This window comes from Mytilus galloprovincialis, chromosome 7 (genome assembly GCF_965363235.1).
Source record: "Mytilus galloprovincialis chromosome 7, xbMytGall1.hap1.1, whole genome shotgun sequence".
Taxonomy (NCBI): domain Eukaryota; kingdom Metazoa; phylum Mollusca; class Bivalvia; order Mytilida; family Mytilidae; genus Mytilus; species Mytilus galloprovincialis.
In genome coordinates, this window is record NC_134844.1 from 48,358,370 (window position 1) to 48,486,158 (window position 127,789).

Below are 127,789 nucleotides of genomic sequence, written 5' to 3' on the forward strand. Positions count from 1 at the left end.
AATACCTTTGGAAGTAATACCTTAAGCCATGCTGGTGATCAGATGAGGGAAGATCAGAAGTTATTTGAAAAAAGTTTATTACTTAAAAGAATTATGAACAAATTATATTTTCGAAAACAATTTTCACGGAACACTTATTCATGATTTCAACTTTGACTCTTTACTTAATTCCAATATTAACAGTTTAAAAACAACAGACCATGGTAATTTAAAAAAAATGCAAAAATTTTCCGTATAAAGTTAGTTAGTCGAATAAAACAACAGTACGATTGACAAGATATCGACACGCAATTACGACTACATCCTTATTCTTTCAAAAAGAGATTCCCAGGCAACCTCAGAATATAAAGTTTCAGGTTTTGTAAATATTAGTAGACCTGTTACTATTCTTGCGGCCTCTAATTGCAAATTTTCTAATTTCCAAGGATCCGTGTTGAAGGCTGTTCTTTGACCTATTCAATTTTTAAATAAAATATGTTTAAACTAAACGCAGCCTTGGCTATAAAAAGCCTCAAATGTTGAGGGCTATTCTTTGACCTATTAAATTTTTAATAGTCTTCAAATTTCAACAAAATTCCGCGTAAGGGACCACAACTTGGAAATGGAGATAGGTTTTTATAAAAAAAAAAAAAAAAATCAAAGAGAACACAGAGTGTGTAAAGTTTTAAAATTTTTGATGGATACGAACATTTTTCTCCATTGCCAAATCAACGGTAATATTAGCACTCATACCACTAATTATATTTATATCTATTTTCAGCATAGAATATCTCAGTTTGTTATTGTCGACATTTCTATTACATTTTCTTGATAAAACTTTTTAATACATGTATAAACATTTTAACAAGCTCACCATATTCTAATTTAAGAGTTGGCGCCCATCAAAGCCATGCACACGAAAATATTTATAGGAAGAGAAATAAAACAAAAAACATGTTCTTGGATTAATTTGCACTTCTCATAAGTGCACATTGGAACCACACTTTTTTTTGTCGTAGAATCATCAAATTTGGCAATAATGTACCTCTGGGGATAAATAACACAATACAAAAATAAATTTGATATGGCTCGCCCGGTTCGGCAACTGGAGCGAAAACAGTGACAAAATCCTGTAGGATATTTTTTTCTCCCATAGGATTTTTAAAAATCCTACAGGATTTTGAGAAATCCTATAGGAGAAAGTCATAATCCCGTAGGATATTTTAAATATCCTATGGGATATATAAATCCTATCGGATTTATTTATCCTATAGGAAAATTTATCTCCTATGGGATTTAAAATCCTGTAGGATTTTCAAAAAAAGTGTTAAATCCGATAGGATTTTTTTTATCCTATAGGATTATCATGAAAGACTTTTTGACAGAAACTAATGTCCCTTAGGATATTTTTTCTCCTAAGGGATTTATTTTGTCCTGTGGGATGTTTTTTCTCCCATGGGATATTTTTTTCTCCTACCGGATTTTTTTCTCTCCCTTAGGATAAATTTTGTCCTGTAAGATATTTTGTTATCCCTTAGGATTAACTTTGTCCTATAGGATTATTTTTTCTCCCATAGGATTAAATTTTGATACGTTTTGTCATCTAAGATGGATTCGTCAGTTTTGTTGGTATCTTACAAACGTTAACAATTGTTGCTACATAGATATTGATCACTACGTAGCTACTACGATATTGAACTCAACCTTTGTATTTAGCCTAGCTGCTACATAGATATTGATACCAGGGATCAGTTCAATATCGTAGCAGCTACGTAGCGACTATGTAGCTGCTATCAAAATCTAAGTAATAACTAGTCTATAGCTACACGTTCAATAGTCAATATCTACGTAGCACTACGTAGCTGCTACGATATTGAACGCGTCCCAGGGTTTTGGGTTCAATATCGTAGCAGCTACGTAGCTGCTATCAATATTTATGTAACAACTAGTCTATAGCTACACATTCAATAGTCAAAATCTACGTAGCACTTCGTAGCTGCTACGATATTGAACTCGACCCATCTACGTAACCGCTACGATATTGAACACGACCTTGGGTTGTGTTCAATATCTTATCGGCTATATAGAGCTATGTAGATTTATGACTTTTGAACGGGTGGCTAGCCTAGCTGCTACATAGATATTAATAGCAGCTAAGCTAGCTTCTCGTTCAATAGTCATAAATTTACGTCGCACTACGTAGCTGCTACGATATTGAACGCAACCCTGAAAAGGGTCGTTATAGTTTCAATAATTATCGAAACGGATACATGGAAATATTACTTTATAGGATTGTGCAAATCTTGCCTTCGTATATGGTTTTCATGACATTAATTATTAATGAGTCTGTTTAATAAATGTTGTTTGTTTTACGTCCTGTGGCAAATATTACATGTATGTTCATAACGAGAACACAATAGGTAGGCTTTTCATAGCAAATATAAAAGGTCGACTGAGAGAATGGACATGGAACTTGGAATGGTAATTCAAAATGAGAATATATTGAATAAAAAACAGAGCTGCCTCAATTAATTGTGCAAGAGTACCAAATGTGCAGAAGTCTTCCGTGCATGAAATCTATGCTTAAATCGACCATCGTTTTTTAAGTACAGTTTTTAATAATATCAACTGGTTAAATGCATTTTGATGGCTTAAATAAAAGGGAGAGTTCTTTTAGATTGGATTATTTATAGCACTTTAGTTTTTTTGGTATGATACTATATTTCAGATTTCTCTTGGTTATGTTTTTGCACTTAGTGCGGGAAATCGTGGGTTCAAATCCCGGCCTGGTCAATCCAAATACGTCAACATTTAAAATTGCTGTTCCTCCGCTAAGCAAGCGGAATTAATAATTTAATTACACCTCTCCTCCATTACATGATATATCTGTAAAAAAAGACTGGTATGCTCGAGTGGCTAAATGATGTCCAAATGCGGAGTGTTACCTTGTGAACTAGCACGTTTAAAATCTTTCTCGACACTATCAGTCTAGAGCAGGGTTCATATTCAGTATAACATTTGGAACTTGAATTTGTCTCTGGACAGGTCTGGATATAAGGCATATTCAACGTTCATTATATATCTACTAAATCGTTAATAAATAGAGAAGTATTTTCCTTGTACTGATTTTTATTTCATGTACTTGGTTTGATTTCCACGAATTGATATTATAAAAATGGTATGGTTAAACTTTTCACAAAATATGTATGTGCCTTTTGTGATATTTTTAATGGCAGGTAATATGAAATTAGCTCCTTACTTTATTTATACATGGAACGTTTTTGTTTGGCTTGATAAGGTGATAGGGATCTCTCTATGATAAAAAAAAACCCCAAAAGACTGTAAAAAAAACTTTCAATATCTTGATTGTCTGTGTTGTTGGGTTACAATTGTTGTCTCATCAATATTTACTCTTAATCCCTTTTTTCGAACCCAAAGGGTAGACTTGAGCACAGAAATATTGTCCACTCTTGACTTCATCAGCTCGACTTTCGACTTAACCTTGCTGAAAAAGTAAAGCCCCCCCCCCTAATTCCTACCAACGTGAAAATTAGTTAACAGACTAAGATGGCCACTACGATGCTTTATGCTGTTGTTTTTTAATCGCTGCCTATTGCAGCTATCATTCCCGGTTTTGGACAGAATAAAAAGTAGATGTGGTTCGATTGTGAATGAGACAACTTCAAACTATTGCTTTCCACCAAGGTCCACATGAAGCTGCAGTGGCGTAGCTTGTATGTATGCTCGGATGCTCAAGCATCCACATCATTTTGACAACAAAAAAAATAAAAAAAATATTATATGATTGCATGTGTTCACAGCAGATACACACGGAGGTATCCGAATGTAACAAGGGTGAGGATATGAGAACAGCGTCCAATCATTTCCGAAGCAGTATGCGTGATTTTCCCTTTAGGATCGTTTAGTTTAAGTAAACAAGATGGATAAATTGCCGAAAAGTGCTTTCGACTTTTTCGTAAATTTTTACGTCGTAGCGCGCAGTCAGCTGTGGCAAGCGCAGATTGTGATGATACACAGACCTGTAGACTTGTTTGTTCTAAAATTGAGCCAAGCAAAGCGATGACATAGCAAGATTACTAGTAAACAACTAAACAATCATATCCCGATATCGTTTCCTGTGACATGAAAGACGACGATATAAAAACTCTACTAGTATTTTCTGTAATGGAGTGTGATAAATACCCATTTCTATTAACTTAAAGGTTCAAATATTTAATTTTATTTTCAATAGAATAACAGAGTTTCAATGTCCCGCATTGCACATATTATATATATCCAAGATACAAGGGCAATAACTAAAAAAGCACTTTTTTTTACATTTATTTTAATATCTCAACATGCTCAAGAGAAATAAAAGCTTCATCTAGCAAACGGGATAGGATTTCCATTATCATTTTATGTTTCCACGGGGCATAATTGGTTAAAAATATTTAATCAGGACTGATTTTAGTTAGTGTCAAAGACATTTCTGATATAAGGGACGACATCAAAAGTTCAATGAAGAATAAAAAACTTAATTCACGTATTTTTTTCACTGACCCCCACACCCCCCCCCCCCCCTCTTAACTTAATTTGGGAAAAATTGATTGACCAATAGGGATATATGTAAAATCGATTTTAGATTTACAAAACTTGCAGCAATGTTGACCCCCCCCCCCCACCCCCAAACTATTTGATTTAAGTTTTTTATCCTACATCGATCTTTTGATGTCATCCCTAAGTTTCACACACAGCTTGCAAGAATTGTACACGCGTTAACAAGACAGGACGGACGCCCGATATTTCCATGACCCTGTATAACGCGTTAAGACAAGTAATCAAACAACCCATGGGTTGGATCAAATTCCGCTTCTTATATTTCGAAGTTCCATAATAAATAAATAAGTGCCGCTGTAATGGGTCAGTTTATGAGATGTCAAATATAAGATTCGGTGTGAAACTCTTTCATCAAATATTTCTGAATTAAATGAAGGTAGTTTCGAGAAAACAATAAAATCTTTTTCGAAATATATATATTGGTGGGTATTTTGAAATTAAACAAAAATTTAGCCAGTGTCTGATTCTAGGGTAGTACACATGCATACAGGGAAAATCATCCGAAAAATATAATTTTCTGCATAAAATGGGTCCAAAAATTTCAGTTTCGCATCCACATCTATTTAACCCTGGCTACGCCACTGAGCTGATGAACGCAAATTTATATAAAAAAAGAAGATGTGGTATGATTGCCAAAGAGACGAATGACATAGAAATTAACAACTATACATGTAGTTCACCTTACGGCTTCCCACAATGAGCAAAGCTTTTGTATCTAATTTTATTTTATATGATTAATGTATTGCCTTGTGTCGTTTCTTTTGTTTACTAGTATATTGAATGTCTCTGGTGGTATGAATCTTACTTCATGAAATTTAAAATTATACCCTTTTTCAATAATAGGCTACCGCAATAAAGATATAAGCTTAATAAAATAATTATTTCAGATTTTCACTCGTTCAGGAAATGTCATACGGGACAAGAATGAGTTTTAATGGCGAAAAATATTTTTTTAAACAAATGTGCATGTGTAAGCTGTTTTGTGATGTTCTATTCTATCAGGAGTTTCAGAAAATGGGGAATAAAAACAATTATGCCAAAAAACAGTTTAACTTGCGAAGCTTTCTTTGGTATTCAATGTTACAAAAATAGTTATTCTTTTGTAGATTTAGAACTTTGAACACAATTAAAAAAATGTCTATTGAAATTGGTAGATGGCAAAATAGTTAAAGAGAACATTTTATTTATTATATATACTTTATGTAAAATTAGGTGAAATTGCGGACGAGTTTCATTATAAATTTGAAACAAAACGAAAAGTGTATTTAACGTTTTTTGTAAATAGCTTCTCAAATATTGAATTGATTTTATCAAAACAAAAAGTATAAGATCAAAAATTAAATTTTCTATCAAGATTCTTTATTTCTTATAAAACCAAGTTTAATGGTACAAGGAACGATATTTTTACATATAATAACATACAGATTTTGCGCATGACAAGTTTGCACAAAACGAGCAACAAGAATGAGAGATTGGGGATCAACCTGGAGAACATACGTCTATATTGATATTTCTAATTAATTTATACAAATTTTTCAATACACGAATATTTTTTGAAATAAACAAAGTGCCGAATGCATATCTATACCACATCTTCCTATATCTCACACTCACACCACATCTTCCTATATCTATAACTTGCCTTGGGTATACTTTTTATGTCCCTATTCGTACAGGAAGTCCTGTGTTGTTATTTAGACGTACCGATCCACAATATCTGGTCACACACATTTGCAAAACAGGTCATTTGTAATATAAGCTGGAAAAATTTCATAGTTTTAGAATAAAGCGGAGCATCGCAATTGCGTTAAAAATTAATATTTAATTTCCTACCAAAAGATATTGGTTTTTGTTTTCAATTCTTTCTCAAATTTAGATATAGAGTTGACACTGCAATGTTTTGTATCAGGTTTATTCCACTCAGGAACTATAGAAGGAATAAACAATTCAGGGAAAGCCTGCAAAATGGTACCACAATTCAAAATTTTTGTGTTTACTTGGCCTTTGTTTTATTTTGTTTCTAAGGAAATTGCTATGTAAGCTTCTTTGTTTATTTTTGAGATACAAAGTGAGAAACAAAGCTTTTGCGATTTCATTTCCTTATTTACAACACTAGAGTTTACAGACTATCATTATACCTTGAGAGACATATGAGAGTATGTGGCGTCCGTGGGGTTCTTTAAATTCGATTACAGAAGTAATATAGAAAAACTCCAAGTGGTAAATACTATATTACGTTTTTAAAAAAGAATATAAATCATAACTGTCTTCTATGAACGATAACTTTAAAACTGATGTCAATGCTTTTTTTTTTAACAATTCATCTTTATTCAACAATTGAAGATGAATACCATTCTATTGTATAATGTAATAAGCAGTGATGTAAGAAATATAATTCACAATGTGCATGGGAGAACTAAATAATTTAGTTAACTTAATCATATGACTCTAAAGCCCGTTCTGTCATTATTAAGAGACGCTAAAGAACTGGACAACTGTGGAAATATAAGATTTTAAGATTTGGAAATAAATGAAATTGGTGTCACAAATGGTATGTCTGCTTGTATTTGATTTTTTTTTATAAATATATATGATGCTCTTATACACAATTATTAATGGCTGTTTTACTTCGCTTAGTTATAGCATTTAACAAATAACTCTTCGTATTCTTATTTTCGGCATCAAATAAAATTTATAATGGAATATTTTTTAAAAGACAAGGAAAATGAAAAAAAATTATATACAACAAAAATAAGCAAAAGGAGATGTGGTATGGCTGTCAATGAAACACCTATCCACAAACGTTGAAATTGAAGTAGCTGTAAGAAATAAATAAGTCATATTTACAGTCTAAAAATGTGTTTAGCCGGGGCCTGAACATCAAATTACACATATCTATACTTGTAATGCATTTGTAAACAAGTTCGTACCCTAAATATGTTCCTCTCCTAAACATGTCGAGGAAAGTGTTTAACCCTATATGTATTTAACCTGACCACATGTTAAAGATAAACATGTTTGGTACTGCCTCTTATAAAAAAGTGAAACATTCTAGTAAATCACATCAGAACTTAGATCAGACTAAAACCTCACTTAAACTGAATATATTTGTTTTTGTAGAACAGGAGTTTAGTATCCCATAAAACATAAATCATTATATAGAGACCTAGGCAGCAAAGATAGTCATTAGAATCTTTTTGCATTTGCCTGTGTTCTATCCTTTTAAAAACCTTGCGGTGAGGCATGGTTTCTGAAATCAGAAAAAAAAGTGAAGTATAGGCCACTGGACGTTAAGCAACCAAGTATTAAACCTCACCTTTCCGTGAAGTGTTTAAAATTATTTGTATTTTTAAAATAAAAAAAAAAGGATAAACATTTCCAAAAACTGAAAATATTTGAGAAGACGCTATTACCTTAGAAGTAAAAAAATTACCAGACAGAATAAACACGGCAGAAACAAACAAACGAAAAAAAACCAAGAGAACAATTTGAAATACCATATACATGTTAAAATCGGTATATACAAGCGGATTATAAACGGGACAGGGTTGAGCGAACATGAATTTCTACTGATTACACTAAAGGTGGCAATCAACCGATTGAAGCACGTGTCGAGAAAATATTAGATAACTTTCTAATTAAAAATGACATAATTATAAAATTTGATTTTATGATTTTTTACAAAGTCTTTTGCTAGATGCCATATCCGTTGTGATAGTATCTTTCCATCAGGTCATTAGTGTACAATTTTGTTCTTAGTGCACTAAGGAGGTCCTTTGTAGTATTTCTACGAATCCCATGATTTACATGTATGCTGAGGGAAAAGTCGCACATGTTTTTATAAGTAGGACGAAAGTCACAAAAATGTAATCAAAGTGTACACGTTGGGAAAAAGTCTGTGAGAAAGGTTTAAATAATTTTATTTAACATCTTCATATTTTTTTCTGCGAAATCATAACTTTGCTAGCCGTTAAGACGGAACGATATTCCATACCGCAGATACCATTTAATGATAGACTTTGTAAATTTTGTAGTTCAAACTGTGTGGAAAACGAAATACATGTTTTTATGGTCTGTCTTTTATATACAGACTTCCGATATGAACTTTTTAAAACATCACGTGAACATATTAACTTTGACAGAATGAACACAGAGAAAAGATGTATTGCTCATATGAACTGTAAATACAAACAAAAGTTTTTAGCTCGTACAATAAATAGTTTTTTTATTAGAAGAAAAAAGTTTTTATGAAATTATGATTTACAAACAATATATCTTCAGTATTATTTTTGTCTTTCTTTGTGCATATTTGTTTCTTACATAAAGGTTACTGTGATGTGTTTCAAATAAAATCCCAAGTTTCTATACCTTTATTTTCTTTTGCAAAGATAATTTCAATTGACAATTTTATTATAATATCCATCATCAGAATATTAGCATTTTAATAAAGATTTTATTCGTTTATTTTGTTACTTATATCAGGGACATATAATACATATGTATTATATGTCTCTGCTTATATCAAATGTGGATATTATTTTAATTTCATCAAAGATTTACTAAACAAATCCTGGATTTCATTGATAAAGATGTGTGTGTAACTATACAAATCCTTGTTGTAACTAATTCATAATTGTATATATTTTAATTAATTTTATTGTAAATTTAGTGTCTCGTAATTTTATGAAGGCTGGCTATCGATCTTTGTTTTAACTGTAAGACCAATGTGCGACACTATAATGAAATAATCATTATATTCATCTTTTATATTTAATCTCAATTACCAGATTAAAATTTCACACCTAATTGAACATTGCAGATGTACGCTGACCACTATGTGTATATACCAAGAAACTGCTAGGTTTTTCTCTATGTTTCTGTAGTCATTATTTATTTTCCTTTATTCGGCACTTTTAACCCATTATTCACTATTCATCGACCCCATCCTGACCCTCTTTTTTAATGAACCGTTAGCAAATACGTCTCGAAGGTGGCAGCATACATCACAGTCCACGACATTATAAACTAGTAAGGCACACATACTGCTGGTGATCAACCTTTGATTTATAAACTAGAATAAATATACTAAAAAAAATTAAAGATAATATATATTTTTTACAATTTCGTTCGTCCGTTTTTTATCGACAAATGGTTCAGTTTTTTTTCGCAGTTTTAAGTAACGTTATAATATATATATTTTATAGAATAGCTTAAAAGCAGATACATATCTTTATTTCGTGTCAAACCATTTCTTGGAACTTGTGAAGCTTTTTATGATAAATGGAATATTTTTTTTCCCGATTGACCTATTGATATCCATAATTTGTTTTATAAACCAATTGAAATACCAAACACATGACGAAAAAACAGTCGCCGAAAAAACATATTCATAGTCAAACTGTTTGTACACACGTGCGTGATTAGCGGTCCATGGTTGAATGATCATGAATTTCAATCGATTACACAGATTGAAATCAATATTGAACGTGGCATGTGTCGATAAAACATTAAATTTTGTAATTCTTAAAGATGTTATTAATATAAAATATTGAATTATTTATTTTGAAATAGTTTACTTCTATAATTCATTCCCTAGTGCCAATTATATCATATCGTCTGGTCCCTTGTACTTGCATCACTTTTTATTAAAATTGTGATAAGAATCTTTCGACAATTTCGATCACACAGATCATGGAAGTAGTCAATATAATACTTCCATGCACAGATGAAGCTTTAAAAAGTTGAAAAATATTTTCACGAGTCCAACAGTTGACGTGCTTTCTTTATCATGTTTAAGCATGCGAAAATGTATTCTTAAAAAATCTAAGAGACACAGAAAACGTAATACTACTAGTATACGAAATCATTCAATTTTGCATAAAGATGCATGATAACTCTAACTTAAAAAAAAACGTTCAGAAATATGAAAAGGAAAAGATGGACTTCTTTCTTGACCAAAATACAAAACTAGTAAACGGTGAATGTATATGTACTACTGTAGACTTTGTTATGATGACCTTTAACTTAATAAATATTTATTTTTTATTATTTCAATCAACAGGTATACCTTAATTAAATTTTTTCCGGAATAGTAATTTCTTTTTCTGGAAAAGTAATACCAATTTGCGGAAACGTAAAAACGCCGCTACTTATTTCGGAAAAGTAATGCACGAAAATGCGGAAACGTGAAATTGGACTTTTGGAAAAAAAAAATAACTACTAAAGGACATGTTAGCGCCGACATGAGTTGTAAGAAAAGATTTCCAAAACAACCATATCATTAAGAAGGAATGTTTACATGCTATACTCTCGTACTAGTATTACAGGGTTCTTGTGGCGTTCACCTTAGACACACATCTTTTTAACGATGTTTAACAAGAAAATCCCTATTTAGCGGACAAGCAATTTTTTTTTCTGTTATTGAATATCGAGAAAGAAAATAAATCCCGTAATTAATTTGGAACTTTGATACTCAATAGTTTCCCATCAAAATATTCACAATTAGTGTTCGTCCAGTGGCATACATAACAATCTTATTTCTATATGCAATCAACAATGAGCAAAACCCTAACCTTGTAGTCATTTATAAAAGACCCGAAATGATAAATGTAAAAACAATTCAAACGAGAAAACTAACGGCCTGATTTATGTACAAAATGTGAAAATTCCTTGATAACCTGAATTTTCTTAATTATTTGCCTACAATATATAAGTCTCTGTTAAAGAAAAATAAAAAATAAAATTCTGGGACTATTATATTAACGTTAGTATAATAGTCCAAGAATTAAAGTGTTGATAAAATAAGAGCCTCACATTTGAAAGTTTTAAAACATTTCGAAGATAAAAAAAAAAAAAGTAAAAAAATATACAAAACAGACTTTTTCGTTCATTTTGTAACATGAATGAGGCAGTTATTTTTCTCGACTGAATTGTTTTACATTGTCATTTCGGGGCCTTGTAAAACAGACTATGCGGTATGGACTTTGCTCATTGTTGAAGGCCGTACAGTGACCTATAGTTGTTTATTTTTGTGACAATTTGGTCTCTTGTGAAATGTGGTCTCATTGGCAATCATACCACATCTTTTTTATATATTTAAATCATTTTACAAGACATCAAATTGTTATTTTGTGTTACTGTTGCAGACAATTCTTTTCAAATATTAAAAATTATTTTAATTAAATGGAATTTTGCATTTGCACCCGCTTGAAAAAAATAAAAACATATAAAGAAGCAACATCGAAATTCTCTGTACTTTAAGCGGCATTTTCACATGAGTAAAATATAAGGTCAACGTTTGAAACTTTTTCAGTCTTGTTCCGTCTTGTTCTATAACTTTCAGTCTTGTTCCGTCTTGTTCCGTATTTTTCAGTCTTGTTCCGTAACTTTCTACCCAGTCGTATAAACGAATCGTCGACAAGTGCGTACATTTTTTGGAACAACGTCAAAATCGTTGTTTTATTAGGAACGTCGTGTAACGTCAATATAAATCTGTGATTTTACTATGTCCACAACTTCGATGAACCAAAGCAAGTTAAACATCGACCTGTATCTAAATCAAATTGGTTCTCTTCTTCTTCTTCGTCTTCTTCTTTTGGTATACAATAGTCTATCGACATTCGATGATTACATACTGTTGGCATACGTGGACTAGTCTATTTACAAAACTTTTACCCCAATTTATTCAAAATATATGTTTTTTTCTTATGTTTAATGTATACATGTATATATTTTAAATTGCGCTATAGTTCCGTAACTTTTTACCCAGTCGTATAGACGAATCATCGACAAGTGCGTACATTTTTTTAAATCAATATTTCTGGTATGTTCCAATCTGTCCTTCACTATTGACATCGAGTATATATTACATTTTCCCAAAGTTAACCTTGGAAAAAATATTTAAATAGATTGTAATTTCATCAAATCTTATTTTTTGGGTATTATTTATATTTTTATTTTACACCAGAAATGTTATTTATAAACAAGCGTATGAGTTTAGTTATGACAAGTAAGACAGAGTTGTATATTATACATCTGATAGTTCAAAATGGAAAGTTATAAGTTATCGGCCGTGTACACTGAATATTACCTGCAGAAGTGAAACGATGCATGAACTTGCAAGTCCGACAGGAAATCGCTTGAATACCTGGAAGTGTCACCTCACACCCCTTACAATACCTTTGGAAGTAATACCTTAAGCCATGCTGGTGATCAGATGAGGGAAGATCAGAAGTTATTTGAAAAAAGTTTATTACTTAAAAGAATTATGAACAAATTATATTTTCGAAAACAATTTTCACGGAACACTTATTCATGATTTCAACTTTGACTCTTTACTTAATTCCAATATTAACAGTTTAAAAACAACAGACCATGGTAATTTAAAAAAAATGCAAAAATTTTCCGTATAAAGTTAGTTAGTCGAATAAAACAACAGTACGATTGACAAGATATCGACACGCAATTACGACTACATCCTTTTTCTTTCAAAAAGAGATTCCCAGGCAACCTCAGAATATAAAGTTTCAGGTTTTGTAAATATTAGTAGACCTGTTACTATTCTTGCGGCCTCTAATTGCAAATTTTCTAATTTCCAAGGATCCGTGTTGAAGGCTGTTCTTTGACCTATTCAATTTTTAAATAAAATATGTTTAAACTAAACGCAGCCTTGGCTATAAAAAGCCTCAAATGTTGAAGGCTATTCTTTGACCTATTAAATTTTTAATAGTCTTCAAATTTCAACAAAATTCCGCGTAAGGGACCACAACTTGGAAATGGAGATAGGTTTTTATATAAAAAAAAAAAAAACCAAAGAGAACACAGAGTGTGTAAAGTTTTAAAATTTTTGATGGATACGAACATTTTTCTCCATTGCCAAATCAACTGTAATATTAGCACTCATACCACTAATTATATTTATATCTATTTTCAGCATAGAATATCTCAGTTTGTTATTGTCGACATTTCTATTACATTTTCTTGATAAAACTTTTTAATACATGTATAAACATTTTAACAAGCTCACCATATTCTAATTTAAGAGTTGGCGCCCATCAAAGCCATGCACACGAAAATATTTATAGGAAGAGAAATAAAACAAAAGCAAAATGATTTGTCCTTTTAATCTCTGAAATTATCAGCAATAATGATTTTTTTTTTAAATTTTAGTTACGAATGATATTCTGGGTGTGTCTAAACACTGCTAAGGAGTCCGGACTGATAACATGCCACTAAGAACTAGATGGAGAGCTGTTACATGCAATTTCTTTTCATATTACGGTAGAAATTGATATTTAATGCATAAATTTCAAATTTTATAGAAAAATAATAATAAATTAAGGAGATATTCAACATTATTTAGACACGTGCCTGTTTTTCTTTGATATGCCGAAAATCCACGAACCGTTAGTACCGAAAAATTAATCTAATATTTCGTAGCGTTCTTTATCTCTTGAACCAATTTTATTTTTCAGGTGGTCGGACACATTATCTATAATGTGTTTTGTACCCGTATCTCTATTCTGTTTATTTTTTCTTGCAAGCGTGCTTTAATGTGGTGACAGGCGACGACGGACATGCGTTTGAACAATAGACTGGTTTGGAGCTGGAACACTTTAGTTTGTTTCTTATGGTGCACTGTTCAAAATTTATTTTCATATATGAAGACATTTTAAGAAATGTATATCTGGACAAAACGAAACCAATACGATAATGCATTTTTACTACATGCAACACACTAAGTTCATATATGACCCGTTTGAGTAATATATTTCGGGCCTTCAACAGTGAGTAAAGCGCATAGCACATAGTCATTATTTCATAAATTATTTCGTACGATATGTTAAGCAGACAATTTGTTAAAAACAATACAAATCGGATTTCCTTCTGACATACTTGCCACAGGCATTTGTCTCAGAAAAAAAATTCCTATATACCTTTTCTGAGACAAGTGCCTGTGATACTTGTTCTTCTTTAAGAAAAGTAGATTTAAAGAAATTATAGTTGAAAATATTTCTGTCGGCTTTTTCTTTTTTTCGCGTGATATATTTAGGTTTAAATATTCTGATTATATTGCATTACAAAAAGTAATTATTTACACATCATGTGGTAAAGGCATATTTTCAAGGCATTCATACGAAGCATTCTCTTTCTCTGTCAGAATTATATCTTTAGCTCTAAATTTACACATACTGAAAAAAAAATCGTGAATACTGTACTAAAAACTGTGGAACATTTTTAAAACATTTGTCTCTTTTATATATTTGAAAATGAAACTTAATCTGAATTAAAATCGGGAAATGATTTTTTTTAACTTCTTTTACTTTTAGAAGAATAATAAAATGTCGAAATATACAAACAAATAAGTACCGTATGAAGCCTTTGTAAACAAATATCAAGCTGGTTGAAAACTAGTGGTTTGGATAAACCCCAAGAACGACACATAATTTTCTCTCTCTCAATTCCATCGTATTGTTTTAGTGAAACCATTTGTATATATACACGCATCTTTGTCGAAATTAAAATAAAAACAAAACACTTATCAATATATATATTTATTTTGTCTTCATATCTCTTACATAACAAGCTGACCACACTCTAACTTATTAGTCATTTAGTAGGCGCACATCAAAGTCGTGCACCTGTGGCAAATAACTTTGTCGGGAAAGAAGTAAAACAAAAACAAAATTATTTGTTCTGTAATCATTTTTCATAAGAACAACACATTTAATTATAAATATTAAGCATACATTTTTTAGATACAATTGTTTATTACCTAAAATAAAAAGATTATGATTGTTTAATGAATTGTTTTGTCATTTGGCACGTGTCAAACGGTTCATTGATTTTCGGCATATCAAAGAAAAACGGGCACGTGCCTAAATAATGTTGAATATCTTGTTTATTTATGATTATTTTTCTATAAAATTTGAAATTTATGCATGAAATATCAATCTCTAACATAATATGTAAAAATAATACACACAACAGCACTCCTTCTAGTCCTTAGTGGCATTGTATAGTCCTTAGTGCACTAAGGAGTCCTTAGCAGTGTTTAGACGTACCGTGATATTCTAGCCTAACGTGTTGATGTGTCTGTTGTCAGAGATGCACATAGACCTAGGTGAACAATACTGTCTTTAGTTACATCTAGTGTTTAGTTCCATAAAATTTCAGTTATTATCAAATTTTTTTGAAGAATTTATTGGTGAAAGTTAATGTAAATGTTCAGTTGCAAATACTACATGCATATTGAGGACACAATAGAAGAAGTATGGTTACTGGCAAATCTATCCAGGCATCTCCACAATAAAAATATCTTCACGGAAAGCAAGCTATACTAAATAAAAAAATAAAAAACACTTATATACGATTTTCAAAGTTGTTTAAGTAATTGTAGTGTATTGGATATACCCGTTGGACGCATGTTTCTGTCTTGTCATTACTTTCAATGAAAAGCTGGTGGTATTCTTAGCCCCAACACCATGTGTTGTTTTAAAATTGCTTCTGATTTTATTCACAGTTTTTGTTCAGATGGTGTCACAGTCATGTCTCAGTACCCAACAAGTCGGTTGAGTACAGGAACCCTGATGAGTTCAAAATGATGAGTCCTCTATGCAGAAAGAAAATTCCGCACATGGGCCTAGGCGGGCCTCTTTTGGTCACTAAACAATAATGAATAATAGTTCAGAGAAATGGTTGCTACACTAAACACTAAAATGCACTTTTGAACTTAAATTGAAAAAAAGCACATGAGATTACCAAAGGATAAAGGTTTCTGCTTTGAGACAGGCGATGGATGTATACTCATGACTTTTGATATCTCAACCGGCCCCTATTCCTTTAGCAAATGAGGAATAAACAACCACAATGCATTAAACAAGAGAAAACTCGATTGAAAAGAAGCCAGAGTCAAATGTAGAAATAGGTAACAGAAGAAACTACGCAAATGGCAATAATAAACATAAAATAACAAACGGACCAGTAGCAGTAACTCAATGCAAGCTCCATGTTTGAAGTACACTTATCGGTAATTTGTGTCATTGGTAGAAAAATTAACAATTCTTAAACAATAATATCTGGGAATAATTGGTCTGCTCCAATAAAATAATATCCTTACCTACTACAAAAACATATAAAACTATTCTCTGTTCTTTGGTTGAGTTCACAAATAGATTTTTCTCTAAGATATTTCATTCTCCCATAGGATATTTGTTTCTCCTATAGGATATTTATTTCTCCTATAGCATATTTCTTTCTCCCATAGGATTTTTTTCTCTCTTATGAGTTGCTTTGATCTCCCATAGGATTTTTAATCTCCCTTAGGATTTTTAATCTCCCTTAGGATTTATTTATAACCCTTAGGATTTATTTATTACCCTTAGGATTTATTTATTACCCTTAGGATTCTTTTTTATCCCACAGGATATTTTTTGTGTTATGAAATCCCTTAGGATATTTATTAATCCTATCGGATATTTTTAATCCCATGGGATTATTTTATTAGACTAATATCCTGTAGGATAAAATATATCCTATAGGAAATGCTTTTATTTTTCCTAAGGGATTTTTTTTAATCCTAAGGGCGAAACTATATCCTATAGGATATTTTTAATCTCCTAAGGGATTATAAATCCCTTAGGATTTAAATATCCTGTAGGATATAAAAAATATCCTATGGGATTATGACTTTATCCTATAGGATTTCTCAAAATCCTGTAGGATTTTTAAAAATCCTATGGGAGAAAAAAATATCCTACAGGATTTTGTCACTATTTTCACTCCAGTTGCCTAACCGGGCGAGCCACACCAATTTTTTTTTTTTTGTATTGTGTTATTTATCCCCAGAGGTACATTATTGCCAAATTTGATGATTCTACGACAAAAGAAAGTGTGGTTCCAATTTGCACTTATGAGAAGTGCAAATTAATCCAAGAACATGTTTTAAGTAAACATTTTATATAAATGCTATGTGAGCAATTTTCACCAAACAATTGACATACTGGAGAAAATGGATTAGACACATATGTCTTTAAATGAAGAGCAAACCTATTTACAAATGTTACTTCAAATAATTGAGGGAAAATTTAAAACATTAATTATGTAAGCGGAAAAACAAATAATCAATTTTCAAAACATTTGGATTAAAAGCCACAGAAAGAAGACAACATATTTTAAAAGCTCTTACAACTTCTTTAACAAATTATAAACAAATATATATATATATTGAGTGATTGTTGTTTAACTCAATTAAAATTTTGATATTTTTGTGGGGTATCGTTTATAACGAGAAATCAAAATTAAGTTCATTTGGAATTTTCAGATTTTTTTGGGAAGCAACACTTGTAACTCACTGATGAGTCTTATGTGGACGAAACGCGCGTCTGGCGTACTAAATTATAATCCTGGTACCTTTGATAACTATTTACACCACTGGGTCGATGCCACTGCTGGTGGACATTTCGTCCCCGAGGGTATCACCAGCCCAGTAGTCAACACTTCGGTGTTGACATGAATATTAATAATGTGATCATTTTTATAAATTTCCTGTTAACAAAACTTAGAATTTTTCGAAAAACTAAGGATTTTCTTATCCCAGGCATAGATCACCTTAGCCATATTTTGCATAACTTTTTGGAACTTTGAATCCTTAATGCTCTTCAACTTAGTACTTGTTTGGCTTTATAAATAATTTGATTTGAGCGTCACTGATGAGTCTTATGTAGAAGAAACGCGCGACTGGCGTACTAAATTATAATCCTGGTACCTTTGATAACTATTTACACCACTGGGTCGATGCCACTGCTGGTGGACGTTTCGTCCCCGAGGGTATCACCAGCCCAGTAGTCAACACTTCGGTGTTGACATGAATATCAATAATGTGATCATTTTTATATATTTCCTGTTAACAAAACTTAGAATTTGTCGAAAAACTAAGGATTTTCTTATCACAGGCATAGATTACCTTAGCCGTAGTTTGCATAACATTTTGGAACTTGAATCCTTAATGCTCTTCAACTTAGTACTTGTTTGGCTTTATAAATAATTTGATTTGAGCGTCACTGATGAGTCTTACGTAGACGAAACGCGCGACTGGCGTACTAAATTATAATCCTGGTACCTTTGATAACTATTTACACCACTGGGTCGATGCCACTGCTGGTGGACGTTTCGTCCCCGAGGGTATCACCAGCCCAGTAGTCAACACTTCGGTGTTGACATGAATATCAATAATGTGATCATTTTTATAAATTTCCTGTTAACAAAACTTAGAATTTTTCGAAAAACTAAGGATTTTCTTATCCCAGGCATAGATTACCTTAGCCGTATTTTGCATAACTTTTTGGAACTTGAATCCTTAATGCTCTTCAACTTAGTAATTGTTTGGCTTTATAAATAATTTGATTTGAGCGTCACTGATGAGTCTTACGTAGACGAAACGCGCGACTGGCGTACTAAATTATAATCCTGGTACCTTTGATAACTATTTACACCACTGGGTCGATGCCACTGCTGGTGGACGTTTCGCCCCCGAGGGTATCACCAGCATAGTAGTCAACACTTCCGTGTTGACACGAATATCCAAAATGTGATCATTTTTATAAATTTCCTGTTAACAAAACTTTGATTGTTTCGAAAAATTAAGGATTTTCTTATCCCAGGCATAGATTACCTTAGCCGTTTTTGGCACAACTTTTTGGAACTTTGAATCCTTAATGCTCTTCAACTTAGTACTTGTTTGGCTTTAAAAATATTTTGATAGGAGCGTCACTGATGAGTCTTATGTAGACGAAACGCGCGTCTGGCGTACTAAATTATAATCCTGGTACCTTTGATAACTATTTACACCACTGGGTCGATGCCACTGCTGGTGGACGTTTCGTCCCCGAGGGTATCACCAGCCCAGTAGTCAACACTTCGGTGTTGACATGAATATCAATAATGTGATCATTTTTATAAATTTCCTGTTAACAAAACTTAGAATTTTTCGAAAAACTAAGGATTTTCTTATCCCAGGCATAGATTACCTTAGCCGTATTTTGCATAACTTTTTGGAACTTGAATCCTTAATGCTCTTCAACTTAGTAATTGTTTGGCTTTATAAATAATTTGATTTGAGCGTCACTGATGAGTCTTACGTAGACGAAACGCGCGACTGGCGTACTAAATTATAATCCTGGTACCTTTGATAACTATTTACACCACTGGGTCGATGCCACTGCTGGTGGACGTTTCGCCCCCGAGGGTATCACCAGCATAGTAGTCAACACTTCCGTGTTGACACGAATATCCAAAATGTGATCATTTTTATAAATTTCCTGTTAACAAAACTTTGATTGTTTCGAAAAATTAAGGATTTTCTTATCCCAGGCATAGATTACCTTAGCCGTTTTTGGCACAACTTTTTGGAACTTTGAATCCTTAATGCTCTTCAACTTAGTACTTGTTTGGCTTTAAAAATATTTTGATAGGAGCGTCACTGATGAGTCTTATGTAGACGAAACGCGCGTCTGGCGTACTAAATTATAATCCTGGTACCTTTGATAACTAGTGTAATCTTTTTATGACGAGAAAGAAAATTATGATTAATTAAATTTTAAGATTTTTTTTGTGGGGTATCTTATATGTAATAACGAGAAAGCAAAATATAGCTGAAAGAATGTTTTAAGATTTAAATTTGGGAACAACACTTGTTACCTTTTATAAACGAGAAAGCATAGTTTAGCTCAATTAAATGTTTTTGAATTTTCACCGTTTGATATCATAAACAAAATATATTTCACAATCAAACATCTCACCTTTCGAGTCCAAAGTCTGCATGGGACTGTCATGTCTATTAAAGGAGTGATCAACTATATGCAATCATTGTTATGGTTAACGTTGATAATATAATTGAAAAGAATACAAGTTAAAATGAAAATAGATTTCTTTCGGAATCATTTGAATTTCTAAAACCGAAATAGACAAAAAATGGTAATCAAATGTTTACATATTTTATAAATCAACATTAAATGCTTGAGTTTTGTCAAAGGATGATCGAATCATCAATATCTTATGAATGAGTGTTAGTCGTGTAAACAGTTTATCAGAATATCATCGAGTACTTGAAAAGTAAAATTATAAAATTTAAGCATGACTGAACATGAGTTAGAACAATTGAATTTTATTTTGAAGAAATGGTTTTGCAATATTAGTATTTTTCTTTTGAGATTACAGACGAACTGAAATCATCTGATGTTATAGTATAAATGTTTCGTGAAATTTAATTTCAAAGTTAGTTTATCTAACAATAAATTGTGTCACAATACGTCCTTTAACAGTGAAAAATCCACACCGCAAAGTAAGTTAGTTTAATGCCCCAAAATTAACAAATGAAAAAAGTTTAAACGAGGAAACTAATTGTCTAACGTATGTTCACAACACTAAACAAAAAACAAATATGAAATACAGTAACATCATCATTAACAACTTTAACTGAGTAACAGGCTACTGATTTGGGGATGCACATTTGCCACTCACAATCTTAACTAAATTAAAGGCTACTGAACTCGAACAGGCACATGCATACGAGGTTTTTTTTAGCGTTTACTTTTAAATCGATAATTTTCTTAATGTTCGCTTTAGCTGAACATTCTGCACAATGTAGTGTGTGAACTTTTGTTGTGAATATTTGAAAACGAAGAGATGTGGTATGTATATGATTATAGAAAAGACAACAATATATCATGAGGAAAAGACCTACAAAAGTACGTTGCCGCAAGTGAAGAAAACCCACAACGCATAGTAGATAATAATGAATGACAAATGCAAAAAAAAAAAAAAAAAAATGAAACGGGAAAACTGACGAACAGATTTATTTATCAAAAAAATACACGGCAAAAAATATGAAATACAACAACAAATGACAACCAATGGATTACAGGCTCCTAATGTGACAGGTAAATATAACCAAGTATAAACATGTTTCCAAGGGAAAAGCCTTTCGTTACCTGGGACATTGGTTTAAGAGTACAACAATTATGGAAAAAAAAACAAGAAATGTGGTTACAATTATTCGAACTTATCCGCCGTAATCTGTGCGACAGGTAGCTTACGGCCAACAAAATCAGGATGAGATTAAAACAATATCCAAAGGTGGATTTTAATTTCACTTTTTCAAACTATTTTTAAATTATTAATGGCTACTTCGTGAACAGAAGACTAGGAGATAGGAAATGCAAGCCCTGGAAAATAGTGTTTGGTTTTTAACCCAACCTTGTTGTCAATAGATATAGGAAGATGTGGTGTGAGTGTCAATGAGACAACTCTCCATCCAAATAACAATTTAAAAAAGTAAACCATTATAGGTCAATATTTGGCCTTCAACACGGAGCCTTGGCTCACACCGAACAACAAGCTATAAAGAGCCCCACAATTACTAGTGTAAAACAATTCAAACGGGAAAACCAACGGTATAATCTATATACAAAAACGAAAAACGAGAAACGAGAAACACGTATAAATTACATAAACAAACGACAACTACTGTACATCAGATTCCTGACTTAGGACAGGTGCAAACATTTGCAGCGGGATTAAATGGTTAGATGAAAGGCAATATATGAGACATGCTTGACTGTAATTTCTGTTCCCTTGATCTTGATTCGATGGGAATTATAGTCATCAAACTTTAATATAGAAATATATATTTTCACAAGGCAAAATAAAAGTTTAATTGGCCGATAATTGTTCGGCGCTGATTTACTACACTGTACCTTTGTTTCTGGACACTAGGACTACATTTTATAAGCAATGCTTTTGGTAAAATATCATCAATTAAAATAAAATTGAAAAGATACAAATCAACATAAACATTACACATTAAATCAACATATGTTGTCATAAAAACCTTATCAATGCAGGCGCTTTGTTGTATTTTTAACATTTATATTTTTCTCATCATTTATCTAACATATGTTCTATATCAGCAAAATGCGTGAATTTATATATATAAATATTAGCTTATGAATAATATGTTATTGTAAAATCTGTGCTTGAATTAAACTGTAACTTTTTTTTTCTGTTTTCGTAACAAGGAACATTTGTCAACTGAAAAGTGACCAGGTGACCAACTTATCTTCAAGCATCATAAATAATCTTCAAGCATCATAAAATACTAGATCCGAAATAAAAATTGACAACAAAAAAAAACACATTATCTACTCGAGATTGCTAAATTATCAAAATGTCAAGCACTAGGCTGACTACGCAATTTGAATATTGTAATACTACCTGTCACTGTCGATTTTTATATATGTTGCAAGTCAAACAAATATGTCATCGTGGTGAATCAAAGGTTTTGATAATCTCGGGTTTAGTTCGCCTACAGCGAAATATCTATGTTCTGTTCAGACCGGTTCTTATGGGACACGTCTTTCTATATCGCAAATTTTATGTTTATTTCGGTCTAGAGCGTCATAATTCAGTTTATTTTTCAAGAAACAAATGATATCACGACTTATGTTTTTGTTAGAATGCATTGTCCCGAAAAAAAAGGTATAAAAAATAAAATTTAAAGTATTTTTTGGTAATTATAAAACGATTCATACGCTCATTGCTTTTTTTAGAGACTGATTTTTATACAGAAAAAAATGTGGTAATGAGACAACGTTCCATCCTAGACCAAATAAAGTGGACGTAAGCGACGTGCAAATGAGTACATACATTGTAGTTTTTTGTTTTGTATGCTGTTGTTTATTCTTTTGATGATTTTTCATTATTTTTTTCTCATTTAATCATTGACTTAGGATTTAGATAATCCATTTTGCACTTTGAACCTTCTTTAAAAATTATGGAAATTGTTGTGTCCATCGAGATCAAACTTACAGGGAAAACGACATCGTTTCCCGCCGCCTTACAAAAAGTAACGATAATCATTAAAACTTATGTTGATTGCAAAAGTTTTTTTTATATCTTTTCAACAAGGATTAAAAGGTTTTATCATCTTCTTAAAGGAACCTCCCAATTAATAGGATTACGATTTAAAATGAAAAGTTTTAAATGCTACTTTGTCAAATGGTACAATAGCCAAGAGGTATTTTTTTTTTTTATATTTATTTAATAAATACATTCCCGCAAAAATATAATATAAAAATTCTGTCAAAAAATTTAGAAGCACATTTTTAATGTCGTTATGTATAAGGTAAAAACAAATATGGTTTCTACTTTTGCGGAGTTTCTCTGCAATATATAATATATATAAGCAAATTTACAGATCTAACATTGTTGGGTTGATGTTTAGACGAGTTATATATATATATATAAACAAGCCTAAATTGAAAACTACGTTCAAACCTATGATTGCGTTGGATAAAAACCGCAATTTTTATACGTGTGCATGTTAAACAAATTTCGTTGTAGAAGGGTCTAAATACAGCACAAATAACATTTTCCAGAAGACCAAAAAAGTGAAGAGTATATTTAAACAAAACGTATTTATATATACGAGACTTGGGGATAAAATTTATTTATAACGTTGTTTCTTCAATACAGGTGTTTTCAGTAAAAAACAATTACATAGAAAAACAATTAAAGCAAAACAACTTTCAGCAAATACACTACCAATAAAACATATATCTAAGTCATCAAAAATATGTTAATCTTTGATGTTAGGCAGTGGTCAGTGTTGAAAATGGAAAAAAGATCTAGCAATACTTGTCTCCTATTGATTAAGTCAAAGCGAAATATTAGCGTAATTGAATTCTGAAAATTGTTTCCATAACATATTATCAACGCATGCTATTTCAAATTAAAATATGTATAACCTCACAGTAGGAATTGATCTGTCATGTCTGTGGACGAAGTGACCTACTATATAAGATTGGAGAAATAGTTACATGTCATTATAACTTTCAAAAGAACACAAGTTTTGAAGTAATGTAGATTATTTTTCGAAATAATTGGGTTTTCTTTAAAACCACGATAGACAAAAGATGGTATCTTAAAAGTCACAAATTCTTATATTCAATATCAAATGCAGATATTTTGACAGTTGATGATTGAATCATAAATATTATATGAATGTCATTTCACATACGAAAATCAAAGACAGTGCTAGTCATGCAAATCGTTTATCACTATAAATGTATTATCGAGGACACAAACATTTGGAAAATAAAAATTGATATTGAAGGAAGAAAACATTTAACATTCAACAAATCCCAACAATTCTGATATATAATCAATGGTACACAATGATCCTTATTCCTTTTACATGAATGTGTCGCTGAGTTACTGTATTGTTTGCGTTTGAACATTATCACATGCGTGTCAAAAAGGTAGTCGCCGTACACATTCAAAATACGTCAGTCTTCTATAGCTACATCGAATTTTTATGACATAATTGATTTGTGTACTTTCTTAATAATTTGTGCAACGATAGATAGATGTAATTAAAAACCTACGATAAAGATTGACCCTTAAGAATAGGTTAGTCCATACATGTCTTAAGTGCAAAAAATTAGTTTATATTATAATGTGATTTACCCATCTTGATGTCGAAAATCCAGATTCGGTTTTGTTTCCTGACAGTCGGTTTTTTTTTTGTCTGTTTTTGTTAGATTGCTATATTAAGTGGAATCTCTTTTAATCATATGATTTATTATTTGCTTTTTTTTCAGCTAGCCTTATTTCACATATCCATATATCTATTTCAGAAACTCGTCTATAATTTGAAGATACGTCCATTGTCCTCTCGGTAAATTATTTTATAAAAACGATTGTCATTCTCTCCATCGTCTAAAATTAAATAACTCTCATGAAACGTTTCAGTTCGCGAAAACCGCGACGTAATTAACCTTTGACTGCATAGTACTTTTGCGCTGCATGTTCGCATAAACAATAGAGGGATTTATCTTTGAAACACATGTATTTTGTCTATCTCTAGATTCGTCTTCCGTTTCAAGGTTACACTGTGACCGTTTAAGTTATATTTTCATATAGCGGCTGTTATGACGCTAGATAAAAACAATGACGAGGAAAGCTAACACCCGAGTACTTAAAGTTTTCTTTTTGTCAAGCCTAGGTTATCGAGTGATCTAGCGCGTTGGGCATAGTTTAAGGCGATTTGAATTACGATATCTCAGTTATATGAGTTTAAATCCCTGTCAGGGAAAAAATGCTTTCCGCAAATCTACAGATCTAACATTGCAAAGACATCGCAGCAGGTGCCCTGACTAAGACGTTTTTGAACGTCATTCCGCATAGTTTCCAACAAACAAAAATGTGTTCGAAATATAACAATGTGAGGAAAGTTGTACATATTATATGCCCAGAACCGAAGGACAGGGTTAAATTTCTCATCACTTGGCGTCTGTAGTAAGCGTCGTCATCGTATTCGTCTGTTAATTTAACAAAGACATTTTCCCCAAAAACAACATGCCCATTCGTAACTAAATACATGTACATGTATATCAAACATTACCATAATAGTATTTATGTTAAAACGATATGTCAAATGATCCGCAAAAAAATTCGACACGACAAAGTCTACTAATCATTAAATAAATCGGAAACTTTTTGAAGTAATTGACTATGATAATGATTGTTAACACTTTAAAAAAAAATTGGCATATCATCGTTAACCTATCATGACTAGGGAGAAACTGTGAACACCGAGAAATGAGAAGCAAGACAAGACCTTAAATGACCCAACGTGGCTTGAATTAATAATTTACTCTGTTTCGAGTTATTGCTCTTAAATGACGATGTTGACAATTTGTTTAACTATAAAGTTATTTCCCTTGAGTGACGATTTTTCCCCGATGGATTTTATTTGGTAAATACCTTAATAGCAGTTTTAAAATATAACTAAACGCAGGAAAACGGTGAATAATACGATATAAACAAAACTTATAACTGCAATATAAATTATATTTTCAAAGCAGTCCTTAATGTGAATGTAGAAAAATCAAACAAATCAAAGTGAGAGAAACAGGCTCTGTAACTCCTTAAAGACAAATCCCTCTATTGTTTATGCGCATATACAAGCGCAACAGTACTATACCGTCAGCGGTTATGACGTCACGATTTCCGCGAACTTGAAACATAAATGAGAGTTATTCCTCTTTGAGCCGATGGAGAGAGTGACAATCGTTTTGAAAGGTAGATTTGCCGAGTAGAAAATGAAAATTGTTTTTATATAATAAACATGTTCAAGAATTGGATATATACATTAATTATGTGAATTTAGTGTAGCAGAAACAAACAACAAAAAAGCAAATAAAAAGATATATGAATAGAAAGAGAGTCAACTATACAGCAATCTTACTACAAAAAACACACAAAACGTCTGTCAAGAAACGAAACAAAATATGGATACTCGACAACAAGATGAGCCAATCAAATTGTAATATAATTACTAATTTCCATAATTTGCTACATGTATGGACTTATCTGTTCTTTAGAGTCAATCTCTTTGGTAGGTTTTTAATTGTATTTATATTTCTGCAAATCATCAAGAAAGTACGAAAATCATCAATCATGTCATCAAAAGTCAATGCATCTATAGCAATAGGTACATTTCGTACATATATACCTATATATGGATATGAAAAAATTGCACATACGTTTTTTTTTTTAATGTGCACGGCGATTACGTTTTACAGGAATATGATATTTAGATTTCTGATAAACACAAACAAAACAGTAACCCAACGACGCATACGTGTAAAATAAAGTCATATACATATGCATATGCATATACGCTCCTAACATAGTAGGTTTTTGTGTTTGACCACTCCGAGTCTGATCCGATTTGCAAAGTTTTATATTTATGTACTAGGCGAGTAAATTTTATATAAAAAACAACATAATCGTGCTTGTGATTAAAAGTTGTCGGAATGAAGAATTAAAGAGCATATATATGAAAAAAAAAATCAATAGTTGATTTGAGAAAAAGAGGTCGGACTAGGTTCCATTCATTATCACGGTATGACAACTGCGTGAGTATTCTTAGACTGAGTTTCTAGCCTCATTACGGAATATTTCGATATTCATAGATGCCTTTGGATGAATGATCAAAGCAGAAAGTATGTTAAATAGACCCCGTTAACACTTGCATGAAATTGAATCGATCTTTTTAAGAGAATCTCGCGTTTACAATCTTTTGAGAACTTGTGTGTTTATATTTAGTATACATTGCAATCCTAAAATGATCGGTCTAATCATTTCGTTAAAAACATCGTAGAAAAAAGAATAAGGAAATATTTGGTTCATTAGATCAGTCAGGATTCTACTTTGTCAAAATTATCTCCCCATTACGCCAGTTCATTTTCACAATCGTAGAAATAGAAGCCATTGTAGGGATGACGCGCTGCCAATTTTGCTCTTAGAAACCGATAAATTTATCCACATTGCACCATTACGATCCTTATAATATGTTTGTTAAATTTTAAAAGACAAATGTATCAACTAGCTAATGAGCATCAGTTCATGATCTTGTCTGTACTGAGTCAAATTAAAACTATTGTCTGATCGGTTGTTAGGTGGAATTTTCGAAAATTCATAAACATTTAAGAAAACTCTAATTAAATATTTCGTGGAAGGGCAGACTAGATTTTTTTAGTGGTTGAAGACTATAAACCCTAGTTATCACACACAAAAAAATATAATTTTTCGAAGATATGCATTTTCATCATCCAACTTTGAAGACTGTCGTCAAGTACTTTTAGTAAAACAAATAGCTATTCGAACACACCTACTCTCTTTTTGTGATTAATTGAATAGGTATTTCATTTGACCCATATATTTCATGTGCTCCTGAAGATTAAAATCGTTTGCAAGGAAGCAGCGGCCTTATGATGCTATTCCACCTACCACAGGTAATCATAATGATTTTGTGGTAGACGGAATAGCATTATAAGGCCGCGGCTTCCTTGAAAACGATTTTAATCGTGCCTCCTTAACAGCAAACGGTGATGTTTCCGTACATGATGCAAACAAATACTTCTATGATGTCCATGTCTGTTTCTTCATACAACATCGGACAAAAATGTTCGTTACATCTGAGAATACTTCCAATGTCTTCCAAGCTGACCTTTTCACTTTCCGATGAAATGCCAACTAAGTGTCACATCCACTAAATGCATGGAAGAAAGAAAAAACTGCTACACGAGGACCAAACGCATTTGATATGACATGTACAGGAAGCAGTCGAAAGTATTTCTTCCTTCAAAAACCTATCCACAATTTCAATTGACCACACCTAATCTTGCGAGCACTGCAATTCCTTATACTACTACATTACTTTTTACAACTATTTTAAGCAGCATGCTTATCATGGACAATCTTTCGTGTAGGTGCTTTTTCACGGTTACAAGGGGATAGCTGGGAAGTAAAAATTATCAAATTAACTATTGCTGCCCCACCAACGACACATACGTCAGAATTTGGATCAGTTGATGACAAATCGCAGTATGTTTCAAGTATACCAATTTGATTAAATTTAATACAACATCCTGACACATAGACGGAGGAGCAGTTTGGTTTTAATGGCTAAAGAAGAAATAAAAAATCTAAAAAAGAGATCGCAATCAGTGTTCAGGTTCAATCTCTAGCTTTATTTTTGACAACGAAGTTTCCAGTTTCATTTTGCAGCTCTTATATTGAAATGTTCTTTTTCGTCTGTTTAAAAAAACAATTCTCTTTCGTTTCGCATTTGCTTCAGAGGATCGTGCTGTTTGGACCCAATATCTTGGAGTTTATATACATATCTTACCTACTTCTGAAATCTGAGTAAATTTTGTACAAATCTGACGACTCTTCTAGAAATGGATAATCAAACTTGTTCATCACTTAAGAAAGCCTTTACAGTGTTTCGAAGAAATCCTTTTGTGTTTTCGTAGAGTCTTCATGATGTCCTTCTTCTGTTGGAGAAAGACTCAAACCACTAAAATCTTTCAAATTCATATACCATATAAAATTGAGAATGGAAATGGGGAATGTGCCAAAGAGACAACAACCAGTCTACTGACTTCTGGTCCAGCTACCATATATCATCTCTAAGGGATCTTCGATTAAACGTATGGTACCAACATTGCCGTTCACGACTTATTATTCTGAGTTTGTGTCTGATCAGTTGTAATATAAGAAATCAACTTGCTGGTCTTACGTACAGTAAAAATAACCATTTGCAATTTTTAATTGCCACGTGTAGGTGATGTTGTTGAAGGGAAGACATATCATGGAGATGGATGGGTAACCATCGAGCATGATTTACACGATCAAGACCAACATTGGTATCATGCTTGATATGGACTGTTTGTAAATTACGATATCTGACTCGTGAAATGAGCGTACTACCGAATGTTCTGTGTTAACGTTTTCATAACCGCTGGCATTATCAATTCAAGCAAACCACATATGCAGTTATCTGATGCGCGTGTCTATTCCTAATTACATTTGAACAGACATGAAAAGCATCTGCTATTCTAGGTGTTGCAATATCGGCTTCAGTGGAACAAATGTCCAACCACTATCGCGCAATATATCACTCAGAATTTTAAAATAGTCACCAAAGGCACCAGGATTATAATTTAATACGCCAGACACGCGTTTTGTCTACATTAGACAAATCAGTGACGTTCATATCAAAACAGCTATAAAAGTTAAACAAGTACAATGTTAAAGAGCATTCAGGAACCAAGATTCCAACAAGTTGTGCCAAATACAGCGAAGGTAATCTACTCCTGGGATAAGAAAATTCTTAATTTTTGGAAAAATTCAAAGTTTTGTAAACAAGAAACTTATTTAAATGACCATATAATTGATGTCCATGTCAACTTTAAAGAGCTGACTACTGAGCTAGCTGCTGATACCCTCGGGGACGAAATGTCCACCAGCAGTGGCATTGACCCAGTGGTGTAAACAAAAGTCACCAAAGGCACAAGGATTATAATTTAATACGCCAAACAAGCCATTATAATGTACAATCCACCAAACAAGACGATAAACGTATGTTCTTCGTCCAAGTCTGGCCATTTCAACTGTTTGCCCAATATTTAGAAAGTTAACCACCTTTTTCATCTTATCAATCGATTGCTTGATCATTGCAACTGAAAGGGCGTGTTTTCAAACATTGGCATCAAAAGCAATACTTTATACTCGTACATAACCCTAGATGCTTAAAGGAATGAATGACGATCAAGATATGTTTAAGAAATTCAAATCCTCATCTGTTAGATGAACTACGATTTCCATCATTGTGCCCTTGTGGTGATAACAAGTTTGCGCATGCACGAAATTGTGAAACGCATGTGTATCATAACCTTAAAATATTGTCATAAAAAAATTCATAACATCCCTAAAAATTCAAATCCGCTAAGCATGTAATAAATAATTCAAATGTTTGTGTGTGAATTTTGTAAACATTTTCACGCATGTGCAAACCAAGAACATGTCAAATATTGTGTTCTAGTATAAACGTCACATGCCTAGAAGGTATCCACCAAACCTGGTTATATTTATTACTTAGAGAAGGTCAAAGAAATTTTTTTCTAGAAAAATAAGTATTTCAATCTGGAAAAAATCAGCCATTTTAGAAAAGGTGGTGGCCATCTTGAAAAAAGATAATTTTCTTATTGCCAGCAGTTTTTCTTAAAAAGTATATAATAATGATGATAATTTTTATGCTTGTATCATCATTTGCACAATTTCCATGATTTTGCTTGCTAATATCTTCCACTATTACTGGATATTTTTTTTTCTAGCAAAATATCAATTTTAGTTGAAATGATAGGACATTTGTAGTGAGAACTCATTTTTCTCTTCTGCCAGGAAATACAGCAACCGGACGTCATAGGCCAAACGTTGACGTCATTCGAATTATAAATGACTTAACGCCAGGTATGCAAGACGGGTTTTGCTATGCGATACTGGGTATGCGATACGGAATTAGCTTTGAGATACGGATTTAGCTATGCTGCATGGGTTTAGCTATGCGATACGGGTTTAGCTATGTGATACGGGGTATGTGATACAGGGTACATGTAGGTGAAACAAACTAAAAAAAAAACCTTTATTAGATATACAAAATTTCTGTATTTTGTACGATCATATGATACATATAGCGATAAGTGTTTTTAAGAATGTGTTTTGCATACATATAATTTAGATATTTTGGTTCTACGACAGAGATGATTGTCTTTTCGAGTAGCATCGGAAAATGATAACTTTCTAGAAGATGAGACGTTTCAGCTTCAGGTAGTATATATTTGCAAACACATAATTTGTATTCTGAATTTTTCAATAAAAAAATCAAGTAAATACTCATGATACTATTCAATATTGTATTGTCACTAAAGCACAAACTACATGTAAGTGCAATACGGTGATTCAAAGTATGACATTTTCCCCTTTACTTATTTGTGCTTATTTTTGACGTAAAAAAACGTTTAGAAAATCAGTCATTTAATGGTTCATGTTTATGCGTATTCAATACATCGAAACAGTAGAACATACAATTATGTTGAATACATATGTACGAATTTAAAGCCAATAGACAGCAAGTTCCCGAACATGCATTCCCAGAAAGGCTTCCATTTTGCACTATACTTTCTTGATATTGTCTTTTATAACAAAAATGGTCAAGATTGTACATGCGTAAAAACAAAAATGTTTCCAAAGTAAAATAGATATTATACAAAATAAAAATTGATTTCATACACAGCAAACTTAAGTCTACAACGGATATTTGACAATTATACATATGCAATATTTGTACATTGTAGAAATTTATACTTTTATGAAAAACCCACATATTTAATATTTATAGATTTTGTATTATAACTAATCATACTTTTATAAAACCTATCCATATATGATTTTTACCTATTTTCTTCGGCAACGTTATACGTAAAATTGTCACATCGTTAAAATGAATTATTGTAAAACTCAGGTAAAATAATGCCTCTTTTGTTTAAAGTTCAAATACATCGATGTATTTGTATTATCTGTTCAAACATATAATTGCCCATCGGTATAGTTGAAGACTACTGGTGCTCTTATATCATGTATATCTATACTATTAAACGAGAAGACCTCATTTTTGGTGTCGCTTCTCTTCTTTCCACAATAAATTAATCAACACGCCTCTGTGTCCTATAGGTACAGTGCATAGTCACATTTGTCATCCATTCATATGATTATTCAGATTGAGTTATTTTAGGAGAAAAACGAGAAAAAAGGCATCCGGGTATTGTCCCGTCATTGTACGAAATTTTAAGTCAGATTAGACTTCCGGTTTGCGTGTTTCTGTATACTTTGAACATACATATACTATGAATAAAGTGTATTTTCAGAATTTTATCTGCTATCATTTTCAAGTTTACTATCCACGGCAGTCACAGAGTTTATTAAATAGAGAGGGTCTGTATACTATATCAATGATCACCATGGATCGATTAGTAAACTTAGAATTGAAAGTAAATACGCTTTATTTATATAGTAATGAATCGGTTCATAATATACAGATAAGCGCTAAAATTATTCATGTGAACTTTTGATACTTTTTCTGAAATTCTCCAGTCATTAAATCTTTTACAAAATTCATTGATTACAAAAAAAAAAAAGAAGATGTGGTATGATTGCCATGTTGAGACAACTCTCCACAAGAGACCAAAAATGACACAGAAATTAACAATTATAGGTTACCGTACGGCCTTCAACAAAGAGCAAAGCCCATACCGCATACTCTGCTTCAAAAGGCCCCGAAATGACAATGTAAAACAATGCAAACGAGAAAACTAGCGGCCTTATTTATGTACAAAAAATGAACGAAAAACAAATATGTAACACATAAACAAACGACAACCACTGAATTACAGGCTCCTTACTTAAATAAATGTTCATAACATACTAAATGTATGTTCATATTGAAATTGATAGAAAACCAAAAATTGGGAACTTTGGAAATAAAGGTGGAGGGTAAAAAAAAATATGTTCCTGTCCCCAATAACCTATGACTTATGATACTTTTGCTGAAATTCTCCAGTCATTCTGTATTTAACAAAATTCTTCCAACAACACTTTACATACTGATACTTTAAACTACGCTCTGAATGCCCGCGATTTCGCGGGTGTGTTCTAGTACTATATAATGTTTAAACAGTTTGTCTAAATTTACTAACAAACGAACATCTTTCAAGTTGATGAATTGTTCACTTGAATGTGAATACTTCTACCTCATTGAACCGGTTGTCATGTGAGCTTTGTTTTACATGAACACATTTATAAGTACACGGCCGACACTCGGCTAACCGAGAGATTGGTCGGTTAATCTATATTGAGTATGCGGCTATATCGGCGGTTGGTCTGTTAATCGGGTTGGCTAAAGTCTGTTAATCAGGTGTTATCGAGAAAATCATTGAAAGTTCAGCATGTTTCATTGCATAACTTTTTAAATATATTTTCATCATAAAAAGTATTCATGTCTAACAAAACAATTCAATGTACTGAATTCAGTGGTGTAGTTATTATTTTTCTAGCTTCGATGTACGATCTATAAAATGAAAAGGCGGGTTACTCATCAATAAATTTATACACATTTTACACACATAAAATGTACACAAAATGACACATTTGTTAAATTTACTTGCATTCAATATTTTGAACATCGAAAAAAGAAAGGCATTATGTTTGTTAACCATATTGATATCATTGTGTGAAAAATCCACACGAAAATCTGTATTTTGGTGACATAAATCAATCTTTATTTAAAACCTGGTCTGTTAATGGGTCGGATGTATAAAACCCGGTCTGTTAAATGGTCTGTTAAGAGTTATGAATGGCAATAAAAGTATAATTTTATTGCTGTATGGGGTGTTATCGGATCAAATGAGTAGGCTCAGGACGAGTGGCTGATCGCATATATCATGTTGATTCTGTTTAATTGTCATGAATGACAAATTTGTCATCTACATTGTTAACCAGTATATAAATCAGAGATAAACGTCGTAATGTAACTAAACATCAGTAAGTAAAATATATTGGGATGACAAAATATGAAAAATAAAGAAAGAATAATGAGTAAGATAAATAAAATGTAGAAAAAAATGACATAACAATTTAAAGAATACAGAAATAAACAATACCCCGAATCCGGACCCTCTTGGTATACACGAGAATCTGGATGGAAACGCAGAATATAAAATAATATATAAGGACAGTAGAGAGTGATACATTGCTAAAAACGAGAGAGAAAAATACTTGTTTAAGAATACATGCACACATGAAACACCGGTGGCTGTTGAAACAGTAACGGATTGCGATGTACTTATATTGGTGACAAATTCTAGAAGTTTACATGCGGACAACTATGTTGGCAGATTAATGCCATTTTGCGTTTTAAATCGCGCTTTAGCGTTTTAGCGCTGTAGCGTTTTCGCCTTACATATTCTATAGGGCGAAAACGCGGAATTGCGAAGTCAAAAACGCGAAAACGCGAAACCGATTTCTCGTTTCCGACTTCGCGTTTTCGCGTTTTTGACGTCGCGATTGCGCCTTTTCGCGATTTCGCGTTTTCGCCCTATAGAATATGAAAGGCGAAATCGCGAAAAGGACTTCACCGGCCACCAAAGACTACTGTAGTTCTCCTCTGCACTTATGTAGAAAGGAACTAAACGGAATAAAATTAATTAAAACTTAAAATAACTGAATGTAGTTCTGCATTCGCTCCTTTTCGTTTACTTCTTTAGAGTGATTTGTAAACAACATATGATTAAGTAATAGAAGAAAAGAACCAACTGGATGATGCTGACGCATTAGGGTTTAACGTCCAGTGACAAATATCATGTTCATATGTGAACGAGAACACGTTATATGTACCCTGTGTTGTATTAGAAAGACACTTTCGGAAGTGAGAACGTGCTACTTCGAACAGACACAAAAATTAAGGCTGATTGAAAACGTCAATAAAAAATTCATGCATATTCCAGAGGCCAATCCATATCACGCTATATTGAAGTGACACATCCTTCAATAAAATGCAAAGAAAGTCAAAATAAAAATGCTCTTTCTAGGATACCGTATTGTCATTTTTGTTTACTCAGGAACATCTCATTGTTAAATTTTTCAAGAGGATATAAAGGTAGCAAAATTATTGTGGTGGCTAAATAACTCTTAACTGACACAATTTCAATTGTCCAACCCATTAACAGACTTTATTCCCATAATTTTCACTAAAACGTGGTATTATTCACGTTATTTTACAATTATGAAATATTTACTAATGTCAATTTATTTTTTAGAACCACAGTACTATTTGTTGTCCTTTAAATAATATCTAAATTTGTTTGTTTCGCCTTTTATTAAAAAAATTGCTATGCGTATAAGCATAAATACTACATACCTGCGCGACGCCTTTTAGTTTTACTGAAAACTGCGCATACTAAGAAATGTTTTTACAAGTGCAAAATGTTCTATGATAGATATCATTTTGTCAGACACTTTTCTTTTTTTGATTTGGTTCTTTTAACATGCCAAAAATCTGTATATTTAATATAGTTTAACATTAAATTAAGCGTTTTACTCTTAACAGACGTATAACCAACCCGATTAACAGACCAATCGCCCATATAGCCGCATACTCAATATAGATTAACCGACCAATCTCTCGGTTAGCCGAGTGTCGGCCGTGAAGTATGTTTACATGTAGTTATTTCAAAAAAAGAAAACAAGTCAGCATTCAAAATAAAACATGGATAATTCATCGGATTGACTGAGTCGATCCAAAGTCACTCATTCTTTAAGAGATAAAAATGATGATTAGCAAATTCTTTTCACCTATAATGTGAAATCAAACAAAAGAAAAATACACCTGCATAAATTCTATTGATATGTATGTTTATATTAGCTTATATGACGGTCGGCAGTCTTCGAGGTTACCTCGATATGTAATTAGATCCATCTTGACAAATATACACGCGAAATGCTAATGCATATCATCAATCATATTCATATTAAACTGTCTATTCTATACTTTCATAATTTGAATCTACTTTTTATCAAATATATGAATTTGAGTGAAATCGATGAAAATGGATTTGACAGTTCATGTCCATTTAATGCCATAATAATTGTTTGCTTTTTCGTAGGCTATCGTTTCAAGCTTTGTGAATGTTCTTTCGATTTAAAGTTTTATATGTCCTTTTTGGTATTTTTGCCTCATTTTAACCTTTTCTAATTGGGTTTTTCATTCTGTTTTAAAGTCTTCTCTCCTTTTTTACCCTCAAAGTAAAGCCATAAATCAATTTAGAATTGAAAAAAGTCACAAATTAATCAATACAACAAATACTTACACAAACTAAAAAATTCTATTTACCTATGAGTAGGTAAGGGGATATATGGCCCGAAACCACTATTAATTCCTCTATTATTTCTTTGTATCGTTTTGTCACATCAAAAAAAATGTGCCTATTCTTCTTCTCTAATTTTGTGTGTGTGTAATGTACAGAACAAGTCCAAAATATATGAAATTTTCGGGAAAATTGCATGTTTACATCATACAAATTTGGCTTATACATGTTATACACATTCATACCCCTATATGCAAGTCAAGAGATGTTCCGAAAAGTGTAAATATTACCTTTTTGCACCTGGCCTAATCACTCTTTCCTTATCAAAATCAATTGAAATAAAACATCAAAAAGTTTATTTCGGCTCTCTTTTTCATTTCCAGAAAAGAAATGTGTGAGAAATGGAAAGAAAAAAAATTAAGAAATTATACACTATAATTAAAGGGAACTATATTTGTGAACAACGAAAAGCGGGGTCATCAATTGTGGTTTTTGGGCCATATTTACATTTGAAGGCAAATATTAAACTAATTACCACTATTTACTACAGTTATACAATGTGAAGGAGTTTAAAGAAACAAATTAATTAAAATCAATCATCAAAAGATCAGTTTCCAAAGTCGAGAAAAAAAATGTCAGTTTTTCAGTCATTTCTATCACCCGTTACATCACTTTACATTTATCATTATGTCATTCAGGTTTGCAATCTGTTTTCACTTTTCTATCGATAATTTTAAGACAATTCTAATATACTACTAATGCCTGCGCAGTGACTGCAAAAAGCATGAGAATCAACCATGACATATATTTTTTTGCAGGGTTACTTGATACAGCTTTCTTCTGTACCTTTCATATAGTATTGCATAATAAAATAATGCAGTGTACTTCATAGTAATTGACTGTAATAGGAGGTTTACCTAGCTAAACATCAATTTCTTATACACAATGTTCTAGAGTATGACCATTATTTTTACATTGGTTGATGTGTTTTACCATTGTTTTCGCCATTTGAAAAGGAAATTTCCGTTTTGAATTTTCCTTTGAGTTCGGTATTAATTTTATATTTGACATTTCCCCATTGATATTCAAACTTTCATTCTTAAGCTGATTCACAATTAATTTTACTTGTATAAAAGAATGAATCACAAACAAATAGAAAAGACTACGAAAAATAAAACTTACCACGACTGACGTCATGTTCATGAGGTTTTCATTTTTCTAGAACCATATCTATGTAAAGTAAAATAGAAAAATGGATTAAACTAATTTTTCATGTATAATATCTTGCAAAACATGTCACGATTTGTCGCTATATATTGTATATAAAACTAAATTTTTTCCCAAAAAAATGTTGGGGTCATTTTTAGTTTGATTTTAAGCAAATTTGGTACCAATAGAAGAAGAATTGTCAAAAGTTAATATGTTTATTTGGTTAAATTTTTTGTGTGGATCTTTTTCATTTTTTCACAAGATAAACACACGTATTATTCTCCGTTCAGAAATTCGCTATATATTCAATCAAATTAAATTATAAAAAAAATATTGTAAGTGTTCACATCAAGTGCAAGCAAAAATGAAGACACAACTTTTACCAATTAAAGAAACATACTTTAGACAATTTTACATCTTACAAACTAGGACATGATTGTTCTAAAAAAAATAAAAGGTACTCTCACCAAAAATGTGAACTAGAGATAAGCACACTTCGTGTTTTAGTTTACTTTTATGCTTTTTAGCAATTAACCCACAGGTCATAGTTTTTAGAAATAAAAACAAAAAGAAATTCGTTTACCGTATATACAAACAATATAAACATTGCATAATATAGCAATGACAAAAAAAAAAAACAATATGTGTGGCCATCCAAGAATATGGATTCTACATGTAGTTGCTTTAGATAGGTACCATAAAAAGTGTTTTTTCTTAATTAAAGGGTACATTTATAGTTTTGAATTCCATCTTTTCAAAACGATGACGTTATATTTTATTAATAAAAAAAAACATATACAGGCCCATTGTACAACAAACCATCCGTAACCGGTAGACGTAATTTGTCTGTCTCGTCATAGCATATATTTCCTGATCTCTATTTGCCATGCAATGAGCACTACTATTTATAAAAAAATGCGATATTTATAAAGATTTCAGAAAGCATTCATTACCGTCACCACTGTGCTGCAATTCCTCAAAATCCATGCACAGTCGAAAATATTTGTGATATGACGTATAAATGTAGTGTTTTGTACTTCCTAAATTTTGTTTTTAAACAATTGTTTTTCAAAAAATCTACTTTTGACAGCCAATGTTTCGCAAGATTATGTTCAACAAAGTTATAGGGAGGCCGAACCAGTACTTGACTTGCACCTTTCGAAAAAAAAACTTAGACCACCTGAGCAGTGTTTAAAACATCAGTGTTTTTTTTTCTTCTTCCCTATTGTTTTTTCGTCTGGTCTAGACAACATGCGTAACACCAAGACAGAGGCTACTAAGTTGACATTCAAACTCCTTTAGAAGAAGATCTTATACAAACTACCAACATATTGTATTTGTGCTTCAATATAATTCGAGAAACACATTAAACACAAACCCAAGTTATGTATCACCGTAAACATTTCCATTAGTCTACAATCGGCACTCCCGGGTTTTTTTTTTCTAGTTATAATAACTTATACCCTTAACAGCAACGTCTACTTAAAACTTACAGTTGGGTAACTTTGCTCCCTTATTTGCTTATTTTACGAATATCTTAACATCACATGTTACCATTCTTTCCTTTATTTTGGGTTTCAATGAAAGATTTTGATTATAATAATTTTCACTTTAGTGTATATATTTATATTTTAATGTCTAACATTTACAAAAAATCGTAAGGAAACTATTGAGACTGTGGTTAAACCTTAAAATATACAACATCAAAAATACTAGTCTTTCTTAATCCACGAAAATTGATGCGCACAAGAGTTATTAATTCATAGTTTCAAATACAGAAAACAAAACGTGTTTTACTGTGTCTGGTAGGGAATATTTTGTTAATTATTATGATCAAATATTTTGTTTTTGTCATTTAATTCAAAAAGAAAAGTTTAAAATCATGACAAACACTTGACTGGTTTTATAAATAACAAAACAGATCATGCCTTTGAACTAAAAAAACTAATCCGATATTGGCCCTCATTTTCCAATACAACTTATCTTTCAAAAATCATCATACATACTATGATAATACACTAATATCAATTTTTTTAAAATGTCGTTGAATGGAGTTTGTTGTGTTGCCGGATTATTTTTTACCGGTACATAATTTAAATAGTATAGAGTTACTTTTTCGCAATGCCTGTTCTGTCCAAGGTCAGTGTCTCAATGTAAAACGAAAGTTCTCGAAACATGGTTCGAATTTACGTATGTTATACTGTTGGTAAAGGTAAGACTTGTCAGTTTATTAGTAAATTCAACACTTTTTGTAATGAAGTATCAGTACTTCTATTTTAATACAATACAGGTATAGACAACATGATGAAATGGAAATACATATCTTTAACATTTCAATAGTCTACGTTAATGTAAATCATAAAGATCACGATTTACATTTTCATGTTTTTGCAATGTTTTCCTTTAAAGCTAAACATTATGAAAAAATAAGAAATGATCAGAAACAGATAAAAATAAAAGAATTTTTCTAAGCAGTAACTGTAACGTTTCTAATTTTTGCAGTTTATTTGTACATTTTAAAATTTTCTGATTTCTGAATTATCTGAAATTTTCTGAATTTCGAAAATCAGAATAATTTTACATCAATGTTGATTTTGTCTTTTTGATATTGAGCTTCTAATTTTTTTTTTAATTTAAAACCTATCAAAATGACAATCGAACGAAGCCATACTTCTTGTACATCTCTCAGATACTCGTCTAGAATGTTTCGAATAATACCTATACATACTATATATACCACTCATTTGACTTAAACATACTTTCTTTTCAGAAGTTTTAAAAGGAATCATAAAATACAATGTGTCTTTTTGTCTGTGGGTACATGTATTCAATTTTATGTTTCATTTTAACTTTAAGTGCATGAATTATATTTGCATGTTGTTTTCATCAACTAAATCCGAACAATAATATTGCAATAATGCTATAGCGAAATTGATGGTCTTTTACCTAATTATATAAAAAGAAACATATACGCGTTTTATTTTCATCTGTCTGTATAAAATTTATCTTGACTATTAATTCTGTCCATGATATGTATTATTTCTATAAATTCATTTCCTGAATCTGATTTTAACAACAGTATCGCAAAGAATTCCTCAGGAAGAATGATCGGATTTAGGTGTAGTGATGTTTCCCTGATTGTATTATTTTGATACATTTAACTCTTATTGTGAAGAATTGTTTTTTTAAACAAATTGTGAGAATTACACGTTTAAATTGGGCCAAGTTTGCACCAGGAATTTATTCTTTTGTTGGTCAAACAAAGACATGGATTTAAACTTTTGAATTCATTATGGTGATCGGTGAATACACAAATTATATTGTTAGAAAATACATAATAATTTTTGAAAGGTTTTAAGATTAGACTTTTTTTTAATTTGTTCCTGTATTGAATTAATTTTCAAATTTATAATCAGTTTTTGTTGAACATTGAACTGTCAATGATTTTGTCATGAATATTTAATTCACCACTCAAAGGAACAAAGGAGTGACCCCGTCTTTATGTATTGCATAACAACTGCATACGAAATTCTAAAAATGTCTATAAATAGCACGACTGTCTACAAGTTTAAATTTTAACTGTATAATTATCTTTTTTGTAGATCATTACTACTTTTTTATTACTAAAATTTAACCTTTTTGCTATCGATCAGATGAAAACATTCTTTAACATTATATAAACCACTCGTAAATATAATTTCACAGTTATTACAAAGTGCATAACCTTTCCAAAGGCTACAATATGTTATTAAATAGTAAACTGTAAAAAGATATAATTTTGTTGTTGATCTTGCGAACAATCTCGTTTTACGAAGAACCAGACCCCCTGCAACTTCAAATAAACCGTAGATATTAATTATTAATAAATTGATATTTGTATTATATTTTATCAAATTTGGTTGATGGAATTTTCAACTAGCGATCGACATTTTCATTTATAAAAAAATAGAAGGTATTTCTTTATATAACTCGAATTTTAAAATAAAATATATATAACCGTAAATAAACCAAATTGAATCCTTCGAAATTTGTCCGATGTTCAGAAGTCTTTTAGACATGAATATTTGTATGTGTATTCTATACATTTGCATTAACCTCTGTGTTTAGTGCGAAACAGCTAAATATAATACGAAAACCATTGATAAAACATATTCAAAAAATATAAAAAACTTTGTCAACTTCTTTTAAATCATGTTGATACATATCAATTATTTCCTGTTGCTCATATATGCATCTAACTATTGCCAAAGACAGAGATTGGAAATTTGAAAGGAGGATTTTTTTTCGTTTTTTTTTCTGTTTATCAGTACCAATTGAACACTGCCTATTTTATGCAAAATGCATGTAAATATGTTTATATATTCACACAAAGCTAAGTACAGTTGTGTGTTTTCAACGCAACCAATACTGCTAGACGCCAAAGATATCAATATAGACACAACACGAATAAATAGTCACCATAAATGACTTCGTTGATCTAAACTATCTGTGTCTGTGACTCGACTTACGAGTGACACGCATTCGTGGTCTGATTTGATTTTTCTTTTTAAATTTGTCTGATAATCGACATACATCTTGTTATTCAGTGTTGGTTGAAATAGCAAGTAGGACGACGGTTGATACTTGTAATACAGAAATACGCCTACAATGTCGATGCAACCGGTTATGTTTGTTTCTTTTTTTTCCAACTGTATACTAGATATATTAAGTAAAGATTTGCGATATTTTATTACTGATGCAGTGTACACTCACACTCCTAAATCGAAAAAAATGATTTTTACGTTTTCCGTTTTCTCAAAAATAAATTTCTTAACTTCTTGTACATGTAGCAAGAAATGAGGACTTGTTAACAGCAAAATATTTTAAAAGCAGAAAAATGGTATACCTTAGAATCAGCATGAAAATATGATTATTTAAAATCCAGGCCGAAAATAAAGCGATGGTACTTTCATTAAGTTACGAACCGGCGTATGTGTCATAGTTCATTCGGAGAAAACTGCCAAAGCATTCGAAAAATATTTTTTCCAGTTGACTCTTTTTTTTTGTAATTATTTGCCAACGTATTTTACTTCAATTTAATCTTTGATTGCAAATGTAATGTTTGCATAAATTAAGGTGTTGCAGGATAAAAAACCAAAATGTTTGACGTCACAATAAACGTCTGACACTTGTTTTCGAAAAAAAAAATACATTAATTTCGAAAACAATGCGTCTAGTTTGTGGACCAGCAAATATAGAGCGCATGATAGAACAAAAACAATTATATACTGGAATGTGTTACCATCTAACAACAATCTATAATATCAGGTTTGCAGTACTTGCTAAGGATCAATATTCTCAAATAATTAAGATGTTATAAAAATATCCACATTGTGTTTTATTTTGTAAACAAAAATTGTATTAAAACCTTAAGATACAAAATCTCTATGAATATAACTATATTACACTTTTAATATATGATCATGCTTAGCGATAACAGTTTAGAGTACAGTTTGCAATATTTCATTTGTGATTCACCTATTGGTTTAACCTTTCTTCAAAATGAAACTTATTACATGTAATACAATTTTAGTGTCTGCGTTTTATTTGTATGATTATAAGCAACGTTTAGCCGAAGGATTATAAAGACAACTTCAACTTATTGATTGCAGGTTAACAATGCATTGAAGATGGCAACCATAGCAGTAAGCTATTATTATAATTATGTGTGTTTGTGTGTAACTTAAGTTTAAACTAGATGTATCCCATTTTAACAAAAGATGTAAAATATTTAAAATGTGCTCATTGCTGCGATATAATATAATAATTATATATTACCGTTGATTATCTCAATAGGACTATTTTCTCGCTTGGGCTGGTATGTAATCGATATGAGACGACCAATGATAATATGTTTGTCTGGATTTTATCTATAATGACGTTGTTAATTGCATTGACAACGGCACATGCTCCTGAAGTTGCTAGTGAACAAATTTCATATCTCTCTACTGTGCTGATAAACGAACTTATCAGTCAGTAAGATCAAAGTCAATTTCGTAAAATATCGATAATATCAATGACCTGTCAATATTTTAATATCCCAACATCGAAGAGATACATTTGCTCGTTTATTAGGTGTACGTGTTCTTTTTTTTTATTATTATTACCGAAGGCTTCTTTAATTACGAATGGCTTTTAACCGGACAATCGGTCTGTAGATGTAGAATGCGCAATGTATGAACATCAATAGACCAATTCCTAAAAGTTTTGCCAAATACAGCTTAGGTAATCTATTCCTTCTGATAAAAATTCAATTGTAAGTAGGTACATTCTTTTTTAACTGTAACTTGGAAGACCTATGAATGTGACCAAGGCTGTATGAAAATATATATGTTTTATTTATTTTTGTGATACACAAAGCATCATAATCAAAGAAATGACTTTAAGTTTGACGAGTAGCATAATTTCTTTCAATCACATGTGTTGCATTGCAATGAATAGACAATTCTCATAAAATGAATGTCTTTTCAAAATGTAGACTTTAACAGTCATTAGTTGTATCAGTATGTGGATATGTGATAAATATAATTTCCTTAATCTTTTTCAGAATTCCAACTTTTTGAAATATTCGAGATATTTTCCAAATCATCTTGAGTATGCTAGCCAAGTACCTAGAGATTGGCCGGTAAGTTGTACTCAGAGATATATATCATATAAAAATTGAAACTAAAAACAACTAGAACTTTATTTAAGATCTCACAAAATATTTTACAACCTCAACTGAAACCTTCTTCTTCTTCTTGTTCTAGTTCTTCTTGTTCTCCTTGTTCTCCTTGTTCTCCTTGTTCTTCTTCTTGTTCTTCTTCTTGTTCTTCTTGTTTTTGTTCTTGTTCTTGTTCTTCTTTTTCTTCTTCTTTATCATTACTATCATTATTATTATTATTATTACCTTTTCCTAACAACGATGGAATTTTAGATGATGAGTACGATTTATTTTATAGGAAAAAAGAAGGCAAAAGAAGCCGAAGATTATAACAGTTGATTCCAAACCGGTATGTATCTACAGTGTGATATTAAAATCTGTCCTTTTTGTCTCTTGTTGATACGCAAATTAATTTGTTGTTATGGATATTAAGTTTTGCGTATTGAGGAGAACACCTTTGTATTCATAATGGACAGGTAGATTTTTATACCATTTAGCAAGGGTTCGAATCATGGTTTCGAATCCCAGCGGGGGAAGAACAAAATATTTGCGAAAGCAAAGGACAAGGTATGATAAGGGCCGTTTCTGGCCCCCCTTTTTTCAAAATTTTTAAACTTTGAAGTTGAAATCCATCACGCCTGTGTTATGAACTGCAGTATCTGATCGTCCATGTAGAACCTTATTTTTAGGTGTTATGTTCTCAAATATGTTCAAACTGAGACCTTGAAAAGCCCTAAACGACGAAAAGTGTAAAAAATCTACAATTTCGTCATGTTCGGAGACAAAATTTGACATCAGCGCCAACGTAGACCATCTTGAAACTTTTAACCATCAACTGTACTCTTCTGTATCTTTCACATAATAAAATATCATGGTGGTCTACGTTGGCGCTCATGTCTAAAAATTTGAAAAATAATCCGATTGTTTACATATTTTGACAAGTCTTTATAGTACGTCAAAGTGAACGGCACGCGTACGAAATTATTCCGGGATTCATAATTGATCAGAACATCACGTACGGATTGTTTTATGTCGTATCCAGTCATCAACACATGTCACTCTCTTTAGACTTAAAGAAATATGTTGTGCGTGAAATTAGACCCATAATGATCAAAATAGTCTAACACTATGCAGCCGAATACAGAGTTGTGTCCCTTGAAATATGGTGAATTAATTTGTATTCATTAGAATTTTCAAATATTCGATGAAATCTTACAAATGAATTTTATAATAAATTCTCAATATATTCAAACTCTTTTTGTAGTTCTGAAGAAAATCATTTCATCAAAACGTATATATTTTGCACTTTGAAGTTTTCTATTTAACCATCTACAGAAAAATAGATTTATGTATCGTATCCATTTCGTGCACACGTTTGTTACCATAAGGGTTAGAACCTGCACATGTGCATTGTCCATAATTAAGTAGTGATCAGTAGTTATTTGAACAGAGAATTAAGAATATTGAAATCACTTGTTGATAGACAAAACTCTGCGTACTGTACTAAGGTAATACGTTATGCATGTGCAGTCAGTATTAATTTCAAAGTATGAAATGTAATTAGAAACATGATTCCAGGTAAAGAGCAGTTGATACTGATATTAAGTTAACTACACTTATACTATACTGTAAATTATGTATTTCCAGCCTATTCATATATCGGTACACTAATATTTTTTCTTATATATGTGTCAGAGCACTCTTTTGACAAGATGTAATCATAAAATAAAAATACACATGTAGCTCAATTGACTCAGATCCTATATTATGGATTATCAAATAAAATATGCTATAGCGAAATTACTTTTAACATATTTTACTCGCATAAATACAAATTGGATAAGAACCATGGCAAACAAACTTATGAAGTATGCGCGAAAAAAACATGTGTATTTGTTTGCCATTTCGAATGTGTATTTTGTTTTGTCTAGAGTTCTATGTAAGTGACAAAATTTCATGCCAAACCTTTACCGATTCCTGGAGTGCACTGGTACTTATTATTTAGCTGTTTAATGTACATGTAAACTATGTCCTCTTAATTCTATTTCACATTCCCCCTCCCCTCACGGGACAAAATGTCGAGCACGTTCGTTAATTTAAATCTGTCCGTCCGTCCATTCGTCCGTTCGTCTGTTTCTGTCCGGACATACACGTCTAGCTATCTACTTCATTTTTTTACCTAAAAGCTTTTTATTTATAATAGAGGTGTGTATGTCTACAGGGTTTGGATTTTTTTATAAAATTTTCTTTAAATGTCCGGTATTTTTGGTACAAGCTATATATATATATAAAGACTCGGTTATCCTCCTACAGTTTTTGAGATACAGCTTTAATACCTAATAGGTTTATTGTACACATAATTGAAGAATGTATTGCTATCGGATTTTTATTATTCTTCAAATATTCTAAAAATGTCAGATTTTTGGATTTAGTCAATATTTCTTGCTACTTAAAAAACAATAAGGGTAGTTGTTGAATATTCACCAAAAACGGTAGTTGAACTTGTTTTCCCTCTCACTTGCTATTGAAGGCACAACTTGCACTGCTAGTACTATAGTTTAATGTCCCTAATGCAATAAATAAGATTTTTTTAGTAACTTCAAATATTTATTCAATACCGGAAAGGGGGAACTTGGTGAATATTACACCCGATTTCATTGATTGTGAAGTCAAAGGTAATATTTTTAGTTAGCTTGCTTGTTAGATGAACCATAAAGTCATTGTTAGGTCAGGTTAACTACTCTCCCTTAAGAATATATAATAGTCCAGCAGATTACAAATCTATCTGTCTGATGGACTATGCTACTTGAAAGGAGGGTAGTAAACCTGACATAATAATGACTTCACGGTTCAGCTAACAAGCAAGCTTACCAAAGATTTTACCTTTCGCTTCACACTCCATGAAATCGGCTGTAAATCTTGAAAGTTGAAACCTTTTGGCTGGACATTCAGTCCTGCAAGTGAAGACATTCAGAATGAAAATAATAAATAGATCAACATTGAAAGGAGAAATTAAGGTTGAAAACGTGTGCACCCGCACGAATGGGGATCGAACTCACAACCTCAGTGTTGACTGGCTAGTGATTACAGAAGTAACTACTTAGATCACTCGGCCACCGAGAACCTTTAATGAAGTTTGTCTACGTTTCTAATTAAATTCGAATGTTTTGGGGTTTCATGAAATACTACTTGCCAACATCTGTTTCATTAAAAAAAAAAGCATAACATTTTGGATAAGATAAGGAGATGTGGTATGATTGCACATGATACTTTACACCGGCGATCAATGTGCTAATTTCAGGATATATATCGTAGAAATAATGTATTTTTAGAGAAGCTTGAAGATGTTCATGCCCCTTTCATCTACATATCTCAATGAATTTTTAACGTCCTAAACCCTGACCTCATCGAAAACTTTCAACTTTGTTTTCAGCATTTCAGTCTTTAAAATATTGTGTTAAGTGTTAAAAAGTTCACAGTGTACGATTCTTTAAGTGACAAACAATGACATTATACAGGCTATGCATATTTGCTATACATACTGTATAAATCTGATACTAAATCTTCAATAGTAGTTTTAATCCATTTGCGTTTTTTAATGAACCAGAAATCATCATGTAAATGTGAAATGCTATATTCATAACTTCAACTATTATTTATGAATTATAAGTGTGCCACTTCTTATATAACTTAAAGTTTTTTTATGCCCCAGTTATGGGCATTATGTTTTCTGGTCTGTGCGTCCGTCTGTTCGTTCGTCCGTTAATCCGTCCGCCCGTCCGTCAGTTCGTCCATCTGTCCCGCTTCATGTTAAAGTTTTTGGTCGAGGTAGTTTTTGATGAAGTTGAAGTCCAATCAACTTGAAATTTAGTACACATGTGTTCATCTTTTATATAAGCTTTGGTTTTTCAAATATTTAGGCCACGAGCATCACTGAAGAGACATGTATTGTCGAAATGCGCATCTGGTGCAGGAAAATTGGTACCGTTAATGTTATCATCTATGATACGATATTTCTAATTTTAATGCCAAATATAGAGATGTTGCCCCATTTTCACGGTATACTATACTGGGGACACATTCTTGTTTATTTTACCTATTAACTTGTTAATGTTTATACTTACTAATTATTATGTGACACTATGATTTGTATTTATACTTTTTTTTTAAAAACCGACCATTTCCATGAAAGCTATCTTTTATTTAATGCTAAAATTGAGAATGAAATGGGGAATGTGTCAAAGAGACAACAACCCGACCATAGCGCAGACAACAACCGAAGGCCACCAATGGGTCTTCAATGCTGCGAGAAACTTCCGCACCCTCAGGCATCTTTCAGCTGGCCCACAAACAAATATGTATACTAGTTCAGTAATAATTGACGTCATACTAAACTCCGAATTATACACAAGAAAATGAAATTAAAAATCATACAACACTTACAAAGGTCAGAGGCTCCTGACTTGGGACATGCGCAAAAATGCGGCGGGGTTAAGGTAGCAATAAACAGTTAGGAAAAAATACTAAAATTTGCCCTTATGAATTTTACCATCCCCCTTTTATTGCTTTCTTGCAATATCAAGCTTACTGTTTGTGTCATATATGGGCATATGTATGTAATCAGAATCTTCCATAGATTTTATATCCAGTATATAAAATGGTAAAATATAATTTCTTTTTGGTGTATCCATGGCAACAATCTGCATTTATTTGTTATAAAATATTGCAAAAAGGGGGGGAAAGATGTCACATATTTCCCCAAAATTTGGCTAAAAGTAGAATTTCAATCATTTGAAGTAATACCTTTTCTGAAACTGTGTACATATATCATTCAGCAAATCCAATGAAAATCATATGTCTTTCATCTCATTTTTTTGTAAAATTGCGTCAAAAACTTCCCGTAGAAAAAGAGTGTTTGTAAACAGTACATTAATTTCTGGACCGATGGCCGGTCTAGCTATGAAAATACGGATGGTCAAACAGAAAACAGCCCATAAAACATGTAAAAAATAATCTTGATGAACTTATAAACCATCTTTGAAGACTAAATTAGCACTCATCTGTCTAAAAATGATTTTTATTACACAATAACTTTCCTATTTTAAAAATCCACAGGGGCCAAAATGCGAAACTAAACTCCTAACTGTGTATTGCTACCTTAATAGTAAATATTTTTTTCAAATTCTCCCTTTTAGCTTATTTTCTGAGTTCTGCTAGCTAATACGAGTAAAATGGTCTTTTATTTTTGAAAATTGGTTGAGTAATGAATATTTTATGAAAGTTAGCAGTTGACACTGAAACGCGACAAAAACTGATTTTAAAGAAAGGTGCCAAGTCAAAGTGTAAAATCTTGTCTCTACCTCAATTTTTAGCCAAATCTTAAAAACTGTACCTCTTTTGTCAGTTTTTTAATGTTGAATATCTTAATAAGATCTCTGATGATGCAACATTGTATAACATTTAGCAATTTCAAGCATAAAAATGTTAATCTTTATGCTTATTGCATACCAAAGACTTGATTAAAAAACTTGGTGATAGGGAATCAATTTCTTACATCTGATTTAACTATACATTTAATATATGCCAAAATGTAACATGAAATCTTGATAAAAACAATAATTTGATATATTCGCAAGAAAAAAAACAACGCGTTCAATACTTAGGCTACTACATGCAGCCCAATCCATCAGAAGCAAGAGTTAAGCCGATAGAGTACAAATATAAGCCTTGTGTCAAAATGTCTAATTTTGGTTGCTAAGGACTGTAAACAATAAAATTGACATATATTGTCATTCTTAAACACTTAATTTACTCAGAAGTTGATTTAGAATCTAAATATCAATAGATTTGTGGCATGAAAAGTCTTAAATTATACAATTCTGAGCTTGGTAAGTATGCCATAAGGTAGCAATAAACAGTTAGGAAAAAATACTAAAATTTGCCCTTATGAATTTTACCATCCCCCTTTCATTGCTTTCTTGCAATATCAAGCTTACTGTTTGTGTCATATATGGGCATATGTATGTAATCAGAATCTTCCATAGATTTTATATCCAGTATATAAAATGGTAAAATATAATTTCTTTTTGGTGTATTCATGGCAACAATCTGCATTTATTTGTTATAAAATATTGCAAAAAGGGGGGGGGGGAAAGATGTCACATATTTCCCCAAAATTTGGCTAAAAGTAGAATTTCAATCATTTGAAGTAATACCTTTTCTGAAACTGTGTACATATATCATTCAGCAAATCCAATGAAAATCATATGTCTTTCATCTCATTTTTTTGTAAAATTGCGTCAAAAACTTCCCGTAGAAAAAGAGTGTTTGTAAACAGTACATTAATTTCTGGACCGATGGCCGGTCTAGCTATGAAAATACGGATGGTCAAACAGAAAACAGCCCATAAAACATGTAAAAAATAATCTTGATGAACTTATAAACCATCTTTGAAGACTAAATTAGCACTCATCTGTCTAAAATGATTTTTATTACACAATAACTTTCCTATTTTAAAAATCCACAGGGGCCAAAATGCGAAACTAAACTCCTAACTGTGTATTGCTACCTTAATAGTAAATATTTTTTTCAAATTCTCCCTTTTAGCTTATTTTCTGAGTTCTGCTAGCTAATACGAGTAAAATGGTCTTTTATTTTTGAAAATTGGTTGAGTAATGAATATTTTATGAAAGTTAGCAGTTGACACTGAAACGCGACAAAAACTGATTTTAAAGAAAGGTGCCAAGTCAAAGTGTAAAATCTTGTCTCTACCTCAATTTTTAGCCAAATCTTAAAAACTGTACCTCTTTTGTCAGTTTTTTAATGTTGAATATCTTAATAAGATCTCTGATGATGCAACATTGTATAACATTTAGCAATTTCAAGCATAAAAATGTTAATCTTTATGCTTATTGCATACCAAAGACTTGATTAAAAAACTTGGTGATAGGGAATCAATTTCTTACATCTGATTTAACTATACATTTAATATATGCCAAAATGTAACATGAAATCTTGATAAAAACAATAATTTGATATATTCGCAAGAAAAAAAACAACGCGTTCAATACTTAGGCTACTACATGCAGCCCAATCCATCAGAAGCAAGAGTTAAGCCGATAGAGTACAAATATAAGCCTTGTGTCAAAATGTCTAATTTTGGTTGCTAAGGACTGTAAACAATAAAATTGACATATATTGTCATTCTTAAACACTTAATTTACTCAGAAGTTGATTTAGAATCTAAATATCAATAGATTTGTGGCATGAAAAGTCTTAAATTATACAATTCTGAGCTTGGTAAGTATGCCTTAATAGTAAATATTTTTTTCAAATTCTCCCTTTTAGCTTATTTTCTGAGTTCTGCTAGCTAATACGAGTAAAATGGTCTTTTATTTTTGAAAATTGGTTGAGTAATGAATATTTTATGAAAGTTAGCAGTTGACACTGAAACGCGACAAAAACTGATTTTAAAGAAAGGTGCCAAGTCAAAGTGTAAAATCTTGTCTCTACCTCAATTTTTAGCCAAATCTTAAAAACTGTACCTCTTTTGTCAGTTTTTTAATGTTGAATATCTTAATAAGATCTCTGATGATGCAACATTGTATAACATTTAGCAATTTCAAGCATAAAAATGTTAATCTTTATGCTTATTGCATACCAAAGACTTGATTAAAAAACTTGGTGATAGGGAATCAATTTCTTACATCTGATTTAACTATACATTTAATATATGCCAAAATGTAACATGAAATCTTGATAAAAACAATAATTTGATATATTCGCAAGAAAAAAAACAACGCGTTCAATACTTAGGCTACTACATGCAGCCCAATCCATCAGAAGCAAGAGTTAAGCCGATAGAGTACAAATATAAGCCTTGTGTCAAAATGTCTAATTTTGGTTGCTAAGGACTGTAAACAATAAAATTGACATATATTGTCATTCTTAAACACTTAATTTACTCAGAAGTTGATTTAGAATCTAAATATCAATAGATTTGTGGCATGAAAAGTCTTAAATTATACAATTCTGAGCTTGGTAAGTATGCCATAAGGTAGCAATAAACAGTTAGGAAAAAATACTAAAATTTGCCCTTATGAATTTTACCATCCCCCTTTCATTGCTTTCTTGCAATATCGAGCTTACTGTTTGTGTCATATATGGGCATATGTATGTAATCAGAATCTTCCATAGATTTTATATCCAGTATATAAAATGGTAAAATATAATTTCTTTTTGGTGTATCCATGGCAACAATCTGCATTTATTTGTTATAAAATATTGCAAAAAGGGGGGGAAAGATGTCACCTATTTCCCCAAAATTTGGCTAAAAGTAGAATTTCAATCATTTGAAGTAATACCTTTTCTGAAACTGTGTACATATATCATTCAGCAAATCCAATGAAAATCATATGTCTTTCATCTCATTTTTTTGTAAAATTGCGTCAAAAACTTCCCGTAGAAAAAGAGTGTTTGTAAACAGTACATTAATTTCTGGACCGATGGCCGGTCTAGCTATGAAAATACGGATGGTCAAACAGAAAACAGCCCATAAAACATGTAAAAAATAATCTTGATGAACTTATAAACCATCTTTGAAGACTAAATTAGCACTCATCTGTCTAAAATGATTTTTATTACACAATAACTTTCCTATTTTAAAAATCCACAGGGGCCAAAATGCGAAACTAAACTCCTAACTGTGTATTGCTACCTAAACATTTGGTTTTTTTTTTTAGATCTCAACCCTGTTTTGGTAACCGCATATGATTTAATATTTACATCATCAAGATGTAATAATAATGCCAAAAACCTACTTCGGTTTACAAAAAAACCAAAACCTTTTTTAACCGTTGCTAAGCACTATTTTGGTTGCTAATCTTTTTATCAGCATGATATACAATTGACTTGCTTTCATTATTTACTGCTAATTATTCTTGCATGTATTTAAACCAATCTAACCTGATTTTACTCTAATTTGTACAATTAAAAATCAAAAGGTTTTCTTTGTAGTTCAATTTAATTTCTATCTTTTTCGGTTGTTGCTAAGCAACTTTTAGGTTGCTATGGTCAACTTCGTTTTCTTCAAAAAAAAATAATGATGACTCAGACATCATATATATGAAAGAAAAATCATTTACAGTAGTTAATCTTTAAATATTGCTATAGTTATACCTCATATGGCCGAAATTACAAATTTTTGAACCGTTGCTAGGCAAAATTTTTGTTGCTAGGTTGTTGCTAAGCATTTTTAAAACTGAAATTGAAGTGACTTTTCATTTGCAAACTTAAGTAAGTGTTAAACAAACAATATTATTTTGAATTATGCTAATGTGTAATGAGAAAGCAATGCATATGTGATAATTTGGCTATTTATTTAAACCGTTGCTAGGCAACCTTCCTTTCACCGGAACATAAAAAAAAATCATAATTTTGAATAGTTTCTACACTAAGGCTATCAATGATGCATATATAAACTTATTTGGGAAGGGGGCCAAAAACACCTCTTATCATACCTTGTCCTTTACAGTTCTAACATTGTTGGGTTGATGTTTAGACGAGTTGTATATACATAATGTACAAAGCCATGTATCACCATCTATGCTGATGATCCGATGGATATAGATGTTGTAGAGTTGTCACTGGCTCAAACGTACTTATAAATATAATTATTTTCTGTGATTGTAGCTTGGCCGCGTTTTTGTTCATTCTTAATATTGAATTGTAAGTTGTAATTGATGATAATACATAACATATATAAAGGGTGAAGATACATACGGATGCAGCCACTTTCATTTTTGACAAAAGAAAATCTGAAAAGTCACATCTTTTGCATATTTGATAGATTTTTCATATTTAAGCTTGGACCGGAGCGTTTTCAATGACTAAATCGGTTAAACTCTTTCACATTAGGTAGCACTCCACAGTTAGAAAATAAAATTAAAAATGAGCCACAAAATGTTTTATCATCTCCTATTCCTGGATTTCTAATACATTAACCTAACTGTTTGTGTTCTACATGTGCATATGTATGTAATCAGTATATTTCATAGATTTGATTTTCAAAAGTTGAAAGAGTGAAAATTAATTCCTGTTATGTGTATCCATGGCAACATTCTGCATTTATTTACCATAAAATATTGCAAAAAGGGGGGTGGACATGTCACATATCCCCCCAAAATTTTGATCAAACTAGAATTTCAATGCCTTTGAGTGATACCTTTTTAGAAACTGTTTTCATAAATCTTCCTAATGATCAAATAAAAAATGGGTGTCTTTCGCCTCATTTTTTCGTAAATTCCAATCACAAAGTTCGTGCGATAAAAAGTTGGAAAAAAACATTGCAATAATTGCCGGACCAATGTATGGTAGGGACATGCAAATACGGACTGTCATACAGAAAACAGCCTATATTACATACATTACATAACCATGATGTTCATATAAACCCAATACAAAGACTATTTTAATACTCAGCTATCCAAAAATGAATTTTATTGCACACTAGCTCTCATATTTGAAAAATCCACAGGGGCCAAAATGCGAAACTACACACCTAACTGTGGAGTGCTACCTTAAGGTGAAATTTTTCCCCTCCTGCCTCAATTTTTATTATATTTTCTGTGTTCTACTAGCTGTTACGATGAAAATGGCACCTTAGTTTTTAAAATTGGTTCAGTAATAAAGATTTTATGAAGGTTAGCAGTTGATGTTGAAACGCGACAAAAAGTGATTTAAAAATAAATGCTGGATCATAGTGAAAAACTTCAAGTCTGTCTCATTTTTGGGGTAAATTTCTAAAACTTTTCCCATTATCTTATTTAAAATCATAAAATTACCTTCAAAGAGGACAAATTGTACAATTTTCAGGTATTTGAAAGCACTTATAGGTCAATTTTGCTGTAAATAGCATACCTAACCTTGGTTTAGAAGCTCTCAAGCAGGGTATAAATTTCTAGCAGTACTGGCATCATTAAATTTAATTAATGCCAAATTATAATCTAAAATCCTGCTAAAAATCTTTATTTGACTTATTCGCATTCAAAAATATATAAGAATAAATTCTGAGGATATCATATAAAGCGCAATATTTGGTCACAATGGTGAAGCTAATTGAGTACAAATTTAGGACCGCAACATGTCTAAGTGTCGAAATGTGTATATTTGGTTGCTAAGGACAGTAAACAATAAAATTAACATAAATTGCAATCCTAGCAGAATTTTTACCTTCAGAACTAAAACAAGAACATGAAAGACTAAAGATTTGTGGTAAATTTTATCTTAAAAAGTGCATTTCTGTGCTTTCTGATGTGCCATAAGGTAGCACTCCACAGTTAGAAAATAAAATTAAAAATGAGCCACAAAATGTTTTATCATCTCCTATTCCTGGATTTCTAATACATTAACCTAACTGTTTGTGTTGTACATGTGCATATGTATGTAATCAGTATATTTCATAGATTTGATTTTCAAAAGTTGAAAGAGTGAAAATTAATTCCTGTTATGTGTATCCATGGCAACATTCTGCATTTATTTACCATAAAATATTGCAAAAAGGGGGGTGGACATGTCACATATCCCCCCAAAATTTTGATCAAACTAGAATTTCAATGCCTTTGAGTGATACCTTTTTAGAAACTGTTTTCATAAATCTTCCTAATGATCAAATAAAAAATGGGTGTCTTTCGCCTCATTTTTTCGTAAATTCCAATCACAAAGTTCGTGCGATAAAAAAATGGAAAAAAACATTGCAATAATTGCCGGACCAATGTATGGTAGGGACATGCAAATACGGACTGTCATACAGAAAACAGCCTATATTACATACATTACATAACCATGATGTTCATATAAACCCAATACAAAGACTATTTTAATACTCAGCTATCCAAAAATGAATTTTATTGCACACTAGCTCTCATATTTGAAAAATCCACAGGGGCCAAAATGCGAAACTACACACCTAACTGTGGAGTGCTACCTTAAGGTGAAATTTTTCCCCTCCTGCCTCAATTTTTAATATATTTTCTGTGTTCTACTAGCTGTTACGATGAAAATGGCACCTTAGTTTTTAAAATTGTTTCAGTAATAAAGATTTTATGAAGGTTAGCAGTTGATGTTGAAACGCGACAAAAAGTGATTTAAAAATAAATGCTGGATCATAGTGAAAAACTTCAAGTCTGTCTCATTTTTGGGGTAAATTTCTAAAACTTTTCCCATTATCTTATTTAAAATCATAAAATTACCTTCAAAGAGGACAAATTGTACAATTTTCAGGTATTTGAAAGCACTTATAGGTCAATTTTGCTGTAAATAGCATACCTAACCTTGGTTTAGAAGCTCGCAAGCAGGGTATAAATTTCTAGCAGTACTGGCATCATTAAATTTAATTAATGCCAAATTATAATCTAAAATCCTGCTAAAAATGTTTATTTGACTTATTCGCATTCAAAAATATATAAGAATAAATTCTGAGGATATCATATAAAGCGCAATATTTGGTCACAATGGTGAAGCTAATTGAGTACAAATTTAGGACCGCAACATGTCTAAGTGTCGAAATGTGTATATTTGGTTGCTAAGGACAGTAAACAATAAAATTAACATAAATTGCATTCCTAGCAGAATTTTTACCTTCAGAACTAAAACAAGAACATAAAAGACTAAAGATTTGTGGTAAATTTTATCTTGAAAAGTGCATTTCTGTGCTTTCTGATGTGCCATAAGGTAGCACTCCACAGTTAGAAAATAAAATTAAAAATGAGCCAAAAAATGTTTTATCATCTCCTATTCCTGGATTTCTAATACATTAACCTAACTGTTTGTGTTGTACATGTGCATATGTATGTAATCAGTATATTTCATAGATTTGATTTTCAAAAGTTGAAAGAGTGAAAATTAATTCCTGTTATGTGTATCCATGGCAACATTCTGCATTTATTTACCATAAAATATTGCAAAAAGGGGGGTGGACATGTCACATATCCCCCCAAAATTTTGATCAAACTAGAATTTCAATGCCTTTGAGTGATACCTTTTTAGAAACTGTTTTCATAAATCTTCCTAATGATCAAATAAAAAATGGGTGTCTTTCGCCTCATTTTTTCGTAAATTCCAATCACAAAGTTCGTGCGATAAAAAGTTGGAAAAAAACATTGCAATAATTGCCGGACCAATGTATGGTAGGGACATGCAAATACGGACTGTCATACAGAAAACAGCCTATATTACATACATTACATAACCATGATGTTCATATAAACCCAATACAAAGACTATTTTAATACTCAGCTATCCAAAAATGAATTTTATTGCACACTAGCTCTCATATTTGAAAAATCCACAGGGGCCAAAATGCGAAACTACACACCTAACTGTGGAGTGCTACCTTAACTAATGGAATTAACGGAAATAGACACATGAGTGTTCTTTATATTTCGTTAGATGAATCTGTTTACAGATCTAACATTGTTAGGTTGATGTTAAGACGAGTTGTTTATACATAATGTTCACAGCCATGTATCACCATCACAGCTGGTGATCCGATGAATAAATCTATTGTAGAGTTATTACTTGCTCAGACGTACTTATAAATATAAGTATTTTCTGTGACTGTATCTTACATTAATTTGTAGAATCCTTTGCTATAGATAATTGAGCTGATCTGTAAAAATAACATCTGCATGCCTTATATATTATGTACTGTAGTACGACGCTGCATACAAATTGACGTGGAAAGGTAACACCCGACTACCGAAAACTTTATTTTTATGAAACCCAGGTGGTCGTTTGGTCTAGCGGGACGGCTACAGTGCAGGCAATTTGCAGTCGCGATATCGCATTAGCATGTGTTCGAGGCCTGGACCAAGTCGGGTGTGTCTATTTTCTGTGTTGGTCTTCAATGTATTATGTATTCGGGTTTTGTTTTCTGTAATTAGTTAAGACGTCAGTTTTATCATGTAAATCTTTTATATTCATTTGATAAAATTCACTGTTTGCAATAGCATAAATTGTTCTAAATAATAAGGATGTTATTATCACAAGCAGAAAACCCTAGCCGTATTTGGCACAACCTTTTTCAATTTCAACTTTGTACCCTTTTTTTGACTTTCGAACTTTTATATCTGGGCGTCACTGGTAAGTCTTGTGTGGACGAGGCGCGGTTTTGACGTATTGAATTTTAAACCTGATGCCTTTTGTTATCTATTATTCATGTTTTTCTTTGCCTAATACGTTCTCCTATTTATAAGTCCTGTATTATTATGTTGCCATTTTAATGTTATATTTAACAATGCCATTAAAGTGCGAGGTTTGGCATGCCACAAAACCAGGTTCAACCCACCATTTTTTTCTTTAAAAATGTCCTGTACCAAGTCAGGAAAATGGCCATTGTTATAACATAGTTCGTTTCTGTGTGTGTAACATTTTTACGTTGTGTTTCCGTACGTTGTGTCGTCTATTTTCTCCTATATTTGAGTGTGAATTCACATTACTATAAGACGTGTCACGGTACTTTCTATCCCAAATTCATGTATTTGGTTTTGATGTTATATTGGTTATTCTCATCGGATTTTGTCTAATGCTTAGTCCGTTGCTATTTGTGTTACATTTGAATGTTGTGTCGTTGTTCTCCTCTTATGTTTAATGCGTTTCCCTCAGTTTTAGTTTGTTTTCCCCATTTTTGTTTTTTGTCCATAGATTTACGATTTTTGAACAGCGGTATACTACTGTTGCCTTTATTTCGAATCTCGGCTAGGGAAGAACAAAATATTTGCGAAAGCAAATAAACGGATCTTACATTGTTTGGTTGATGTTTAGACGAGTTGTATATATATAACAAACTATGCATTCATTTGGAATTGTAAATAAAATAATGAGGAACTTACATGACGTGATACAACGAGATCTTACTGCCTAAAATAAAAATACTGTAAAATTACTTTTACACTGTTTAACATTGTATCAACTTGTACGATCCGCTCGTGTATGTAACAACGTCTTAGATTTTAGCGAGAGAAATATATGTTTGACTAGAAAATTCTTACATCAGGGTTTTCGATATCCCAAACTAGTCAAAACATTTACTAAATTTTATCATCGGTATAAGGAAATACATATAATTCGTAAATATAGCTTAGCATGCAGACATCTTATACGTTCAGGTATTACACATCCAATCTTTTATGGTAATATTCTTTACAAAGCACAAAACTGTCAGTATTCACAACAAAAGCTTACAAAACCTTTAAACATACTTATTAAGAAGGGATATAGTTACGATACGGTTGTCAGGTCATTCAAAATTGCGTATCTTGGCTTAAATATTGATTTACTTATAGGGTCTTTGCATCGGAACAAAATACATTTATTTAAAAAAGTAAAAGTTGTTGGCATGACACGGGTTATGTTCTGCTCATTTATTTTATGATCGTATGATACTAAACCCCTAACGGAAGAGATTGTGCGTGATTTTCATATGATGAAGACCTAATCTTTTAATCAGTTTAATTCAGGGCTTAATGTTTTGTAAAATGGAAAAGTATCTTTCTCAGTCTCGAAACGTCTTATTTTTTGTTACCTCTTCTAACATCGGACTCGGACTTCTCTTAAACCGAATTGTAATGTGCGTATTGTTATGCGTTTACTTTTCTACATTGGCTAGAGATATAGGGGAGGGTTGATATCTCATAAACACGTTTAACCCTGTCGCAATTTTGCGTCTGTCCCAAGTCAGGAGCCTCTGGCCTTTGTAAGTCTTTTGTATGATTTTTAATTTTAGTTTCTTGTTTATAATTCGGGGTTTAGTATGACGTCCGTTATCACGGTATTAGTATACATATTGTTTAAGGGACCAGCTGAAGGACGCCTACGGTTGCGGCAGTGTATTGCTATAATAACATTGGTGGCCTTCGACTGTTGTCTGCTCTAGGCTCGGTGTGTTGTCGTTTTGACACACTCCCCATTTCTTTTCTCAATTTTATCATAAAGGCACAATGAAAGTTTGAAAATCTCACCAACAATACTGTACAATGTAAATGAGTTCGTGCACTGCATCAACATCAATATTTGAAGTTAGTTATGTTGGTTATTATATTTTGATATAGTAACATATGACGGGGAAATCTGGTACAAATATATTAATTGTATACAAAACAAATGTTAATGAAAACACTTGAATAAACAAATAGCCAATTACAAACTGCAGTGATTTACAACATCAAACATGTCAAAAGACATCTATTTCGTGGATTTTAAATAAGAGATGAGATTTGTTCTTTGTGATGCTAGACGATGAATGTAAATTATTAAAGTGTAGCTGTAAAAGACAAGTACGACCAGATATAAGTTCTGGACTTCTCATGTATAACACAACACTAAATAGGTTAATGGGAGAGCAGTCAAACATGTGAATTCATGTTCATAACACGGCGATCGAATTTTTGTATGTCTTGTTTTCGAATGAAATACGTTTTAATCAGAGAAAGCTTGTGTTCAAAACATTTAAATTGGGACTCTCTAGCCTTTGTTCATCTTATATATTGGTGCGAGATTTTTTTTACTGTGTTGAAGATCAATTGGTGGCATTGGACTATATTCTGCTTTTGGAAGAGTTATAGTCTCTCAAACATGAACCTCATTTCAATTCTTAATTTTAAATGTAAATGTTAACCTCTTCTCCTTTAAAATATAGAATAAATTTTAAACAGAAACTTTAATTTCTAAAATGAAAAAGGAAAGTTTCCAAACAGTAATATTACTTTTTAATCTAACTTAACAGTTATACAATAACACAATCGGGACATCACTTTATACACACAACAACTCTAGCATGTTTTACCTCGACCATACATTTGGAGTTTAGTATGGCGTTCATTATCACTGAACTAGTATATCTATTTGTTGAAGGGCCAGCTGAAGGACGCCTTCGGGTGTGGGAATTTCTCGCTGCATTGAAGACCTATTGGTGACCTTCTGTTGCTGTCGTTCTATGGTCGGGTTGTTGTCTCTTTGACACATTTCCCATTTACATTCTCAATTTTATGTATTGTTTTAAATGTTTGAGAATTAAAATATATTAATATGAATGTTATTTTAATTGATGCATTTATCTTTTTAGAATTATGTACTCTGTTTAGAGAATCTAGAACATATAGACATTCCTCCGGAAAGCAAGTCTAAAGAACCTGTAAGTAATGTCTTACATTAAAATTGACTTATATATTAAAGCATCGGGTGTAGTTTTCGTAAGCACATTACAACATCGAACGTACACCAAACAGTATTACGAGATTTTTTGTTATTTTTTTGATAGAATACTTCATACATGTAAGAACAATAAATAAAAGAGGGACGAAAAATAACAAAAGGACAGTCAAACTCATAAATCTAAAACAAACTGACAACGCCATGGATCAAAATGAAAAAAAAAACAAACAAACAACAGCACACACAACACAACATAGAAAACTAAAGAATAAACAACACGAACCCCACCAAAAAACTAAGGGTGATCTCAGGTGCTCTGGAAGGGTAAGCAGATCCTGTTCCACATGTGGCATAATGTATATGATATCATTTAGCATGCAACACTTTGAACATATATCAAAAAAGGAAGTCTGAAAATAGAAAAAATATTGAAACAGCACTACACATTATGTGGGTTAATGTAAAACCAAAAGAATTTGTTCATTTAAAAAAATAAAAAAGGCGAGATGTACATTTAATTGTTGAAACCACATAATATATCATTTTCGAAAAGAATGTAAAACATTACCTTCATTCAACGGTAACATATTTAACACCAGAAAATAATATTATAGTATGTAACATATCGACACTGAATACAAATGTTTACTGCCATATTAGTACACCTTTTTTGTAAAAAAATCAATTGTATTTCCTTGTGTTTTCATCGTTGTACTATACAGCATGTACATGAAACAGTGACTTTTTTTCCTATTAAAATATTGATCGTTTCTCACTAAGAGCTTTCATTTACAAGCAGTGTACTATATTTTATATATTGGAACGGTTCTGTTTATTTTATTCATGCTGAATTATTCGCATCATTGTTCTTTTTATTAGATGGATTGCTGTCACATAGGCAATTATACCACATCTTCTAATAAGTCAATCTTTACAAAAAAATCAAGCAAGCCATTATCATATCGTGGCTTCCATCGTTTTTTGTTGAACATCATGTACCTAAAAGACTATTATCACATGAATAAAGTGCTTTGATAACAATGACTAAAAAGAAAGACACGCAGCCATAATCATCATTGGAGGTTCAAGCAATATCATCAACAAGACTAAGAATAAAACTTAGATGCAACATTCATGTTTCAAAACATTAAATATCAATAATATCTCAAAAGAGGGGTTCAAATGAAGGAATATTCAAATGTACTTACTGTTTGTTAAAACTTAAGTTGATTTCGTACTGTTTGTTAAAACTAAAGTTGATTTCGTACTGTTTGTTAAAACTTAAGTTGATTTCGTATAAGAGTTCTTCAATAATATGTCTTTATTTAGAAAACTGTATTTTAATGTAACAGCAAAATCTAATTGCAACAATAACTCATTTTTTAGGATAACATTGTCCGTATAACAATTATGCTTATCAATTATTTTTTGGTCTCTTTCACTATATACAAAAGAAGTAAAATAAATTGTGAAAAAGGAATTCCCTAACCAAAAGACGGAAATTCCAAACCGTGATCAGCAACAAATATGTAGTACATACGTTTATATTTTATTTGCAGACTAACAGAAAACGGAAAAAGGTATGAAATTTTATGCAATTACAGAATAAATATAAAGATAACACTATTTGAATGGTGTTCAAATCTCGTATATCGGTTAGGAAGAGGCCAGTCAGGTTCAAGCGGTTAGAGACTCGCTTAAACTGCAAAAAAGCGGTTGACTTAAGAATGGAATCTTCTTCTACTGAGCTTGCATCACTTATAATTCTTTTCCAGTCAAAATATTTCAAAATAAGGAATTAAAACACAATTAGGAAACAGACAGATGAAACGCCTATGCTGATATCTTATAATTTAAAATCGCAAAAATCAGACTGCTAATAAGTTGAAACACCGCTACATCATATCAGTGAACCAGTTAGTGATGGTACTTTTAATCTTTTCAAGTTTCATTTTTATTCGGTTACCTTCGTAAATCTGTTGCAGTAATTTCTTTTTAAGAAACGCACTCCGTTTTTTTTTAAACCGCATTCTGTAAACATGCAAAAGAATAACGTAAGACTTAATACATGTAATATACAGCAAACGAACACAGATTGATATTAGATTGTCTTAAACTACTAAACATCATTCTCTGATTGCCCGCTTATATATTGATGACAATATGGTACCTGTGTTGTGTTGATTTGATATTTAGAAAGTAACGTTTACAGTTTTGGTTACTATTTTTCGTTTTAGATAAATATTTTTGTACATTTAAAACACAGTAATGTCTTTTGTGTCATTTAAAAACCTCCCTTTCCTTTCGTCTGTATACCATGTATACTATTGTGTAGCTGTATTATACATATGCACATGTAGTAATGTAATTATGGATATGACTTGAATCAAGCGGGATTCAATACTTTCAAAGTGATATAAATCAATAACAATGTAATGTTACAGTATAATCATCGTCCAATATTACTGGATGTTTTACAGCATCCAATAGCTATAACATCTGCCAGCCAAACAGACGGATGCGATGCCATACAAACATATACACAAACAGATGATAAAATTCTCCATGAAATGGCAACTCAGACTGAGGATGAAGAAGTTCCAGATAGCCCAAAGGTAAACGTAATTATGATAAACATAGCTGAAGCAGGAGATATATTATTAAAATAAAAAATGAATTATATTTCTTCAAAATTGAAAAAAAAAGAAAATTCATTGCCAAGGAAAGAGGGAAAATGCCAAAAAGAGTAGGCGGAATTTTTTGAAAAAGGAGAAGTGTGGATGGTTGGACTTTTGCTTCATAGGAAGCGAAACGATTCTACTTTGAATATAACCCCTCTCCACCCAGTGATCAAGAAGGTTCAACTGTCTTATCTAACATAAATAAAGTTGCAATAATCAACAGACATCATATAATATATGAAACAGTGTTCTACAATTGAGTTTGGTAATGGGTAAAATGTCAATGAGACCAAAAACAAAATACACTAAAGAGCAGACACAGCGCGGGCAACCAATGGCACTTCAACGCCACGAATGATGGGTATCAGTCCACTAAACTGAACGTCATAATAATCTATAAAATATAGAACATTGTCGTCATGATAGTTTTCTTAAGTAAATTAAAACAGATTTAGCATTTTCACACGATATTTACCATAAAGAACAGATAACTTGTAAAGGTCCAAGAAATCAATAAAATATAGATAATTTGGACCGTGTCTTAAGTCTATCGAAATTAAAACATGTTCTGTCATTTCCAGAGAGTTATTGAGGAACCTCAACAGGTATCCACATTTGAGGTAAATATTTGTTTTTCATATAAACAATGAATTTGCGAAATTTATTTTTCATTGCTAATGTCGTTATATTAATGGATACATTTCCGGTATACTTATTTATGCAAAATTGCTTCAAAATGTTATAAAACTAGCACCTTCCTATTCATCGTGTTCATCAAGAAAGGGTGTCTGTGTAATGTTATTTACAAAGTGTTACGTTCAGTTTCTGACTGATAAATGGTTGCGCAGATATATCCAACTTTTTTTTTCTGGTTTAATCACCTCACATTTAGGGAATATTTTTTTTTGTCTTTTGAGAAATAACATCAAAAATTAGGTGCACACTGAATAATGCGTAGCGGGTTATTATTAAGTATCGCCACATTTTTATTATTTTATTTTGAATAGACAGAAAACAATATTACAGTCATATCTTGAAATATAAATTTAAAGTCAATTTTGAACAGGCGTATATCATGAAAAAAACGTTGATAACGTCACGGTTACATTACAGAATTAATATAACATATATTGATTTAATAATGTGCAAATTCTTAGACTTTTGTCTAGAAACCTTATTCTTCACTCATGTGTATTTTAATTATTTACGTAACTTAATGATTTTAGCGTGTGGAACCTGTACAGCAGTCCTCGAAAGGGGTTGCACAAGACGAACAGGTATATAATCATAGTTAATGACAGAAGAAATGGATGTGTTTGGTCACTTTGATTTTCGAAATTGATAAGATGCAATGTTTTGTTATTCTTTTTAACTCTTTTCTTTTTTCTAACTGATGCGACGTTGTAAGCCAGATTTTAACGTATGCTTTTGGATATCTGTTTGGTATTGTTTACACCTATTAAGTAGGTACAGTACTATAATAATGCATGGTACTCATGGTACTGATAAAATTATCGTTACAAAAGTAGATTCTCTCTAAACATATGTTACGCGGACATGCGAAGTAATATCTAAGGTTTAAGAATTCAATAGACATAACATTTTTTTTTCATAAATAAATGGAAGTTTACTTCAGGAACTGACACTAATGAGTAATTTTCACTGTTGAGGATGTAATCGTAACTATGCAAGTATAAACGTATACGTGTGTGTTTATATGGTCTTGTATTTTAACTACCGTTTTTATCATACTAATTCGAATAGTATAACGAATGTTCTACACCACATGTACCATAAATGCTTGTTCAATTCACATGCTTGATGATGATTATTCATATAGACATTGCGTGCTTAATATGTAGTACAAGAGAAAGAAGTATGTGAATGAAAATTAATTGTTAATGGAGAAATTATACCCGATATGTTTTTTTCTAAAAAAGATATTTCAAATATAAGGCAGTTCATACTAGACAAAAATTCGATATAAGTCAGAAAATAAAACAATGTTTTCGAGTACGCATGTCTTAATACACACTGTATACTAGTATTTGATCCCAATCAAAGATAACAATTGACTTAAATTATTTAATTTATTAAATCCATAAACACTTTTATTTCATTAGCCATCACAAATTCCGACACCAGAGGAAAATTGGGATGATTTGAGAAATTTTGGAGAGCCAAGAATAGTTGTATCTGTAATAGGTGCTTATAATGAATGTACGCAAACGTATGAGTGGGCCGATCACTTGCTTTTAAAGAATGCCATTGCGCATGTCGCAAGATATTCAGGAAGTAAGTTTGTACATTCAGTATATTTGTATAGTTTGATAACGTTTTAATGATTTGGAAAAAAGGTATAGTAAAAAGAAATATCAAATCGCAATAAAATTAAAACCTGTGTCTTTTTAACATTTTACTGCGTTTGATATTCAATAATAAATGCTGCATCTTTAATTATGAGATGTGTCACTTCTAGTAAAATTGCACAATGATAACACAGCCAGAACAACAGAATGTTTGAAAATGTCACAACAATAAAACTATAACATATCCAGGGGATCTTAAAATTCATTTAAATACAAGGTTATTGTTATCGCTTATTAAACCTTTATAAATCATTCTTCATTTAAACAAAATAACGAAAGTTGGTATACTTACCAATTAGATATACATCCACCAAAGTTTCCATGAAGGTGATGTTTTCAATTAAATGCGAAAGTGCAACCTTCAACAAAGAGAAAAACACATAACGCGTCTTCAGATATAAAAGGCCTTTTTAACAAAAAAGGAAAAAAATCTTTTGGTAAAACTGTTTGATTAACAAAAAACTATTTACTCATAAAAACCAACAACTACCACTAAGCTAGTACTCGAAGTTCCTGATTTGAGACATGGTCATTAAGAGTGTGGTGGGGTAAAACGTGTTTTTGGCGTATAACTCGTTTTTAACTAGGACAGTGGTGTAAAAGCAAAACATAAAGATGAACTACACACATCAGTTAGTAAAGGTTAATATAATTATAGATCAATACAAAACAAGAAAAAACATATAATATAACCAAGACTGGACTTGACAGGGTATTTATACATCCCAAGTAAACAAAACAGACTCGAAGTACTGATATGAGATTTCTGGCAGTTGGTTCAAACCCAATAGCAAATTATAAAACAGACCATGTATATAAGACAACAAAACCAACCAATACACACCCAACATTATTCTTAATTGGCAAATTTATACATTTTTTCAAGATACACATATATCATCTGTTTTTCTTTCGGTTCAAGTTCTGTTCTTTACTAACCACTTTAAAGTTATCCATGTTATCGTATTTAAAAAAAAATCAAATACAATGTACACATATCTTAATTTTCCTGAATCACTTCTCAGAACGCGCTATAGCTAACGTCGTATAAGGATTCACAATGTATATATATATAATGTGTGTCTCTTTTAAACAGGATGTGGGTTTGTATTTAATGAGAAAAACACAGATTTTGTAAACAGTGTTGTTAGCAGAAGTTGTGTTATAAAAGGTTTACCACAAAAATATGGATACACCTCAATGCATTTTTCTGTAAGATATTTTATGTTGATAGTATCTGCATATTTGCATTTCATACACAAATTTCTTCACGCATGTTTTATGACGGAATTTAAGACGGAAATCAGGCTAAAAGTTATCGAACCATTCCGTGAATCACTAACAATTTTCAATATTCAAGTTGACATATAGTAGTTTAGAATTAAGTTATTGTAAAATGTACCAAAGGTTTCATCGAGAACAACCCAATTGAATTATAAGCACACACAGTTATGACAAAAAGTTTTAACATTGACTTATACTCAAAATTTTACACAGAAAATAGTAAATGCACAATATACTGACATTGAACAGGACCTGGACGTGTTTTTTTGGAAAAACTCGAAGACCTATAATATATTAAAAGTTACTTAATTTTTGGTGGTTTTGATTTTCTAACTGTTGTAATATTTGGCTTCAATGGTACTTCTGATATAGACAAAATTACAAGCCATGTACTGTTAATGGAATATGACAGTTATTATCCATTCGTTTGATATGTTTGAGATTTTTATTCTGCAATTTGATAAGGGACTTTCCATTTTTGAATTTACCTCGGAGTTCATTAATTTTGTGATTTTACTTTAAAAACCCGTTGGTTGGTACTACTCCTGGTTTCACCCCTATGGTTTTTACCAGCCCAGTTATCAACACTTTTGAGTTCAGATTACACTAACAGAATTATTCACGTTTTATAAAGTTATTGTGTATACAATGATGAATCAGATTTATCGTTCTCAATGTATAGCCTAAGATTTATTTGGAACAATTCTCTGATTTACCTGATTTAGGCCTTATAAAACATAAGAGCACCACTTATGAGTTTTATGTAGACAAAACACGCGTCCGTTGATCTAAATTATAACCCTAGCATCTATGTATCTCTCTATATCAAAATTTCAAAAAAAAATTATTAAAAAAAAAATCAAATAAAACAGAAACTTTTAAAAACAAATAAAACAGAAGACGTCAGTTGAATACATGTTGAACTTAAAAGTATTTTACTTATAACCTTTAGTAAAGTAACTTGTTTTGTTTATTCAGGACAGACCAAAGAAACACAAAGCAGTAAGTAATGTATATAATATTTTACAGAAAGTTTAGATTCCATTGGAAAGTGTGATTTTATAATATAGGCAAAAAGAGAATTGTTTTATATCTCTAAGCAAAAAATATATGATCATTTTTCAACTCATTTTATCATAAACGATCAGTTGTTCAAAAGGATTTCCAGGATATTATATGATCAAATGATCGTTTCAAATATAGCGAAACTATCAGTATTAAAATATTATAAGGCAACAAAGGTGATGTTAACAATTAGAAATTGCCGGAAATGAATGGGTACATGGTTGTGCATCCTTTAAATAACGTACAGTGGCCAAAAAAATGCCTAATGTTTTTTACCAGTTACAAATAATATTGAGAAGATGATCAGCTAGTTCTGAATTTTAATAGAATCTTGAACTACAACAATATTTCTCTTCAGAAGACTGACAACCAGCATACAGTTAAAACCAGTGAACATTATGAAGATGTAAGCTACGTTTGTACAGATTACTCATTATGTTTTTTTTTTTAAAATACCAACAACTTTAATATGACAAAGAATCTATTACATTATCAAAACACTGAATAGACATAAAACGACCGAAGAATACGAACCCTCATCAATGCTTTGGGTGTTGTCAATTTTTCGTAAGACATTCGTAATCAATTGTATACAGAATCAATGTTAAAAGATCTACATCCATGTTATCAATCATAGTAACGTGATGGAAAATCAATGAAATCATATGAAGGAAGGAAATATAATATGGATATATTTCATAAAGATGTTTGTTTATTTTAAACTTGTAAGATATCAAAAGAATTGTGAAGCATTATTCCCCTTGTTTCAGTCAATAATTGTGCATGTACCTCTTATTAAATTGCACAATGGAATGATAAAATTTAAGAAAGGATTTTAAACTTATGAATTGTGAAAAAACTGACACTACTGACACTACATTAAAAACGACAAAAAATAAACAACAGAACACAAAACAAAACACAAAAGACTACGACTTTGCAACCAATAAACTATCCGTTTACGTAATATCAAAGTTTGTTGAAATATTCTCCAATAAACATTTGTATCAATACATTAGGAGAATGTCATACGATTCTGTCATACAACCTCTGTGTTTGCAAACTATTGTACTAGATTATAGTTCTCTAAGATCTGTTTATACGAGTGTATTCCGAATTAAAGGAAGATAATACGTAAGTGTAAAAACACATATATAATGTAAGTTACAATAGCAAACAATACACTTGCTGAAAACAGTAATATTCTATATATTGTTATGTTATAAACACAATATTAATATTGTTTATAGCTTCTGGAACTTGAAAAGCATATCAACTCAGAAGGTTATGCATCGTTCAAACAGGGAGAAAATGGATCCCAAATGTTGTCAAGTAAGATATTGATTTGTAAAAAGACACATTAATCTTGAAACAAAATATATTCTACTTTTCTATTTGATGTTATAAATATGCTGCTCAAACACACAAAGAACATAATTAATGGACAAACTAGACAGAATGCCATCTGCTTTATAGCTATAACTAAAAACATATTAGTAGTTGTAGTGTAGACACTTCCCCGTTTTATTGTTTGCTTAAGGTATGTTTATATTAATATTTATCGACCTTTCAATCTTGCAAGATCTCACTGAGTCATTTTAAAAGGAATACATAAATGTACCAAACGTGATAAAATTCTAAAAACAAACATTCATTAAAGTCATACAACAGTGACAAGGCAATACAGATTTTCTTAATATGGAAGTAAGACTTGAGAGATACTTTGAAGAAACTCAATTCAAAACGAGTTGTTTTAAACATAGATTTGCATACAAAAAAAGAAAGGTGTTGTAGTATTGCCAATGAGACAATTTTCGCTGTCGCTCGTGGTACAATATGTAACATAAATGTCCAACACGTGGTAAAATCAGTATAAATTCAAGCCCCAATGAACAAAAAGCCTGATTAAAAAATAAATGTCTATAAGAATGCATCCAACATCCATTGCAACTATTATAAAGACATCAGAAAAAATGACATTGTTAATGGCAAGATACAGGTATTAAAGATTGCAGAGCAATGAATTTGCAAATGTATATTAAGATAGTATTTAGATTGATTTAAATTTATACATATCAAATTCAACATTGATTTGATAACAAAAATATTTAAAAATCGTTTCACATACAGTATTGAATTGTTTACGGTTTAGAATAGTTTTTTTTACTTTTTAACAGACCGATAAGTTTAACGAAAACGTTTATAAATTCCCGGGCACGGTACACATGAACTAAACATCAAAACGAAATCTCTTACTATGAAAGAATTCTGTAAAGGTTTTAAGTTCAGTAACGAAATTCCTAAATTTATACTTTACCAGTAATACATAGATTTCGTGCATTGAAATTAAAAATGATACAACAGACATGAGCATAGCTATCGAGGTTTGATATAGAAACACCGTAAGAGTGTGCCAATGCAACATCACAATTCAAATGCTTTAAAGTAAATTAAAACAAAAAACGAAAAATCGTGCCGTTTGTCGTAATGTTTAGTGTAGCGTTTCGCATGTATAACTGAAATATCTAAATCTAAAAATAATAGTAGTCATCACCGTTTTTTTGTTTTGGCTTATTCAAAGAAACTTACTATGGGTGACTTTCGGCAGCATATTTTTAAAAGTCCGATTATTTAACGAAAAAACAAATGGTAGATATCTTAAATATATAGAATTATAGATTTGAAAGTCGAATTGTGAACAATTCATGATAAACGATAAGAATATGATTATTTTATACATGGAATGGAAAATCAGTTCGTATGTTTCCTTTACTAATTGTTGTGTGCATTGTCTTTCCTGACGTAGATATTCGAGTTCCGGTAGCTTTATTGGTGCTAAATGGTGATTTAGACACACTTGATCATGTAATGAGAGCAATATATAGTGATATATCAGTGGTGGTTGTGAAAGGAACTGGAGGGGCTGCTGACCTGATTGCTTTATGCCTGGAAGAGTAAATTTGTAACGTTAAATTGACGTATTACATTATAAATCAAAGGGACTAAAATACTAATTGAAACTTTTGCCATGTCTTCTAATGAAATTAAAGACATATTTCTTTTTGATAAGATCTTCATTGATATCTGCATGTAAAGGGAAACATTTACATTTTGGTAAAACTTTGTGTTGTTTTCAAAACAAGCTAAAAGCTTGAAAACAAATATTTAAGTGGATTATCACACAATTAAGAACAGATGATTCCATGCCTTTTTTTGCATGACACGTTATCTATTTTATTGTTGAATATTTAAATAAAACAATTTTCACTTTATTCATTTATTTTGTTGTGAGGTCTAAAACTTTAAGAAAATTATGACAAACACATGTATAAGTATTATTTCAAACGAAAGGTTCAAATCGAACTTGAAGTGTTATATTTTTTATGTTTTTGTTTTATTAAATATCTTAACTCAACTCGTACAGTTGATATTATTTGTAGCTTTTCGAAACTGAAGAAGGAATTACCAATAATGATAACCAGACGTTTCACGAAAGAACATTTGAAGAAGATACTGAAAGTTTTCAAAATGATCCTAAAAAAGGATTGGATGGTAATTAAATATGTATAATGCTATGAAGCAAACTGTTTTATGTTTAATATTAAATAGTGATAATAAATTATAATTCTATTATTTTATATATTTTGTTTAATTGATTCGTTGAGGAATAGGCACATGTTAAACTATACTTTCCAAGGTAGATGATATTGCACTTTTTTTTTTAAATATTTAAAAGCAAATATACTTTGTATCGTCAACTAATGTATTTCATTTTGCTAAAAGTTTAAAAAGAAAGTGTATTTTTATGATCAATTATTTTCAAAAAAAACTTAACATGTATGCAATATACACAAAAAGACATAAAAAATATGATATAACAAATATTATTTTATTATTGTCATTAGCATGATTAGTGACAATAAGATATTTATAAAATTCCCCAAAAAATTAATGTAAAAAAAAAGAAAATATTATGCACTGGCGATTTTGATTCGAATACAGTCGAAAATTAATAATATAACAATTATTGTCTTTGTATAAGGTTGATTCATGATATAATCGGACTTAGTCCTTAGTCAATATATTTCTTTCAGGTCAAAATATCCTAATATCGAACTCTTTATTCATATAGATTAGACCGTTGGTTTTCCCGTTTAAATGGTTTTACATTACTTATTATTTGGGGCCTTTATAGCTTGCTGTTCAGTGTGAGCTACGGCTCCGTGTTGACGGCCGAACCTTTTTATATAATGGTTTACTTTTATAAATTATTACTAGAACACACCCGCGAGATCGCGGGCATTCAAAGCGTAGTTTAAAGTATATAAAGTGTTGTTGGAAGAATTTTGTAAAATATTGAATGACTGGAGAATTTCAGCAAAAGTATCATAAGTCATAGGTTATTGGGGTCAGGAAAATGCTATTTTTTTTATCCCTCCTCTTTTATTTCCAATATTCCCATTTTTTGGTTTTCTATCAATTTCAATATGAACATACATTTAGTATGTTATGAACATTCAAGTAAGGAGCCTGTAATTCAGTGGTCGTTGTTTGTTTATGTGTTACATATTTGTTTTTCGTTCATTTTTTTGTACATAAATAAGGCCGTTAGTTTTCTGGTTTGAATTGTTTTACATTGTCAGTTCGGGGCCTTTTAAAACTGAGTATGTGGTATGGGTTGTTGAAGGTCGTACAGTAACCTATAATTGTTATTATCTGTGTCATATTGGTCTCTTGTGGATAGTTGTCTCAACATGGCAATCATACCACATCTTCTTTTTTTGTAATCAATGAATTTTGTAAAAGTTCTAATGACTGGAGAATTTCAGAAAAGGTATCAAAAGTTCACATGAATATTTTTTGCGCATATCTGTATATTATGAACATTCATTACTTTATAAATAGAGTGTATTTACTTTCAATTCTAAGTTTACTAATCGATCCATAGTGGTCATTGATATAGTATACAGACCCTCTCTTTTTAATAAACTCTGTGACTGCCGTGGATAGTAAACTTGAAAATGATAGCAAATAGAATTTTGAAAATAAACTTTATTCTTTGTATATGTATGTTCTAAGTATACAGAAAAAAGTATACAGAAAAACGCAAACCGGAAGTCTAATCTGACTTAAAATTTCGTTCAATGACGGGACAATATCCGGATGCCTTTTTTCTCGTTTTCTCCAAAAATAACTCAATCTGAATAATCATATGAATGGATGACAAATGGCACTATGCACTGTACCTATATGACACAGAGGCGTGTTGATCAAATAATTGTGGAAAGAAGAGAAGCGACACCCAAAATGAGATCTTCTCGTTTAATAGTATAGATTTGGATGGAGCGTTGTCTCATTGGAACTCATACCATATCTTGCTATACCTACTCTTACAAAGGCTATAATTGTATTTGAATTGACTTCAAACGTACATTGTACTAGCTTCGACATCCTAGCATAAATCAATCTTTTACTGCACATTATATATTTTTTTCATTTCGTGATGTTTGCAATATCATCATTGAAGATTTCGAATCTACCTGATTTTAAATATCGTTTGTGTTTCTATTGATTTTGCTAGTAATATGTATATTTAACACAAATACTGTTATCAATTGAACACGAATAATTTCACGAATTATTACGTACCAGTTTATTAAAAACCGTTTATATGAAGACTGTTTTGTGTCCATATGTCATTGATCGTATGTTAATATGGCTATGTAAATACAATTTGTAAAATATTTCGTTATGTCCATTACATGTTGCGTTATATCTAATATGTAGTGAGAGTAACACCGAATAAGACTTTCAAAAAGCAAAAAAAAAAAAAAAATTGAGCTTGTTAAATTTTGCATTTCAAACTGCTGTACTACTAACAAATAAGTTTTATCACTTTGAAAGTTTTCATAGATTTTTGACAGCTGAAAACATATTCCTTCATGAAATGCTACATTTAGTTGACACATCTATAATGTATCCTTGACTATACATCTTTACACGTTGCTATTTCCATCTCTTTGCCGGACGCAAATCATATCCATTATGGGAAATGCCACGTATAACGCTCGTCACAAACGTCAAACTGATAATGACAACTTTAACATTTAACGGCCGTATTCGATACAAAAGAAAACTCATGTTTGCAATTATTTTTCCATTGTATGTTTAGGGTTTTACAAGCATTATTTTCAAATCACTGATGTATCTATTTATAAGGGATTACATCATGAACATTCCCCTATTCCATTTGAAACTAGTAAGACACTATTAACGTTTTGTCTATACGTTTTGTAATAACTATTTTCAGATAACAATATTTGACATCAAAGTCGAGGAACATGACAGACTATGGGAAAGAATTACTGATGGAATAATCAGAGCATGGTCCTTTGAAGAAAAACATGATAAAGAACCAAACGGTGAATTTTTTTAATATTTCGGAGAATAAAATAATTTTATCGCTCGAATTAGAAAGAAAATTTTCTACTGGTTTCACGCCAAGATATTTCAATATCATTGTGTTTAAGATGCATTTGATCATATTTAAATTTATTTAGACGACAACCTAATTTGAATAATTTTTTTTCATGATAAGTGTTTCTTGAGGACTGTCATAATCAACTAATGCAGCTCTTGTTTTGTGTAATTGGCATATTTATACTACAAAGGAAACCAAAAAAGTAAAATTTACCATTAGTCTATATGTTATGCATATGTCAATAGATGCGTTTAAATCAGACTTCAAATGGTGTAGTCCTGATCTATTGAGTGAATCAACTTGGCACTGTCTTTAACATTTCTTTCGGGCATACAAGTTACCCCGGTTTTTGGTGGTATTATCGTTTTTTTCTAGTTTTCATAAAATTTTGTTTTTATTTTTATTTGCATAGTTTAGGTTCGACTCTCAAGTTTCAATGTCCTTTTGATATCTTTCTTTTCTCATGTACAACGTTTATCTCACCTACAAACTTAACATGATTAGTTGTATATTAAATCGAACTACTAGCATGTGTTGATATATTGTTATTACGTGATCAGAATGATTGCAGCGTACTTCTAGTAATAAATACTTCTGTGATGGCATGATACAATAATATATTATTAATGATAACACATTTCAAGAAAATGAACTTTAGAAAGCAAAAGACAAACGAAACCATTAACATAAAAAGACAATATATATGGTAATAAAAGAAGATGTGGTATGATTGGTAATTCGACAACTCTCCACAAGAGACCACAAATGACACAGAAATTAACAACTGTAGGTCACTGTACGACCTTCAACAATGAGCAAGGCCCATACAGCATAGTCAGCTATAAAAGGTCCCGAAATGAAAATGTAAAACAATTCAAACGAGAAAACTAACGGCCTTATCTATGAAAAAAATATTGTTTTGCTAAAAGCTTTTCAAAAACAAAACAGTCTGAATAACATAATGATCAAAACGAACAGTAAAACAAAAAACAGCAAAAAACAACAATAAAATACTCCAGGATTTGCTCTAGAGTTACAAATAGGTTAATTGCAATTATTGTTTGTACCGTGTAACGACTGTTGTAAAGTTGTTTATTCTTTGTTTAAAATTGCAAGTACATCATGCAAATATGATTTCAGACGATGTTGACCTTTGTTCTAATGTAACAATGTGTATGTATAGGGTTTCAGTCATTCTACTTTCAATCATTGTCATCGCTAATTCATATTCACACTTCTTTAGCTTTCTTTCATTATTGAACAAATGTTGAGAGCTCATTGTTTTGCAGCATTATACCACGATTAACTATCATTTGTGTTTGTAATTCGCCAACTATTCACTAATGATCAGTTTCAAAATGGGGTTTAAAACCCTTTCGTATATATTCTCTCCCATCTCCCATTTTTTACTTTTTACGTGTTGTCTTATGGCATGCACGATAAACCCAGATATACTTTTTTTAGTATAAAAGAAAGATTCTTAGTTTATACAGTTTGCACATATTCTTATATTGGTGATTGTCTCATAAACTTATTTCTTCAAGATGCGGAAGTTTTGAAGACTGACAATGATTCTTTGAACGGCGGAGAATATATCTCAAAGTATGTTGCGAACATTGATGGTCTCACCAGGAGAGAACTGTTTGCTATCTATGGTTTAACTAAACCAAATGAGAAGAAAGACACGATAGAAATAAACCGCCAAGTAAGTTATCATGAATTTACCAAATGGTTTATAATATGCAATACATTGCAATGTTTCTTTTTTTTTTTTTGATTTGATATAATTATTCAAAATAATATACCACGTCGATGTCTGGATACTTTTGTTGAAGACAACCATCAACAATTCGGTTTACTCAACAGCGCTTACCTCAAAGGTTGTTATCCGGTAAATGATTATAAATAATTACACGTATACATTTAAATGCCAAGTGTATCTGTTTCTTTTTTAATCTCTCTCTCTTTTTCTCTGTGGATTTTCAGGTGCTCCGATAGAGTTGACGTACTTCATAGTACTAGTATTTGTTACTTAATTTCAATAAGTTTAGGTAAAAATGATTGCAAAAGATATCTCTATCAGTAGTTTTTCAGTTCCGAAAGTACTGTAGAAATAATACCAAGATGCTTGCAAGTAATATACACACCTTTAAATAAAATTTGAAGTAAGTGTTCAATTGAACTACATTAGTCATAATAACTTTATCAAATGTTTAACGTGTTCACGACTGTCAAATTCTCTATGTCAATAACATTAACGGTACCAATTTTTCTGCACCAGATGCGTATTTCGACAATACATGTCTCTTCAGTGATGCTCATGGCCAAAATATGTAAAATCCAAAGCTTATATAAAAGATGAAGAGCTATAATCCAAAAGTTCAATTTGATATACTCTCCAAAACTATGTGTTACATGATGAACAACAACATTCCATGGATTGTAATTATCTATTTTAAATTGATAAGTTAACTTTATTCCGGGTCCTGGATATAAGAAAGTAGAAAAGAAATAAAGGTTACCTACACACGTGTATAATCATCTCCATCAATTTTGTCAAACATGACCCATGTTTAAGAATGTCTTAGTCAAATACATAATCTATGATAAAAAAAAACGAAAACTTACCTTCTTGTTTTAACACATCTATAAATTTTAAAAGCAAGTAATTCAAAAACACTCGCTATGCACAAATTACCACACCAAATTATAAAAAAAACACAAATACTGAAAATTAAAAATGGAACTTCCATAACAAAATTGGAAAATCAGAGGCTCAAACACATCAAACGAAAGGTGTGCAACCCTCATATTCTTGAATTGGTACATACTTTTTCATATATGAAATTCGATGAACTAAACCTGATTTATGGCTACATGTATTTCAAACTCTCATTAGTATGACAGTGGCATAAAATTTCATTATATAAAAAAAACAATATGTAAACAAACCACTTCAACATAGTAGGTAAAAATGTAAAAAAAAAGTATAGCAGTCAACATTGTATCTTGATCTTAATCACTACAAACACATTAAAGTATGTAAACAAACAAAAAAGCACAAAGGCAAATCAAAAAGACAAAATCCGAAAAACAAGAATACGAAAGACAAAACAGACAAAAAATTAAAGGCAATAATTTGCACATACGCATAAAACAATATAATTAGTAATTACATGTAAGATGAAAAGAAAAAGAACAAGTCCATTTAAGGTAACCCTTGCTCATTAACTTTATGTTCATACACTTGTGACGTTTTATTATGCCCCAACTACATGTACGATAGTAGAGGGACATTATGGTTTCTGGTCTGTGCGTCCTTCCGTCTGTTTGTTCGTTTGTCTGTTCGTTCGTTCGTTCGTCTGTCCGTCCGTTCGTCCTACTTCAGGTTAAAGTTTTTTGTCAAGGAAGTTTTTGATGAAGCTGAGATTCAATCAACTTGAAACTTAGTACACATGTTCCTTATGATATGATCTTTCTTCTTTTCAAACTACATTAGACTTATGACCCCATTTGCATGGTCCACTGAACATAGAAATTAAAAGTGTGAGTTTCAGGCTAAAGTTTTTGTTCAAGGTAGTTTTTGATGAAGTTAAAGTCCAATCAACTTGAAACTTAGTACACATGTTCCCTATTGGTTGATCTTTTTACTCTTAAGGCCAAATTTTTTACCCAATTTCATGGTCCTTTGAACATGGAAAATTATAATGCGAGTAGGGCATCCGTGTACTTTGGACAAATTCTCTAAGAAGCAGCTACAAGCTCTTAAATAACAAATGATTTTGAAAATATATATCCCCTATTGAGTTTAAATTGACAATTTCAAAATTGAAATCGTTTGAATGTCATACACTTTGATACTAAGATGACCACTGAACGTCTAATTCGTGGTATACGTCTACAAAAGAGGCAAGTGTTTTGCATAAAATATTTTAATATTTAACTCAACAAAATTCTTATGTTTTACTGTTTTAGGATGTATTTGCCACTTCTTTTCATGGTGGTAAGATAGATATGATGGAAGATATACTTAACAGTGACGAAAAGTTCTCAATGTCAAAAAGTACCTTCCAAGGATTATGGAAGCAGGTACTATTTGTTTGTGTTTTTTTTAAAGAGAATAAATCAAATATGATATATTTTGCATTTAATATCTCATGCAAATGGTTAAATCTAAAATAAAATGAACTAGATAACACGTTAACATTTGTAAGCAGCGCATCTTGGTTTTTTTTTTTTAACCATGAAAATATCAACACAAAAAGTGTAACAAGAGTAAACCATGTTAGTACTAGTAACTGGTTCGATCCACAAATACGTATTTTGATACAGATAAAAACCATGATTTTCATATATTTTTATACTTAAATATGAATTTAAATTGCACGAGTTCGTTACCTATCTATATCTTTAATTCTGCTTATATATGGTTAAAGTTTTGTTGCAGTCTTCGGAAGTCATACATATAATCCATTATAGGGTTTAGACGAAAATACACACTAAAACCGGATGCATATTATCGAACAAATGCATTGTTCTAGACTTTTTATAATTTGGATATACGTTTTGGTATACAATAAATCAAAAAGTAGAATTTTGGTCAAATATTTGAACATGAATTTACAGTTAATTTCCCTTGAATGCGTTTACTCTAAACTTTAGATGCTTAATGGTTATACAAGTTGACCATATATTTAATACACACTTGATCAATTAACGATTGTTTTCATAACAAAAAGGTATGTATTTTTCATTAATATAAGAAGATCTCTATACGGTGTTGTTTAGTGTTGCTTGTCATCCGTCGTATGTTCCACATATATTTCTTTTGTGAAAAGCATTGATAATTGGATGTTGCGGTTGCATGTAATAAATTCCTGATATTCTAGTTACCTATTTAATTTTCAAATAACATATTTTAGGAGATAACAGCAGAAGATGACAAGATACTGCAGGTACAGCTTAATTTTGATTTGATTTGAGATTCGTTATACTCATTTATTTCCTAAATGTCCTAAAAGACGAAGTTCAATCATACTTGTTCATAATGTATATATAGAATAATATAAACATACAACATTTTAATTAATTTGTGTAAGATCACTTGTCGAAATTTAAAATAAAACTGTTTACATTGGAATTCCGTATCAGTGGGGCAAATGTACTTTCGCAGGTGCTACTAACATGTTACTTTACAAAGTGGAGAGATTGTATAACATGTACGTGTTAACTAAGTGATGTTTTAATCAGATTTACACATGTTTTTTCCTATAATTTGATACACAATTCACATTGTATCAGGGTAGAGAATATACTTGTGGTATCTAAATCCTTCGTATATTCTGCACTTTCAAGGCAAGCATTTGGATTGGCGAAAATATCCTGTTGATGACAAGCCTTGATGTTAATTTTAATTGGAAAATACAGCAACACTTTGTAAATTTGAACATATATGTATACATATATAACAAATTCATACCTTTAATTGTAACTTTTCGAATTGTGCTATAATAGTACATATATAGCAAATAAAGATATTGTGCTGATCGTATCTTCAAAGAATAAGGGCAGACATGCGTCTAATCATGTGAACATTGCATGTGTACAATGGATACACTTTCTTTAACTTATAAACAAACCGTTTTACGAAGTATCTAAAAACCAACAGGTTGATATAACTAATACTATTTAAGTATCAACTTTTGATTAGGTTGATATACCAACCCCAGATATATGATATTAACCTCTGTCACTAGCCGAGGTTGAATGTTATATCTCTGGCGTTGATAAACCATTGTATAGACTGAAATCAAAAGTCAAGAATTATTCTATATTCCAATTTTGTAGTATTTGCATATAATAATTTTAAAACTGTCTTAATAATGAATATATAATGCGCTTTCGCAGGTGCTAATTTTAATAAGTTGAAAAATCAAATAAATAATACTAAACATAAATACGAATACACCAAAATGAAGAGGAAAGAAAAAAAAATACACCGTGAACAAGAAAATAAACAGGATTGACTTTAGATTCTTAACCTTCGTCATTTACGTTACCTTGGAATATCCAAATCTTCTATTAACCCCATCGTGATTTTTCCGCAGTTAATATAACATAATGTGACCTATCGAATTAGGCTATTTGTAATCACATAAGCAACACGCGTATAATGGGTGTCACATGTGGAGAAGGATCTACTTACCCTTCCGGAGCAACTGATATTACCTCTAGTTTTTGGTGGGGTTCGTATTGTTTATTTTTTAGTTTTCTATGTTGTGTCATGTGTACTATTGTTTGTCTGTTTGACTTTTTCATTTATAGCCATGATTTTGTCTGTTTATTTACGATAAATGAGTTTGACTGTCCCTCTGGTATCTTTCGTCTCTCTTCAAAGAGACTTTCCTATGCTTTATCCAATGAGAAAAAAAAATGTATAGCCATATGATAAATATTCTTGATCATTTACTAGAGTGTGTGTCCAAGTGATATAGAAGATCCAAATGCACCTTTATATATAGCGGACGAACTCCTCAAAGGTATGTGCGGATTCATTTGTATATTCTGATTGCTTATAAATGTGTTCACTCGGATAAAATCTGCTATTCGAGGAAACTGCATTCAACATTCTGATTGATACACGTATATACTGTTTTGATACGAGAGCGTTCGGTGAATTACACTCACGGCATACAATTCCCCCCTTTTGTCTTAGGATAAAATAAATTCGGTAAGTATAAATGAAATAAATATTAGACGAGATTAAGGTTTAAACATATTGTTACAACTCTTCTGTCATCTGTACAACAGCTGTTCCGAACGGTAAACAATTAGTGAAGGCGTTGGTAAAGTCTACAATCTATAGTTTTTTTAAGTCGTATTTACACATGCATTATGTTTTCTTTCAATTAGAGCACTATCCTCCAAGGTTTGAATATAAAAAGATAGAAAAACACACACCGCACATGCCACAAGCACATGAACATATTTTGCCTGGATCTTCATTTGTTTTTTTTACAATTTGTGAACTGTTGGTATGCCTAGTGAGGGTGGTTTCTGAGTCTCGATTTTGACACAAACGGTTTTAACAGTCACTGTAGTGTACTTTTGTGAACATTTGTATTCATATTTACATCATTTTCACTTTGTATGTCATTGTCAAATTTAATATCTATTACATCTTTTGTTTTGACGTTTTTTTAGAATAACATGTATGTTTGTTTATTTCTTTAGTCATTTTAGTGTTGTATTGTTGTGATGCATGCGTGGTTTATATCTGTAACTCATGTTTACACCGCAATTACCAATTGTGGATCAACAGACGGACTTCAACAATAAAACCAGTACATCATAGTCAGCTATTTAAAACCTCAGACAGGTTTATTTAGACAATACTAAGCGCAAACATAATATCACTACAAAAGTCAAAAAGTCTGAAAAGACCAGTTTTTGTCTGAATTTGCATGAATTTTTACTCGACATTCTTGATTTGTCTTAATAATTTTTAAAAAAATCTTGACATCGTATGAATTTGTCTCATAAGGTTCTTGATTTTTCTTGACAAGTGTCTTGACAGTATGAACATTGTCTTAAAATTTCTCGACACTTCCTGTATCATCTGATAAGAGTCTTGATTAGTCTCGACCAATTCTTGACTGTCTTAAATTTGTCTCGATCTGTCTTGACATATTCTTGACATTCTTAATAATGTCTCGATCTGTCTTGACACATTCTTGACATTCTTAATAATGTCTGAATATGTCTTGACATATTCTTGACATTCTAAATAATGTCTGAATATGTCTCAACACATTCTTGACAGTCTTAAATATGTCTTGACACTATCTCAACAGTATAAATTTCGCCTAAAAATGTAAACAGACTTATTCTGCACTGTTTGTGACATTCTTTTGCTGTTATATACTTATTATGGCTAAACTAAACTTTAAAGAATCAAGGATTAATTTTGTGTAGTAAGATACCCTTTTGGTGCAACTTAGTTGGAATACCCTGAATAATCACCCATGTACTTTGATTTTGATTAATTTTTATTAAACGTTTAGTTAATTGTTTTCACTTTGAATATAAGTTGAAGTTGCTGACAAACATCATTTAGATTTTTGCCATTCGCAAGACTACCAGTCAAATTTGCTTTACTGAAATAGGTGTCTATAAGGCAGTTTTAAAATGTGACCATGCGTCTCTTTTGGACCCCAAAATTCGTCTTTTGGGTTTGTGTGGCTGAAATAAGAGGGGGAGGCTTTCGTGAAGGTCAAAGACTTAGTTCCCATCTTGATTCAGAAACCTTGTTCATTTTTTAGGACAACCAAAAAAACATTTTTTATTTCAATTTGAGTGTTGAATTTTATAAATTTTTAACAAAAATAAATATTTTTGATATCTGACCTTCCGAAAAAGAAAAAAATGTTAAGATCTATATTATGCATGTCTGTTTGGGATCCATTTCATAAGACCAATTATTTCTATAGAAAATGAACCCATTATAAATACATTTTTTATTATTCCTTGGGTAGATAATACTTTTCTTTTAATCTTTGGGAAATATTCAATTTTCAATTCATTTTTTTTCATCAAAATGATGATTTTCATTTTCGTCACTACAAAAGTCAAAAGTCTGAAAAGACCAGTTTTTGTCTGAATTAGCATGAATTTTTACTCGACATTCTTAATTTGCCTGAATAATTTTTAAAAATTCTTGACATAGTATGAATTTGTCTGATAAGGTTCTTGATTTTCTTGACAAGTGTCTTGACAGTATGAACATTGTCTTAAAATTTCTCGACACTTCCTGTATCATCTGATAAGAGTCTTGATTAGTCTCGACCAATTCTTGACTGTCTTAAATTTGTCTCGATATGTCTTGACATATTCTTGACATTTTTGATAATGTCTGAATATGTCTTGACATATTCTTGACATTCTAAATAATGTCTGAATATTTCTCGACACATTCTTGACAGTCTTAAATATGTCTTGACACTATCTTAACAGTATAAATTTCGCCTGAAATGTGAACAGACTTATTATTCCTGGAATAGATGATAATTTATTTTTAATCTTTGGGAATTATTCAATTTGTTTTTATGTTAAAATAATTAACTTCATAATTTTGATGAATAAATTCATTTTAATTAAATTTTTCATCATCAAAATGATGATTTTCATTTTCATCTATCAACAAACTTTTTAAATTGTACAGGCATGTTCAGTCAACTGATAAGTTGTATGGCTGATTACAGGTAAATCAGTAATTTCTATTTGACAGTTGCGTGTACTTTGGGGTGTGGAATACCTTAATTTTATGGGGAACATCCTGTCCATGTGTATTCCAACAGGTGTCATTACACCAATTGTTCTTTTATTAAATGAATGATTTGTATATCATCATGATTAGCTATTTATATAAACCACATTTTGGTACAATTATTATAGTTATTTACCATATAAACATTGAGTATTACATGTATTATGAATGTTTAATGAAATATGTCTACAGTATGATTTGGTTTAATCATTTAATTTATAAGATTTAGGAATCAAAATTTGTAATTATTTAAAAACCCACATTTAAATTATTTTATACTTTAGATTTCATAGCCATATTTGCATTTGTAAAAATATTTATATATCCAAATTTTCAATTATTTTACATGCCCAACTTTTATTTTTGTTGTAAGAAGTGTAACTTGAAACAACAGTATATATAAAGAGAAAAAAAGATAAAATTATATCATGTATATTGGTCAGGATTTGTAGAGCTCAGAACTGTCAAGTAAATTTTAGACACAATTCAAAATGTTCAGAATATGTCAAGCCATACTGATAAAAAATAAGAATGTCAAGAATGTGTCGAGAAATGTCAAGACAGTATTCAAATGTCAAGAATTTGTCAAGAAATTTTAAGACAATATTCAGAATGTCGAGAATATGTTGAGTAAATATAATACAAATTTAATATAAATGAGAATTTGTCAAGAAAAATTAAGACACAAGTCATACTTTTGGAGAATGTTGAGTAAAAGTTCATGCAAATTAAGACAAAAACTGGTCTTTTCAGACTTTTAGACTTTTGTAGTGCGTCTATGAACAAACTTTTTAAATTGTAGTGGCATGGTCGGTCAATTGATAATTTGTATGGCTTATTACAGGTAAAGCAGTAATTTCTATTTGACAGTTGCGTGTATTCTGGGGGTCTGGAATATCTTAATTTTATGGGGAACATCCTGTCCATGTGTAATATTTAAAATATATTCCAACAGATGACTTTAAACAATTTTTCTTCTGTTAAATGAATGATTTGTATATCATCATAATTTGCTATTAATATAAAAACCACATTTTGGTACAATAATTTTTTACCATATAAACATTTAATATTATGAATGTAGAATGAAATATGTCTACAGTATGATTGGTTTTAATCATTTAATTTATAAAATTTAGGAATCAAAATTTGTAATAATTTAAAAACTCAATTTTAAATTGTTTTATATCAACACATCCAAATTTAAATTATTTTAAACATTAGATTTAAACTCAGAACTGTCAAGTAAATTTAAGACACAATTAAAAATGTCCAGAATATGTCAAGACATACTGAGAAAAAATAAGAGTGTCGAGAACATGTTGAGAAATTTCAAGACAGCATTTAAATGTCAAGAATTTGTCAAGAAATTTTAAGACCATATTCAGAATGTCAAGAATATGTCAAGTAATTTTCATACAAACTTGATATAAATGAGAATTTGTCAAGAAAAATTAAGACACAAGTCATACTTTTGGAGAATGTCGAGTAAAAGTTCATGCAAATTAAGACAAAAACTGGTCTTTTTAGACTTTTAGACTTTTGTAGTGTATGATACAATGTATGACATTAACACATTTTTCAATTATATGATCCGGACTCAGAACAAGCACATACAAAATCTGGCGGGGTTAACCAGTTTGAAGGCACACACATTTTTCCCTAACACGGGATAGTGTTAATTACTGTACTCGCAGTTACTGAAAGCTATTTCAAAGCCTACACAAACTCATAAAAAAGAATTAACCAAGACTTAAACATTATGACATTTTGGGGGTTGTCAATAAAAGAAATTTGTTCTTAAAATAACTGTCATGTAACATGTGTGTGTGGAAGGTGTATCCGGCTATAAAACCTGATATAACATATCCCTTGGAAATAATACACCAGAGAAAGAACATGACAGTTTTTTTTCAAATGGTTCGTTCATAGATATCGTTTGATTGTTTTCAGTTGAAATGGAATGCCACTTTAATTTTTCTTGAAGTCCAGTATTTTGTTGTACTCTTCAAATAGTTTTAATGTTAGCAGCAATCTTCTATCAGGAAAACCATGGTAGGAAAGCTGAAACTTGAACTAAAGTTTTGACTTGGAGATTCTTATACCCCATATACAAAACATAAACAGAAACGAACGCCCAAATATAAGGCGTAAATTATCTAGACTTTTTACTATAGAGTTATTAACCGTTCCGTAAAATTAACAAAACATTTCTTTGATTTTCTTTAGGCCTTTGTTGTTCTAAAATTGGAATGATAACATGCTGCAAACGCTGCAGGAACAAAGACAAAGGAGAAAATAGTGACAACATTCCAGACACCGTGCCAACAAATGAGACATTGCTAGTTGCTGTATTGTTAAATAAAAGAGAAAAGGCAGCTGCATTATGGCACCAGTTTGATAATCCAATGAGTAAACTTATTATTATAAACAAGTGATATTAAATGAGCTGTAGGTTATATATTATTACATGACATTTTCCATATTGGCCTTGGTATCAGCCCTAGACTCCCATATTAAGTCAGAGGACTCTAGCCCAAAGGCTTGATATGGGTCTTGGGCTGATATCACGGATCATATGGAAAATGTCATGTAATAATCTATTTATCACATATTTTCAAGCAAGAGAAAACAGATAGCATATCCCAAGTAAGAAATTTAAAAAATGTATCACAGTGAGTTTATAAAGTTCGTATCACAGTGAGTTAACAAAGTTTTGTGAAAAGTTTATCAAATAATTAACAATAAATATATAAATTCTCAGAATTCTCAGAATTGTAAATAGTAAACTACTTAAAGTGTTCCAATTAATGCTGAGGAAGTTACACCATATCGCTACTATGACTTGGAAATATGTTCCGCTTGAACTTTCCATGTCATACAATAATCACTTTTCAATTATTGCGTCAGATATTTTATAAATTTTTTATGACCTCAAAATTTAACGGGAACTTTTGCGATTTTCACTGTTGATTTGTACCTTTTTTTCTGCTACAGCAGATTCAGAACTTCTTCTATATTTGATAACCAACCTTGACCTCCGGCTTTAATTGGCCATGCAAAATCGTACATATCAGTACAGAGAATATGTGTTAAATGATAATTAACCATATGTGTAAACAAATGTAACTATATCCGAATGCATTTATTTGTTTGAATTTGATATAGTATGTGAAGCCCTGTGACAGTGTGATCTTCAAATAATTACGCTCAAATGATTCAACACCATATTATACTTTAGTACCAATATATTTGAAGACACATTATCCTTTGACTGTTCCTAGAATTGGTAAAGAGATAGACAGACTAAGTGTGTAGTACATATTTCCTATTTGGTTTCTATTTCTGCAAATACACACCCTTTTACATAGTAACTGTCTTTCACGTAGAAAACACCAAAATCAAATGAACCGACCTATTCAAATAGATATATATTAATTGTCATTATAACAGGACACATAACAGTACCTGCGAATCATTCTTTAAGGATGTACTTAGGTGAGGTTTTGGAATTTGTGTCAAATGTTCGGACTCCTTGGTGTTTTTCTATACGATACAATGTAAAATATTTTGCCCCATAACACCCATTTATTTTTTCACATAAGATTAAATAGCTCATAAAAGGTCATTTAACAAAATTTTTGAAGATTCTTAATTTTCTTTTATTTGATTTGAGACCTAACTAATACCAATGCATTTATAAGGTAAAAGTCCGAGCAAGCTTTTTCCCGCCATATTTAAAAATTCAAAAATCTCGAAAAGATGCCCCATGACCTATCAATATTTTTAGCTTATGTAAATCCCTAAATAATGCTCTTCATGCTTATAGCATGTATAGTATCAATTTAAAATTCTTGATTTATTCAATTTCACCTAAGTACATCCTTAAGACTGGCCAGCATAACTAACCATTTTTCCGTTATCATATACGGCAGACGTTAAGATTATTAAATTTGAAATTATGAAATGCGACAAAAAATCAGGCAATGTACATCATTGGTTATGTTATAAATACAAAATGTGATATCGTGAACATATTTAAAACGACAAAAGGCATTCATGTGTAAAACAAAACACCTGAATTGTTGTTATAGAAAATGTATTTTACAAAGGAAATGGAAACAAAGTATGGGCTTCCTACAACGGGAATAAAACAAACTATGATTGTAAAACCCTGTGAAATATAAACCTATTTCGCTAATGATTAGTCAGAAACACGTTTTTTTTTTGTTTTTTTTTTTATGTCATTAAAACCACATTTTCAACGATCTATAACTTCTTAAAATGGCAAAGTCAACAGAAATAAAAACAAAATGAAGGTATGACCGCATCAATTTTTTTTTTAAGTTGATGCAAAGTAACTTAGAGTTTAACTAAATTACTTTTGGTATCTAGTAACTAGTTTCTTTCATGTTTCAATAAACATATTGTTACAAATGTTTATGCATGAAATAAGGGAGATGAATGCATATTTCTGGTTAGAACATGTCATTTCCCATCTTAGTTGATAACTTAATTTTTTAAAAAGATATCAAAATTATATGTTTTTTTTTTTCTTCAATTGTGCCTGTAAAAAGGGAGATAATTGGCTACTTCCGGTTAAGGAATGTAACTTTTGGCCTTTTATGATAGTTTTATTCACACTGTTTCGAAAAATAGATATAGAGGTATATAATAATGACTGACATGAAGCATATGTGTCCTTCCGGTTACAGAATATCAATCTCCGTCTCAAATGATATTTGTATTTATGTTCATTAAAATGAAAAAATGGCTTCTAGGTACGTGTTTATACAATAAATGTAAATATAAAAGTAAAATTGAGAATGAAAATGGGGAAAGTGTCAAACCGACAACAACCCCGACCACAGAGCAGACTACTCCTTTATCTGTTTTGGTTACGAAGACGATAAACTTGCAGGATAAACAGTTTTGGAGAAATAACTCTTACAAAAAAGTCTTCGACTTAACAACATAAGTTTTAAAACCGCAATAACTGTTCGATATGTTAACAATTGACAACAAAATAAAACATAAAATTAATTTTAACGTATCATAAGCATTCAACGCTAGTTTTAATTTTCTCGTTAAATAAGTTTAAGACGTTTTGAGGCTGAGATAGATAGTTATCAAAGGTACCAGGATTATAATCTAGTACACCGACGCGCGTTTCTTTTACATAAGACTCATCAGTGACGATCGCATCAAAATATTCATAAAGTCCAACTAGTACAAAGTTGAAGAGCATTGAGGATCCAAAATTTCACAAAATTGGGCCAAATACGCGTTACAGGTTAGGTAATCGATACTTTTCCATTTTACAAAACATTAAGCCTGGTAATATTATAATTTTGATAGCATCGCTATTCAATTTTTATCAAATCAATAGCATATGATATAATAAAGCATTCATCAAGAACACATGTCCGCAATTTGACTTGCAACCAGTCAACCTACGTTATGTACCATTAAAATGACCGTTGCAACGGTAAGTGATTATGTTGAACGCATTTATCCAATCGAACTAGAGATAAAGGATCCAACAGAGGCAGTTGAGTCTGCCTCATACCTCGACTCACATCTTAAAATTGACAAACTTTACGACAAAAGAGATTATTTTACTTTCCAAATTGTGAACGTCCCACTTTTTATGTAGCAACACTCCAACAGCGCCTGCTTTCAGAGTATATGTCTCCCAATTGATACGATACTATCAGGCATGTATTTCCTATCATTATTTCCTTCATAGAAGGTTGCTGCTCACACTGAAGCTAATTAACCAAGCGTTCAAAATGGTGAAGTTGAAACTACATCTTCGTAAGTTTTACGGACGCCATCACGAGTTATGGAGTTATCGTCTCAAAGATGATATTGGATATGTTCGTTACTACAGCCCCTTTCTATTACACGAATGTGACATACCGAATTATAAAATCTACCGGATTTGTTATAACATGGATGCCACATGTGAAACATCGTCTGCTTACCTTTCCGAAGCGCCAGAGATCACCCCCAATTTATGGTTGGGTTCGTGTGGTTTAATCTTTAGCTTTCTATGGTGTGTCTTGTGTACAATTATTTGTACATTTGTCTTTTTTTTTCTTTTTAAGCCATTGCGTTGTAAGTTTATTTTCAATTTATGAGTTTGACTGTCTCTCTGGTATCTTCGGCCATTCTTCTTTTAGACATCTTAATTTTTTTTTTTGTTATTATTTTATAAAATGTCTGGTAAATAAACTCATCATAGATACCAGGACTCAATTTTGTATATAAGCCAGACACGCGTTTTGTCTACAAAAGACTCATAAAGGCAACAGTAGTATACCGCTGTTCAAAACTCATAAATCCATGGACAAAAAACAAAATCGGGTAACAAACTAAAACCGAGGGAAACGCATTAAATATAAGAGGAGAACAACGACATAACACCGAAACGTAACACACACAGAAACGGACCAAGCATCAGACAAAACACCACGATAATAACAAATATAACATGAAAACCAAATACATGAATTTGGGATGGACAAGTACCGTGCCACGTCTTATCTCAATTTCTAAAAAATAAGAGAAAACACAAACGACTCAACGTTAAAATGCAACACACACATAAACGAACAATAATATAACAATGGCCATCTTCTTGACTTGGTACAGGACACTTTTAAAGGGGAATAAAAGTGGTGGGTTGAACCTGGTTTTGTGGCATGCCAAACCTCGCACTTTAATGGCAAAGTTAAATATAACATTGAAATGACAACATAATATTACAGGACTACAATACTACAATTAATAGAACATATTAGACAAAGAAAAACATGATTAATAGATAACAAAAAGCATCAGGTTTAAAATTCAATACGCCAAAAACGCGCTTTGTCCACACAAGACTTACAAGTGACGCCCAGATATAAAAGATCGAAAGTGAAAAAAGTACAAAGTTGTACAACACTGAAGATCAAAAGTTGAAAAGGTTTCGCCAAATACGGCATTGTTTTTATGCCCGGGATAAGAACATTCTTATTATATAGAACAATTCATGCTATTGCAAACAGTAAATTTTATCAAATGAATATGAAAGAGATATACATAAAGAAACTGAAGTATTAACTAATTACAGAAAACTAAACCCGAATACATAACGCCCAGATATAAAAGATCATCAGTGACGCTCGAATCCAAAAAAGTTAAAAAGGCCAAATAAAGTACGAAGTAATTTATATTTCAGTATTCTGTCACGTATGATTTCTGCTATACAAACCATTACATCGTTTGAACACAATCCTTATGCGCATATAAATCATGTTAACACTGATACAAGATAACAGATTTAACAGATTAAACTGATTGAAACACCTTCTAGATTTTAGCTAATTTATGTTATAAGTACATTCATTTACAATTTTAAAAAGCTGTCAGGTAGTTGTGAATACCAGCATACAGACTTTGAATGTGCTAGTTCAATGCACACTTGTAACAAGCTGTGACTCCGATCCTAATTAATATTGACATTCTCTCATTCTGTCAGAGGTATATTTTTCTCTTCGGCATATTGTAAGTTGCTGAAAGTGACGTAAGATACCAACCACCACAAACAACAAGAGTGTACTTATATATAAAAGAACATCTCGTGGGATAAATTCTTAACACCCATTGCAAAAATGCGTTGCTAGAAAGACATTATTGTTTGAAGGTTTATATGCCTTAATCCAATGGTACGTTCTTAGAAGTCAACATAAACTGTCAACTTAAGGTATATACCGTGAACTCAACTTGGTCAATACTATCTTTCTCAATTGATATTTTTTCTCTTCCATAATTTGTCCAGTACTTGTGTTTTAGCTATGATTGATGAGTATCTCATTAAATTTTTAAATAATTAAGGGTCGTCTTATAATGAAAATGTGTTAGTAGCATGGCATTAAATCTATTTTGTGGATCATTCACTTCAGTGACAGCCCTGATTTCGAGCATGTTTCTTACCTCTTTGGCAAACATTGCGGAAGAAAAGTTTGAAGAAAACCGCCAGAATCAATACCAGTCTCATGCAAAGTAAGTGTATTGCTGAAATGTGAATTGGGGTATGTTTTCGTGTAGGAAGGAAAGTTGTGAATAAAGGAAAACAATATTTTACAACCTTAAACGTTCGAATCACCTTTCTAGATTTCAAACTTTCATGGGAAGCCAGCAGTGTTGTATATATTGCATACACACTTGGTCAAAAATATTTTCATTGTACGTACAAGTTAAATCATGTCATAGAAATAGAATTAGAGAATACTGATAACAAACCAATATAGAAATACAATACCCTAATACTTACCTAATAAAAGTTACCTTAGAATGTCTGGTATTCTGTGTATTTATATTTTCAAATTTATACATTGGTTCTACATATGAATAACACGTGAATTAAACTAAATGTCAATCCTTCAAATGTATGTTTACATTGGCATATTCAATATCTTTTTTACATTTGATAAATTAGTATAGAAATAAAAAGATGTGAAGTTATTGACAATTCGCCAACTACATTTGTGTATCCTGCATAAACATAATAACGGCATACGCAGCTTTATATCTCACTACTTCTTCTAATGAGCAAACCAAATAACGTATAGTAATAGATAAATAGTCACCATCTGATCAAATATAAACGACTAAACGAAATGTTTAACAAACTAGGCAAACCACTACCTTTGAAAAATAGACGCTTCAGTAAAAAAGCCTCATAATTAATTCTTTGATTCTTACAGGTTATTTTTATCACGAGCCGTTCTTCTGTTGGAAAAAATGTTTACTGACGATGAACAAATGGCTATAGAGGCTCTTGATCACGTCTGTGATGTATGGGGAAATATTGAAAGTCCCCTGCACTTCGGACACCAATTCAATATAGAGGAATTCATATCTCACTCTTCCAATCAGAAAGATGCAAGCAAAAGATTGTTTGCGTATAACGTAGTTTCAGTTGAAGACATCAATTTAGATATAACAGATGAACCAGAGACTGAAAATGCTCCACCACGGGAACAAAAAGTGACACCTACAACCAGTATTTACTCGATTACTATAAGTGGGTGGTTTTCATTTATAAAGGTATGTTAACTTTTTTAACAAAAACACCAGCTGCCACCTTAAGGTGGTACCTAACAACTTCACTAAAATTAATTTGGCTCGTTTAATTTTCATAAAATTTTGGCAAAGTATTTACTTTGACCCTTTGACAAAAATATAAAAATTTCAAAAATTTGAACCAACCAATTTATCAGCAAAAAAACTGGTTATATAGCAGTTTGAAAAACACTAATTTTGATCATTGAGAAGCTTAATGTTTCCCTCACAACGCAACGTAATTAAAACGTTTAGCCGATTTTACAGAATTATCTCCCTGTAGTGTTAGGTACCACCTTAAAGCAAACTTAACATGAATTACTTACAAGTCACTTATTCTAGTAAACTGAGTAATTTATAATGCATTTTTACTTGCAATAAAATTGAGAAAAGATATGGTGAATGTGTCAAAGCAACAACAACCCGACCATAGAGCAGACAACAGCCGAAGGCCATCAATGAATCTTTAATGTAGCGAGAACGCCCGCACCCGTAGGCTTCCTCCAGCTGGTCCCTTAAAAAATATGTATACTAGACAAATACAGTGTAACCTGTCTAATTCGAGACCTGAATATTCCAACATCCTGCTTCTACCGACACATTTTCAAAGTTCTAAAATATGACTAACCTGGCAGGAAAAAAAACCTGAGTATACTGACACCATGCATAATTCGGCATTTTTGTTATGGTCCTTTAAGAGTGTTGAATAACACAGGTTACATTACTGTATATGAATAAACGGCGCAGAACGGGGGAAATATTTTGATCAAAAAGCAACCCCGGCAACACAAATAACCAACAAGTGCATGCATGTTAACAGAAACATATGTTTTAATTAAGCGTTAGTAAATGTTTGATATATACACTGAATTATATGGGTAATTCACGGACAACCACATGGTGTTGATTATTTAGACGTTTTACATTTGATCAAAAAATCTTACCGTAGCATTTAAACATGTTGAATGTAATCAACAATACTTAACCCTGGTTAAAAATGATGATTCGATTATTGATAATACAACGAAGACACGCTATGAGAAACGCATGTTCTTTAAAAGGTAGAGCTGGTGCGTTGCCTTTCTATTTACGACCAGAATGTAAATACATAAAAACTGTTTAACATTACTTTAACATGCGTACTTTTCTAAATTACATGTATCGTGTTATTGTAATTCTACATAAGCAAAATCATTGTTTCGAGGAAAACATGTTTTATTTTTTTGTGCATAACTTGTATGAGATAATCTTTATTACAAAATCAAATAGTCTTACAAAACTGGAAAAACGAATTGTTAAAAATTAATTGACTGTAAGTTCAGATTAAGAATTAAGTGGATGATCAAAGAGATAACGATGGACCACGACAGGTTGCCATTTGCATGGTTTTATTCGATATCATTACTACAAACCTTTTTAACCTTTTTTATATATTTAACCAGACATTTTTACACAAACAGATAATGTAACTGGTTCATTTCTTTCGGATATGATATTTGTCTGGTAACAACATATTGTCATGACAAGCGAAAATAAAACTATACACTGTATACAATTCAAAATAGTGTCTTAGTCTTAGCCATTTCCTTTCTACCATAACAATGTGTTTCATGTTGTAATTCTTGGAAATAAAACAAATCATAAAAAATCTAAACTTTGAAAGAAAAATCGTAGAAAAAATATTCTATTATGTCTGAGTTTTCCTTTAAAGAAATCATACGATATTGATGTTTAGTAAGTATAAATATATCGTGTTTATTTTAATTTTTCTTTATTTCAGAACCACTGGAGAAAAAATTCTAAGTTATCAATTATTACAGCACCTGTTACAATGATAGTTATCCACCTAGTGAGTTTATACAATGGCTAGCGGTATAGGGTGATGAGCTCTAAAAAAAAAACATGTCTAACCCCGCCGCATTTTGTGCGCCTGTCCCAAGTCAGGAGCTTCTGGTCTTTGTTACTTTTGTAGGATTTTTAATTTTAGTTTATTGTGTATAATTCGGAGTGAGTATGACGTCCATTATCACTGAACTAGTAACATATTTGTTTAGGGGCAAGCTGAAGGACTCCTCCGAGTGCGGAAGATTCACGCTGCATTGAAGAACTATTGCTGCTCTTCGGCTGTTTTTACGCATTCCCGATTTTTATTCTCAATTCTATTATAATGTATTTAAACAATATTCAAATTAAATGACACATTGAGATATACATTGTACACATGAGGATATACTTGATAATAAATTGAGTTAGGTATTTGGTATAGCATGTTAATACAAAAGCATACGATGAATATATATACTTAAAAAGAGTGATGTGGACACACACACACATATTTTAACACAATAACGGTCTTTTTAGTTGGTGACTTAGGGTTTGTTTGATTTCCTGTCTTTTAAAACTTCAAGAACAAATGTATTGTAATGCATTTTTGTGGATATTTGATTTCAAATTATACGAAAGTATGACCCTTCAGAAATTTCTTTAAAATCGTAATGAATTTGTTCTAGTGCAGAATGTCGTTGTTGTTCTCTAGTTAGAATGTTCTTTAAGGATATATAAAGACAAAGTATTAAATGCTAGTACAGGTCCTAATAGTCATACATGTACCACCACAGTATTATTGATAAGATAAAGTGTGCATTTGGACTGATAATATCTGTTTAATATTGCCCAATGTCAAATATTTGAAACCCAAAAGATAATATATTAATAAAATGACTCAACAAAACAAGGTTCTGGAATCGTAGCTCCTCATGACATTCTATGTTGATATATGTCCAAAATTTTATTGATGGCTTAAAAATGTCAATGGAGCAGCAGTTATATTGAACAGATGTCATCCGTGGTAAAATAGGATACAAAATAACAACAATATCCCTTACCAGTTTTACATTTTATAATGTATATTTGATGATGGCAAGGTGATTTAACTGATACCGTTATGCAAACAATTATCAATGTAGTCTCAATACCAATGTTATCGAAAGAATTATCCTTTATGAAACGAAGTTCATTTATTTGTGAAACAGAGTATCATTTCATGCCACAAAACCAGTTTCAACCCACCATTTTTTCCTTTAAAAATGTCCTGTACCAAGTCAGGAATATGGCCATTGTTATATTATTGTTCGTTTCTGTGTGTGTTACATTTTAACGTTGCGTCATTTTTTTTCTCTTATTTTTGAGTGTTATTTAACATTGCGATAAGACGTGTCACGGTACTTGTCTATCCCAAATTCATGTATTTGGTTTTGATATTATATTTGTTATTCACGTGGGATTTTGTCTGATGCTTGGTCCGTTTCTGTGTGTGCTACATTTTAGTGTTGTGTCGTTGTTCTCCTCTTATATTTAATGCGTTTCCCTCGGTTTTAGTTTGTTACCCCGATTTTGTTTTTTGTCCATGGATTTATGGGTTTTGAACAGCGGTATACTACTGTTGCCTTTATTTGGTCTCTTGTGGACAGTTGTCTCATTGGCATTCATACCATCTTCTTTTTAATATATATGTTTGTCCTGGATGTAAATATTTAAGATGAATGACACTTTTCTAAATATGAAATGAAAGTATTTTTTTACTCAAAGTTTTCTTTTTAAAAGTTTTTGCTGGTATCCGGAACATTAAAAATGTATGTTATTTGATAAACGGGTGTCCAGTCATTTTATGATTATTGGAACCCCAATTAAGATGACAACATTGGTATTCTTTATAAATAATAAACTAATTTTTCAGTTATTTTTCATCACGGCTTTAATGATGTTCAGCTATTTCCTCACTCGGGACCTGCAGCCTGGTTCAATAAATCTACTAGAAGGTTTGATCTTCATATACATGTTGGGTGATTTATTAGAGGAAATATGGAGCATGGTAAGTGAATCAAAATTCGTTTGTTTCTATGTCCTATATTTTCTTTCATTTATCTGTTTATCTATTGTAACCCTGTCGTGTAATGTTATCATTTTAATGTTTTAATTAAAACTGCCGTTAAAGCGGGACGTTTGGCATGCCACAAAACTAGGTTCAAACCTCCATTTTTTCATAAAATGCCCTGTACCAAGTCAGGAGAAAGGCCATTGTTACATTATAGTTCGTTTCTCTGTGTGTTACATGTCGTTGTTGCGTCTCTGTTGTGTCGTAGTTCTCTTATATTTGATACGTTTCCCTCGGTTTTGGTTTGTGGCCCGGATTTGTTTTTTTCTATCGATTTGTGAATTTTGAACAGGGTATACTTCTGTTGCCTTTATTTATAATAGTTTTACCAAAATTGTTGAAAATCATGATGCAAATATATTTGTACTGGGTCCTCGCTTGTAAAGCATGCTATACAATTTTTTTGCTGTTTATTCATTTGCCTGTTGTTCTTTGTTTAATTAATGGACATGGACATGAAAGTAACTATTACAGATTTTTATTTCCTTTACGTATTATTATAAAATGCTTTCAGTCACAGAACATGCAGAATTACAGAATACTAAATTAAACTTAATTGCATGTATCTTAATGTGTTAACACAATCTGATGACAGATATACATTGTGCAGGTTGTATGGTAATTCCATAATGTTTACATTATAGATTCGTCCGCAAAAAGATTGCCACTGGTCACCACAAAGAATATTCCTCCACATATTTAATATTTGGAACATTTTGGATTTTCTTTGCTTCATATTGTACATACTTGGATTTTGCATGCATATTTTGGACTCAGATTTGATAGCACATACAAGGCGAATATACAGTATAGCTTTGTTTATCATGTTCCTTCGACTATTAAATTTTCTGTTATTGTCTAAACGGTTTGGTATAATCATAATCATGGTGAAAGAAATGGTAAGTATAATATATAATATATTTACAAATTAAGAAACGAATGGACTAATCTAGCCTAACTTATTTGATGAAATGTGTCAGTTGTTAATAATGATCGAATTAAAAAAATTCCTACAACCTCTACGTGCTATATACAAGCCAATACAATGTTAACAATCAATTCACCAGTATATATTTAAACAACAGTACAATGCATTTTGTATATACTCTAGGACCTTCCTCCGTTTAACAGTTGTGTAGGGACCCCTAACGTAAAAGTAGTTTAGGGGTACCTACATTTTTGGATTTTACTTTAGGGGTCCCACTCAATAAACATACTTTTTTTGTATTTATATCAAAACTTAATCTTCACCTGTTGTAAGTGAATGAAATTTTATATCTTGACATCCTTTCATTTTGTTTCTGTCATATAGTTATTGACATCAATTTTTATTGTCTGACTAAAATATTCGGGATGCTCATAGCAAAATAGTACTATAATGTCTTCTTTTACTTTAGGGGTCTAACAACCTATAGTATACATAGGTAATTATGATAGGACCCAAAAGGTAAAAGAGTGATATAATGTCTCTTTTAATTAAGGGGTCTCATAACCGGCGGTATATGTATAGGTAATTTCAAAAGGACCATTCAAATAAAAAAGAGCTGTATTGTCTTCTTTTAATTTAAGGGTCCCACAACCAACAGTGTATATAGGTAATTTTGATTGGACCCCTAACTTAAAAAAATCCAATAATGCCTTTATTGGATTGTATATGGTTTGTTGAACCTCTAAAGTAAAATATTTTATTTATATAAACAATTAAAACATCAGTATATAATAAAACAACAATTCAATGCAGATTAGATACACTTTTTGTTGTTTACAATACAGTTATGTTGTAACTTCTAAAATAAAAAAAGACCAATTTATAACACGATGACTATCAAATTCCGATGGTATTACGTTCTGAACAAAAGTGATACAAAACTTGTTGTTTAATTGTTGTTATTGTATTTAAAAACATGATATGAAAATGGGTCCAAATGAAAAAAAAAAATATTTTGAAGAACAGAACCGTTCATTAAATAGTTTAAAATACATCATATATAAATGGATTGATTGATGATTTTTTTGTCGTCCCTTTTGCATGAACTCAAAGCATTTTGCAATAAACTATTATCCGACATGCGATATTCAGGCAATATTCAAAGGTAACTGTTAATTCAAACAGTATGTTTTAACATGTTACTAAACAGAAATAAATTTTGAGATCTCAACTATCTTGCAAAAAGTATATATGACAAAAATTCCGGACTCCTTGAATGTACAAATGGAAATTGTCCTATTTTTACAATGACAAAATCAATTGCACAAACTATTATATAAAACAAAAATCAAATGAATGAATAATAACAAAGTATGTTGTTCAAGTATCGATGTATCGACAGCATGTCAACGTTAACAAAATCAACAATTGTTATAATTTTGAAGTCAGTTTAGTTCAATTTCAAGTAAAAGATTAGCAGAGATCAATATATAAGTATATATATACCGAGTAGACTTTTTTGGTCGAAATGCACATCCTGTTAAGTAACATTGGGACAGTTTTATTCAAAACTATCACGTGTTCGAATTCTAGGCTGATAACCGGTTTCTGTCGGTTCATATTACAGGACCACGTTTGTTTGGCACTGGCATGCACATATGAATACTGTGTACTATTGACATTTGAACTAAAAAAAACTAAATTCTATATGTATAACTTGAGTAACGTAATAGTCGTACATTATCCGGCTAAGGTTTTGTCTTTCTTAATTTATTTATCTCTTTAATTTGTTTGAAGGTTCAATATTTTGGTATCGAGTATAGCTGACGATATGTTTTTTGTCAAAATGCTAAACAATTGGTCCATTTCATGTTAAAAATGCAATACACCCTTTTCTAAAGGACTCAACCTTCCTATGGGTAAGTACCTTTGATCATAAACATAATAAAGTGGCTTAAAACTGTACAGGAAAATGTATATCTAAGCATGCTCGTATCAAACAGAATTTATGTTTTCAGCTTGTGGATTTGATGCAGTATTTGGTAATACTTATTATCCTTATATTTGCTGCTGGCATTGTGTATCATGCCAATGTTTATCCAAGCCATACAATCGCAGGACCAAGTAATATTGAGTATTGGAGAACATGGTCAATTCTTCAAATTCCATACTGGCAGGTTTATGGAGAACTATTTATGGATACATTAGAAGGTTTTACATCCATATTAGAATATTTTAGAGTAAAACTTAGTTATGTTATTTTAGAAGTTTCCTTTACGAAAAATCTGTAACACCATACAAAAACCTTGTTCTTTTATCCTTCAGTGTGTGAAGACATTGTATATGATCTGTCCCAAATAACACTTGTGTAAAAACATAGCAGAATCAAATCTAAGCTGAGGGTTAATTCCACAATAAGAAGCATGCCAAAAGTAATATAAGATTTAAAATTAGGAACAAAGTAAAAGATGGGATTCTAATATTGCATTTGCCCGCTTGGTGTCGACACGAAAGACAACACATACAGGTTGGTACCCCTAAAAAATACAAACAAAAACTAAATAACATGCAAGCCTAAAACACAAAGATGGCTTATATTATTTTCACCAAATTTTAACAATCATGAAGGCAAGCTGTTTTTGAGAGAGTTTATTTAAAGCAAGTGTTTGCAAATCATGTTGACAGGTACGGTGAAAAATGTGTTACCCTTAACTCGTACCAATTTTCCCGTACCCATGATAATTTAGCCGTATTCTTAAATATTTTAATTAACTAAAATCTGAAAAATCCGCTGTCTCCCTATCTTTTTATTTTATGTTTGGAACTGCTTAGTGCATCTATAAAATATGACAACAACATCAATGGTATAAAGATTAAAAATTCTGAATTTTTACTCAGTCAGTATGCTGATGATTCGACTTTGATCCTGGATGATAGTGAAGAATCTCTCAACAGTGCTCTAAATAAGATAGACTTGTTTTACTCATGCTCTGGTTTGAAGGCTAATTTTGAAAAAACCCAAGTTATATGGATTGGGGCAAAAAGGGGCTGTGGTGAGGAGCTAAACACAAATAAAACAATAATATGGAACCATTCAGGAAATTTCAAACTCCTAGGCATTCAATATTGTTTGTCAAAAGTTGATATATGTGTTGATAATTATTTAGAAAAAATTCAAAAAGTAAAAAATCTTTTAAGTGATTGGTCATTCAGAAATATTACTATATATGGGAAAATTGTAGTTGTGAAAACTCTCGCCCTACCAATTCTAATTCAATGTTTTACTGTTTTACCAGATCCATCCCCAGATATATTAAAGCAGTTACAAGCTATGCTATACAGATTTGTGTGGGATGGTAAAGGGGACAAAATTAAAAGAAATATACTTATCTCAAATTACGAGGATGGTGGGGTAAAAATGCCACATATTGAATCATTTATAAAATCACTTAAGTTATCCTGGGTTAAAAAAGTTTTAGACCCCACAAATTATTCCTCATGGAAAGTTCTATTGGCAGATCACCTTGAAATGAATGGTGGAGAAAATATGTGGCATCTATCAAAATCAGCACTCAATGAAATTAAAAAAGAATTTAACCCTTTTTGGCAAAATGTAATTTCATCATATGCCTCACTGTGTGAACCTCTGACCACAGCCCCAAGTGATATCTTGTCTCAACCATTGTTTTTAAATGAAAATATTATGATTGATGGAAAAACAGTTTTTTATAAAAGGTGGATACAGAATAATGTATTTTTCATAAATGATCTCATTAAGGAAAATGGAGAATTTTACAATTATGATGAATTTATTAGAAATCATAATATAAAAACAACTTTCTTAGAGTTCTATGGACTAATCTTGGCTCTTCCAAAGGAATGGAAGAATATAATTTATTCACAAGTATTTATCAAACTAAATACTGTCAGTCACAAAATTGTTACCGCCATAAAAACAGTTGATAAAGTATCAAAACATTTGTATAAATTTTTTCTAGAGAAAATAAAGGAAACCCCATCACGCATACAAGAGAAATGGAAAATAAAATTGGGAATAGATATTGTGGCCGAAGAATGGAATTATTTTTTTAGTCTTCCTTTACTTATAACTGAAGATCCCACATTAAGGGCATTTCAATACAGATTACTCCATAGAATTCTAGGAACAAATATTTTACTTATGAAGTGTAAATATAGTGAAACAGAACTGTGCACTTTTTGTACAGAAACTAAAGAAACATACATACACCTCTTTTTTGAATGTAGATACGTTCGAACATTCTGGCTTAATTTTTTTCAAAAGTTAGAAGATGTATGTAATGTAAGCTTTCTCCCAACCTTATCAAGTATAATCTTGGGTGTTAATTATCACATATTTAAAGATATTCTAAATACATGTATTCTGATATTGAAATGATATGTTTACTTATGTAGAGTTAGATTTACAGTCCCATCTGTTGCTGAAGCAATTGAATGGCTTAACTATTATTATAGGGTTGACATGGTCTCTATGAGTTTGTGCTCTACCAATAAAGCAAAAAGAATAAAAGAAAAATGGTCAAACATTAATAATATTATTAAAAAATAGAGCTCGATGCAGATGTATTCTTTATTCTGTTATTTGACTTTGTACAATGTATTTTATAATTTATAACAAGTATGGTTAACCATATGTTTAAGATTTATAGCAGAATAATTTGTGTGTACATCTTTATTTGTAGATGAGATTTGAAAATGATATGAAAATAATAAAATATATATTACAAAAAAAAAAAATCTGAAAAAAATCAAGACCGCAGATGTTTAAAATGCATGACATTATTGTTAAAATCATAATTATACTAGGTTATAGGACGTGCGGCTTAAATATGTCCTATTTTCGACTAATTTTTATGTGATAAGGTATGCGAAAATCTTAGTCTTACATGCATGATGTTTTGCATTAGTAGTAAGTTGATTTTAACTGCGAGTACTCTCAGATCTGTACCAAGTGTTTTTTGTTGTTGTGATGTACAAATACCCGGTCACGTCCACTTGTATTTTGTCCATCTGATGAGTTAAGCCCTTTTCGACTGATTTGTATAGTTCGTTCTTATATTGTACTGTTATACCTCTGTCTACAGTCTGGGGCGGGTTGGGATCCCACTAACATTTAAAACCCCACCACATGCTGTATATATATACCTGTCCAAGACAGGAGCCTGTAATGCAGTGCTTTTCGTTTGTTTATGTGTAACATATTTTTTTAGTTTATTTTTTGTACATAAATAATTAAGGCTTTTAGTTTTTTCGTTTGAATCGTTTTACATTGACATTTGAAGTTGACTATGCGGTATGGACTTTGCTCATTGTTGAAGGCCGTACGGTGACCTATAGTTATTAATTTCTGTGTCATGTTGGTCTCTTGTGGAGATTTGTCTCATTGGCAATCATAGCATATCTTCTTTTTTTATATTAACTCATCAGATGGATAAAAATACAAATACATGTACAAGTGGACGTGGCCGGGTACTTGTACATCACAACAACAAAGAAAGTACTTGAAGTTACTGATAGCTATTTAAAAGAAACTAACATGACCTTGTGCAATGCCAAGATACTGATATTGACAGATTGTAGATCCATGAATGTGTATATGTATATAACACACTAGTAATAATGAGTTTGCTTTTAATTTAATGATAACAAAATCATCATTAAAACCAATAAAAACAATATTCAGTGACCTAATTACAGAATTGAATTGGTAACCTTTTAGAATAAGATTATTTGAAAGATCGATAAATTTACTAGAATCGTTTCTAAATTTCCGGGCACGGTAAACAACATGTCCGTAAAAATGAGAGTGTACTATCCCTTTTGAAATAAGTTTTCTACAGGTACAACTTTAAAACCAATTCTTTATATCTAGGAAGAATTTAGTAAAGGTTTTTTAAAGTAATTTGTTGACCTGCATACTGCGTTCACACGTAATTCAAATTCGATTGCCATAAACTAAATGTGCGTGTGAACGAGGCATTAGGTAAAGGAATCCCTGACTTGAGTTTATCCCTCTTGAAATAACGAACGTATTATATCATCATTGTATGTGTCACCTTTCATGTCGACACAATGGCTTTTCAACTCCGCATCACTGAGAACAAATTCAACATTAAAATCGATAATTTCATTCATCTTGAAAGCGATTGTATCAGGTCCGCAAAACGATTTCCTTCAGGATCTTTTTTTATTATAATAATCGATGTAAATTTGCAGATGATTTTCGCAGTAAATTTCCGCCGTTATTCATAGATTTGTCTAATGGGATCATGAAATGGTATAATGATATGGTGAAATTGTCTACTGTTTTATAGATGACACCTTGTGATAAAAGAATTGTTAGCTTGATATAAAAATATGTCTTCATAAGATAGTTATAAGACATAATATTATGACAAAATGGTTCCATGCTATATCCAGATGATTGTATATTATACACATTATCGTAATAATATACCGAAGTGACAAAATAGTATGAAATTTAACTCCATGTTGTTTCAAATTGTCTTTATAGTATATACATTTATCTTAGTGATATTTATCTGTAGCGAATTGACATTGAGTATTATAGTCAAATGTCGTTATAGTATATAACACTTGCTACAAGATATATCTCTACCCTTAATAAAATGGTTACTGTTATCACAAGGCAGCTGTGGCGTTCCATATTTTTTTTACAAGTGTTGACAGAATAAAGCTATATAATTTATTGATATAATATGAAATATGTAGTACGTTAACACCTTTTAAATGGAATACATGTATGTACTGTGTCAAACAATAAACTAAATGTCATTAAACTTGCGTGGAGACGTCCTAATAATATCATGAATCTCTATGGGTATATATTCGTATATCAATCGCAATCAAACAAATTCACTCTTTTGTAATTCATTGTAAACTGTTTAAGAAAACTAACCATAATATAATTAAAGCATCAAAGTAAATATGTTTTCTTCTGAAGATTGTCGCGCTGGATAATTATTCAAATATAAGTTTCTTTCTATTTTTATATGTTCCCCGTGTCCATTATAGTTTCCATGATATATTCCTTAAACATGTTTGTTTGAAGGTAATGATGATTCGGGTTGCAAGGATGACGCTAATTGTGCAACAGGAGATTGGATAACACCAGTTATTGCTGCTGTTTATATGATGTTAACAAACTGGTTGTTATTAAATATTGTTATAGCAATGTTCAGGTATGTTATGCTTGTGTTTATTCAATGTAGTAATTAAATAGTATACATAGTTTTAATAGAAACGACGATGTGGTATAAATGTAAAAGTCAAAAGGTATAAAAAGTTAACAAGATGTCGGTCTAATTGTTTGGTTATGTGGACAGATATTCAAACAATTTGTGTCTTTAATTGCAGAAATTAAAATCGCGACTTATGTTTAGAATAAAATATAAGCTAATATTGAATTATCTACTAGAGGATAAAGTGACGTACGTAACCTTATTTTAAATTTGATAGTTTGAATATAAAGAATAAAGGGGAGTATTAAGGAGAAAGTGCTGATTTTACCTCTTTCCTAATTAGCTTATGTCTAATTTAAATACCCTTTATTTATAGTCGCTGTCAGCTGAAATTCGTAGCGGTTATCGGTAAAACTAATCTTAACTATCAATCACGTTCACTCGAGATATAGTTTTTCAGCTGACGGCGACTATAGAATTTTAATTGAATGAATAAATTTTAGTAAAAAACTGAGACATGCTTTTGAATGATCAGGCCTTATTTGACAGAGCAATTTCTACTCTTGCTACAATTTAAATATATATATAATAAAGGTGTATTGTTTATATAATTCAACAAAACCGTGAGCATGAATAACTTTTGAAATAATCCTAACAACAATGAAACTTCCGTATACGTAATGGTTTAGAATTATATAACTGTTAAATCGATGTTCAGACAATTCAGACACTTTTGTGAAATAACAATTTAAAATGTGTATTTCTGTCAAAGTTATGAAAGATACATTGTTATGGTAGAGAGACAGTTTTTTTCAAAGAAATATATATAGGCTGTATGCCATTAATATTAAATATCTCTGAAGTCAATTAAAGGAGCAATACACAAGGTTAAACTCCTGAAAATAAGCTGTTTAATTATCAAATGAAAAACATTTAAAAACAAAGCGAGGGCATATGACCAAAATAATCCGACCAAATTGGAAAGTTAGAAAATATCGAGTTATTTGAACACAGGAAACAAGTGCATTTTGTTGAAAATGATTAAAAAAAAAGTCCACATTTGATTCGAAGATGAAAATCAGGTTTTCTCTGTAATCGCATTCAAATCTTTCAATTCTAATATCGTTTTTTTTAATTTTCTAGTAACACATTCTATTTTTGATCTTAGAATACGAATTTGTTTATTATAGTGACATTGTGTATATATATAGAGTGTACTAATAATACATATCAATACATTGTGTGTACACCCGGCACATTGGACTTATAAGTCACTTGTAAGATATGAATCTAAAATATTTTCATATTGTTAGTTATATATACGTTATCCCCACAAAAACAAAAAAAAACAACAACAAAAAAATTGTGTCTTTGGCTTAAATCTATGAGTTTGATAAGAAAACAGCTCTCTGTAAAAATTAGACCAATTGGACAATTAGTTACCTTGGCACAGGGTATCCAATTTCATTATATATGGAAAATGCAGTGTCTTGTATCGTTTCTTTTGTTCACTAGTGTATATGAAGTCGATTTTACAAATCAGATAGAAATAAATTAATTTGACTTCAGATTTCTAGTAAATTTTGTTATTTCTTGATATAGCATTGTATGTACAAATTTATTTTTCTGTTGCAGCGCACGGTTTAAGGAAATTCGAAAAAAATCCGAACAGAAATGGCGTTACTATCGACATTCAGTTATAATTGATTTTGAAGATAGAATACCGTCACCACTCAATTTTCCATTTAGAATTGTCAGTTTCTTATTGTATACTAGAAAATGTCCATGTTGTCCATGTTATAAGAAAACAACAAAAGGTAATTTAAAGTAAAATTGAGTTAAGAATAAAAGTATTTACGAATATAATGTCAACGCAGAAGACAACCACTGTACAGTATAACCTAGATAAAATGAATGTTAAATGCTCAGTCCTTAAAGTTTGGCAATAATCTATCTAAATATTCATTAGAATAGCAATTTTAAAACTGAATGCTTATAAACAATAAATTCATCATTGGTCGAATTTACACATGTTAAAATAAACAAACCGATAAACACATTATTAAAAAGAATACGAAATTATACGTTATCCTAAACATGCTAAATAAATCGACGATTAAACATTTGGTCGATATTTATCTACATAACCAGATCTATGTTGCTAGGATAATTAAACAAGCATTGTTTAAACTGAGGCGAATTGTAATTAATACACTATAACAGTTTGCTAGTATGAGGCTGTTTTAATCATTAATAACTTTTATTGAAGAATGTAATATCTTTCTTACAGGTTTTTCAAACATTTCTGCAAAAAAAATTAATAAAACATGTACTTCCATATTCTATAACCATTCATCGTTCTAACAATCTCAGCAAATCACATGAACGTTTTCTGAACATGATAATGATTACAGTTATTACAAAATGAACAGATTTGGTGAATGTTCAAAAAACGATAACCCCTATTGATTTTTGAAGATACGTATAGATATATAAATGCAAGATCTTCTGGCTGTTATAGGTGACAGGAGAGATATTTTGAAGAAGGAACGACAATTTGCAAAGGAAATAATAGCAGAAGAAAATCATGAAAAGAGAATTTCGAAGAAGCAACACACAACAGAGAAACTTTGAAAGACATTTTAAGAAAAGTTTTTAAGCTTAGATTGTATATTTATATTGCAGAATAATTTTAAAGATAACTTCGATTTCAAAGTAAATGACAATTCATTGATTGAATAACTGCAAATTATGTCTCATCTTAAATTTGGAACTTACTCAATTTACTGTTTATATATATATATATATATATACACAGAGGTGTAGAGGATCTGCTTACTCTTCCGGAGTACCAGAGATCACCACCAGATTTTTTTAGGTTCCTGTTGCTTAGTATTTAGTTTTCTATGTTGTATCATGTGTACTATTATTTGTCTGTCTGTCTTTTTTAATTTTTTTTTGTAGCCATGGCGTGTCATTTTGTTTTCGATCTATGAGCTTGACTGTGTCTCTGTTATCTTTCGCCCCTCTTTTTAATTTGATTGGAGACGATCTTATAGACCACAACGAAGAGCATGTAAACAGTTTTCGATGTTTGACTATCAATTGTAACCGTCTAACTCAAAATTGAGTATGATCGTTCGATTCAATCAAAATATATATCAATTGTCTAAAATCTTCGTGACCATATTTGGTTATTTGCGGTGTTTTATAAGCATTTGGAACAACTTATCAAAGGAAGTAACTGAACATTAAGTTTTCAAGGATGGATATTTATGTTTAATATACTCCAGCTCAATGCAATGATTAAACTATTCGTTTCTAATCAAATATTAGTATGCAAATACAGTTTTAGCTTTACTTATATTACAAATAATTCCCCATTTCTAGAAACACAACATCGTCCCTACGGATATGTAATATGAATATACTGAAACACCGGTCAATACACGTACATCTAATAAGGGCAGCACACATTTCAAAGCAAATTTAAGAGCTGTCCACTATCATTATTATTGTTTGATCTTCAATTAATAAATTAGTGTGTATTCGACTAGTGAAAAACAGAACTAATTGTTTTCAATGAACGCAAATACACACATTCAAAACATGCATGATTTATTTTGAACTTGAACAACTGCTTATAATTTAAAAATGAAAGGTGAATAATTTGCCTCCTTTATTTTTAGACGCGATAATATATGTCTGTTTTACTTACTTCGTTCGTTGGGGAATAAGCATTGCATTAAATTTGTAAAAACCGTGACACTGTCAAGAACTGTAAACACCAACATTTCTTTAGTTAATCCGCACTTATCCAAACGAATGACCTTTTTCTGTGGATTCCTTTTTTTTTCTCCAATCCGCTAAGTTATCGTCTAATGACGGAATTCATGAAACCTATCCTTTCTTTAATTTGATGAAATTACTAAACAAATTAATTAACAGTTTCACCATGTTAAATTATTTTAAGGATTATGACCTGTTTATCTTAAGATGTATGACATAATAACAAAATTACTAAAAAAAGCACAGACACACGTTTATTGGGTCATGTAATGTATACATACCTTTATCTGCCATCCGCCGAATTGTGCATGGCGATGAAAAATGCATTCAATCTAATTTGGTAATTGACTTCAGGGAATCAGGATTGTACCAACGTCAATGCTGTGTGACATATTCATGATAATATATTTCACACACTGTCAATAACGGTAAACTTACTGATGATGGTAAAACACTAAGCTTGATGAGCTTTTTTAAATCCTTATATATATCATTCAGTAGAAGTTCTTTCAGTGAACAGATATTTTCATTTCAATTGTTCCAACATTTCATTGTACAGGACGCTTAGAAAACGTGCACCGTATGGCACTGACAGTTGTTGCTGATGTGACTTCAGAATATTTTTTAAGAATCACAAAGCAACGTGTTTGGAAGTAATACAACAATGTTTATATTTTGTAGAATGTTATTGTAATGGACACAATTCATAATGATGCGAACTTACTTTGAACATGTAATTTCTTTGACTGTTTTACTATTATTTTCTTCTTTAGGTGGTACCCAACACTTTCACTAAAATTAATTTGGCTAGTTTAATTTTCATAAAATTTTGTCAAAGTATTTTCTTTGACCCTTTAACAAAAATATAAAAAAATAAAAAAAATTGAACCAATCGTTTTGTCAGAAAAATTACACTGATTATTTGGCAGTTAGACAAACACCAATTTTTATCATTGAGAAGCTTAATATTCCTTTTACAACACAGCGTAATTAAAACGTTAAGCTGACTTTACAGAGTTATCTTCATGTATTGCACCTTAAACCAAATCCGATACATGTTTCTCTAATCTTTGGAAACAAAACCAATTTCTCTTCAACTAAAGTTAATAAAAATTACCAACCCTTTGCATGACGAATGGTTCTGGTTATATAAAATGTATGTGATGACGTTTACTATTGTATATGTAATACTATCTATTATTAATACTTCTTTCGTATCATTTTTTTTTCCAACTTGGTCTGTCTTGTTAAAGTCTGTCAAGATTTATTAAAAATATATCCAAAAATGTACATGACTAACACTCTTCGATTTTGTCTTACGAAATGATATTCTTTGAATATTGAGAACGTGACCATACTATATCAAATGACATGCATCAAGTGCTGACCTTCAATATATGTAAATAATTAAATACGATCATCTTTTTTTTTTAGATTTAAGAAAACCAAATAATTAAGGAAAATCTATTTTTTAAAGTTTGTATTTTTCAAAAGATATTATTGGCGTGAGCTATAATGATAGTTGGTTAACTTAAATTTGTCACTCCGTTAAAAGTTTTGACACTTTAAAAGTAAGATTTTTAATAACTAAATGTAAAATACTGTTTGTAATTACTATATAATTGGTACAATGTCAAACTGTAGTTAAGCATAAATGTTATTTTTTGTGATAAAAGGCAACTAGAGTCTCTCAAGATCGAGTGTCGCTAAATTGATTTTTTGTTGTTGTATTTTTAAAGTATGACCACCATTCAACATTAAAGACTAGCTTTTACTACTTGACTTAGATATTCCTTTTTGTTGAGCATGTTGATGTTTGTTTTTATCTATTTTCCTGCTTTAAGTTTCACTCTTCTATGATAACATTTGCCATAAAAAAAAAACGCCAGTATTGTTATATAAAGGCATATAACTTTGAAAATAAATGAACTTATGATTAAGGATTGGTTGACTTATTTATAGATTTTGTCATGCTGATTTTTTGTAACTTCAGTTAATCCCTATATTTTTTATTTTGCAAAACAAAGTATAACCCTTGACATTTAAATGAAAACAATATCATAAAAGCACTCAACAGGCTATGTTAGCAATGTTGACTCAATTGTTGATCTTGTCTTGTTTTTAAAATTTTCAATGCTCACATTGTTTCGTGATCTTAAACATTTCTATCACTAAAAGCCCAAATATTAAACATTATGTTAACAGGACATCTTGTCAGGGGACGATTTAAAAGTTTCGGCTCTATTAGTAATAGTTGCAAATCATATCTTGTTTAACATGTTTTACTGTTAACCATTTTGCTTTTAACCTTCAAAATATGCTAACATGGTCATTTTTTGAGAAATAGTCTTAATAAAATGTCATGTTCATCATAAGCGAAATTGTAAAATTAAGATAATGTAAGATCAAAATTATTGACGCTTATTTCTGTCACGTTTGATATACATGTAAATTGGAATCTCTTAGCGTAATACAAAAGTTAAATTGATCACTTATACAACAGTAACTGAAAAAAAACTGGTCTTTATCGTTGAATATGGACTATTGCTGTCGCATCTTTCGAAAATTAAAAAATATATATTTATAAAAACCAGAAAGATATAGTTATACTAACAATTACAAGACCAAAACCCAAGGCATTAATCAAAAGTGTAAACCGGTCTTAAAACATGACAAATGTTCCATTTACTTCAAAAATTATAACGACCACAAAATAAAACACAATAAAGCTTTTTCTATACCACTGATTATTAAGCATAAATGTTTATCAAACTTTTTAGATGTAATGTATATTATTACTTCAAGATAGTTTTTTTTTTTAAATTTAAATTGATGTTTAGTCATGTTAGTCATTCTCGAGGACATACTGATAAACAATTTGCATGACTAACATTGTTTTATATTCTCTAATATGAAAGGACATCAATGTAATATCGATGTATCGGTAATCTTTTGTAAATTACCTGCATTTAATATTGTTTTTAAAAACATGTGAATATTTAAATATCATATTTTGTCTATTGCGGTTTGAGTAAACTAAAAATTTCGAAAGAAATGTATTTTCTGTAAAACTGATATTCTTTTAAAGGTATTATTAGAGTTAACTATTGAAATGCATGAATAAAGTTGGTCACTTCTTTCATTGACATGACAGACCTATTCTGACTTTAAACGGTAAAGGTAAGATTGTAAATATCTGAGTGTGTAATAGTACTTGTTTGTGATATCTAAAGGTTACAATTTTTGAAATTTAAATTAAATTATAATGACGATTTCTCGTAATTGAAAGGCAACAAGTGTTGTTCCACAAGATTTATTTTACGCATTTTAACAATGACCTCTCCTCAACATTAGGGACTACAATATATTTTTTGTTATCACCATGTAAAGCAAAGTCCTCTTCCTGTTGTTCATTTTCCCTATGTTTTTATATTTTTTTTTGTTTAGAGCACATATCTACTGAAGATACATCGTCTTTCGAAAGCAACAACAATTAGAGAAGTGTACTTACAATTTATACTTTGGTGACTAATTGTTCGATCTTGTATTGCTGATCTCATCATTCATGTCCAGTGGTCAATGTTAAAACAAGATTGTCTGCCTCGCGATAAATACAATGTTAACATCAGGCATTGGGCGAATTACATTGCGATGTAATGCATTATATTACAATTACAATGTACTTTAACAGAACCATGCATTATATAACAATAACAATTAAAAATGTACATGCAAATATCAAATTTATGCATTAAACTACAATAACTTTAGCAAGGTCATGTATTACATTTTACGTTACATTTGTAAATGTTATCATTTAGTGAAAAAAAATCCACATTTTGGAGGAAAAAAATGAAGTTACAAAACAATCTAGCATATTCAATAACTGTTCCTCATACACATAAAATGTAAGTAACAAGTAAAATGTCTCTTCAATACAACAATAACATTTTATCATCATAAGGATTTCTCTAAAAACAAATTACACAGATCAAGTTTAATATCTATTTTGACCAATGTTAACTTCACTTTTATAAATATACATTTGTTTTTATTATTTTTAGACGGTGTTTTTTTTTTTAATTCTTTCCTTTAAAGGTCAACGTCTATTAAAGAGTGACCAACTGTTAGTTATCAACGTCGTTATTGTTAATGTTTAGATTATTTTAACAAGAAAACTAGTTTTAAAAAAATGTATTGATTTCCTAAGGAAATATGTGGTTTTCCAAAATTGAAACCGATAAAGATATTATTGACATATTTGGAAAAGCAAATGCAATATGAAATGTAGGTATTTTGACCGAATTATCAATATTATACGAAGGTCATTTTTATAAAATAATCGAAGACAATGTAACAGCATGTTTAAAGTATATTTTTGATGGCACATATTAATTGAATAGTTAGATCGTTTATGATTGCTTTCTGCTGCACGATGTGAATGGTTTATTTCAAATCAAAGACAAAAGAAATCCGGACCGAGTTGAAAAGCATACGGGACCAATAATTCCTAAAAGGATTACCAAATACAGCGTAGGTAGAAAGAAGCCTAATTAATACAAATTTAAAAGTTTTGAAACTGTTAATTTATAATGATTAACAAATAAATGATAATGCATGTCAACACAGAGGTAATGAATACTGAGATGAGCGGATGTACTCTCTGGACTCGACACAGTGATAGTAAATAAACTCATCATAGATACAAGGATTGAAATTTTGCATTTGTAAAATTTGGTAAAATGTTTAAAAGTATATGCTATTTTTGGGGTAATTATTCCTTATGGGTCAACCAATGATTTCAGTCCTGTTGGATTTTTACTGATTTGAACATATTTTAGCGTACATTGTAGATGATTTTTGCAAATTAAAGTTTCACTCTAGGTGATCGATGTATTTAATAATAAATGTTATTAATGGCAACCAATATTTTTATCAATTATTTGTTTGCTAAATATTAATTAGATTTTATCCAGAAAGCATTTATAAAAAGTAAAAAAAAATGTTTATTAATAAATAGACAAACTGTGTTCTGCTTCAAAATATTGGTACAGAATGTTTACCTTATTTGGCCTTTTTAACTTTTTTGGATTCGAGCGTCACTGATGAGTCTTTTGTAGACGAAACGCGCATCTGGCGTATATATAAATTTAGTCCTGGTATCTATGATGAGTTTATTTACACCATATTCGTGTGGGAAAGAACAAATTGAATGCATAAGTGAAACACATTTGCTGTCCATCGTACGATGTGAACAAACCCATATGAAATGTTTCAGATTGATTTGTTATTATAACATTTATTGTGTGGTTCTTTTAAAAAGATAATTATATCATATGAAGGACTAAACAGTAAATCATTATTTTAAAACCCAATATGTATTATATGATCTATTGCCGTTCACTATAATTTAAATTCTAAATACCATTTGATTAACATAAGTTTAATTTGTATTGGATTTTGCACTGATCATTCTATCAAGTTGTTGGTCGTCACCGATTTACAGTTAAACATAAATCCATTTAAGAACATTTTATATTGAAAAAAGTAACACTAGACTTTGTAATTGTATCATATAAAGTCAACAAAACCTGATCTCACTAATACGTTTATTTGAACATTAGAGAATCTCCAATCATTTATGATAGTGCTCAATTGTTAACATTCGATTCAAAGAAGAGTTGAAACTAGCACTCCGTTGTAACACATAAAGGGGCCGATGTCCTTTGAAGCTATTCAGCAAGACAATAGTTTTTAAATATTTTTTTCAATATATTGAAAATGCTATAGAATCATAGCTCTATATGGTAAGTAAATTGGCTATTCAAACAAATGTAGATTGTTTAATTATCAACAAACGCATATATCTTTAACATGTTAAAACAATGATTTGACAGAATATTTTTGGCAAATTATGAGTATTTATTTTTGCAAAGACTCAATGTACAAGAAGGACACATTTAACAAAAATAGGAAATACGAGGTCTATTCCAAACTTCTTTATCAAGCCAACACCTTTTATTGTGCGAATATGTACAAATATTCAGGTATCCAAAAGTAGTTGTTTCTGTCAACTAAACGTTTGATAATTATCGTTACTTTTTACATTTTTTTTATAAAAAAATACCAGTGTCGATTAAAACGTTATCTCGATGATGATAATTCAGTAATGTATTTTTTAACTATTAAGTATAAACAAAATATATAATACTAGTATATTAAACATATTAGCAACATATAAAACAGAATGAAACACAAAATGTTCTTGCTTTTAAAAACAGGCGGAAGATACCAACAGGATAATATGATTCATAAGCTGACGAACAACTAACAACGTCAGTGCAAAAAAACGACAAAAACGATCAAAAGATAATCAATAGTATACAAAACAAAGCATACAAAACTATGGATTCATTTGTATGTTGCTGATATCCATGTCATGTGGTCATTGATTGGGAGTTTTATCATCCCCTACTTCCTTTCGTTAGACAAATCAGGTCCTGAAGAAAAGAAAAAAAAAAGACCTTTTTTTGGAAGAAAAAAACGGTGTATGGTTTTAATGTTGATATTATTTCTTTAAAATTCTTTCTGATTGATATAAGTCTATTTTGCGAACAAAACATCCATATACAAATGAGTGTTATTAGTTAATTGTTTTTCTCTAAAATACACGTAAACATGTCAAATATGTGCTTTCTATTTTTTTTTTTTTTTTTAAATCAACGATGAGGAAAGAAGGGTAAAACAAAACTGGCCTTTCGAATACAGACAGATGGCACCTAAGGTGAATTTTACCTGAATACTTTCAATTTTAGCTTTAGGTTTTTGGTTTATTTGTTTGAACTGGAACTGTATATAAATCAATAGTGATATACCACAATTCTGCAAAATATTTTATCAGTAAGCCCCTTTTGATTTTTTCATTGTCAGGTTTTTAAACCCAGAATAAACCTTGTGCTTGCCATTTTAATAATTTGAGTATTATTTGTTTTCATCTGAACTATCCTTTTGAGATGATTAATGATAGCCATCGGGCACATCCCTGCTGGTAAATGTACTTGCAATCTTGATAAAAACTTTAAAAAACCGGTTACAGCTGAATGTTAACATAATGGAACACAACCGAGGGTACAATTTCAATTAAAAAAAATGTTATATGCGTTATCTCTATCTATCGAACATAGATTATGTAGTAACTTAAAATCATGTCAATTGATTAAATATAAATCTTCTAAGCCGTGTGCTACCTTTCATGTTTCTTCTATTTAAACACGCATATTATTCATATTACGAGATTAAATACTACACAACGTGTGGCGTGTCTGTACACAGATTTGGATACTCATTCGAATGAATGTCCATATTTGCCAATGCTTTGTCTATACGCGCGCAATTCTTCGTGAGATATAATGTTAACCTTACCATGTGCCTGTCGTGGTGAGGAGTTGGTCCCAGTAGTTAAAATATTTCAATCATTTGTGGTTAGATTTCACGTAGACAATAACATCGTATTAAAGATACTTGTAGGCAATAAATGAGGTTTTTACATTTGAAATATGCTATTTTGTACCTCTGTGTTACATATTTGGATCTTGATTAAGATTATAATACAATGTTGACTGCTGTACCCTATTGTTAACATTTGTACCTATTATGTATGTTTGTTTTGTTCACGAATCATTGTCAACATAATGTAATAATGTCATACAATTGAGAGATTCAGCTAGCTATACAACCGTGTTCAATCCACTGTTTTGTTGCATAAGAAAATTCCTGTACCAAGTCAGGAATATTTTAGTTGATATCCATTCGTTTGATGTGTTTGAGCTTTTGATTTTGCCGTTTGATAAGGGAGTTCATTATTTGATTTTTCACGGAGTTCAGTATTTTTGTGATTTTACTTGTTTCTACAGTTATCAATCTTTTTAGCTTTATGCACATGAATTTCCCTCTAACTTTAAACCCGTTCTAGGACAATTAAAATGAGTTTGCATGGCCTAGAGTACATTTTAACAAAGTATGTGATGTCCTTTTCTATGTGTGTCCTTTACAAAATGTACATTTGCGAACAAAGCATCCAAACACAAAAAACATGATTTCTGGCACTTAATTCCGTGAACATAGTGAACCAGAAAGTCGATTCTCCAACGGACGGACATTAAACGTACAGACAGATTTCCCTTAGTTTTTTTTTACCAGATAATAAGTTTAATCGTAATGACAAATGTGCGTGAACTGAACATGTAGAGAAATCAATAACTACAGGTGGTATCACAATACTCTAACAATATATCGTCACCTTACTTTATTTTTTCATAGTCATATTCTAAATCCAAGATAAGCCACGTGCTTGACATTTCAATAATTTAAAGATCTCAAGTTGATAACTTTTTATCTATTTTTATTTTCAAACTTTTCGTTTTAAGGTGATTAACGATGATCATCTGTAATTTTCCCGCTGGCAAATATACTTGATTTTGTTATGAAAACTAAAATAGGTTATATGTTTATGAACCCTTGTAAAATAAACCTTCTATAATAGCCCTCTAAATCGAGATAGATACCATGACATTTCTTTTGTCATGTTAGTGTAGAAGTGATTTACAATAAAAACAGACTTCAGGATTAAAAGTATGTGACAGAAAAAAAGGGATTTCTTTATCTGTCAAATGTTTTTATCAAACCAACCAGTGAAAACAGAAGTTCCTTAACAAATGAGAAAGCCGGTTTTCTTTTCATAAAAAGCAGTAATCAGTTTAACTTTTCACATAATATTTATTCAGAGTAAATCAAACTGTCACGTCAGGAGAGTCAGTTCTGAAGGCTGCGTGATTGTCGTTTATTACAGTAACTTTTTTTATATTTGTTTGCAATGTACCGTTTGGTATAAAAAAAAATCAAGCCGTTGCTTTTTTTCATTTCAATTGCTTGACATATATATGTCATTTCATGGCTTTGTATGGCTTTCTTTGTGTTGTTTTCTGTTAAAACCTGTACCATATTTTATGTTTTGCGTCTTTGTCATGTTTGGGCTCTTGTAGTGAGATGTGTTCTCGGTTATCATATCACATTTTCCTAATTTCGAACTCATAATCACAATTTTCACACACTGTCCTGCAAAAAATATTCTGCTGAAGTCTACTGGAAGAAAATCATTAATGTTAAAGTGGCCCTAAACATGATGTCATACTATTTCTGCAATCGTTGAACGTAAATACCAATATTACATAAAGAAAAGTATAATGAAATATAAACCACAACATGCCCCTCAAGGAAAACAAATTAAAAACAATATGAATAACATAAATATTTGTTAGTACAACTGATTACATTATGTATATATGTTCATCTTGATAATTTTCAAAGGTTATATGTATTATTCCTTGCATATTAATTTAAATATTTCAACGTATTCAGCATGGTAATATTCATCAATACTATTCTGATAAAGACTTTGCTTGACCTTCATTGCCTTTGAATAAATGATAATCAATGAAATTTAGGTAACCTTTATAGTTCGATAATTCTATGTCAATAGACCTGTATTCTATATTGATTTTCAAAATATGTGAATATCTAAATAAACTCATCATATCTTTTATCTATTTTGGAAAACCATATTCTTTCGAGAGATACCTATATATAAAATGAAATTTTATTCTTATTAAAGATATTTACAACGTAAACCAAATATTGATTGGTCACTCCTTTGATAGACGTTGAATTTTAAAGGTAAGATTTAAAATAAATGTATAAAAAAAATCTGTTGATAGACCTAACGGTTATACTTTTCAGTTGTAATTATGGAAACTAGTTACTTTCTCGTAAATAATATAAAAAGGAAGATGTGGTATGATTGCTATAGGCAACTTTTAATAGCACTCACTTGCATTCTTGTTTCTTTTGAACAAATGACCACTTCAAACATTTAGGACTGCTTTTAAAAAAAGATATGATGTAGATATCGTTTTTATTTAACGCGTTATACTAGCCGTTTTTTATGTTTCAAGTTATTTTTATCTACTAATTAGTGTGCTTGCTACAAAAACAATGAGTAAACATCAGGATTTAAAGACAATAACTTTTGAAGGAAATGAAATAACAATAAGACTTCGTTTAATCTATTTGTAATTTTTTAATACTGGTCTGGTTGGCTGATTACATTTTCTCCCTATATTTGATATTTCATGATATTGTATGAATTCAAAGTGTAGCCATAGTCATTCGAGGACAACTACGTAAGCTGCGAATTTCATCAATGGTGGTGACTCACTTGTAGACTTATTATAGTTTTATCATTATTCGATGTTTAGAGTTTTTTTGTTATCTACTACAACGTTTGTATATAAAAAGTACTAATTAGAAACAAACAATCATATCGAAAGGGTAGTAACTTCTGTAAAGAGATAGCTCAAATTTTACTATATTGATAATTTGAAAAATGTTTCCTACGTCTGATTTTACTTCTCTGTATCGGTTTTCATAGCAAAAGTCAAAATAATATATAACTTTTTTTATGTTGATCATGTTAGTTTAATATTTGATGTTTGAATCATTTAATAAATACAATTTGTAGAAAGTTCACAAAATATCAGTATCAGCGTCTTTGCTGCAATGCTTATATTAATATTGGTCATACATGGTTTGCACCACACCATATAATCTAAGTGATGTATTGCTTTTATTATTTTGAATCGGTTTTTCTCCTAACGATGGTCGTATACATCTATATATATGGCAAGGTCAACGGATGGGGTCCTTCATAACTGTGTCCTTTTATTTTTATACCATTTTCATTTACCTTTTGTCTATAATTGTCTACTTTTATAGATGTTAACACATATTTATTGTTTATTTAGATTTTCTTTTCTTTCTCCATTTTTCTCTGATCTGTATATTGTTTGCCCGTTATTCCTTATTATGTAAACCCCTATTTAACCCTTTATGTGTTTGTTTCAGATCTTATATAAACTGTGTTAAAATCTTATAGCCTAAAACTGGTATATAATCACGAAAAATAGATTACTTTATCCCAGAATATTTTGTTTTCATTATGCTAGAAGAAATTTACAAATGAAAGAAAGAATGGAAATATATGACATGGCTTCTTAATAGCTGTCATAAACTTCATTAGTACCGATGAATTAAATTTACAGAAATATTAATGCAAATCAGAAAAACAACAGTCATTTTTGGTAAAACAATCAGAAATTACATCAATTAACGAAAATAGAACATTATGTGACAGTGCAGATTTTAATATATTGTAAGTAGACAGACAAACAAATATTCTGTTGAAAGAATACTTATAATGTAATCTTTGTAAATATACAGTTGAATAGTGTGTCTGCCTTTTGCGAATACAAAAGAACACGAACACATAAAGTACAGTTGATGGAAGGACTGCTGCAGAGCAGCGGGGACATGCCTTATACAACTTGCAGTGTTCAAATGTATTTTTATATTGTTGAAAGGACAATTTAGAATAAGTTTTAAGAATGCCTATTAGATTCTTTAAAATTCTTATTTCTATACAATGATCTCATGCGTGATTCAATATTAAATCTGTTGGATATTTTCCAGGGACCCTAAATAGAAATCGAAAATATGCTGTTTGGCTTTCGCAATAAATAGACATTTGTATGCTTCAAAATTTTGTTAAGAATGCGCGCAGCCTACTAAAAATAATTGAATGCATGGATGAGATAAACTAACTGCCCATTGTACGATGTGAAAAAATGGAATAAAAATGGTTCAGTGTTCATTGCAATGATAACATTCATTTTGTAGTCCCTTTAAAAATAACATCATTTAAAGGACGAAACTTTAAGTCATTGTTGAAATGTTAAATGTAAGTTATTGACGTTCCCTATATTAAACTATCTCAATACCATTTGTTGTTTTACTATAGTTTGATAAGATCATCATTCTATAATGATCATCTTTTTGAGTCGTTATCTGAAGGCGTGCATTTGCAGTCTGTGAAAATCTTAAGGGAATGGTCAACATATGAATAAGACCGCCAATATACTCAATACTTTGATGATTCAGATGGGGTTAACAGAATATTGGACACTCTCAATAATAAATAGACAAAAAGAGCAAACAGACATAGAAAAACTTACAAAAGAAGAATATAAAGAAAAAATAAAGAGAATACCTGTGAAAAAAGGAATTAGAAAGACAGCACCGATTGTAGAAATAAACTGTTCAAAATAAAGTAATCACAAGTTAAATTACATTAGCATGCAATACGTTGTAGTACAATTATTTTGATTAGAATTTATAGAACAAGTGTACATTTTGAAAATTATAAAAAAATTCCCTTTGGCTAAAAAAGTAAAGAATACAGAAACCCCATGTAGACCATTTAATATAATTGCACTCGAGTTCACTGGGTATCACTAATGCAAACACCTACTTAAATCACTCAAACTGCGTTTCAATTTTAGAATCATTGTCAGACACTGGCTTTGATTTTATCCCCTAAATCAAGCGCTATTACTTACATACTGCTATGATTTAAGTGACATATTTGGTCATTGATATCTAAATATTATGTATTGAAATATAAACACGGGTTTGGTTTCTTATTTCACCTATGCGTATTTTATCGTTCATGTTCCTTGTTTACTATGTAATCCGTAATGTTTGATGCACTTTCCGGTGTCGGTTACAAGAAAAGAATTTACTCAGACAGAATTATTTAGTTTGTTATGCATGTTTTGTTAGATACTAAAATTTTATATTTATTTGTCAGCACAAAACCTAAATTGTCAAATTGCTAAACAAAATGCATTGGTCCACTATTGAATTATAGAATACTGTGCAACATGTACGTGTATATGCATACTGTAGGAAATTCCGAAACATCAAATTTTTTTTTAAATTCATAGTCAGCATTGGCATTAAACATTTTGTGATATACTTGTAATAAAGTATATGGCCAAAACGTAAAACGTTTACGTACTCTATTACAGTTATTTAGCCAACCATACAAGGTTAATTAGACGTTTGTGATGACATATTATTAAAAACAGGTTACAAAACATTCATTGATATACAATCATAGATGTTTATCTGGTCCGTGCACGTGGTTTACTAACAAGCTTGCCGCACGAACCGATAAAGTTTAAAGCTTTTCAATTATTCAACCATTATACATGATTCGTGCACAAATCATATGTGAAATTTGGCACTTAAACGTTCGATTCGAATTAAAATTCGAAATTGTAACAGTTGGAACTATAAAACAGCAAATCTTGAAGATTTGCGGTATTTAATCCGATGTTTTCTTTTCACATCCGTCAAAATGATTATTGAGCATAACGGTATCATGCAATACGTTTTGATTTACCTACGGGTTTACAAGATAACAAATACATATAAAAATTAATCTCCTTTTTTTGTTTAATCTCATATAGATTTGGTTTGAAAAAATGAAAATTTGATGAGATGACTTCAATTGGGGTAAATGCATATTTCATATTTTTGTGATTCAAATTTATATATATATTTTATATTTTATAACTGTATGGCTGCTTTAGAATACACATAACTAACGTGTCAGTTATAGATGAATAGTTTTTTTAACACAAATTCCGGTGAACGCTGTAAACCTACATGATATTTTATTACCTATTCTTACATCGGACTCGGCCTTTTCTTAAACGGTGTTTTACTGGACGAATTGTTGTGCGTTTGTTTTTCTACATTGGCTAAAGGTATAGGGGGAGGGTAAGGATCTCATCAACATGTTTAACACCGCCGCAAACAAACAAAAAACAACTGACGACAAAATACGCTCATATAGGTAAATTTATGAATTTGAGAATGGAAACGGCAAATGAGTCAAAGAGCCAACAACCTTAACAAAGAGCAGCAAAAAACGAAGGCTACCAATAGGTCTTCAACACAACGAGAAAATCACGATCCAGGAGGCGGGAATATATTCTTACATGTAGTTACGCTCATCGATTTCAATCTGTCTCGCAGTTGTTCAGATTGCTACTGGAAAAAAAAAGACAAATATTAACTAATTTCGTACAAGACATTGATAATGCTAAACATATTTACAGATATTATGCTTTTAATATCGATATCGGTTGGTTTACAAAGTTCAAGATAAAAAAAAATATTGCATGGAGAAGTATGATGGCGTTCACACAGTTGAATTTCGTTACAGAATTCCAAGGCATCGGTGTTTTTCAAATACTTTCCTAACCATGCAGGATTTGATGCTAGGAAAGTTTACAATAATGAAGTATATGTAAGTATCTGTATGTTAGTATGATAACAGTCATCTTGTTAAAAACAACCAATACATTTGTATCAGAAGATGGCAGAGCAAAACCTCATCTAAGAAACATTTTTAGAATATGATATGTAACAAAATCCACTCTATACACGCAATTAACTAATTACACTATTGTCATGACTAGTAAAATTCGTATTGTTTGTATTGATGAAAATGTATTTATCAAACCCGTATTCATAGTTATTCTTCGGTGTAACGTGTTTTCTCAGTATACCTTATTTTTAGACCAGGTCAGAAGAAACACACTAGGAGATCATGCATATTTTAAATAAAATGTTCCCAAGAAAATCATGTTTTTGTATGATAAATATCCGTATAATAAATATTTAATAAGGCTCAACAAAAAGAAATAAAATTAAACCCACAATCGATGCAAATTGAGGACTCTCAAATGCTTCATGTTTTCTACTCATGATCAATTTTATCACAAAACAGTCAATTGTCTCCAAAAAATTGCAAACCAATATATTAATCTTATAATAACTATAATAGATCAGGCATATTTATGAATCCGCGATTTTGTTAACCAATAAAACGTGTTAATTTATTGAAATTTTCAAATTAAGAAGAACGTCCCGACATCAATATTGTAGTCTTAAACAAGAACACCCCGTAATTAAATCTAGCATTACTAAAAAAAAAAAAACTCACACAGAGCAACGTGATCATTTCTTGATCACAACAAGTAGTAATGCTGTTCATTTGTATTTAAGAATTGAACGCTTCTTTTTGTAACTTCATTGGGATGTAAAAGCGTTAACCAAAGTACATTTTGCATGAAGCGTGGAAGCTGTGTGCGCACGGTCAACGCTTTTACAACCCTATGAAGTTACAAAAAGAAGCATTCAATACTAGTAATTAAATGTTTTAGCTAGGATCATGAAAACACGATTTTTATCAAGTTTTTATTTAATACACCTCTGCACTTTATTGTGGGATCTCGTGTCATCATGAATGATACATTTTATTGTGTAATGAAGTTGATTAAGGAATAACGCGAGATTGCAGTGTAGCAAATCAAAATGAAACATACATCTAATGTAATTATATCAAAGTAGATAGCAAAAATAAAATATAATGTCTAAAAACAGCAGCAATCAACATTCAATCTATTTAAGCGTGAATCAGTTTGTGAAAATAAACTGATACAGTTACTGAATTAAAATTATAGAAATGTCTAAGAATATAACTTAAACATGCTAATTAATACATTAAAAAGTTCTATTAAATTTTAAATAGAAACATGCAACATTTCGCTAAACAAATTAGCTTCATCAGGCGTGTGCATCTCTCAAGATGAAATCGGATGCATGACAAAAACATATTTTTGTAGCTTAATCTATACAAGATTTGAAGAAAAGTGTGACATATTTATGCAAAAATAAAATATATATATATTTTTTTTATTTTTCAAGCCGTCAGTCTCAGGAACAAAGAAGCAATCAAAGGCAGTCCAAGTTTGTCTTGATTCACCAAAGGTATCAATATTTTGTATGAAATGTTTTTTTCCTACTTAATGAGGTTTCATGATGATAGATAACCATGGCTGTTTGCGAGAGAAAGCTATCATACTGCACATATGCAAATGGAACTTTTAGCGTAGATTTTCGATGCTGTTTTTTTAAAATGTAGCTAGAGTTATAAAAATATATCCAAAAAATATTTAAGATTTATAATGTAGAACAAGAGAAACAGAGAAAAGATTAAAAAAAAAATCAAACAACTACAAAATTTAATATTGAGCAAAACAATATGTATTAAAAACAAAGTGCTTACACAAATAACCGAAAATAAATTTCAGGAACTACCTTTTACAACAATGATATTGACCACATTAGGTCAAAAATCGTTTTATGATTAGCACGTTGGTATAAAATATTATTATGAGAGATCATCTTACATGTCAAGCCCTAAATAATTGTCAATAACATTAACGGTACCAATTTTCCTGCACCAGATGCGCATTTCGACAATACATGTCTCTTCAGTGATGCTCGTGGCCAAAATATTTGAAATCCAAAGCTTATATAAAAGATGAAGAGCTATAATCCAAAAGGTCCAAAAAGTATAGCCAAATCCGTGAAAGGAATCAGAGCTTTCCATGAGGGCGATACATTCCTTAATTTATAATAATTTCTAACATTTTGTAACAGCAAATTTTAATAACACAATAATCCGTATTTTCATGCCAGTACCAAAGAACTGGCTACTGGGCTGGTGATACCCTCGGGGACTAACAGTCCATTAGCAGAGGCATCGACCTAGTGGTAGTAATAACATTAACGGTACCAATTAACCTGCACCAGATGCGCATTTCGACATATCCGTTTTTTAGGATTTGCATTATTTTTGCAGTTGCAATGTGTAATATTAAATTATGTGCATGTACAATGTTTTTTTATTTTAGGAAAAAAAAGTCAATTTATCTATTCAGGTATTTATTATTAAGACACATATAAATCATAAATGCGGTATAACTGTCATGTCTACAACTATCAAACATAGTCCAAATGACGTCGATTTAGACAAATACAGGCCACCTTGCAGACTTCAACAATCAACAAATCTCATATCATATCGTCAGCATATAAGGTCCGCACATGACAAAGTGAAACACAATTCCAAGAAAATCAGCACAGCAATATTGTAAATCTCTCGAGTATATTTTATAAGGATACAAAAGTTGTATGTATTCTTACGATAAGACAATGTTCATAGTATAAAAATAACCATTGATAGCTACCCGGTAACTTGATTCACTTTTGAAAACAGTAAATATAATACCTGTACCCGCAAAAACATGATGTATAAATTTACAACTTGTTAATGTTTGCCTCATTTCGACCAACCCCTATCTACACTTGTCCAATAAAATGATAAGGTTTACAATCTCCATGCAAATTTCGATAATGCACTGTGACAACGCATTGTGTTACAACTCTAGATAATGCCGACGTTGAAATGCCTACCAATACAAATTAATCTACAGTTTAACAAGATATACTGAAACAACTGGCTATGTTCTAGACAATGTGCCGGTAATGTTTCTGACAACATCCAGCCAGCAAGGATTTAAATCTTGCGGTGGAAACAATAACAAATAGGTTGAAAAGATACCACAGGGAAAGTCACACCCGTAAATCGAAAATAGAATGACAACGCCATTTCTGAAAAAGAAAAAGACAAACAGTCAAATAATAGTACACAAGACACAACAAAGAAAACTAGACCAAGCAACA

General features: G+C 31.0%; 1 protein-coding gene across 1 annotated transcript; it reads left to right on the forward strand.

Annotated features, from left to right (window-relative positions):
* Positions 1–40,213: 40,213 nt before the first annotated feature.
* Positions 40,214–113,148, forward strand: LOC143083153 (transient receptor potential cation channel subfamily M member-like 2). Its single transcript, XM_076259386.1, has 31 exons — positions 40,214–40,344; positions 43,784–43,816; positions 44,719–44,796; positions 45,113–45,163; positions 61,934–62,002; positions 63,582–63,602; positions 64,503–64,637; positions 65,285–65,323; positions 65,930–65,980; positions 66,827–66,998; positions 68,169–68,284; positions 69,335–69,358; positions 69,780–69,827; positions 70,672–70,753; positions 72,228–72,375; positions 72,862–72,973; positions 75,732–75,843; positions 77,447–77,607; positions 79,878–79,991; positions 80,825–80,857; positions 82,375–82,441; positions 87,457–87,639; positions 93,180–93,279; positions 93,984–94,326; positions 96,122–96,190; positions 98,078–98,212; positions 98,920–99,174; positions 101,222–101,414; positions 106,315–106,444; positions 108,080–108,261; positions 108,966–113,148. The coding sequence occupies exons 2-31, from the start codon at positions 43,802–43,804 to the stop codon at positions 109,076–109,078; spliced, it is 3,351 nt and encodes a 1,116-aa protein (XP_076115501.1). The 5' UTR covers positions 40,214–40,344; positions 43,784–43,801; the 3' UTR covers positions 109,079–113,148.
* The last annotated feature ends 14,641 nt before the right edge of the window (positions 113,149–127,789 follow it).

Coding starts and splice junctions, on each gene's coding strand:
- LOC143083153 (XM_076259386.1), top strand. Junction 62,003..63,581: donor AAAGCAAGTCTAAAGAACCT/GTAAGTAATGTC, acceptor TTTTATTTGCAG/ACTAACAGAAAACGGAAAAA. Junction 69,828..70,671: donor CCAGTGAACATTATGAAGAT/GTAAGCTACGTT, acceptor TATTGTTTATAG/CTTCTGGAACTTGAAAAGCA.